Genomic DNA, 144179 nt, shown 5'->3' on the forward strand with positions numbered 1-144179 from the left:
CTAACGTGCGCTACAGGCGTATTAGCGTTTTTAACGCGCGTAAATGGTTTACGTGCGTTAAACGCTAACGCCCATAGAAACGTATAGGAGCATTAGCGTTTAATGTACCTGAACTTTAAAGACATGTTAGAAACGCTAACGCAACTTAGTAAACATACCCTTTAGAGTTTTTATCTATTTATTTACTTATTACGCTCGATTAGAAAGTCCTTAGATAAATCATCCCTGCGTACTTTAACCTATGCCTATATTCTATCACGTTTAGATTATTGTAATATAGTGTTTACAGGTCTTTCAAAACTTAATTTAAAACGCCTACAGATGATACAAAATACAGCAGCTCGTATCATCTGTAGAGCGTAAAATATAAGAGGATTACTCCACTACTATATCAATTGCAATGGCTACCAGTGGAAGCAATGTTAAAATTTAAAGTTTTGACACTAACACACAAAGCTTTTTATTCACTCAGTCCATCATATTTGTCTAACCTTATTATCCCCTATACTCCAACTCGGACACTTCGGTCATTGACACATAATAGACTTGTAATTCCTTCTCTATCTAAAGCTAGATGGGAATCAACACGGATATCGGCATTTTTCTTTCTAGCTCCGTCTCTTTGGAATTGTCTTCCTAAAGAACTTAGGCTTTAGGATTCTTATACTCATTTTCGTAAAGTTTTAAAAACATATCTTTTTCGAGAGTCAGTTGAAACAAACATTTAAAACAGAAATAAAGGATAAACTTAGGAAAAAATTTTTTATTAGCTTTATGTTTTTACTAATGTTTTTATAACTACAGTCTGTGAAATCTGCATGTGTATTGTCTTTTTGTAGTGCTTTCCTATCACAAATGAATTTCAGAGTATGTCTATCTACTGTTTTAATATTATTTTAATGTTATTTTATATTGTAAACCGTTCTGATTTACCTTTGTAATAAGTGACGGTCTAGTAAATGAATAAACGATTTATATCCCATATTAAACATGAATTAGGTTGAAACCTGGCAACATGTAATCTTTATTTTTCCTGTCTCTACATCAAAAGAAAAAGATGGTTTGTAGCAACTTGCTCCTTTTGTTTTATGGAATGCAGTGGTATATTATACAAATGCACTTTATATTGTTTATTACTACTATTTATAAGAGATATCAAATAATGTATATAGATGTGTCCTGGGAACAATGATGGCTAAGGGAAAGCAGCAGTAGAACAGTTGGAACTGAATGGCATTTATGTTTTCCAAATGGTGATGCATAGCTTGATGGGATGTCCTTGTTGTAAGACCAGAGTAAATCATTTCTTAGCTTCTTGTTTAAAATTAACCAAGGAGGAACAAATTTGGTGCAGGGGAAATTAGTCAGCATGAGTTCAGCAAACAAAATCTAGCCTTTAAACTAGAAGTTAACCAAGTCAACTTCAAGCTTCCTAATATGATTTAATAACAGTATTTTCTCTGTTATTACTCAAATGCGAACACAATTATAATGTTAATTATACGACCCTGCCTCTGATGGTTGTTAGGCTAACCCAGTTGTTCCTAAACCTGGTCCTGAAGGCACCCCATGCTGGTTTTCAGGATATCCACAATGAATATTCATGAGAGAGATTTGCATGCAATGGAGGCAATGCATGTAATATCTCATGGACATTCATTGTGGATATCCTGAAAACCTGACTGCCTGATGTGCCTCCAGGACCAGGTTTGGGATTCACTTGACTAACCCATTCATACAATAGTAGCCACAGTCCACAATTTGGTAATTGTCACATGTTCTTTGCTTAGGTTTCCATCAAAGCCCTTTCTTTGACAGCGTTGGATTTCTGCTATTTGACCTAAAGATTTTGTCCCTTCACATACTGCAGTTTTGTGCTCAAAGCACTTCAGGGAAGAGGACTTTGACAGAAGCAGCTTGCTACTTGTTCGTTTGAGTGAAGGTGCTGTGCCAAGCATATTTGATGCTTTTCCATGTTATGTTCGAACAGTCAAAAAGACCTGAAAACCTCCCAATCAAAGAACGTATTGCTTTCAAGATCTGCACCCTGGTTCATAAAATCATTTTCGGCGAACCCCCGGGATACATGACAGACCTCATAGACCCTACCACCAGAAACACATTCGAATCATCTCGAACATATCTAAATCTCCACTACCCAAGCTGCAAAGGACTTAAATACAAATCAACTTACGCATCCAGCTTCTCCTACATATGCACACAACAATGGAATGCACTACCAAAAGCCTTGAAAACAACATACAACCACCAACATTTCCTGAAATCACTTAAAACTAACCTGTTTCAAAAGGCTTATCCTACCGACCCATCTTAAATGCCTGAACTCTGCAACACTGCAAAACTAAAGTACGCAATGGACATACCGGTACTCTTACGCTTTATAATTCCTTAATGTGACCGCTTCACATGAATTTTATTTTACCACATCATCACTTTGTATTTGTTCACACCGGAGTCAGCAAACGTCTCTGCAGTATTGCGTAAGCCACATTGAGCCTGCAAATAGGTGGGAAAATGTGGGATACAAATGTAACAAAATAAATAACCAAAATTTAAAAATATTAATGTACCTTCTAATGTTGTTTAGATTGGTCTATCTGTATCACTTGCTGTAATGAAGTATTTCAAATTTTATCTATAAACAGAAGGTACATTATAGAATGTAATTTCAATATCCAGGGTACCTGAATGTAACTCACCTTGAGCTACTACTGAAAAAGGTGTGAGCAAAATCTAAATAAATATCGATCTGGTTGAACAATATATATGTTGGTTAAGAATGCTAAATGCCGTCAATGAAAGGACAAGCATTTAGCGTGGACTACATTGGAACACCCCGTCTCCTGTTTTCTTCACTTCCTTGGTCAAATACGTTACGTTTGTGCCGGCCCTGAAAAAAAAAAAAGGCATGAGGCGCACGTGGCTGGCTTCCCACTTTGAGGTATTAAGCACCGCCCTCTCCCGCTGGCGTCAGACTAATTTAATTCCTTCAATCCCCCTGCTGTTTTTTATTCCTCCTCCTCTCGCGTGGAGGCCTCTCAAAGTCTCAAGCGGCTGTAGAGGCAGGCGGTGCCTGAGTTGGACTATCCTGTGACGTCATTGGAGTGCGCTGGTGTCGTACTCTGGGCTCTGGCAGTGAGGGGGCTGGGGAGATGGCGGCCGTTTGGGGGTTGCGGCGGTCTTCGCTTCGCTTCGGCCGCCCGGTACTCTCAGGTCAGAGCTGGAGGAGCACACATACACCCCCATCAACAGAGCTGCTGTACAGTAACTGTGCTTACTGTCATAGCAGTGGGCTTGACTGCATAGGTCCCAGCTCCAAGACTGCGAAAACTCCTGCAGGGTTTGGTTGCGCTGCTGATTTGGAAAGCGATACAGGAACTGAGTTTTGTCTTTAAAGATTGTTTTCGTTATTATTTTTAGTGTTTTATCAAAACACAATTTATGAACACCGATATTCTCCTTAATGATATTTATAGGGTTCAGGTAAAACTTGGATCCTTCCCGTGGACCTCGCCGATCCGAACGGCACGACCTTAAAAATCTTTGTGGTGTCGGCCGTGTCCAGCCCCCACAATGATGGTACTTCGCGTATTAGTGTCTTTTTTGTCCCCAGAATGATTTTATTTATTTGTGACATTTGTATCCATTATCCCAAACAAGTTTGAGTTCAATGATGGTACTTCGCGTAGGAGTGTGCGCGAACTGTCAAGGAATGACAGCAGTCCCGGCACCCAAAACAAGGAGGTTTGATCAGGAGACGTCATTAGTCTTTCTGGCACATTGTGTGGGCTGAAGCCAGTAAAATTTAGTCTTCTGGATCTCTCTGCTCATTGGAAGGCTGTGACAACCACCTTTGTTGTGCCCTGTAAACAAATGATTTTAGGGCTTTTGCTTTAGAGAGTTGAGTAAATTATATATGGCCAGGTAAAAAAAAAATGTTCTGATTCAAATTTTTGTTTTCTTTTTATCAGGTTGCAGGCACAAGGCCTCAACTCAATATCTCAGTCGACCAGATCTTCCAAAGTTGGCTTATCGGAAGCTAAAAGGCAAAAGTCCTGGTGTCCTTTATCTGCCTGGTTATTTCTCAGATATGCATGGCCAGAAAGCAGTTGCTCTTGAGGACTTTTGCAAATCTCTTGGTCATTCTTTTGTAAGGTAGGATTAGTGAAATGTATTTCAGTGTTAAGGTTTTTCTTTTACTTAAAACCAAGCCAAAAGCGGTGGCTCATAGACATTTACGTGATCAATATCATGGATGTTTCTTGCATAGCTAATTATAGTACATTTTCAGGTGTAATCTTAGCATTTTGTTGTGTTTGTTTTTGTAACTATGTAGTAGTTTTGTGATTGTTGCCTCAATTAATAAAACAGTTGAAGTGGGCAAACGAGAGAGGAGACTGACCCAAAGTTATCTGATGCCCTGACTCCAAAGACTGGCTCAAGGCACTCCTCCAGCATCTCTTCTTTCCTTCTTACCCCACCTCCTTGTCCAGCATGCACCCACTGTTGCACCACTTCAAAGATTTTATCCTTGCTGGCCCAGGGCCTTGCAGCGGAGGGCACACTCAAGTACTCCTACCTCCACCTATTTTCAGATGAGACTTCTTGTTAAAGGGAGGGTGAGAGATGGCAGCACTTGTGGGCCTCTACTGCAAGGCCCTGTGCTGGCAGAGACTATCTTTGAAGCGACCCAGGAAGTGGTGGAGCCGTGGCAATGGGATCATGCTGTGCATGGGAGCAGAGTAAAGAAAGGAAGAGGAGGAGATTCCCTCCTGCCATACTGCTGCCCCCTAAATGCTGCGGCCTTGATGCCTAGTGGCAGGTACAGGCCTGCAAGAGTTCTGCACGAAGTTAAAATGAGCAAACTTTAATGAACTGAAGAGGATCGTATGAGACAGGACACTTTAAAAGGTGGATGAAATTTCCTGTGGAGAAATACAAAGTGATGCATACATGGAAGAAGATTCCTAACTATAGGAACACAAGGATTCCATATTAGAGGTCCCCACCCAGTAAAAGCATCATAGTGGCTAGTACTTTGACATTTTCAGCAGTGTGGAGTGGTGATCAAAAAGCAAATAGAATAGTAAGATAAATTTGGAATGGAAAATAAAATATGGCCCTGGATCTATCCATACTATGATAGCACCTTTGAGTATTGTTTGCAGTTCTGGTTGCCCCATCTCTAAAAGGTATAGGAGAACTAGATAAGATATTGAGGATAGCAACAAAAAGTGATAAGGGGATGGAATGGCTTCTTTATAAAGAAAGGCTAATAGGTTACTGTTTCTTGAGATGAAATGACTTAGAGGGATGTAATAGTGGTCTTTAAAATCATGTTTTGTTTGGAGCAGTCAAATAGAAATTGATTATTTATACTTTCAAATAGTTTCATGATTTGTCCTCTTGCTAAAAGCAAATATAAAACAAATTGATGAAAGTAATTTTTATTTATGTATTTTTTTACTTGATGCACAGTCAAGCTGTAGAATTTGTTGCCTAAGGATGTGGTCAAGTCATTTAGCATGATTGGATTCCAAAAGGGCTTGGACAAATTCCTGGAGGAAAAAGTCCATAAACCAGTGGTTCCCAAACTTTCTCGGTTCATGGCGTTCTTAGTGTCTCATTAATAACTGTCAGACCTCATAGACCTACCTGCTAGGAATTCTAAAAGGTCAGCACGTACATTCCTTAACCTCCACTACCCCAACTGCAAAGGATTAAAATGTAAGTCCACCTACGCAACCAGCTTCTCCTACATTTGCACACAACTGTGGAACGTGCTCCTGAAGACCATAAAGATAAGATCTAACCATCTTTCGTAAACTACTTAAAACTGACCTATTCAAAAAAGCATACAACAAACAATCGTCCTAACTTCTAAACAACAACAACAACGAAGAATAAGACCGAAACGACATAACCATTGCCCTACACTCTTACTCTTACCATAATACCATCACCTGAGCAACTACACAAGACCACAATGTATTCTTCTACCACACATATACGCACTTATTTGCAAACCACGTGTTAACAAGTACGCAAGCACACAATGCATTCTTCTACCATGTATGTACGCACTTGATTGCAAAATAATGTGCTTATCTAAAGTCCGGAAATGGCAATAGCCATAAAGGAAATATCTTCAATTGTCTAGAGTGCACTAAACATATATCAAAAAACTCATGAATGCACTCTTGCTATACACTCTGTGAGAAATTGCACATTACTGATATATATCATATACTTTATAAACTAGCCTCAATAGCCCAGGGAACCATTAATTAGGACTCCACTGAATTGGCCTGTATCATGGGCTCCTCCTCCTTTCCGAAAAAACATCCACAAGTAACAAAAAACTCCCTACATAAGGAAGAAAAAGATCTTGTGAATAAAAAAACGGATGGAGGGGTATTTTAATGATCTACTTCAAATATCAATGTGACTATAAGTGCATTATATCACAGAGAGTATTGAATGGAAGTAAAGAAAAAGTATGTATAATCACTTCGCAATCCTCTTAAAGCTATATACTGAAGCGATATTCAAACAGAGAACCTTCATTCATTCATTCATTGCTTGATTAGAATCTTTTTCATGTTGAAATAAACCACTTATCTTAAAGCCTGGGAATATTGTCACTTCTATCCATCAGAGACAATCCATCCAAAGTAATTGTAACCGGTTCTCAACTCTAGTTTAAATTCTTCAGTCCCATATAGTTCCGGTTACGAAGTGAAATACTCATCCATGAGCATGTCCCCCCTTTCCTTTCCTGCCATCCATGAGCAGCATATATCCCTCTCCTCTCATCCCCTTCTATCCTTATACTGTATTTCCCTCTCCCCCACCACATGTACGTCCCCCTCCCTAATCTTTTTTTCCAGTCTCCTACCCTCCTTTTTTTACAGCCCCCTCCCACACACATACACGACTCCATCCACCTCCCCTTACCTCACTCTTTCCTGCCCTGCGCTGCCGCTGACCCATTTGGTGCCGGCAGCGAACGGGTCAGCAGCAGCGCCAGGAAGGAAAGAGCGGGGTTATTTCCTCCCCCGAAGAGGCTACTAGATCACCCAGGCGCAGTAAGGTACATGAGGGGAGGGCACCCTGAGGACCACCAGCCAGCCTGCTCGGAAACCTGGACAAACGAGCAGGCTAGTATAAACCGTCTGGACCCCTAACAGTCCCCTGAAAAAGATACTGTATATAGCCAGGACAAACTGAAGGGAAATTATATGTTAGCTGAATAAGATATGAGGAACTGATCTAAATTATAGGGTATGCAGCAAGCTTATCCAGATGCAGAGTGAGTGGTAGTCAGTGGTCACATGTATCAAAGGCTTGGGAGAAGAGCCAAGCTTTCACCTGCTTCCTGAAGGAGAGGTAGTCTTGAGTTAAGCATTGCCCTTCTGGACATGAGTTTGAGTATGGGAGCTCCTCCTGAGAAGGCATATTGTAACCCTAACTATTGAGAATCCGAGACACTTTGACTGACTGAGAAACATCCATATGACAGCCAAACATTCTTCATCACATACAAACCTTTTGTTCAGGAAAGTACTAGACCAAGTAGTAGGTGTTAGGGCTGGTCAGTAACACATTTAAAGTCTATAACGACTTGTCTCTGCTGCAGCTCAGTGTGGCAGAGAAAAGTCCAGTATTGAAAGTCCTCTAGTCAGTAGCAGCATGAAACTGATGGTTCTCAAGTTTTGGTCTGTTTTTCAGGTTCGATTATTCCGGCTGTGGCAGTTCAGAGGGTGATTTTAAAGAGCAGACAGTTGGGAGGTTGAAGAAAGATGCTCTTTCAGTGCTGGATAACGTTTGTGAGGGACCCCAGGTATTTAAACATAGTATGGACTTCAAACACTTGTTTAATCACTTCACAGATTGGTAGCTGCTATTGATCTTACAGTTTGCACAAATGTTCAAAACGTGGATTTCTTAAGTATTTTGCAGTGAGATTTTGAAATTATTATGCTAGCGTATGCTGGGGGCTGCAAACCTTGATTTTGCAAGTGGGCCTATTTAAAAACTGTATGAAGATTAAAGTATGAACACATGCATTGTAAGAGTGAAATAAACTTTGTTTAAACCTTTGAGCCATCTTCAGCAATCTGATGTATAAATTTACCCGCTGGAGCTGTGAATTCAGTGTCCCTCCTCTATAGAACTTACATTATGTACCTGATCATAGAATGATGATGTGATTGACAAATAAATGGCCATACTCTGTTCTGTAATCCTTTTCACTGCTGGGTATAACGAGCAGAGTTTGGAAAACTGACTGTGTGATCAGGGAAGGAAACTTTGTATAGGTAGCTAAAAAAGTGGGAGAAAAACCTTCAGTAAGGCAGCCTTGGGAATACTTTATTTTTGACTCATGAAATTATTCAAAGTAATTAGACACATGCTTTAAAATTTAGCACTCGGGGTTGGGACACAGAGTATACAGAACTGTTGTGTATCCAGGCATTTTCCTTCAGGCAGTGGAGATACACCAGAGTGAATAATAAGCACTGCTTTTAGTATTAATGTAATACACGACAAAGAAATCACCCACACTGCCTCATTGCTAACCTGTATGTCATTTGTGTGTATATTTTGTTCATTGTTTTTAAATAGAAACACTAAACTCTAAAGTCAGAGTTCTTTAACAGTTTACAGGGATCAATTGTTTATAGATGTCTTGATGTAATCAGAGAAAGCCAGTAGTAACAGTTCAGTAAGGAGTGACTGCAACTTGTAAAAAAAATAAATAAATATTGATCTCTAGGTTTGAAGCTGAGACTTTATGGCTCCTTGCCAGGGACTTTAGGCAACTTATATCATCCCTTTATTACTCCACTCTCTGTGACAGAGTACTTAGTTCCACAGATCAAAAATTCATCTTTGAACAAAATTATAGTGTACTGTCAACACAATATACTGGGAACTAGCATGTAAATACTTTTTTTTAAAGCAGTATAGTACAGTGTTTTGTTTTGGGTTTTTTTTTTTAAACTTCTTGTAGCCCTGTTCAGGTTCCTTTATTTCTGCAATTTTGCCTTTTTTCTATTCCAAAATACTGCTCCCCTCCCAAATACTTGTCTCACCCACAGTGTAAAGAGTGCACAACCTGTAAACAGGCATGTGCTCACAGGCCCTGCAGTGGCCCTGCCCCTTTTGTGGGGAAGGATGAGTGTGGTGTTTGTAGGGTTTGTGAGTACGTACAGACTTAGAGAATCCATGCTCCTCTTTACACTGTTGCCATGGGTTGGACATGAGAAGGAAACTCCTTTTCTGTGATAAATCTGGCCCTTCCAAAGACCCATGTACCAGAGCAGCTCTCCAGCTTTAGTAGGTGACTCGCAGAGATCAGATGGGGTCTGAAGAAAGACCAGTGACCCATGGGAGCTTGGGGGTGTGTTAAATAAATGTGCAAGACTGACATACTGGAGATGAGTTACATAAGAATATCCAGTCTGGGTCAGATTATTGGTCCATCTAGCCCAGTATCCTACTTCCAATAGTGGCCAATCCAGGTCACAAGTACCTGACAGAAATCCAGGTAGTAGCAACATTCCATGCTACCAATCCTAGGATAAGCAGTAGCTTCCATGATCATCTCATTAACAGATTAAGGACTTTTCCAAACATTTTTAAACTCAGGTACATTTATTACTGTTACCACATCCTCCATCAGCGAGTTCCAAAGCTTAACTGTTCTTTGAGTGAAAAAATATTTCCTCCTATTTGTTTTAAGTGTATTTCCATGTAATTCCATTGAGTGTTCCCTGGTCTTTGTACTTTTTGAAAGAGTGAAAAATCAGTTCACTTCTACCTGTTCTGCACCATTCAGAATTTTATAGACCTCAGTTATATCCCCCTGTTTCTTTTTCGAGCTGAAGAGTCCTAACCTCTTTAGTCTTTATTCATATGGGAGAAGTTCTATCCCTTTTATCATTTTGGTTGCTCTTCTTTGAACCCTATATCTTTTTTGAGATATGGTGACCAAACTTGAACACAATACTGAAGGTGAAGTCGCACCATGGAGCGATATAGAGGCATTATAATGGTCTTATTTTGCATCCCTTTCCTAATAATTCCTAGCATCCTGTTTGCTTTTTCGGCCGCCACCACACACTGAGCAGAAGATTTCAGCGTGTTGTCTACAATGACACTTAGATCTTTTTCTTGATGCTGACTCCTTAGTTGGACTTTAGCATCAGGAGTTTAAAGAATTGTATGTGTATGCCTGTGATGTGCAGGATTCCTGCAGGAGTATTATGCGCAAACAATTGTGCAGAATGGATCTCTCTCCCCCTCCCCCACAGAGATTGCGCTGCAGAAGGAGGAGGAAAAGGTGAACTGCTACATATCAGGTCACTTTCTCCTCTTTTATGCTGGCTTAGACCAGACTGTTTATGAACTTCAGGGGTCCTGCCGTTCAGGTAAGCAGTCAAGCGTAAGCTGGCAGAGGAAGAGGAAGTGACTCAAGGTGCAGTGGTTCACTTCCTTCTCCTCCTCCTCCTCCTGTTGTGCAATCTCTGCGGGAGAGGGGGAGAGCCAACTCTAGAAGTATTGTGAAGGGGGAGGGCAGAAAAATGTGATTGTGCCATGGAAGGGGGGGGGGGGGTGCTGGAGCTTGAAGAGGAAAATAGGAAATTTTGGGCCTTAGAATGGGGAACCTCTGTGCCAAACTGCTACAAATAAACAGCACAGAATTTTGCAGAATTATCAAAACGTTTGCACAGAATTCCCCCAGGAGTTGTATATGTATGTTAGTAGTGGGGGCTGAGAGGGAGAAATTGGCAGAAGACCAGACCTGATCTTAGGAGCATCCATTTGATCTTTGCATCCAAATTGGAAAGATATCAAAAACTGGCAGGCCCAGCCATCATTTAAATATAAGTGAAACAACTTCATATTTGATACTGTATTTAAATGCCTTACAACTAACCTTTGTATATATTTGTTTATTCAAGCGTTTGATATACCGCCTACCAGAATTTGATCCAAGCGATTTACAATTACATAAAAACTCTACACAGTTTAGAAAAGGAATGCCATTTCATAGATAGGACAGATAACACAGACACTCAGGAAAGGGTGGATAAAGAAAGTGTAAAGGATAAGATATAGGGAGCAAGAAAAATTGACAAGCAGTGTGCCTCCTAGTCTTTATTACTTGACATAAAGTGATTATAGCTAATAAACGTGGTCATTTATCTTTATGGGGGGAAAGTGTTTTTCTTCACTGGGTCCTGAAAAAGTAATCCTGTATTTGTTTTCTCAGATCTTGGTGGGCTCTAGCATGGGTGGTTGGCTGATGCTGCTCGCAGCCTTAGCAAGGCCAGAGAGGATAGCAGCTCTTGTCGGGGTGGCTTCCGCTACAGACTGTATCGTCTCCACTTTTAATCAGCTTACTGTTGAGGTACTATTCTACTTGATTTGAATACCCAGTTAAACACTGCTCAAATTAATTTAAAAAAGTGTTTGTGATGGGGGAGGAGATCCACTAAAACATTGCTCCAGTATAAAAACATTTTCTGATTTACCAGTGAATTTATTTAGATGGAGAAAAGCTGGGGCAGAGCTTTGATAATCCTGGTTTTGGATTTTGTGCTCTTCCCAGACATGTTTATACCTGCTTTTGTGTGAGATTGGATGAAGTTTCTACGGAAAGGACTAAGATGGTGGTGAAAATCAGGAGAAGATAGTGAAAGATATGAAACATTTTGTGAAGCTTAACCATCTGCCAGAGAGATCATTCCATTGTTCAGTGGCTTCATTGCTTTTGGGGAGGAACCGGCAGTCTGAGTCAGCAACGTGTGTTAATGTCATCACCTACCTGTGTATAATAGATTCTGGCTGCTGAGGCGTAGTACCACAAGGTATGACAAAGGAGCACATCCTGCCCCTTTGTACGCCCCTTCATATGCAACTTATTATGTGACAGTATTGGAGTTTTAAGCGTTTATGATAATTCATTAATGTAAACAATCAACGCGTTCAATATACAACCAAAAAAGAAATTAACATATCCTTCTGCATGCAAAAGAGATAATGGTGACATCATCAAAAATTGGGTTTATCACATTTTAATAAGATGTTTAGTATTTTATAGACTCTTCATCACGCATTGGTTGCTGATTCTTTGGGTCTTATGCATATAGAAAACACCAAGCCGCTTGTTTTAAAAATGCCGGTGTTGTCTACTCCTTTTTATAGTTCAAAAGCTAAGAAACTTTCATGTCCTATGAATCAGATTGAAACTATTGTAGGGAACAGGCTTCTTGTTAAATGAGCAGTGTGTAAAGGTCATTCTGTTCTGAAACCTGTCGAGATTGACTCATTATTGTTTTTTCGTTTTGATTCTACACCAGTTCCTTTTAATTATACCAGTGTTAGATCTGTGGGGAACAAACTGTTGTTCTGCACAATCTTACAGTTTCATCAGATGTAGGTTTGTTTTTAGCGGAAGCATGGTTAACGGAACAGGATAGCCCTTTAATCTCTCACTTTTGTTCCCCGTGGTTATAATATTTTACATTCCCCTCGTTTGTGTAGATGGGGAGGGGGGGGGGGGGTCAGTGGGGTAGCTGTAGTCTTTAGACTTTTTTTAACGTTAATTCTTGTATGCTGCCTGAGTTAGAGTTTTTTGTATGTAGGCTTTTGTATGGACATGGTAGATTTTTCAGATTCTGTGGGTATAATGTTTATCGCCTTCCAGAATCTTGGGCTAAAGCTGAGCCTTTGCTAATGGAGTGATTTAAATCTACACCTGGAGAATGACTCTGATCATCATGTCAGGGATTTTAAATTATTTTTGAAGTCTTGAGATTTATCTTTTCTAGCCGAGAGTTCTGCTCGTAAAAAAGGTCATACTTTAGATTTTATATTTGCATACCCTTCTCACTTGGTTGGTTCTACTAGTTGGACTGCAGTTCCTTGTTTTGATCACTTTTTGTTGAGTTTTATATTTATGCTTATCTAGATCATTTCATAAACAACAATCTAGACTGGTAAAATCTAGAGATAAGATTAATAATGCTGCTTTCTGGGTCAGGGATGATTAAGGTGGTGCCGTGAGGCTCAATAGAAGCCAATACTATGAAATCTTATTGAGATTCTTTGTCAAAAGTAGCCTTAGATAGGGTGGCTCCATTGGTTACCAGGAAAGTTCCTTTGAGGAAGCATTCTCCCTGGTTTAATGATGAACTATAGGTTTTGAAATATACCTGCCAACACTAGAGAGGTTTTGGCGCAAAAGTAGGAATTTAGATGATAAGCTGCTCTGGAAGGCACAGTTGAAATCTTACAAATTAAAAACTGCTGAGGTTAGATGTTCTTCCTATGCTAAGATGATTGGTTCTATTCATTTAAATACTAAGAAACTGTTTTGCATAGTTAAGGATCTGGTCTCTTCTCCTTTTCCTGATTGCACTAATCAGTTTTTACATCCTACAGCACATCTTGCCAATTATTTTTTCAACAGTGACTCAAATTTGTGTTGATTTGGAAAAGGAAAGATTAGCTGTGTGCTATAAGACTACAAATATGATTCATTCTGTGGCCAAAAATGGAGTCATTGTGGATCAATTCAGAAGCACCTTTTCCCCTATATCGGTGGCAGAAGTTAGGTCCCTGTTGCAAAAGTTATCTCGCTGTCGCTGTATATTGGATAGTTGTCCTGTTTATTTGTTTTCATTTATATCACTGATATTAGTCGAATGGATAACTTTAGTCGTAAATGATTTGTTAAGACTGGGTTCTCTACCTGTTGATGTGGGCCAAATTATGTTGACTCCAATACCTAAGGCAACTTTGTCCAGTTGCTAGCTTACTATTTTTTACAGAATGGAGACTCATGTTAGTAGACAGTTTGCTGAGTATCTGGAAAGGTTTTCATGTTTACACTTTTCTCAGTTTGATTTCAGGTATAACTTCTCATATTAAAAGACAGTTGTTTTTATGAAGGCAGACTGTTTCACTTCAGTTTGATATTTCTGCAGCTTTTGATGCCATGGATCATGATTTGCTGTTGGAAAGACTCATTGAGATTGGTCTAGTGGGTTCAGTTTTTAATTGGTTTTCGGAGTTTTTAATCAAAGTTACTATGTTGAAAAATAATTTTCTTTCATTTTTGGTTTTCTGGATGTGGATCTCCACTATCTCCTCTGCTTTTTAGCTTATTCATATCATCTTTAGGTTCTATTAAGTTGAAAGCAGTTGAGTTGTTACTTTCTTGTGCTGATGATATTTTAATGTTAATACCTGTGTTTGATTTAGGTGACACTATTATTAAATTGTCATCTTGTGTGGATAGGATTCAGCATTGGGCCATGAGCAATATGTTGAAAAGTTGAAACACAAAACTTTAATTAGTATTCAAGAACCCTGGAATTAATGTTCATTGTTTTCTTTTGCTGTGATTTCCTTTTGGAACACTTTACATTCCCTAATTAAATTGAAGACTTTATCTTATTGCAAGAATCTGAAAACTTCTTATCTGATAACTGTTGATTATTAGACCTGGGTGGGGTTATTTTGTATTTTGAATTGACTGTGTATCGTATTTTGTGTTCTAATTTGTAAACCGCATTGAACCCGTAAGGGGATATAGCAGTATATAAGTGTTTTACATTGACATTCGGATTCTCTTTTGCAAGCTGATATGCTGCCCTATAAACTTCTTTTTGAACCAGTATAAAAAAATCTTTGGTTTATTAATCAGCATTGCACTGCCTGATAAATTAACTCTTAAGATACAGGTCATCATAAGAATAGATCACCGTAAACCTTTTTTTACTTTTTCGTTTTGTAGTGATTTATAGATGTTTCCGAGCAGTGTTTAAAAAATGATCATTTAAGTGCTTTTAACTTGTCCGAATCCTCCTGTCATCTATCTAGAAGTACAATAATCTCTTTGCTAAATTGGACTGATCAGTTAGAGGCTTAGGGGCCCTTTTAATAAGCCACAATAGAACTACCATGTGGGTAGCGCGCGGCAAAACAACATTATCACGGGGCACGCCCAGGCACCCTGTGATAGTTTTGTGTTTGCCATGCGGCATTTCCCATGCCAGAAAATATTTTTTTTTCTATTTTTTTAGCATGGAAGCACGGTATAGGCATGGCAGACAGTAATTGGCCATTGCTGCACGCTGTCTGATTACCGCTGGGTTAACACGTGAGTCCTTACTGCCTGCTAAATAGGTGGCAGTAGGGGCTTTGGCAGTAACTTGCCGCGCTCCAATATTTTTATTAGCGCACAGCCATTTACAGCTTCCTTTTAAAATAATGGGAATTCTAGCTGCGGTAACAAGTGGCCTTGGCGCATGGCAGTTTTATCGCGGCTTAGTAAAAGGGCCCGTTAGCGAGTCAGTTGCAATAGAGTGATGTTGAAAATGTTTCAAAATCCATGCATATGCCTGGTTTCTACTCTCATAGTGAGATTTGCACCTGTGAATTTATAATTTTGCTGAGAGAGGGGAGTTTCTTTTGCTGTTTTTGGGATACTGCTTTACATAGCATTGTCTGAACCTTATTTTCCTGATTAACATATTTTTATTTATACACAGTAATAAGTAGAGAACTAGTGTTTAAAGCAAAAAAATAATATTGAGGTGTATTCAAGAATATAGAATAAAAGATTTACTTCTGAGAAAAGTTACTCCAATCCAGGATTAAGAGAGAAAAAACCCCACACATCTCACATTTCTTTTTCTGCAGGTGAAAAAAGAAATAGAAGAAAATGGAGAATGGAAGATACCATCAAAGTACGCTAAAGATGGGTTTTATAAGGTGCCCTATGGTACCATTAAAGAAGCTGAAAACCATTGTCTTTTGGCCAGCCCCATCCCCATAACTTGCCCTGTCAGGCTTATCCATGGTATGAAGGATGAAGATATATCATGGTATATCTCCATGCAGGTTGCTGACCGAGTCCTCAGTACGGATGTTGACGTCATTCTTCGTAAACAGGGCGAGCATCGAATGAATGAGAAGGATGACATGAAGCTTCTGGTGTATACTATTGACGATTTAATAGATAAGCTGAAAACTGCAGGCTGAGCTGGCCTAGAGGACTAAGAGAAAAAAATGCATGAGCTTTACATTGGGCAGCCTTTTTTTTTCCTCATGAGTTAAACCAAAGCCTCCATCTTAAGAGACTGACTCTCTTTTTGTATAAGAGAGGTAAAAGGAAAGGGGAGAGGGGTCACAGACTAAGACTGGAGCTTTAATGTGAGAACCCACAGCAAAACTTTCTGAATACTTTATTTGCACAGATAACAAGCAAATGTGGTGGTGACAATAATAATGTGGTTATGTGTTGATTTCTCCCCCCCCCCCCAAGGATTTTGGGTTATATTAATTTTCATATCTGTTTTATATCCATTTTTTATTTTATCAGCAGATGTTTATCTTCCTTACTAGTTTAAAATATACAGCACAATAAAAATTCAGGTTCTGCTATGTTTGTGGTGATATGTTTTGAGCTTTCACAAAAGAGCCCACATGTGTGAAGTCAAGTTTAGAAGAGAGGCAGCAGCAGGGGAAAAGTTAATGTTTCTTATTGTCCATTAGACCAGATGCATGGGTTTATACTTGCTTGCCAGCAGGTGAAGCCAGAACAAACACTTATGAACCCTGCTGTATAAAGGGCACTGTTCAGGCAACTATGTCTCAATTTTTCTCTGTCTCTAACAGATAGTCGACGGGCATACCGTGCAGCTGAGTTGAATGATTCTGGTTTCTTCTTGGCCCAGCTGGAGAGCTGGTTGCTTGGTTGAGTTCAGACAGGCATGAGGAGATGGCATAGAGGAATCTAGGTCCTTCTCCCCTCCCCTGTCACACCCTAATGCCTAGTTTGTTTGTGGCTCTTCTTCCAAAAGAAGGAGGCCCCCAGTTTCTAAGGTTCAGAATGGGCCTTGTTTTTAGGCTGCTTGTATCCCCTTCTAAATTAGCATGAACCAGCCATTCTCAACTGGGAGGAGTAAAAGAAACCACAGAGAAGATTAGCAGCCTCAGCCATCGAGCCTGTTCTGCAGGGAAAGCTGGGAGGTGTAGTGCTGCAGATGGTGGCTTGATGGCAAGCAGGAGGAAACTTCTGTAGGCTGTCTAAAGTGGGTTGGGTCCACGTTTGGAGTGACACACAGCATTTCCCAGCAGAAGCACTTCAGCGGTCAATGGCTTGGCTGTAGTCGGAGGGAGAGGAGTGCCTCAGAAGAGCCTAAACATATACTGGGAGCAGTGAGTCAGTGCTGTATCACTTCAGTGCGTCACTGTGGTGGCTGAGGACTGGTGCAGTGCATCTCTGGTGGCTGAGGACTGGTGAGGTGCATGTCATTGGGAACTCCTAGGCTTTTTCAGTGGGGAGTGATGAAACAGTTGTGGACTGTTTTTATGCCAGGATAGTGCATAGGGACACCCCTCAAGAAGGGGAGGCAGCTGTCCCTTGTTTGGGGACCAGTGTGAGTCAATTGATGTCAGGCCCAGGTGTCAAGGTAGATCATAGAGCCTGTCTGGTGCACTGGTTCGCACAGACAAGCAGCTGATTTGGGAGGCTCTCACTCAAATCATTCCTTTGCTGTTCCTTTTCCTTTTGCTCCAGAACAAGTGTCACATTCCCCTTGAGGGCCTGTTAGGGGGAGCCAGCAGAAGTTTGTGGCTGTCAAGGCCCTAGGGAGGTTTTGTTTTCTGTTACATAAGCTTTCCTATTAGGGGCCCTCTCAGATATGGAGTTAGGGTCTGCATTCAGCCCACTGTAGAGCAAGGCCCAACTAGGGGATTCATGCACATGCTGGGATTAACTTGGGTTTGCAGCTGGCAGCAGCCTTGGATCACAATGATGAAGCCCAGTCTGGTGGACCAGGTTGGGCTTCTTCAGGAGCAGGGTGAGCTATCCATTGAGGAAGGGGATGTCCCCTGCTGGAGAGAGAAGCTGCTCTCAATTGTTGTGCTGTCGGAAAGCACTCAGTATTTCTGAAGAGCCTCGCAAACCTCTGGGGATCCTTTCCCCTTCAGTCTGTTGAAGTCTGGCTTCTGGTGACAGCCTCCTGGATGTTGGCTATTCCTTTTGGTACTGGAAGGAGAAGTTGAAAGTTCACAAGGTGAAGGCCTTGGTGGTGGCCATTTCCAAGAGCTGTACATCTCTGCTGAAGAGGACATAGTTTTGAAGAACTATCATGCTTCTCCAACTTGTTTGATTTGCTCCATCCTTGGGCAATTTCACTTCTGGCTAATACAGATTTTGTGAGCCTACCTTTCAACATTGCCGTTCTGTGGCTTGTGATTGCATGGCACATGGTCTGTGTGCAGCCCCTCCTTGTGTTTATATGATTTGCTGTACATTATACTCCTCGTGCTTGTCCTGATTTTCTCCTGCACTTTATCAGTACCTTCTGTTGGCTTCCTTGGAGGAGGTGATATTGGTGACAGGGAGCCGGGCGTTGGTACATGGAGTAGTATACCTGCTGTGTCATTATATGATCTCATTCGATCCCCAGCCAGGTGGTTTTTAGTTTGCAAATCACATAGGGGTCCTTTTACAAAGGTGTGCTAGCAATTTTAGCGCACGCTAAAAATAAGTGTACACTCATGTATTCCTATGGCATAGTGTTCAGCACGCACTGAAAACACTAGCGAGCCTTTATAAAAGAATCCCATAATTAATATTGACAAGCAGGATGTCAACTTGTAATTGGATGTTGTGATCATGGTTGCAGACCAGTGACTGAAAAATACAGAGTGGGCTGCAGATGTGGGTGTGCAAACTAGGCTTAGCAAGATTTCCTTTCAGCATATGCTGGCCTGGGAAGAAGACTCGATTACCTGAGGACAGGTCCAAAGGGGACTCCGGCTCTTGTGTTGGACTTGGCAGATCACAGTCCTTGTTGTCAAAGAGCAAGGTTAGCTCAGAAGGCCACTGGGACACTAGCAGGCTTATTTTCGAAAGAGAAGGGCGCCCATCTTTCGACACAAATCGGGAGATGGGCGTCCTTCTCCCAGGGTCGCCCAAATCAGCATAATCGAAAGCCGAATTTGGGCATCCTCAACTGCTTTCCATTGCGGGGACGACCAAAGTTCACGGGGGCGTGTCGGAAATGTAGCAAAGGCGGGACTGGGGCGTGCCTAACACATGGGCGTCCTCGACCGATAATGGAAAAAAGAAGGGCGTCCCTAACGAGCACTTGGGCGACTTTACTTGATCCAATATTTTTTTATGACCAATCCTCAAAAAGGTGCCCGAACTGACCAGATGACCACCGAAGGGAATCGGGGATGACCTCCCCTTACTCCTCCAGTGGTCACTAACCCCCTCTCACCCTAAAAAAAAAACTTTTTAAATATTTTTTGCCAGCCTCAAATGTCATACCCAGCTCCATCACAGCAGTATGCAGGTCCCTGGAGCAGTTTTAGTGGGTGTAGTACACTTCAGGCAGGCGGACCCATCCCCCCCTCCCTACCTGTTATACTTGTGATGGTAAATGTGAGCCCTTCAAAACCCACCAGAAACCCACTGTATCCACATGTAGGTGCCCCCCTTCACCCCTTAGGGCTGTGGTAGTGGTGTACAGTTTGGGGGAGTGGGGTTTGGGGGTCTCAGCACACGATAAGGGAGCTATTCACCTGGCAGCAATTTGTGAAGTCTACTGCAGTGCCCCCTAGGGTGCCCGGCTGGTGTCCTGGTATGTCAGGGGGACCAGTGCACTACGAATGCTGCCTCCTCCCATGACCAAATGGCTTGGATTTGGTCATTTCTGAGATGGGCGTCCTTGGTTTCCATTATGGCCAAAAATTGGGTACGACCATCTCTAAGGACGACCATCTCTAAGACCTAAATTTCAAGATTTCGGCGTCCCCGACCATATTATGGAAACGAAAGATGGACGCCCATCTTGTTTTGATAATACGGGTTTCCCCGCCCCTTCGCCAGGACGTCCTCAGGAAAACTTGGGCGCCCCTTTCGATTATGCCCCTCTAGGGCTGCCCAAGAATTAGCAGGGATCCTCTCCTTAGTAGAATGGTTAGTGGAAATGTCTTTGAAGCAGACCTGCAATGCCTAGTACAATACAAAATATTCCGGTATCTTTCTGCCACATTCATTTCTTGATGATTTTGAATCTTCTCTCTCCACACATTGTAGGTAATAATCACTTGATACGGGCGCTTCTATTATCAAAGCTGTGTTCATGCATTAAACTTTAAATCACTTGGACTGGAAATATCCCAGGTGATCACAACCTCTCCATTCTCTAGGATTCCTAGAATTGTGATCCCAATGCTTTTTTGGTACAACAATGTTATAGTGTTTGCACAGTTTTTGTGAATGAATCCTGTTACCTTAGTGTGCTTAACTTTTCTGACAGTATGTCACAGCCAGCAACATGATGAGTAATTTGTTTTCAGTGCTTTCTTACAGAATCTGCTTTTGTCTGTCTTCTGTGTCCCCCTGCCCCTATGCTTGTTCTGAATCATTCATTTGTAATCCCTTTCTCTCATACTTAGGGTTTAAAGTCACCCCACCTTCATGTCTGTGTGGTGCCATCCTTGTACAAGGTTCAGTTGCTTGGGTTGTGAAGGTGGCAGCTTCTAACTTTTACCAGCTATGGTTTTGGATTATACCATGCTCATTAACACTGAAATAAGCAAGATGTATTCCAAATGTACACCTTCCGTGTGGAACCTGACATTTTAGAACGAGCACTAAAGCCATGTTGATGAAACCACTGGACATGTGGCTAAACCCTATCACCAACTTACATAATAAAAATCAATAGTACATTACAGTAAAATGAACAACCACACTCCTGGTTTGATTTTGAAAAGAAAAAGCTCTTTCCACCTGAGGCAAACAAAAACATTTTATTTACTGTTTTCATTCATTTATTAAGCAACATAAGTTAAGCTCTTTATTTTAAAACTGAAGCTAACTCTTCTGGTTACCAGTGTTTTTATACTGTATTAGATCAAAAGCCTCTGAATGTTTGTGAGAAATTCTCAAAGGAAAAAAAACATACCAGAGAATCAAAAACTGTGGAAGCCTGCGAAATTGCTGTAAAATAAATCATCGATGATAGTTCAGGCTCATGTTCAGTTGTACATGACCAAGTGAAACATGAGCCAAAAATCCTATCTTTTTTTTTTAAATTTTCAAATAAAACAGTACTTTCCTGACTGCCAGATGTAGCCCAATATGTTTAGAAATGGTATTGTAAACCTTTTCAGACAGATGACTATCAACTAGGGCAAAAATATTAATTCTGTGTAGTCTTCTACAGTGGTGGAAATAAGTATTTGATCCCTTGCTGATTTTGTAAGTTTGCCCACTGACAAAGACATGAGCAGCCCATAATTGAAGGGTAGGTTATTGGTAACAGTGAGAGATAGCACATCACAAATTAAATCCGGAAAATCACATTGTGGAAAGTATATGAATTTATTTGCATTCTGCAGAGGGAAATAAGTATTTGATCCCCCACCAACCAGTAAGAGATCTGGCCCCTACAGACCAGGTAGATGCTCCAAATCAACTCGTTACCTGCATGACAGACAGCTGTCGGCAATGGTCACCTGTATGAAAGACACCTGTCCACAGACTCAGTGAATCAGTCAGACTCTAACCTCTACAAAATGGCCAAGAGCAAGGAGCTGTCTAAGGATGTCAGGGACAAGATCATACACCTGCACAAGGCTGGAATGGGCTACAAAACCATCAGTAAGACGCTGGGCGAGAAGGAGACAACTGTTGGTGCCATAGTAAGAAAATGGAAGAAGTACAAAATGACTGTCAATCGACAAAGATCTGGGGCTCCATGCAAAATCTCACCTCGTGGGGTATCCTTGATCATGAGGAAGGTTAGAAATCAGCCTACAACTACAAGGGGGGAACTTGTCAATGATCTCAAGGCAGCTGGGACCACTGTCACCACGAAAACCATTGGTAACACATTACGACATAACGGATTGCAATCCTGCAGTGCCCGCAAGGTCCCCCTGCTCCGGAAGGCACATGTGACGGCCCGTCTGAAGTTTGCCAGTGAACACCTGGATGATGCCGAGAGTGATTGGGAGAAGGTGCTGTGGTCAGATGAGACAAAAATTGAGCTCTTTGGCATGAACTCAACTCGCCGTGTTTGGAGGAAGAGAAATGCTGCCTATGACCCAAAGAACACCGTCCCCACTGTCAAGCATGGAGGTGGAAATGTTATGTTTTGGGGGTGTTTCTCTGCTAAGGGCACAGGACTACTTCACCGCATCAATGGGAGAATGGATGGGGCCATGTACCGTACAATTCTGAGTGACAACCTCCTTCCCTCCGCCAGGGCCTTAAAAATGGGTCGTGGCTGGGTCTTCCAGCACGACAATGACCCAAAACATACAGCCAAGGCAACAAAGGAGTGGCTCAGGAAGAAGCACATTAGGGTCATGGAGTGGCCTAGCCAGTCACCAGACCTTAATCCCATTGAAAACTTATGGAGGGAGCTGAAGCTGCGAGTTGCCAAGCGACAGCCCAGAACTCTTAATGATTTAGAGATGATCTGCAAAGAGGAGTGGACCAAAATTCCTCCTGACATGTGTGCAAACCTCATCATCAACTACAGAAGACGTCTGACCGCTGTGCTTGCCAACAAGGGTTTTGCCACCAAGTATTAGGTCTTGTTTGCCAGAGGGATTAAATACTTATTTCCCTCTGCAGAATGCAAATAAATTCATATACTTTCCACAATGTGATTTTCCGGATTTAATTTGTGATGTGCTATCTCTCACTGTTACCAATAACCTACCCTTCAATTATGGGCTGCTCATGTCTTTGTCAGTGGGCAAACTTACAAAATCAGCAAGGGATCAAATACTTATTTCCACCACTGTATATAATTTTTAGGACTTTTTGTTTTGTATTTTTTTAAATGTTTATTTCAGGGGATGATGTATAGTATGCACTGTTCACAACATAAGAAAAACCTCAAAATGTTACTCCATTCCCCCCCCCCCCCCCCCCCCCCCCCCAATTTTCAGGCTAAAAATGACACGAGGAATATTGTTTCAAATGAATACACATCGATTATGGTGCTTTTTTGGCATGGTGATTTGCCACTAACTTTTAAGGTGAAGACCATCCTCAAAAGCTTTGGCCCTTCATATAGGACAGGATGCCTAAACTCCGCCCTGCATATTTATTCTGCAGGTTGGTTTACTTGTTACTCAGTTAATAAACCTGATTCTAATTAGCCAGTTAGAGGTGGGGTTAGTTATTAAGGTACATTATGGTGGTAATGCACATCATTTGCCCCTTCCATATCATCATGCTGATCAATCCATAGACTGGTGGGTTGTGTCCATCTACCAGCAGGTGGAGATAGAGAGCAATCCTTTTGCCTCCCTATATGTGGTCTTGTGCTGCCGGAAACTCCTCAGTATGTTCTCTATCTCAGCAGGTGGTGGTCACACACAGCAGCAGCTCTGGCTAGGCCTCCAAGCCTAATTTTTAGGTTTTGTTGAGTGCCTGGGGTTGAGGGCTCTTCTTGAGCAAGTGCAAACCTGGTGGTGCCAGGTCCCTCCTTTTCTCCCCCCTCCCGCTGGCTCCGTTTAAAAAAAAAAAAAAATTTTGGACGTCCTTAAGGGCGTTTATTTCGACGTTTATTTAAACGTTTATTGCAGCTACTCAGTGGGACACCAGGTCGTTACAGCTCGGAGCGGCAAGCAGGTAATTTTACCTTTTTTGTAGCGGGCAGGGGGTTCCCCGATTGATCGCCACGTGGCTGATGGCGTCGGAGAGCGAGGGCGCAAAGAATCGCTCCCCGGACCGCGTGTGCGCGTCTAGCGGGGATGCGGGGGTTTTAAAGTCTGATTCGCCTTTGTTGGGTGTCAGTTTGGAGGCCGGTCAGGGTCCCGGTTCTTCGGTGCGGCGGTTTTCCCGCCATAAATGCCCATCCCCCGCTGCTCGCCTCCGCCATCTTGGCCGGCCACGCTGCTCAGACGGCTTCTTCTTGTGCCGCCCTTGAGGTGGGAGACGTTAATGCCATGGCCACCCTTCATTTGGGCGACGGCAGAAAAGCGGCTAAAGTTAAGCGCCGTTCTTCCCGCGCAGCTCCTTCGCGGAGTGTCGCACAGGACGCCATCTTGGATGCGCAGCATGTTTCTCCCCCGCTCTTGCGAGCGCCGGTTGAGGGTGCGTCTAGGGCTGTGGCCCAGGCTGCTGAAGTGCACAGTCTGGGGGGTTTCTCCCCCGAGTTTATTTTGCTGCTGCATCAGGCCTTCCTTATGCAAGACGCTGCCCCTGCTCCCTTGTCCGATAATGGGATTGAGGACCCCGGAAGTAAACGCCCTCGGGTGGATTTCTAGGCCTTAGAGGACTCTGTCTCCTCTGATGTAGATGAGGGCAGCGTATCTGAGTTCTCCCAACGGTCCTTTGGGGATTCCTTGGAGGAGACGGATTCCCGCTCGGATGGAGCGGATGACCCCTCTGCAGCGCGGATCTTTCGCTCAGAGGACTTGCCCAACCTGTTAATGCAGGCCATGAGCATTTTGAAGATTTCCTCTCCAGAGGACGTCTCTCCCTCAGCCCCTGTTGGCTCCGCCATTATGCTGGGGACGAAGCGCCCGCCTAGAACCTTCCACGTGCATGATGCCATGCGCACCTTGATTTCGGCTCAATGGGATGTCCCGGAAGCGAGCCTCAAAGTGGCTAGGGCTATGTCCCGCCTCTATCCTTTGCCTGAAAGTGAACGGGAGACCTTTCTTTGGCCTACCGTGGATTCTTTAATCACTGCGGTGACTAAGAAAACGGCGTTGCCGGTGGAAGGTGGCATGGCCCTAAAGGACGCCCAAGACAGAAGATTGGAGGCGGCCTTAAGGTCGTCCTTCGAGGCGGCTGCTTTAAGTTTGCAGGCCTCAGTTTGTGGCTCCTATGTGGCCAGGGCGTGCCTGACGATTGTGCAGCGGGCTTCCCCCTCGGATCCTTCCTTGAGGGCTGACTGGCCGGCCCTGGAATCGGGCCTGGCTTATTTGGCAGACTTACTGTATGATGTCTTGAGAGTCTCGGCTAAAGGTATGGCTCAGACAGTCTCTGCGCGGCGGTGGCTTTGGCTGAAGCATTGGTCTGCTGACCACGCATCTAAGTCCCGCCTGGCTAAGTTGCCTTTTAAAGGCAAGCTGCTCTTTGGGGTCGAGCTGGACAAAATTGTGACCGATCTCGGCACGTCTAAGGGCAAGAGGTTACCAGAGGTCAGGGCTCGGGCCATTGGTGCTCGCCCTGGTAACTCCAGAGGACGGTTTCAGGAAGCCCGTCGGTACTGCCCGGGCAAGTCGGGCTCCTCTGCCCCCTCTTCCTTCAAAAGGAACTTCTCCCCCAAGCAGCATTCCTATCGCAGAGACCGCCGTCCCGGAGGTGCGCCCTCCAGTCCTCCCCCAGGGTCTCGTACCCAATGACGGGGCCCTGGTCCATGGCCCAGTGCAGATTGGAGGACGCCTGTCCTCGTTTCTGGGCGAGTGGACCAGGGTAACTTCAGACGCTTGGGTTCTGGAAGTCATCAGAGACGGCTACAAGCTAAAGTTCTGCCGACCCTTAAGAGACGGGTTTGTACTCTCTCCCTGCAAGTCTCCGGTCAAAGCTGTGGCAGTGCAGCAGACCTTGGACAACCTGATACGCCTGGGTGCGGTCGTTCCGGTGCCAGAAAATCAGTTTGGCAAGGGACGTTACTCCATTTACTTTGTGGTACCAAAGAAAGGAGGTTCTGTCCGGCCTATCCTCGACCTCAAAGGGGTCAATCGGGCCTTGAAAGTGCGGCTCTTTCGCATGGAGACTCTCCGCTCTGTTATAGCGGCAGTGAAGGCAGGGGAGTTCTTGGCTTCCTTGGACATCAAGGAAGCGTACCTGCATATTCCCATCTGGCCTCCTCATCAACGCTTTCTGCGTTTTGCAGTCCTGGGCCGACACTTCCAGTTCAGAGCCCTCCCTTTCGGGTTGGCTACTGCTCCGCGGACCTTCTCCAAAGTAATGGTGGTCATCGCGGCCTTCCTGCGAAAGGAAGGAGTACAAGTCCATCCTTATCTGGACGACTGGTTGATCCGAGCCCCCTCTTATGCAGAGTGCGGCAAAGCTGTGGACCGGGTGATTGCTCTTTTGAGCTCCCTGGGGTGGATCATCAACTGGGAGAAGAGCCAGCTGCGCCCGACTCAGTCCCTGGAGTATCTGGGAGTTCGATTCGACACCCAAGTGGGCAGAGTGTTCCTGCCAGACAATCGGATTGTCAAACTTCAGGCTCAGGTGGACCAGTTCCTAGTATATTTATTTATTTATTTACGTCAATTTATATACCGTATCTTATTGCTACTGCAAGACAGAACGGTTTACAATTTATAAAAAGAAGCAATACAATAAGTACAAATTGGACAAACATTAGAACTCCAATCATTACAGGAAAGCACAGCAAACCCACAAACTAGCTACATAAGAAGAAAACAATATAACTCATGATTAGTACACAGGAGAACACCGCAAATACAAAATTAAATACATAATATAATCTACACAGACAGATAATACAGTTTTGATTTAGTATATATTACAGATGCCCATTTATAACCTTCTTCCATTATTCTAAATTCTGTTCTACATAATTGATAAAATAGAAGGTTTTCAAAAGTTTCCGAAAATGAAAGTAAGATTTCTCAAGTCTGATCTCTTTTGGAAGGCCATTCCAAAGAGAGGGAGACAAATAGAAAAAAGCCGAATTCCGTGTAGATTCCCATCTAGCCTCTCCTCTTCGGGCTTGGGACTATGTGCAGCTGTTGGGCTCTATGACGGCCACGATGGAAGTAGTGCCCTGGGCCAGGGCTCATATGAGACCACTACAACACTCTCTGCTGCAGCGCTGGACTCCGGTGTCGGAGGATTATGCTGTGCGCCTTCCCTTTGACCCAGCAGTGCGCAAGGCGCTGAGCTGGTGGCTGCAGACAGACAAGTTGTCTGCAGGAATGCCTCTGGTGACCCCGGAGTGGATTGTCATCACGACGGACGCCTCTGTCGGGCTGGGGAGCCCACTGCTTGGGAAGGACAGCGCAGGGACTCTGGTCTCCTGCAGAGGCAAAGTGGTCTATCAACCTCCAGGAACTCAGAGCCATTCGGTTGGCGCTTTTGGAGTTCCTCCCGGTACTGGCGTTGAAGCCAGTACGGGTCCTGTCGGACAGTGCCACGGCTGTGGCCTATGTCAACCGCCAGGGAGGTACCAAGAGCGCCCCTCTAGCCAAGGAGGCCATGAATCTATGCCAGTGGGCGGAAGCGAACCTGGAACAGCTGTCAGCGGCCCACATTGCCGGAGTCATGAATGTCAAGGCGGACTTTCTCAGTCACCATACCTTGGATCCCGGAGAGTGGCAGCTATCTGCTCAGGCGTTCTTGGACATCACGAAGCGCTGGGGCCAGCCGAGCCTAGATCTGATGGCGTCATCGGCCAATTGCCAAGTGCCGTGCTTTTTCAGCAGAGGACGAGACCCTCGATCCCTGGGAGTAGATGCTCTTCTCCAACAGTGGCCGACACAGGAGCTTCTCTATGTGTTCCCGCCCTGGCCCATGTTGGGCAGGGTGCTAGACCGGGTGGCAAAGCATCCGGGCCGGATAATCCTGGTGGGTCCGGACTGGCCCAGACGTCCCTGGTATGCGGACTTGATCAGGCTCTCAGTGGACGATCCTCTGCGGCTGCCAGTGGAGCAGGGCCTGTTGCATCAGGGTCCCGTGGTGATGGAGGATCCCTCCCCCTTTGGTCTTACGGCCTGGCTATTGAGCGGCAACGTCTGAGAAAGAAGGGCTTCTCAGACAAGGTCATCGCCACTATGCTAAGAGCGAGGAAGCGCTCTACTTCTACTGCTTATGCCAGGGTTTGGCGTACCTTTGCAGCTTGGTGTGAAGCAGGCTCACTTTCTCCCTTCACTGCTCCAATTTCTTCAGTGTTGGCGTTCCTGCAAGAAGGGCTGGAGAAAGGCCTGTCGCTCAGTTCCCTTAAAGTCCAGGTAGCGGCTCTGGCTTGCTTCAGGGGCCGCCTGAAGGGTGCTTCCCTGGCTTCGCAGCCAGATGTGGTGCGCTTTCTCAAGGGAGTTAATCACCTGCGCCCTCCTCTGCACTCAGTGGTGCCTGCGTGGAATCTCAACCTGGTGCTAAGAGCCTTGCAGAAGCCGCCTTTTGAACCCTTGTCATGGGCATCTCTGAAAGACCTGACGTTGAAAGCAGTCTTTTTGGTGGCTATCACTTCAGCCAGAAGAGTTTCCGAGCTCCAGGCACTCTCATGTCGAGAGCCCTTTCTGCAGTTCACTGAGGCAGGAGTGTCTATTCGCACAGTGCCTTCCTTCCTGCCCAAGATTGTTTCTCGCTTCCATGTGAATCAGCAGCTCTGTCTCCCTTCCTTTCATAGGGAGGACTACCCAGAGGAATACTCTGCTCTCAAATATCTGGATGAGAGACGAGTCATCATCAGATACTTGGAAGTGACCAATGATTTCCGGAAGTCGGATCATCTGTTTGTGCTGTTTGCAGGTCCTCGTAAGGGTCTGCAGGCTGCTAAGCCTACAGTGGCAAGATGGGTCAAGGAAGCCATTGCAGCGGCTTATGTGGCCGCGGGGAAGGTGCTGCCTATCCAGCTGAAGGCTCACTCCACTAGAGCTCAGGCGGCCTCGATGGCAGAGGCTGGGTCCGTCTCCTTGGAAGAGATTTGCAAGGCGGCAACTTGGGCATTGGCCCATACCTTGTCCAGGCATTACCGCTTGACTGTGGCTGCTCGGGCGGAGGCCCGGTTTGGAGCTTCAGTGTTGCGGTCAGGGATTTCAATGTCCCGCCCTGGGTGAGTACTGCTTCGGTACATCCCACCAGTCTATGGATTGATCAGCATGATGATATGGAAGGTAAAATTATGTATCATACCTGATAATTTTCTTTCCATTAATCATAGCTGATCAATCCATAGCCCCTCCCAGATATCTGTATTGTTTATATTCTGGTTGCATTTCAGGTTCAAGTTTAGTCTTCAGTTCCTATTCAGGAGGACTTCGTGTTCAAGTTTTTCAATGGATTCTTCAAGAGTTGAGACGAATTTGTGTTACAGTGAGCTGCTGCATTCCTCTCCCCTCCGTTTTACGGGGCTGGATTGAGACTTAAATTCTGCCGACGCTCCCTCCCACTTCGTGCGGCAGTAGGGCAGCTTTGTACCCCTCCCGCTTTGGCGGTGTTAGGGTCAGTCAGCTCCTCCCGCGGTTGCGGTTGCAGGATAAGCCAGATCCCCCCGCATCGGCGGGTGTGGTGTCCCTCCCCCGCTCCGCGGGGATGAGCTGGACGGATTCCCCTCCCCCACTTGTGTGGGGATGAGCTGGGTTAATTCCCCTCCCCCGTTTCGGCGGTGGTGAGCTGAGCAGAGTGTCCCTTTGTGGGTGTAATTCTCTAAGTGCTGAGTCCTGCGGATGGAGCTTGGATATCGACATACTGAGGAGTTTCCGGCAGCACATGACCACATATAGGGAGGCAAAAGGATTGCTCTCTATCTCCACCTGCTGGTAGATGGACACAACCCACCAGTCTATGGATTGATCAGCTATGATTAATGGAAAGAAAATTATCAGGTATGATACATAATTTTACCTTAACATACATTATTGCCATTTTATGTTAACATAATGCACGTTAAAGTTACTTCAGGATAAATAATAATGAGATGCAAATGCATACAAAACATTATTATGAAAATTGAAATAATACAGCTTGCGATGAACACCACAATCTGTGTTATTCAAGGAAAAATAATGCTAGCTCTCATAGCCTTATATGGCAGCTTTACTCCTCACAGTAGTACTGTGAGATTATTGCTGCTGGTCTCTGGTACCATTTTGAATCAGTGCTGACAGGGGAGGAGCTATTGGTGAGCACTCCTGCCCCGCAAACCTTTAGAAACCAGGTATTTGGAGATGTAGGCCCACATTGCGGGTTAATGGGTGGGGGATGTTCATGGGGAAGGCGGAACAGTGTTTGGATAACACCTAGGAACATGGGTCCTTGGATTAGTGGCCTGATACTCCTGGGCAGAAAAAACGATGCCAGCTTTGTGAGTGTTATTTTTCATGGAATAATGCAGATTATGGTGTTGCAAATAAAATGCTTTATTGCTGTAACATACATTAATAACTAAAACTATTCCCCCCCCCCCCCCAAAAAAAAAAAAAAATTATGAAACTTGGAGAAATAGTGGTTAGAGAAGCAGGTTGTGAACCAGAGCAGCCAGGATTCAAATTCTGCCTCACTGACAGAACGAGACTGAGAGCCCCTTGGGCAGGAAAATCATGTATCTAGGTAACTTGTTTTGGAAAAAAGCAAATAAATCTGAGTTATTTACTCAGTGAGGTTATCTTTCCCTCTTATCAGATTAGGATCTAATGTATAGAGTATAAATTGTGCTAAAATACAGACCATCTTAGGAGGGACTGAAACTTTTTTTCAGCCCTGTATGCATGTAGTACAGGATGCCCATTGTTCTGTGTTCTCACCTGCTCACCTTTCTCTATAGATACATGTCCAGGTTATCTGTGTGTTATCTATGTGTTCTGTGTTTGCATTGTCTTGGTCTGATGAGGCCAGCAGCTTGTGGGAACTGGGTTTTTTTCTTCCTGATGTCCATTCATTATTGACTTATGCAGAGAGAGAGGGTCCCAGCTGTCGCATCCTGAAATTTGAAGGGGGTGCAGCTGTCTGCCATTGCTGACTAGGATTAAAATTTAATGTGGGTGACACGGGATGCTGGGAATATCCCTGTGCAGCCTGCTATTGAGATTGTCATCAGTTAGCTACAATTCACCATTCTGGTTTCACGTCACCACATTAGAGTGAAGTTACGCCCAGATATTTCTTTGACACATTTTATAATTCATTGTAAAAGACTGTTTCAGTTCAGCTTGAAACCTTGCATCATCTTTTGGAAGAGTCTTGTTTAGATATAGTGGTTAATTTCCTGGAGATTAAAACTTATTTAATAATTTTTTTTTTTGTAAATGAACCACACAATAACTGTGCATGTTTTATGTCAGTGTGGATTAATATTCATGTCATAGAATTCTCAAATATGAAGTTCTGTGAAAGTAGAACTTTTGCTGTTTCCATAGGTAATCTGTAGATCTTTTTATATCTGTTTGGGTATTATAACGGAAGGCTTGCTATATTCAGGCTTTATCGCCCAGCTTCAATATAGATTGCCCAAAATTGGATGTGCAAACAAATTAGCTAATTAAGTGATAACAATCCGATATTGGCGTTAGGCACTTAATTGGCAGGAATTAGGAGTTAAACACAGATCTTCCGCACGCCTTATTTTTTAACATGCATACATAAATGTCATAGTGTGCAACTCTAAGGGGGTGTGGCCATGTGAGGGCATAGGCAGCTCCGTAGCATTCCCAGAAATTAAGCATCATGATGTAGAATACCCGCAGGGGTGGCCCAAGGCAATCTACCACCCAAGGCAGGGATGAAAGGCTGTGCTGCCCCGCCCATGCTCCCCCCCCACCCAGTCTAGCATCTCCCCCCTTCCCTCAATCCTTTACCTTATTTCCCAAAAGGTGGCAGCGATTCCCATAGGCTGCCCTGCTGCACTACTGCTGGCAGCAGCCTCTTTGCTACTGTGTCCCGCCTCTGAGGAAACAGGAAGTTATGTCGTGGCAGGTCACAGTGGGAGAAGAGGCCGGTGCAGGAGGCACCATGGCAGAGAAGCCTATGGGAATTGCTGCCTCTGCCGCCTTTTGGGGAAAAAAAAAACGAAGGATTGAGGAGGGAAGGGGAGAATGCCACTCCTGGAGTGTGCCCCCTGAGGCCCCTGCCTCAGGTAGCCTAATGGTAGGGCTGCCCTGAATACCTGCATTTGTGCACCTAACTGCCATCAGTTGGGTGAGAGCATTTACACCAGCCTTTGGAAGGCGTAAATGCTCATGCCAAAAGTTGGGCATGAAATGCACGCTAAGCTAATTCTGTAAAGGTCATTCTATGCTAGAGGTTCTCAACCTAATCCTCGGGACACACCTAGCTAGTCAGGTTTTCAGGATATCTACAATAAATATGCATGAGAAAATTTGTATATAGGACATTCAAAATCATCTCATGCATATTTATTGCGGGTATCCTGAAAACCTGACTGGGCTAGGTGTGTCCCAAGGATTGGGTTGAGAAGCCCTGTTCTACACAGAGCACCGTTTACTAGCTTAGCACGGCTCATCCCAGTGCCTAACTTTGTGCACCATTTATTAAATTCCCCCTTCTGTGTGTATTGGGGGGGAGTGTTAGTGAATCAGGCCATAAGGCAAAATTCCTTCAACTGGCCGAATCATTCGTTATACACAAAAATGATTTTCTGTTTGCAGATAAGGGGACAAATGGAAGGGTGATGGAATCGATTCATTGTAGGTTAGATTATATATGCTATATATGGCAAATAATCCATATAACAATTTATTTCACATGTAGAGTGTGCATTTGGTTCATTTCGGCCCATTAAAAATTTAGTGGGCACAAATTGCTTATACATGCTTATGCCTATGAATTAGTATGCATAAAATCGATTGTGTGCATTCTACGGTCTTCAGCACATACAGGGCTAGATTCTATATATCACAGTACGCCTAAGTGTAGGTGTACTTTTCAGAATATGGCTAAATTTCCAAATGGATTATAGATTACACCAAGCACCCGTCCGTGTGACTAAATTTAGTCTTGGGCTTAGCGTAAATGCCGCCATCTAAATTAGATGCAGACTGAGTGTATTCTATAACAACGTGCATAGATTTTAGAAATGCCCACCACTCACCCATTCCGTGCCCAAGGCCACGCCCCCTTTTCAACTATGTGACTTAGAATTTATTCCCATCATGTTACAGAATACGCTGACAGTTGTGTGCATAAATATGAATTAAAGCCAATTATTGTCAATACTTGCTTAATTGGCAATTAGCACTGATTGGCTTGTTAACAACTTGCATGTGCAAATCCAGGATACAACCAGATTTGCATGCGCACAAGTTAAGTTGCGATATATAGAATCAAGGGGCCAATGTATGCCTTTAAAAAGAACCCAAATGGGTTAAATGAGCATGAGAAAGTTCCCCAAAATTAGGAAAAAATTGTTTTAGATGAACACAAACCAACATTGAATGGGGAGTGATTTATCTAACGGAAGGAGTTTGTCTTGTGTCTAGTATAATAAACCAAACCAAAAGTCATCTTTATACTGTAGGGTTTACAAGAGCCCCTGTTGTCTTAGTACTTTCAAGAAAACAAAGAGAGAGCTGAGCTGTTCTCATGCACAATAAACTAATCTGGCTGTGTCCCTTTAAGGGAGGACACAAGCTGTGCATCTGCATTGGTTTATCGGGAAGGATGAGGAGGAGAAACCCTAGGATGAAACAATAGGCCTCTTTTGAATTTCATCCTGCACCAGTTTATTGGCTGTGATTTTTCCTTTGCTGTATATTAGAACGAGCCCTGTCCCTTGCATTTGGTGTCACAATGAGACAGATGGGGAAGGCGTGGACCCAGCCAAGCCCAGACTGACCTTTTTAAGCTAGGAAGCTGTGGAGCGGAACAGACAGAGACCCCAGGAATTGGAACTACAGCAGCAGCAGCCAGCTACTCTTGTTACTCAGTAGCAGGATCTCGGGAGCAAAGCCACCCAGCTGGACAAGAGCAGCAGGTATAGCATCTTGTGGGCATAACTGATGCACTGAGTAGTCCAGCCTCAGCCACTAAACTGGCTCTGATCGAATGCCTCCCACTGCTGCTCATTCATACACAGCACTGCAGGCCAGGACAACACTAGAGGAAGAGACTGGTATTCCTTTTGCATTTTTGTACTTTTAATCTCAGAGGGTTCCACAGTTCCTCCTGGTGCTCTTCCCTTGGAGGATCTCGGCTACGGTATTCACTAGGTTTATTCTGTTTCTAGTGAGGGTGGGAGAGCTCCCCGAGCTGAAATAATCTAAGCTTAGATGTCTTGGGAGGAAAAAGGTTAAGTGTAGCATTTTGTACTCTGCTGTGATTTAGACATATTTATATTATTTTTAATCTACACTGTTTATATCCCAGGCAGTTTCCTTAATCTTTGGGCTTCCAGCTCAATCCATCCTCTGTTGAACTAGGGTACCAGGAGTCTTCATTCACAGCCATGGCGGAGGGGAGTGTTAACTGTTTTATAACCCGACAGCCAAGTCATTGTAGAGTTGAGGAGGAGGCACAGCCCATGCTATTGTAAGAAATAGATGTGTCTCTCTGCTGAAGCTGATACTTGAAAATCTCTGTTGTGCTGTCTATAATGTGCAAAAAAAAATCACTCCATGAGCTATGCTATCTGAGTCCCTTCAGTGGCATATCTCTAGCTATTTGATAATGAGGACTCCTTGGTAAGATAACATTAGCCTTCCAGAAAAATGACCTGGTGAAGGGAGCAGAGCCTTGTAAAGTTAATCACAGATGTCACCTACAACTTCTTTGTTTACTCTTATTTCCACATATTCACGTGAATTTAAGTTACACCACAACATAATGTACAGTTCCCAGGAAGGAAAGCAATCACATCATTAACTAACTGCAATGTATTATAGTCAGGGTGATAGGGTGCAAATCTAAGCCTTTGTGTACATGATTTAATTGGATTTATTTATAGAGGCGTTCCATGATTTAGAGGTGTAAGAGAAAGAACAAAGCAGAAAACCCAAAGGAATATATTTTTTAATTCATTAGCAGAGCTGGTATGACTTTATTGTATCTGAGCTCTGCTCAGTATGTGCAAATGTGTGTATATGTATTGTTTTTGTGTATTTGGGTTGGGCATATCCATATATAGATATATATCCTCTCTAACTTATTATAGAAATGGTATAATGAGACTTCTCAAAATTGAATACATATTTTATGGCTGTGCCATATTCAGGGGTGTGGAGTCAGTCGGTAAAAATGTACCGACGACTCCAACTTTAAAAAAAAGCATTATAATATATGGTAAATTTATCATTTTATAAATAAGTATTTTTGTCCTGGATATGAAGTATTGGTAATTAATAAGTTATATTTACCAGTATTTTAGATCCAGAACAGAAAATTCAAACCCTAATATCGGTAGGAGTTGGAATCTGAGTTGGACAGTAGAAAAATAGAGGCGTCTGAGTCGGTTGAAGATTTAGTGTGCTGACACCTCAGCTCTGGTCATAATACCTCCTCAAATTGAAAAAAAAATATATAGATATAGATATTAAACAGTGTCTGCCGTTCTTCTATAGGCTAATAATAGATTGTCATGTGTGCAGTGTCGTCCTAAGTTGTTATTAAAAGTGATCAGAAGTAGCTGTATGGTATGAGGTTGGTCGTAAGACACTTTTCTTTTTCAGCAATATTAGTAGACAGGATGTTTATTTCAAAATTTCAGACAATTTTTTAAAATTTTTTTATCTGGGAGCAGAGGGAATTAGGATATTTTTTCTACAGCCAGTAAAAAGCAGAAAGCATAATTAGAACTCTGTATCTGTATTTTTAAAACAATACTTTTAGAATTCTGGATTTGATAAACACTTTTATTCTAACTAAGCAGTTTTTAGTGATGGATTGTTCTATGCGCTGAACTTACACTGAGCTGAGAAATACTGCATTATGAAGAGTTCTGCCAGCCTTTCTATTTATTGCAATACAGATTCTCCATTTGGTTTACTGATAAGCCATTTGTTAGTACAGCAGGCCACAATTTGTAGCATCCACACTGGGTGAAAGTTTGTCTCTCTATGTTGGGGGGGCTAGTATAGTTTTGAACTCTGACTTGCTTATGGGCCAGATTCTATAAATGGTGCCAAAAATTCAGCATCGGTAAAATTTGACGCTCAGCACCATTCTATAAGGGGCGCTTTGGGTTGAGAACTTTTTATAGAATAGTGTTGAGCACTGAGGGGTCCTTTTACTAAGCCACATAAGCGTCTATGTCTGCCCAACATGCGCCAAAATAGAGTTACCGCCTGACTACCACGTGGCTCTTGCGGTAAGTTCACTTTTGGCGTGTGTCCGATACGCACGTCTGAAAAATATTTTTTATTTTTGAGCGCACTTAACGGACGCGTGCTAAGTGGCATTTGGCACGCGTAGGTCAATATTGCCTGATTACCGCGTGAGTCTTTACTGCTAGGTCAATGGCTGGCGGTAAGGTCTCAGACCCAAAATGGATGCATGGCAGTTTTGATTTTGCTGCACGTCTATTTTCAGCAAAAAAAAGCCTTTTTTACAGGCGCACTGAAAAATGGATTGGCGCGCACCCAAAACCCGTGCCTACACTACCACAATCCATTTTTCAGTGCATCTTAGTAAAAGGACCCCTGAATTTGGTACTTAACTTTGGGTGTGAGGACTTACTCCATCTAAAACCTGGTATAAACCCAGGTACACAAGTTGGGTGCAGATTTCCACTTTCTGTAACACTGCATTCATCTTGGTATCTTGAATAGTATAAAAAAACGTATGAATGGTATAAAAAAAACAAAACTTAAAGGGTTGCATATGTGTTTGCATGTCAAGTAGTTCTTAGATGGCAACTCTGGCTGTATCAACTAAGGCTGGTGCCAGACTGGCTTGTACAGTCTGAATCCTGCATATAGCATTCTGGTTTAGGATGGGCTGTAGAGAGCTTTGACAGAAACTCCAGTAATTTGGAATGTTGAGGACAGTGCTGGGCAGACTTTTACGGTCTGTGTCCTGCAAATGACGAGGGATTCGGATAGGCTGGAGTGGGCTTTGATGGCAACTCCAGTAGTTGGAACATAAAGACAGAGCTGGGCGGACTTCTACGGTCCATGTCTGAAAAACAGCAAAGAAAGACCACGATCAAGTATATAATATCAAGTTAATTGTTGATTTAATCTTGAATTGATAATGAATATGAATGTTGGACAGACTGACTGGACCATTCAGGTCTTTATTTGCCGTCACTTACTATGTTAACTTTTCTGAATGCCCCAACCTGCGCATGCCCTTCCCATGCCCACACCCCCTTTTGAGTTGCAAGTGATCCAATTTAGGCACCCATTCTGACAGAATAGCACATAGCCAGATTAGTGCCAATTAAGTGCTTAGCTCCAATAATTAAATAATTGCAGACCATTAATTGATTATTTTGGGTGCCAATCTGAGATCCGCAACCAAATTTGGGTGATCTTTATAGAATCTGGGGTTATGTGTGTGACTTGAGTATTGTGTTTTGAATGTATTATAAATGTTTTTGTTATATTTTATGTGAGCTGCTTTGGGACTACAAAGGGAAAAAAAGAATATAAGTATTTGCATGAGAAAAAGATTGTTGCAGCAGAATAAGACATGGGCATGATTTATTGACTATTTCTTTTATTAATTTTTATCTAGATGTGGAGATGGACCAAACATTTTACGTTTGAGCTTGATGATCTTGAATTATATTTTTTGAAAGCAAGTGCATAAAGATTTACTCTGAGCCATGTTAGAAAATGTTTTTCACATCTATATGAGTTGTAAAAAATAAATGTACTCAATAGTGAAGGGAAATCATATCAGCCAAATTTAGACCATTTTGTCTCTATACCAGTGATTATGACATCACCATTTAAAAAGTTTTAAGAGTAAACAGATGATGCTGGGTAAGATGTAGCCATCCATTACAGAAAAGAGCTAACCAGCAATCCTATATAATAATTCTCACCTCCAACATTCTGAGGCTGCCTGGAACCGTGGATCCCTTGGTGGTGGTCTGGATCATGTTGTAGTAGATAATAGTGACGTCACACAACCCACACCAGATTGGCCAGTAGAAGGGAGAGGGGCAGAGCCACGATACAGGGAGCAGCGAATCAGCACAACACGGGGAATGCACAGCAGCAGGAACAGAAGCCTCTCTCACACAGTCACTCTCACATACACTCTCTCACACATACACACTCAGAGGAAAACCTTGCTAGCACCCGTTTCCTTTCAAACAAACGGGCCTTTTTTATTAGTATTAAAATAATTGTTATAAACTGTGCTCAGGAAGGAATTTATTTTACTGCTGTAAAATTAGCTATAGATACACTGTTTGCTTGTGGGTTTTTTTGCCTTCCTCTGGATCATCCTGTAACAAGAGCTGTTAGACAGTCAGTAGAAGGTTGAACAATGGCCCTCTGGTGATTGTTCAATCGAAAATAGCTATGTTACTATAGAGGATAATAAGACCTCAAAGTATTATTTTTAGCAGTAATAATTTCAGACTACAAAGGGGGAAACTTTTCAAATACAGCGTAGGGAGTTTGGAAATGCTCTTCTATGAATTTTTCTGAACAGCCCAATACCTCACTTATAACAATATTATAATTCTAAAATTAAAAGTGTGCAAGTTCAATAGAACATGAAGATTGCTGATAATAACTAATTCCAAGGCACTGTGCACCATGATAAAGTTCTGAGTAGAGAATGACACAGGGACAAATGTTGTCCCCCTGCTGTCTCCATCCCCACCCCATGTCCCCGCCCTATCCCCAGAGGCCCTGTCCCGTCTCTGCCCCGTCCTTGCAGGTTCATGGACTCTGTCCTCATCTGCAGAAGCTTTGAACAATTATGATTTTATATTTAAATTTTTATTAAAGTATAAAAAGGAACAATATGCTGTGCATAAATTACAAATATAAAAAACAATAACAGTGAGCAGCTATAATAACTCTCCTCACCACCACTCTCTACCCTTCCACCCCCAACAATAGCTGATTTCTACTTCCCCAAGGAATCATAATCCACCCTTTTAAAATGTCCAGGGGTACAAAATATGAAGCACTGTTAAGATTCTTTAATCTGTGAATGAATAAGAATGTTAAGTAATAAGAAGTCATCAACAATCTCAGGATTCAGTCTAGCTCTCCTGTCTTCCACAGTCCTTCCTGCAATAGAAGATGTCTTCTTAGAAGATGTGCTGGAAGCAGGTTGTACAGGATCCCCCATGCAAATTTTGCTAGTTGTGGCCAGCATGTTTGCTTGTTTTTTGAAAAAGTCAAAATTATCGTTGTCTGCATCACTCAAAAATAACAATCCAGTCCATTAACAGGCTTCAAAGTAGAAAATGACACCGGGACAAAGTTTGTCCTCATCTCTGTGAGCTCTATCCCCATCCCCGCCCTGTCCCCATGGGATCTCTCCCTGCCCCGTGCAAGCTCTGTCCCCACCCCCATCGCCGTGGTTACTGTGGGTCCGCATCATTCTCTAGTTCTGAGGTCTCTTCCCCCCCCCCCACCGTTTGAGATTCCTACATTATTTACAAAGAGTATTATAATGTTGTAAATGAAATTATTTGGATTTTTGTGTAATAGTGCAGGATCTCTCACTTTTTCTTGTTGTGGTGGTCTTCTCCGTATTTCGCCAGTCTTGTAACTTATTTATGGATTTGGATTTAGCTGGCATCTTTTCAGTAGTAGATGAAGGTGAGTCAGACTTGGTTTTTCTTACAATTTAAGGGCCCTGTTTACTAAGACGCACTAGCGTTTTTAGCATGTGCTAATTTTTAGCGCAATATGGGTGTCTCTAGTGTTAGCGTGCGCTAAAAATGTTAGTGTGGCTTAGTAAACAGGGCCCTAAGTTTGTACTTGAGGCAGTGGAAGATTAATGTCCCCTTTCACCAAGCAACAGTAAAAGGGGCCCTGCAGTGGCATTGGCACACGGGTTTGCTGCATGCAGAGACCACCTTTTACTGCTGCCCGGAAAAAAGGAAATTCTGGGCGGGGGCTGGAAATGGCTGTGCGGTAAGTGAAACTGTTGCCATGCAGCCATTTCCTGGAGGAGTCCTTACCGCCACTTATTTAGGTAAGGCTCCTGTGCTACCCTGCAGGGACGTGGCTACGGGGGCCTGGGACCCCATAGATTTGGCCCTAGACCCCCCTGCCGACGACCCTCTCGACCCCCCCCTCCCGCCGTCGCCGTCTGCTACCTTTGCTGGCGGGGGACCCCACCAGCCGAGGTCCTCTTCTTCCTTTGTTCTGTTTCTGACATCCTGCACGTATAGGAGGGTTGGCGCCGGGAGGGGGGATCAAGAGGGTCGTCGGCGGGGGGGGGGTCAAAGTTGTTGTTGTTGGTGGTGGTGGCGGCACTGGGGGGGGTCAGCAATGGCGGGGGGGTCGGCGGCGCCGGCGGGGGGGCTAAAATGTGCCCCCTCCCCTCGGGCTCTGGACCCCCCTCCCGCCGAAATCTGGCTACGCCTCTGCTACCCTGGCACAAAAAATGTTTAAAAATCTGATGCACCGGAAATGACATGTGTTGAGGGCAGTCAGTACTGCTAGGCTCCTGCGGTAGCCCAGTGGTAGTGCTGGATTTGTGGACAGCAAAGCGGTGGTATGGGTGCCGCTGCTTTGTAAAAGGGGCCCTAAGTGACTTACCCAATGTCATAAGGATTTGAACCCTGGCTTCTCTGTTTCACTGTTTGACCACTAGGCAGTCGCTTCACCTCTACTCCTTCCTCCCTTTAGATGCCTAAAGGGACTGGGTAGCAAACAACCCTCCCGTGCTTTACAGGCATCCCAGATAGAGCCTGACCAAAACTGATTTTTACATTTTCGGTTGAAACCAAAACTGCCACCAAACCTGTTTGTCCATTTTCAGCCAAAACCGGTGCTTGATTTTGGCCAGAACCGAAAATGAAACAATAGGAAAAGGCCTGAGTCTGGTGTGTGGATGTGAAAAAATTTATTAATACTACCATATTGCCCATAGCAGCAGCAGTTAGAGAACACTAGACTGCTTGAAGCTGGAATGTGTAGGAGAGACTGCGCTAAGGTAAATAGGCTGTTTGAAGGGAAGTTGTTCACGTTTTCAAACTGTTTTGCTAGTAAATATATTGAATCTGAATCTCTTTGGATCTGGGTTCTGTTTGGTATTATTTTGATACACTGATTGCACTCTCGGGGGCCATTTACTGAATGTTCGTGCATTGCCAATAGCAGCAACAGTTCAAGCACGCTTCTTTTGCTACTGTAGTTGAGCTGCTGCTCCTTTTGCTGCCAGAGCTGGTGGGCTGCTTCTCTTGCTGTTGGAGGTGAGCTCCTCTGAGGTGGGGCGGGCTTTTTGGCAATCACTGTAAACAAGAGATTGCTACCCTGCAGAAAGCTTTTTTTGCAGAAACTTGCCGAAAACTGCTTTTCAAGTCGGTTGTGGCGCCAGAACTGAAACCAAATTTCGGTCAGGCTCTAATCCCAGGGTCCAGTGCTGGCTGCTGTGCTTTTACAATATTTGGTTACAGTGGTGTCTTATACAGATAGCAATGTTTTGAAAGGGGAGCTCCTTCAAGAATGTGTGCCCAGTGGTTAAAGCAATGAGCCAAGAACCAGCAAAACCAGGGTTTAAATTCTACTATCCCCACCAACATTCCTTCTGCCTTTGAGCGAGTCACACTGTCTCCTGGTGTCTCAGACTTTAAGCTTTCTGGGGATTTACATTATGAGAATTCTAATCATGCTATTGAGCGTAATTTAGAAAGGCAAGCTAAAAATCCAAATGTTGTTACAAATTACTTTATGATAGAGTCCCTTACTCTTATAACGGAGCTGGTGAGAGCCACTTGATAAAAATGTGCTTATGTTGGCGCTTAATATACTGCCTTTCAGAACCTATCGAAGCGGTTTACAAAACTTTAAAAAGGGGGAGAAAGGAATGTCGTACAGGACAGAAAAGTAACAAGAAGGAGAGAAGACATTTGTGGTGACAAAACTCCCTTTATTAAGAAATTGGCAGCACATCACTCAATCAAGCTGCATTGTTTTATCACAGTTTGGAGTCAACTCCTCCCCAAGGAATGCCAAGAAAATCAAATTGGATGTGATCTGATGATTGTGCATACAGATATGTAGCATTTTTCACCCCTGACCTTTTCCATTACGAATGCTGTTAGTTATAGATGGGGTTGGAGTTTCAGGCTCCAGGTTGACCACTGCAGAAGATGGATGGGTTCTGAATACACTGACATCTCATTGATTCGATTCATTGCATTCATTAGGCACCCTGCACAGGATATACGAGTACCACGTAAGGGAAGTCAGTTGCATGACAATAATAAGTTGAACCAGAGAAAAATTCAGACATTGGAAAGTATGCCAACATTTCAGCAATAGGAGACAAATAGGAGAGTGGAGGAGTGGCCTAGTGGTTAGAGTGGTGGACTTTGGTCCTGGGGAACTGGGTTCGATTCCCAGGCACAGGCAGCTTCTTGTGACTCTGGGCAAGTCACTTAACCCTCCATTGCCCCAGGTACAAATAAGTACCTGTATATAATAGGTAAGCTGCATTGAGCCTGCTATGAGTGGGAAAGCGCAGGGTACAAATGTAAGAAAAAAAAATACTAACCTTGAGACTATTGACTATACTGCCCGATAGGCATGATTAGTTCTCAGGATCAATGCTAGTTTAACAAAACAATGCTAATCAGCCAGCAGGCTTCATAGCTGAGTTCTGGAGCAGTGGGGATGTCTGGGATGTCAGAATTACAGGCAAAAGAGAAAATGATACAACCCCCACATACTGAAAAGAAACAGAATCCTAATAGATATTGTTTTATTTAATATCTTTTTTTTTTTTTTTTCAGTGATGGCTAACAGAGGACCAAGCTATGGTTTAAGTCGAGAGGTACAGGAAAAAATTGAACAGAAATACGACCTGGAACTAGAAGCCAAGCTCGTGGACTGGATAAAGGCACAGTGTAATCATGATAAGGGACCCCTGCAACCTGGAAGTGTGTATTTTCAGGAATGGTTAATGGACGGAACTGTAAGTAGCCACATGAACTGTGCTGAATTTGGGGGTAACACTAAGTACTGGGTATCCTATACAAAAAAGGCAAAACTTTTGCCAAGAAGTGTCATCCTGGTGGTCATTTCCTGTCCCCAGGGCTGAAGAGAGAGCTGGACTGGCAATCTCTCATGTCCTTTTTTTCAGCTTTAAATTGCTGGTTTTGGACTCTTCTGTCTGAACTAAAGTTGTATGCAGGCTATCACACTCAATTAATATTGTTATAGTTCCTCTGGTGAAAACTGTCATAGCTTGTAGACATTTGACATCTTACTGGAGTTACTTGTTAGAAGAAATTCCGTATGCCTGTGAGTATATTTCTAGCAAAACGTGATCATCCTTAGACAAAAATGTATTCTGGACTAATTGTGACAGATAGCACTCGGAACACATTTCCCCTTATTTTGAAAGCCACGGTAATGAGCTTTACTTACAATGAATTGCATGTCTCAGGCAGATGCTATAAGAGACAGGATAACCAAGGGAGTGAAGGTATCTTAGCAGATAGGAATGATAGCAAGTGAAAGAGAAGAGTTGTCTAATTTCTTTCATATGGTTGGGACAATTAGGATCATCTGTGGCAAATTATCTTCCTAATTTTGTATGGCCAACGCATTTTATGAAGTAGGAAAGAAAAGACCTAAGAGAAGGAATTTGGTTCTTATCCTCCACACTTTCATCTGGTAATTGCCTTTTCTCATTAGATAAATAGGTAAGAGTCAGTTACACGGAAGAAAGGAAGAGATGTCGGCAATGGTGGTGTTACAAGGAATACTAATACCATTACAGTGGGATTGCACAAACATGCCTGTTTTTTAAAATTCAATTAAATTCAGATCTTATTTACCGCTAAAATCTCCCTTTCAGGGTTCAGTGTGGTTTACATCATAAGTGGGACATAGGTTGGATACAATAATTTAGGCAGAGCATTGGTTGGGTACAAATTTTACAATCTTGTTAGTAGGATATATACAATCTTGAATTTGTTGTGTGCTTCATTATTGGTTTCCTGAGTGATTGGCATTTGGGATTTTTATTTTTTTTTTTATTACATTTGTACCCCGCGCTTTCCCACTCATAGCAGGCTCAATGTGGCTTACATATTATATACAGGTACTTATTTGTACCTGGGGCAATGGAGGGTTAAGTGACTTGCCCAGAGTCACAAGGAGCTGCCTGTGCCTGCAGTGGGAATTGAACCCAGTTCCCCAGGACCAAAGTCCACCACTCTAACCACTAGGCCACTCCTGATGAAGATGACAGCTGATTTCATAAGTAAATGCTCTGTACTGCTGCAGTGGTGTGTTTTTGTTTAAGGAATCAGGAGAGCCGCTCTCACTGACTCTCACTCTCTGACCTGAGGTGAGTCGCTTCACCTTCCTTTACCTTTACTTTTACTTTTCTTTAATTGTTTGATATATCGCCCACCATACAAACATCTGCGTAGTTTATGATAAAAACCATAAAAGCAGAAATTCAAGCAAACCAACCTGCTTAATATTTTGAAAAGCACTTACTTATCCTCCCTATGATTATTGCATAAAAAGCAGGGCCTTCAGTTGTTTTCTAATCTGCAGATAATTTGTTTCCGCTATCAATGGTTGCAGTAATGAGTTCTTGAGATTTATCTCATGTGAAGGAATATCCTAATGGTTAGTGCAGGGGCTTGAGAACCTGGGGAACTGCAGCTCCTTATGACTTTGGGCAAGTCACTTAACCCTCCATTACCCCAGGTACAAAATAAGTACCCGCATATAATATGTAAACTGCTTTGACTGTAACCACAGAAAGGCAGTATGTCAAGTCCCATCTCCTTTCCCATGTGTCAAAAGGCCCCAATCTGTATCCATACAAAAGGCACTGACAAACACAAGAAACCCTACTGGGAAGAACCTAATGGCCTGGTGGCACATAATACTCAATGTGATTTCGCAAAGAGGTGGTCATACATTATACTTGACACATAAAACCTTAAATTTCATTCTTGATGCCACAGGGAGCCAGTGGAGCTTCTGCAGAGTAGGCGTAACATGGTCCCTCTTCTTACCTGCCACCGTCAACTTTGCCACCTTGTTTTGGACTAACTGCAACCTTCTCAACTGAGACTCTCAAAAATAAATTAACAGCCCATTGCCACAGGTATAAAATAAGTACCTGTATATAATATGTAAAATGCTTTGATTGTAACCATAGAAAGGCAGTATATCAAGTTCCATCCCATTTCCCCTTTTCCTCTATGCAGATATGCTGGAACGGCTGAAAGGGTGGATGGAGTGTGGGTGTAGAGAGGGAGGGGGCTGGAAAAAGATTGGTAAAGGGGACGTACATGGGGAGAGGGAAAAGGGGAAAGTACAGCATATGGGATAGAAGGTGATGGAGAGGAGATGGGGACATGCTGCTCATGGATGGGAGGGAAAGCAAAGAGGGACATACTGCTCATGGATGTTTGCTTTATTTTGAAAATGTACATCTTTTTAAATTTTGTATTTAGTAGAGTACAGAAGAAAATGCATTTATGTTATTTTTACCAAAGTATTCACTGCTTATAGAATCTGGCTTTCTTGGGAGGGGGAGGGTCAAGGTGGCTGTGTGGCGGAGTGCGGTATGGCGGGGTCAGGCCTGGGTGGACCAGGGCTAAGGATGGAGAGATTACTTGCGGTGGGGACGGGTTAGATTTCTGTCTCCGTGCAACTCTGTACTTTGTGAATACTGGCATGTGTTCTCCTTTCTTTCATGCAACATTGTCTCTCCATGCCTTTGGTTCATCGTTTGCGCCTCACATCAACCCATCAATCTGCATTCTTCTGTATAGCTCCTCGCCTATGGAATTCGCTACCTGAGGTTATATGTGCTGAGCAATTATTTATCAAATTTAAGTCGACCCTGTAGTCCTATCTTTATACTAAGGCTTTCTCGGTGGGGAGGAAGGGGTACTGGTGACATGGTCTGTGGGCAGGTGCTCTGTGAACAGCAACAGTTTTTAACTTCTCCTATTTTCTTTCCTGTTTTATCAAGTTTGTAGTTCTTTCCCAATGTTTGCTATTTTATAATTTTTCATTGTAAACCACTGTAATTTGAAAGGTGGTATATAAGAATAGCCATACTGGGTCAGACCAATGGTCCATCTAGCCTAAAATCTTGCTTCCAGCAGTGGCCAATCCAGGTCACAAGTAGCTGCCAGAAACCCAATTAGTAGCAACAGTCCATGCTACCAATCCCGGGGCAAGCAGTGTCTTCCCCCATGTCCATCTCATTAACAGAACTATGGACTTTCTTCCAGGACCTTGTCCAAACCTTTTTAAAATCCAGATACACTAACTGCTGTTACCACATTTTCCAGCAGCAAGTTCCAAAGCTTAACTATTGAGTGAAAAATATTTTCTCCTATTTGTTGTAAAAGTTTTTACAAAATAAACAAACAGATGAAGAAAGGAATGGAGAGAGCAAGAAAACAAGTTTGTCCTTGCTGCATGGCTGACATCAACGTCCTGAAATGTTTGCTTTTTATGACATGTAGAGATGTCAATCAGTCAAGCCTTTGATGATATTGTTGGGCAAAGCCACAGAAAATCAGCATCAATGGGCTGGTAACAGTGTTTAATCATTCTCTAATGATCAGTGGACTGGAGGAAAGCGTCCCATGAGCTGCAAATGGCCCACATAATGTAGTTTGCTAATCTCACATTTTGGTTTATGGGGTTATAGCTTAGTTGATGTGGACAGCAGTTAAAGTATTTTCCTGTTAAGTGGTTTTCCCAAAAGAGATGAGGGGAAGCATGGAAGTTCTTAGATCAGAGCCTAACTCTGAAATCACAGACTTTATTGGTTTGGTAGTTCTATCAGATCAGAGCCTAACTCTGAAATCAGATTTCATTGGTTGTGCAGGCTTCTTTCTGCTGCCTTCCTTGGCCATGAGTGATTCAAGAAAGGTTGTACATGCTTTAGTAATTTCCAGAATTTATTATTATAATGTATTCTACTTTGAAATCTCAGGAATGAATCTCAAGTGCCTTTAAATGGTGCAGAATAATGCTGCTTAGTTAATTTTGAGACTCAGAAAATTTGATTCTGTTAACACCCATTTAATTTCAGCTGCTTTGGCTTCCATTGGAATCGTGAATCCTTTTAAAAATCTTTGTTAATATTTAAAGCATTTATGTTAACATGCCCAGACTGCATAGCACCCATGTTAGGTATGAGCGAGGAAGAATATTACGATTTTGGGAGCAGGATGTCTACTAGTTCCCAATCCTTCTGTATTTCGACTGGAATCAATTAATAAGACAACATTTAGTTATTTTGGGCCATATCTGTGGAGTACATACACATAAAATTACTGTTATGTTTTCATGTAAAGTATTTGAACTACCACAAGCTGGTAAAAATCTTGCCAGGTACTTGTGACCTGGATTGACCACTGTTGGAAACAGGATGGTAGGCTTGATGCTAGGCCAGTCTGTCCCAGTATGGCATCACTTATGTACTTATATGTACTTATTTGATAATTCTTTGCGTGAGCCTTTTCAAGTTTTCTTATGCAGAAAAAAGGCTGAAGGAAAGAAAGTGGCAAATAGAGGACCAGTTGATTTGGTGGAGTAGGGAGACTGGAGAGTGAGATCTACTTCATAAATTTGTATTTGGATTATGTGTATCATATTTATTTTTCTCAGAGGGACAAGTAGGATAGCCCAATAGTCAAAGCAATTTATCTGACTGCTGACTGGTTAAATTGCTTGGTTGGGGCTAGCCGCTAATATTCAGTGGTGTTTTACTGGCCACTTAATAACATGGTTAGTGCCAAACTCAAAACCGGCTATGTTGGGGGCGTTCTAGGGGTGGAGTCAGCTATTAAGTGGCCTTGGTTAGCACGTAAATGGGACCACATAAATATCCTATTTTTATGTAGTAAACCATGGCCACTTAAGTGCTGAATATCAAATTAAGTGGCTATGTGTAAGCTTGATTTAGTTGTAGCGGATTTAGGTGGCTCATTTGATCTTTTGAACTTTAAATAAGCTGCATTCTCTTTCAAATATTACTTTGAGTACTTTACTTTTGGATTGCTTGGCTGCTCAAGTGGTTATAAAGTGGGCTAATCTGTTCCCACAGCTGTTAGGAGTGTTGTGAACATTATTTATTACATTTGTACCCTGCGTTTTCCCGCTCATCGCAGGCTCAATGCGGCTTACATAGTAACAAGAGAATACAATCTGTAGTATCAGAATCAACAAAGGAGGTATATGATAGGACAAATGAACAAGGAGTAAATGGGATAGAAGAGGTGTGAGAGAAAGGATAGGGATAGGTAAGGAGGTTCTAGTTGAGATTCTACATGGAATGTTGCTGTTGCTACTATTGGAGATTCTAGATGGAATGTTGCTACTATTGAGATTCTGTTGCTACTATTTGAGATTCTACATGGCATGTTGCTATTCCACTAGCAACATTCCATGTAGAAGCCTGCCCTTGCAGATCAGCAACGTGGCTGCGCAGGCTTCTGTTTCTGTGAGTCTAACGTCCTGCGCGGCTGCATTGCTGATCTGCAAGTACAGGCTTCTGCATGGAATGTTGCTAGTGGAGGAGTAGCCTAGTGGTTAGGGTGGTGGACTTTGGTCCTGGGGAACTGAGGAACTGAGTTTGATTCCCGGCACAGGCAGCTCCTTGTGACTCTGGGCAAGTCACTTAACCCTCCATTGCCCCATGTAAGCCGCATTGAGCCTGCCATGAGTGGGAAAGCGCGGGGTACAAATGTAACAAAAAAAAAAATAATAATAATAAAAAAATAAAAAAAAATCCTGGGGAACTGAGTTCAATTCCCACTGCAGCTCCTTGTGACTCTGGGCAAGTCACTTAACCCTCCATTGCCCCAGGTACAAAATAAGTACCTGTATATATGTAAACCGCTTTGAATGTAGTTGCAAAATACCACAGAAAGGCGGTATATCAAGTCCCATTTCCTTTAATTAGAATTTACATGCAGAGCTGTCTAAGGACATTCTATAACATGATGCATGTAAATTCTGTTGCATAGTTGAAAAGGGGATGTGGAATGGATGGGTTGTGGGGATTTCTAAAATCTGTGTGCCTAATTTAGGCATTGGCATTTACACCAAATGTACTTGGCATAACTGCCTGAGATTAAATTTAGTAATGTGGATGGGTGCTCGGCGTATTCTATAAACTGCATGGAAATTTAGAGGCCCTTTTACTAAGCCGCATAAGCGCCTATATGCGCCCAACGTGCGCCAATTCCGAGTTACCACCTGGCTACCGTGTTGCCCTTGTGGTAATTTCATTTTTGCTGCCTGTCCGCTATGCGCGTCCGAAAAATATTTTTTATTTTCTGGCGCATGTCAGCTATGCGCAGCAAGTGGCATTTGATGTGCGTAGGTCATTACCACCCAATTACCACGTGAGACTTTACCGCTAGGTCAATGGCTGGTAGTAAGGTCTCAGACCCAAAATGGATGCACTGCAATTTTCATTTTGCCGTACATCCATTTTTTCCAAAAATAAAAAAGGCATTTTTTGCAGGTGCACTGAACAATGATTCTGTGCGCACTCAAAACATGCATCTACACTACCGCAGGCCATTTTTCAGTGCACCTTAGTAAAAGGACCCTTTAGGCTTATTCTGTAAAGTACACCAAAATTTAAAATACGCCTAGGCACTGCAGATTGTTCACAATGCAGCAGCTTGTTTGCTTGTGGGAACGAAGAGATTTGAGCGTGTTTCTCCTACTTTGAAATGTTCGCATTGGTTGCCAATAAAATTTCTTGTACAGTATAAAATATTGACTTTGATCCATCAACGTATATATGGTGTAAGTCCGCAATATTTTATGGACTCTTTGATCATGTACGAATCACTAGATCTTTGCTCCCTGTTGAATAAGCAGCTATCTGTGCCTGTTTGTCATTCACCAGAAACATGGAATCATACTTTTTCAGTAGCTGGGAGGAATTTGTGTAACCATCTTCCAGTTTATTTAAAACTTTGCACTGACTATCAACAATTTAAGAAACTGTTAAAAGCTTTTTATTTTGTAAAAGCATTTGATGGATAACAGCAAGTCTTTTCTATGACAACAAAGAGTTATGACTTTATGTGATTGTTGGTGTGTGTTTTGATACTGTGAATGTTCTTCTTGTAACCCGCTTTGACTCTAAAGCAGGATATAAATGCATGAAATAAATATTTGTTTTGGCGCTGATTTTTTTTTTTTCGGTGTGATACACAGAATCTAGTTCACTGTGCTTAACTAGATAAGAGACAGCTGGCAGCACATATCTGGATATTCAATGCCGGTGCCTGGACATAGCCTGGCATTGAATATCTAGGCATAACGTTGCCTTTGGCCATAAAAACACTGACTGCCACTGGCTGAATATTTAACTCGTAGTGTCTAAAAACAGTTGCCATAAGTATAAAAAGATGTAATCAGCAAAATTCGCCCTTTCCTTTCTGAGCACACTGCCAGAACCCTTATCCACACTCTTATCACCTCTCGCTTAGACTATTGCAACTTGCTTCTCACAGGTCTCCCACTAATCCATCTCTCTCCTCTTCAATCTGTTCACAATTCTGCTGCACGACTAATATTCCGCTAGTGTCGTTATGCTCATATATTAGCCCTCTCCTCAAGTCACTTCACTGGCTTCCTATCCGTTTCCGCATACAGTTCAAACTCCTCTTATTGACCTATAAGTGCATTCACTCTTAAGCTCCTCAGTACCTCTCCACTCTCATCTCTCCCTACATTCCTCCCCGGGAACTCCATTCACTGGGTAAATCTCTCTTATCTGCACCCTTCTCCTCCACTGCTAACTCCAGACTCCATTCCTTTTATCTTGCTGCACCATATGCCTGGAATAGACTTCCTGAGCCGGTACATCAAGCTCCATCTCTGGCCATCTTCAAATCTAAGCTAAAAGCCCACCTTTTTGATGCTGTTTTTAACTCCTAACCCTTATTCACTTGTTCAGAACCCTTATTTTATCATCCTCACTTTAATATTCCCTTATCTCTTGTTTGTCCTGCTTGTCTGTGCTAATTAGATTGTAAGCTCTGTCGAGCAGGGACTGTCTCTTCATGTTCAAGTGTACAGCGCTGTGTACGTCTAGTAGCGCTTTAGAAATGATAAGTAGTAGTAGTAGTAATCTTGATCTGTGAAATGCTAAATAAAGAAATATAGATAGATTTGTGCTTTCCATGCATTAAAATATGGTGTATTCAGGGCTTTTTTTGAGGGGGTACTTGGGGGGTACTGAGTACTGGTATCTTTTCCATTGTCTGCTAAAATTTCCCCATGGACCCCAAGTTTCAGTGAAAGTGCTTAGGCTCTACATACGAATTCTGCCTTGTCATAGATTCTGTGACTGGTTGCAGGGGACCTGGCTATTGTGGGTCCCTCAGCGATCATGTAGGGTGGCTTAGCATTTGAGTACCGGCACCTTTTTGCTAGAAAAAATGCACTGGGTGTATTATGGAATGTGTAAGAAGATATGAGAAATGGCCATCTCAAGTAACATTCTAGAGTCCTTGCATTTAATTTGATTTGCATATTGCTCTCTGAGATTTCCTGTTAAGTATATTGTAGCCTTCTGTATACCATGAAGGGACAGAAGGGAGAAAATGTGAGCTTTTCTGTCTGTAACCCAAAGATACTCACAAAGAACACTGTAAAATCCTTAACTATTTTTTGCTGCAAAAAAGTGGGAGCTTTTCCTCAGCTTTGCTTGATTCTTTTTATGAAATACATTTTCTTTGTAATGGGGATTTCCGTTTTGGCCTTGTGTTCAGAGACAGAATATTGGCAAAAGGCAAGTGTTAGGTTATGCATCTGATTAACCCAATATACAAAGATTATCTTTATGATCATAGAGGAGCAGAGCCCTGATTACATATAACAAAGCACTTAAAGTCAGCCTTCAGAGTGTCTGGCTAGCCAGTCAGACTCCTGGTCATGTTTAGCATCTTATCTCAACTGCCTCTTAGCTTGGTCTTTATAGTTGGTTCCTAATAAGCCACTTCTCTTCTTTTCGCAAAAGGAAAAGATTCTATTTCTGATCTTTGAAAGGAGTTTTGCAGCGCTGCATACGCTTTGTAGCGCTATATAAATGCTAAATAGTAGCAGTAGTAGTAGAAACATTTTTCTACTACTCTTGTTAAAGACTACTTCTTTGTACTTGTCCAGCATGAATGAACACATCTCACCAGTAACCTCTAAATCATCACTCAGGCCAAGGCCTACTTATGCTAATAAGCCTTGTTGCAATGTATTGTGGGATACTGGCAAATGATGCCCATAATACAGCAGCAAAGACATCTACTAATGTTGGAGTAGCTGTAGCTATGATGTTGCACTTTTGGACAGATAGGCTGATCAAGTGGTTATAAAGTTCTTGGTCCCTTGTAATGTGGGTAATTTGCTTGCTCAAAGTTATTCAGAAAGAATATTCTGAGGTGGACGAATTAGTAAGAACTGAAGGTTTGAGAAGACAGGATCACTTCTGCTGGATAGCTGTACATAGAAACACACTCCAAGACTGAGTTTTTTGTAGCTAGTACACATTAACATTAAGTATATTTTACTCTAAAATGCAATAGTATTTATTTTTACTAATTTGTATGTATAGTGTTATGTCAGGAATGATTTATCCTATTGACCAGCACAAGAACTAAGCAGTGACTCATAGGGTAAGAATTCAAATATATATATATATATATATATATATATATATATATATATATATATATATATATATATATTATTTTTTTTTATTTATATATTTATTTATTTATTTATTGCATTTGTATCCCACGTTTTCCCACCTTTTTGCAGGCTCAATGTGGCTTACAATACATCTTGAAAAATGGAAGACATTAGGAAATAAACATTTAGTGTTACAGAGGAATCTTGGGCAATATGATAATGAAAAGCAAGATACTAGCATGACAAGCAGATATTATAAGACAGTTTTGAGTATATGTGGAGGAATTGTGTGTGTTACATTGGTTGATCTTTGTGGTACGCCTTGTTAAAGAGATGGGTCTTCAGCAGTTTGCGGAAGTTCATTAGTTCGTGAATCGTTTTTAGGTTGCGCGGCAATGCGTTCCATAGCTGTGTGCTCAAGTAGGTAAAGTTTGACGCGTACATTAGTTTGTATTTTAGACCTTTGCACTTCATTCACTTTTTTATATTTAAAGAATCATTTAAAGGAGGCCATTTTGAGGAAGTGATGTCACCGCTGGGAAATGGCAGCCTGATTCCTTAGCTCCATTGGAGCGGGAGCAGAAATCATTGGAAAACCCAATAATCTTGACTGAAAACCCTCACTGTTAACTTTTGATTTGTTGGAGAGATGGCAGCAAGGAAAAAACTGGACAAATTTAAATTCACAGCCGCAAAGCAAGTTAGCAGCTCAAACTCCCTGCAGAAAGCGGCGGTACTCCGTTCCAAGATGGCGGAGGCAGAATTGGATTCAGACCCCGACCACGCGGAGCATATGGAGAGCAACGCAGAACTTACCAAGCAAGATGTAGCGAATTGGTTCAAAGAACTGAAGTTGGAAATGACAGCGATCAGGAAGGACCTACAGGCGGTGGTTTCGGAACCGCGGGTTGAGGTCCGGGAGATTGGGACCCGCCTCAAGCAGACAAAGGAGCGGATGGATGGTTTAACAGGTGACTGGCAAAAGCTGCAATCAGAGCTGAAAGTGGAACGTAAAAGCAGATCAGAGTTACAGCTGGCACTGGAGGATTTGGAGAAAAGATCTAGGAGCTGCAATCTACGCTTTAAGGGGGTACCCGAGGAGGCCTCATATAAGGATTGCATGAAGGTGATTAAAGAGATCAGTGCTCTCATCCTCAACGCAGGAGAAAATGCACCAGGAGAGTTGGAGAATGTATCCATTACTTTTTAGATAGGGCTCACAGAAGTCTGGGGCCCCAGAGAGAATCACTGCCTAGGGATATCATTGCGTGCTTTCATGACTACAGCGTGAAGGAGAAGGTGTGGAGAAAGGCGAGAACTCTAGGCGAAGTCGAATGGAACAACTGCAAACTTAAGGTCTTCCAGACCTAGCTAAGGCTACTCTACAGTGCCAGAGAGATATGAGGGAGGTTACTAACCACCTACAGCAAAATGGTTTGATGGTTATATCCTTTTGGATTACAATTTACTGTGGGAACCCAGATGCGCAGAGTTCAAACCACTGCAGAGGCTTGGAGTGCCCTTTTGGAGATGGGCCGCTCGGATCTTCCTGCATCAGCAATCACGGGCTGGGTTCCGAGGTCACCCACCAATTCAAAATCAACGTGGCAGAAGGCCTGCGGTGGTGGGGGCATAGGGTCACGGCTGGAGACAAATGCTGCTGCATGATTAGACTTGAGTTCTGGACTACTTCAAGCTACAGTGAACCCGCAAGGTACCACGACACCTAGCAGGTGGGATGGAGCTGAAACAAACTCAGGATGGGGGAGGGGGGTCTGATGTCTTATTGAACATGCAGAGAATGATTGTAATGTGAGATTGTGGGTATGTGAGATGATCAACACAGTGTGGGTATATTATGGAATAATGGAGACCGGGATGAATATTAGCTAACAGTTGTCGAGCCGTGCTCTGGTAATGGCGTACTTCCTCAGGGAGCTCACTGGTAGGTTCTAGCTGTGGCCAGTCAACTGGGAACACAGGGTGGAGGAGGGGTGGGAGGAGTGGGGAAGGGAAGTAGGATGGGTTTGCGTGTGGGTTCATGGAATTGTTAATGGTTTGAATGACCCAGGGAAAAGAAATATTATTTTTAGAGAGTTGTGGCATCTTAAATGGGACGTAGTTATGCTCCAGAAAACTCATGTGAGGAAGCAAGACACACTAATGATCCGCCATAGGGAGTATGGTGAATGCTTTACACATGCTGACCCGAGGGGGGAAAAAGGGAGGTTTGGTGACTTATATAAGATTGGGGATACCTTTCACCAAAGAGAGTACTTTTTTATGTTAATGGGCGGTGTTTGGCGGTCAAAGGCCACCTGTATGATGAACCAATTACATTTGTCAATGTATATGCTCCAAATGTAGGGCAGGGGTAATTTTTAAAGAACTTACTGGAGGATCTTTCACATTTTGTCTCAGGGAGGGTGATCTGGTGGGGGGGGGACTTCAACCTAACCCTGACATCTTTAGATCACTCCAGGGAAGGGGAGAGTGCGGCCCTGGCTCATAGAAAGAAATTATTGCATTTGATTAAAGATCTAGATCTGCTTGATGTATGGAGACTTCAACACCCGGGCCAGTGCTCGTATTCCTTTTACTCACATGCACAATAGACTTATACGAGAATAGATACCCTCTGGTGTGACCTAGCCCTGTGGGGTCAGGTAGAGGACATGGAGATTGGGAGTATACATCTTTCCTATCATGCCCCAGTATGGGTCGACTTATGTGGCTTGCATGGTGTGACACGTCAAACCTTTTGGAGACTGAATGAGTTGGTGCTGGGGGATACAAAGATTTACCAACAAAAAGAAGGTCCAAGTCTCCCGCAAAAACCACACGAAACAACAAAGAGAGTGGAAGGAAACCAAAATAGACCAGATAAAAACCACAGAGAGTAAGAGCACCAAAAAAGTTTATTAGGACCCAAAGATTTGCCAGGAAATTCGCAAGGTGATAAAAAACCAAATAGAAATTAATGATACAGGGGAAGTTTCCGATGGCATCCTCTGGGATGCCCTTAAGGCGGTAGTTCGAGGGCACCTCATAAAGTGGGGAGCAAGGCGCAAAAGGGATAGAAATATTAAAGAGCTGGGGCTTCATATGAAATTAGTGCAGCTGGAGTCTAAGCATCAGGAGAGAGGAGATACTGAGATATTATCTCAGCTGTTAGCCTGTCGCCTAGAACTGCAAAAACTGCAGGTAGATCAAATGGAATTTCATAGACGGCCAGCCCAACAGAGATTCTATGAATTCAGCAATAAGGCAGGAAGAATGTTGGCCCAACATCGTAAAAAGCACCAGATGCAGCATACCATTACTAAAAGTAAGGGGCCGAGGGATGTTTTGTACTATAAAGATGGGGAGATAAGAGAACAGTTCACGCAGTTTTATACTAATCTGTATGCTAAAGGAGAGGAGGCCTCATTGTCAAAGATTCAAGATTATTTAAGTAGGGATGGGCTGAGGGGCTTAGTGGAAGCCGAGAGGGATGGACTGGAGGCCCCAATAACTGTTGACGAGATCTTAGGAGTGATTAGAGGCCTTAAGGGAGGGAAGGCCCTGGGGATAGATGGGTATACTGCAAAGTTTTATAAGATTTACTCGGCAGAATTAGCCCTTCTTCTATGGAGGATGGGCAATTCTTGTTTTGCAGTTTACTCACTCCCCCCTAGTATGAATGAGGTGGGGATCTCTGTTATTTAAAGCCTGGGAAGGATCCCACAGTGTGTGGCTCCTATCAACCGATTTCCCTGCTTAATTTAGATGTCAAGATTTTAGCAAAGACAATGGCCGATAGACTGTGCAGGGTGCTTCCTCACCTCATTCACACAGACCAGTCAGGTTTTGTACCAAGATGCCAGGTAGCTGACAATATCAGTCATCCACTAAGTGTTCTTTGGGAGGCAGGGGTGCAGGGGGCCCCATTTGCCCTGCTAACAATGGATGCTGAGAAAGCGTTTGACAGGATCGAGTGGACTTACTTGTGGGAGGTTTTGAGCATTATGGGATTTGGCCCCAAATTTATTGGTTGGCTGAAGAGTCTTTATGAAGCCCCTGTTGCTCGTGTCAAAGTGAATGGGGGATACTCGCCAACATTTCCCATCATGCGGGATACTAGGCAAGGGTGCCCACTTTCTCCTCTATTATTTGCGCTATCTATAGAACCCTTTGCCCAACGGTTTCAGTCATTGCCCAACATCAAAGGGATTAATATTGGAGAAGTGGAGCATAAAATAGCCCTCTTTGCAGATGACATTTTATTTTATGTTAAGGAACCCCAATTAACTCTACCTGTAATTGTGAGAGAACTTAGTTTTGGGAAGTTCTCGGGATTCAAGGTTAATTACGATAAATCTGAACTCATGGGTGTCACCCTTACTGAAAGTCAGGAGGAGGAGATATTACCAGGGTCGGTCTTAGCAATTGTGGGGCCCTGTGCAGACCAGTTCGGTGGCCCCGCCCCTTGTTGACAAGATATGTTTTTAACATTTTCTTTATTTCAAATAAAGACAAATCAAGCAAAACTTGTAGAGAAAAACTAATTCAAACATGTACTAATTCAAACATGTAAAATGCTATAATAGGAAACCTTTAGGTTTAAAAAGCAAAACCATGTGCCTGTAAGGACTGGATAAATGAATTGAAACAAATCCCCTACTTGGTAGCAATAATGGAACAGTGATTGAATACTCAGCAAGCAGCCTGAGCCAACAGATTTATTTTCCACTGAACATAATTAACTTTATATGAACTTGGCTGCTAATAGTGTGCTGAACTGGACAATGTTGGCACATTTAGCCACATCCTTTTACCAGCCATGGCACATATAAACAGTAATCATTGAAAATATTACACCAGTAGTTTTTATTTTTTCATTATAAATAATTTCTGTAAGCTGTTACAGTTCCAGTATACTCAAAATGACACAAACCAAATTAGCATACAGACTCTGCATGCAGCACAATACCAGAAAAACAAAAAGAAACACATTGCTATACATTGCAAAATAAGACAGCAGATGTAAATTCTCAAATTGGACATATTCCAAACACTAAAATGAAAATAAAATGATTTTTTTTTTCTACCTTTGTCTAGTGCCTTTTTTTTTCTGATCATGTTGGTCCCGGTCTCTGATTCTGCTGCTCTCTATCTGTTCTCTTAACTCCACTTCTAGGGCTTCCTTTCCATTTATTTCTTCACTTTCCTCCTTTCCTCTTCATTTCTTGCCCTACATCCATAGGTAAAAGCTGGGTCCTCCGCAGACTTGACTGGAGGAGGTATAGAGTAGATCCAGCTTTTGCCTATTTTCTCCATCCATGTGCAATTTTTCTCCTCTTTTCCCTTTCCCTCATCTTCATCAGAATGCATCTCCTTCCTCTTTCTTCCCGCCTCTCCATCTATATGCATCTCCTTCCTCTCTCTTTCCTCTCTTCCATCCATATCCAGCATTTCTCCTCTCTCTCCTTCCCTCCATCCATGTTCATCTCATGTCCTCCCCTCCATCCATGTCCAGCATTTCAACGCTCCCATCTCTTCTGTGTCCAGAATTTCTCCTCTCCCCTAAATCCATGTGCATCACCTCCTCTGTCTTCCCTCCCCTCCATTCATGTCCAGCATTTCAACTCTCTCCTCTCCCCTCCATCCGTGTCCAGAATTTCTCCTCTCTCCCCTAAGTCCATGTGCACCTCCTCCTCTGTCTTCCCTCCCCTCCATTCATGTCCAGCATTTCTCCTCTCCCCCTCCCCTCCATCCATATGCATCTACTTCCTCTGTCTTCCCTCCCTTCCATCCATGTCCAGCATTTCTCCTCTCTCCTTTCCCCTCCATTTGTGTGCACCTCCTTCTTTTGTCTTTCCTTCCCTCCAGCATTTCTCCTCTCTCCCCTGCCCTCCCCTCCCATCCTTGTCCAACGATTCTCCTCTGCCCTCCTCTCCATTACCAGTGACTTGCCCCAGCCCCCAACTTACCTCCCTTTTCAGTCCCCGAGTTTCAGTTCCAACCCCAGCCCCACCTGCCCGCCCTCAGCTTTGCCACAGCCCTCCTTTCCTTCCAGCCGCCCTGCATTTAAAAAGTTGCAGCGGCTGCAGCAGCCTTGCCTCTACCTTCCCTTCTCTGTGTCCCGCCTTCGCGAAAACAGGAAATTGCATCAGAGAAAGGCGGGACACTGAGAGAGAAGGGAAGGTAGAGGCGAGCCTGCTGCTTTCGCTGCAGCCGCTGCGACTTTTTAAATGCAGGGTGGCTGGAAGGAAAGAAGGGCTGTCGGAAAGCTGAGAGTGGGCAGGTGAGGATCGAATGGAGGGAAGTGGGAGGAAGCACCGCGGGGCCCCTGGAGGCACGGGGCCCTGTGCTCCTGTCGCCCCTGCCTAAGACCGGCCCTGGATATTACCATATTTTGTTTTTCGTAGGGCGCGGACCAGTTTTCACTATTTGGGAATACAGATCCCCAGGGACATCTCTAAGCTGTATGCCCTGAACTACACTCCATTGTTTCGACAACTGTGGAGAGACTTGAGCCAACTGGAAAGATGGGTGGCTATCGTGGTGGGATCTGATTTCGGCACTTAAAATGAACCTATTGCCTCGTTTACTGTTTTTGTTTCAAATACTTCCCATTTCGGTGCCACAAATAGAATTAACAAGCTTACAGTCTGAAATATCTAGATTTGTGTGGGGCGGGTGCTCTCCGAGATTGGCTAAGACAGTGATGTGGGGGTCGGTGGAGGAGGGTGGAAGGGGAATGCCCAACCTAGTGTGGAACTACTGGGAGGCTCAACTGAAGCTTATCTCTTGTTAGAGTCGGAACAGTCCCCTACAGCCACACTGGAGCAACATTTTGTGCAAAAATATTCTTTGGACACAACACTCTGGGCCTCTCTTACTAAAAGAGCCTACAAGCAAATGGCGACTAACCCGTATGTGCCACACTTATTATCATTGTGGGGTTTTTTGAAATACAGGCTGAGGGGCACTCGGACACCCTCGTCATTGGCGTATGTCACCCAGGAGCCAGGATTTTTGATTGGTCTTAGGCGAGCCACATATGTTAATTGGTCTCATCATGGCCTATCTAGGTTTCACGATTTGTTTGGGATGTGGGGGAGGTGCGTCCCTTTGAGGAACTGCAGGAGTCCCACAGCTTATCCTCCTCAGACTTCTTCCCATACTCCCATTTCTAGTCAGGGCTGGCTGAGGGAAGATTCTGATAATTCTAAGCATTTTGAAAATCTGTGGGTCTCAATTGGGAAGCTAAGGGGCACTATCACCCATGTATATCGGTTTATTAGGGGGATGGCCTTTGTTAAACACCCCTACATGAAGGCATGGGAGGAGGACTTGGGGGGCTGAGTTAACTGTGAATGAGTGGAAAAGGATGTGTCTGGAGGTGAAAAAAGCTTACATATGTGTTTTGATTAAAGAAAATGCATTCAAAGTTCTAAGTAGATGGTATTATACTCCAGCCAGGCTCAAGGTTATGTTCCCTGGGACTACAGACATTTGTTGGAGGTGTGGGAAAGTCACAAGGACCTTTTACCATAGCTGGTGGTCTTGTGAACGCCTGCAGGGGTATTGGCAGGGAGTCACACAAAGCTTATCTGCAAACCTGGAAATCCTGTTCCCGTGTGATCCCAAGTGGTGCCTGCACGGATGGGGCAATTGTAGAGGATTGAAATGGCAACAACCGCCTCAAAAGACTTTGTTTAGCAGCGGCAAAGACTGTTATTGCTGCCCACTGGAAGAGGAACATTGGACCGACATTAGTTAATTGGCGTTCCAAACTTGAGTTGTTGGGTGAGTTGGAAAAATTGACTGAACGCTGTTTGGGGTGATATAACTCTACAGCTGAGGAATGGGTACATCTGGACCGATTATTGGGTAAAGATGCAGCAGATGGGGAGGGGGGGGGTAGAGGGTAGGGTTCAAGGGGGGGTAGCTTGGTAAGAGGCCTGATAACGGGAGCCTGGTTTTACGGAACGGGGAACATGGGGGGTGTGGGGATGTGGGAGGTTACATAGGATTTCTTTAGGCTTAATGTTGTACATCTCTGATTATGAACAGTTTGCTGTTTTTCAAATTTCGAATGTCAATAAAATCTAATGTTGAAGGAGGCCATTTTGGACCATTTCTACAATGGAGCTAACTTTTTTTTTTTTTCTTATGGGGGAAATTCCTGTGCTGTAACAGTTTTTGCAGGCTGCAGTGAGTGACTGTGAATTCGCCATTGAGATTATGAACCACCTTTCTGGATTTCTTTGCAGCTGCTTTGCAGGTTAATGAATAGTTTGTATCCCGATGGAAAAGCCCCTATCCCAAAAGTCTCCAGTTCCAAGATGGCCTTCAGACAGATGGAACACATCTCCCAGTTCCTGCGGGCCGCTGAGGACTATGGAGTAAGAGCCACGGATATTTTTCAGACAGTGGATTTATGGGAAGGTAAAAATGAAATGCAATATATAATGACAATATCATAACAAACGATTATAACTTTCAAGTTAAAAAATGAGTATTCACGGTCAGGCTGAAATTAGTAAGATCAGCAGTTGGCAAGCATGCATTAAAACAGGAATAAGTAATCCCTGTCCTTGTGTTATAGGGTTACCATACATCGTCTTTAAAGAGGACATGACCTCCTTTTGGACTTCTTTAGATATGTCCTCCAGGTTTTCTAATATTTAGGAAAATGCCCTCTTTTCTTTCATGTGCCTGTGACCAACACACCTACCCACACCTCTGACCTATTAGTCTTGACACGTGGGGTGCTAAAAAGAGAGAAAGGCATTGCTGATTTTTCTCTCCATTTCCCTGTTGGTTGAATCTGTCAAAGGAATTTTGTTTGTGCAGCACAATTTTAAGCAGATATGTCATGCAAAGACTTTCACACGTATCTCAGAAGCCAGCCAAAGTTGTTGAGGGATATCCACTCTTCTGATAAGTAAGCTCGGGCTCAGGCTTAGGCTCAGACTCAAACTCAAATCCAGAAGTTTTTGAAAAGTAGATTATCTACTGCTGTACTGTAAGTCAGTCACTGTTTGATGTGTGTTCATTAACTAAAAGCAATTTACATATTTGCTGTGATTAAATATTTCTTTAGCAAAGGTAGCAACCATTTTTATTTTTGATGTCTTCTTTTGTGTCCACAAATATGGTTATATGTGTGTTGCAAGCCAATCAGGTTTTCATGATATCTGCACTGAATGAATATGTGTGGCATTTGCATGCACTGTCTCCATTTTATGCAAATTCTTCCATGCATATTTATTACGGATATCCTGAAAATCTCATTGGTTTGATATACTCGGAGACCAGAACTGCCGACCTCACAATTAAAGAGAGAGAAACCATTTGACTCCAGCATTCCACACTGTCTGTCTGGTGGGACCCAAGTCTTGGCTATAGTCTTGAACTGCTTGTGTTCTTTTTCTCTGATGCAGCACTGACATTTTTAATTTTAAAGTTACTCCTTGAGAGTGTTGTTGAGGTCGAAAGTTATTTACTCACTGTGTCACTCAGTTTTGAACTTTGGATTTTTAGGAAAGAACATGGCAGCAGTCCAGAGAACCCTCATGGCCTTAGGAAGCTTAGCCATCACAAAGAATGATGGGCTGTATAGAGGAGACCCCAGCTGGTTCTTTAGGTAAAGCTTTTATCTCCAAATAAGCTGATTTATGGACAATGTAATCCACTGATCTCTATGAAAATGTATGGGGGAGATTTGTCTGGTGCTTTAGATGGCATCTGATTCCTTCTCTTTGTCATTAAGGTTGAGATTAGGCACACTAAGAATGAGGACGGGGGGGGGGGGGGGGGGGGGGGGGGGGGGAGAGAGAGAGATGAGCAGTGAGCAACCAGACTGAAGCAGATGGGAATTTCTTCTCTTAGCTCAGGGGTGGACTTAGAAAGCTGCTCCCCCTACATCCTGATTAATAATGACATCTATATTACACTTTTCCACTTATAAACAAATCATCATCACAAATTAGTAGTGGGTAAAATCATATATCCCCACTGAAATGTTTAAAAAATATCAATACATCATCACTCCTCAACATACCCTGAAAATCCCAGAAATTATAACTTCATTGCAGAATGAGTTTTGTTAACCCTATACCGCTATGGGGCTCATTTTCAAAGCACTTAGACTTACAAAGTTCCATAGGTTATTATAAGTTTCATAGGTTACTATAGAACTTTGACTTACAAAGTGCTTTGAAAATACGCCTCTATGTACGAGAATAACCATATTTTGAGCGCTTTACAAAATATTCCATAATTGACTTCTGGTTGTAAAGCAGGTGCCAATTGATTCACCAGTACAGGATTTTTTTTCCTGATGAATTGTGATCTTTTTAACCACAAGGTGGCATTTTGCAACAGAAGAAATAGCCAGCGTAACATTACCTTCCAATCTCAATTTCCTCCTTGGTAGACGTAAAGTAACAAAGATATTCAAATATTTTCATGCCATTTCCCATATAGGACTAAATTCAGTAAATGGCGCCCAAATTTGGGCACCAAAAAAATGCACGCTGATTCTATTGTATAAATGGGGCTCAAGTTGGGCACAGTTTATAGAACAGGATCCACACTCAACGTTTAGGCACAAGGATTTATACCAGTGGTTCCCAAACCCAACCTTGAAGGCACCCCAGCCAGGTTTTCAGGATATCCACAATGAATATTCATGAGAGAGATTTGCATGCACTGCCTCCACTGTATGCAAATCTCTCTCATGAATATTCATTGTGGATATCCTGAAAACCTGAGTGGCTGTGGTGCCTCCAGGACTAGGTTTGGGAGCCACTGATTTATACCAACTGAACCCTGGAGTGACTCCCTGTGCCTAAATTAGATGTGGATCCCCCAAATTCTATAATAGTGCATGCATCTTTAGTGAACACCCTTGACCTGCCCATGCCCCTCCCATGACCACGCCCCTTTTCATTTGCCTGCTAAAGGATTTACACGTGCATCTTTATAGAATCGTGTTTAGCAAAATGTGCACGTAAACCCAAATTGCTGCCAACTAATAATTGTTAGCACTCAATTACTAGTGTTAATAGGCTCATTACTCAAATTGCACACACGCCCAAATTTACATGCACAATTTTAAGCACCATATTTAGAATTCCCCTGATAACTTTATATGCCAAAATAAAAATGTAAAAACCAATGCAACTGCTAGAGTAGTGGAGTGGCTTGGTCCCATCTTTAAGCCGCAGTAGGGCTGAGTTGTCATTTGCAACAGCATAGAGAATGTCAACAACATATCCTATGCTTATGAAAAATCTTTATACCACCAAGCTTTGCCAGATCTAGGTGGTTAATAATAAAAATACAACAAAGATCATATACATAGAAACCTCAAAATGAAAAGAATGCCATCATTCAGTAACAAAAGACTTAACCCAAACACTCAGGACCATTCTTTCCAAAAGATAAGCGTATAAATTTCTCAAATTGCAGCAACTTCAGTAAATGTTCCTGTCCCCTTCCTCTGATAAATTAAATGCTTGACGAAATAGGAGAGTTTTAAGCGTTCTCAATCTAACCTCAGCTCTTAACTCCTTTGGTAACTTGTTCCAGAGATGAGGAGCCAAACAATAAAAAGCTCTCTTTCGTGTTCTTTCCCACCTTACTCTATTTACACTAGGCACCACCATTCTAGAATCCTGAACCGAAGAATAGAGTATTGCTAATGCACTTAAATATGGGGGTTGCGTTTCGTGAAAGACCTTGTGGGCCAACACTAATACCTTAAAATGAATTCTATATATAATACGTAACCAGTAATAGTGTATGAATAGTGGGGTGACATAATCAAATTTTCGTTTGTTACCTAATAATCTTACTCTGCATTTTGTAGGGTTTGTAGTCTTTTCAGATAACATCCTACTAAACCTGTGTATATAACATTGCTGTAATCTAGTATGCAATGCTGCATCATATCATTGCATGTCGTTACCAAATGAAAATGAGCAGGAAAAAACCAAGACATTTTATGTTTTGTTGTTCGCCTGTAGTGTGCAGTCTTTGGAAAGTGATCACTATTTCAGAAAGACTGCACACTAGTTCCCAGTAGTGCAACCACCACACGTGTGCAAACAGAGATGAACTGACAGTGATCTGGACCTTTGGGCAATCCTAAATAGCCCTGAGTTGCGATAGTTTAACTTAGACATTACCACTGCCGTCCTCATTATGTTCAGATCAGAAAATAGAGGGGTGTGGCAGTGAATTGTAGACAGGACATACAAATCAGAGTTCAGATATCCAGGTTGGGATGTCTGAAGTTCCGCTAGTATTTTGGAACAAGGTCTGCCGACATAGAGCCTGCTCTACAGTACATGACATGGATGTTTATGTACTGGTTGCCTGCTGCAGGAGCATCCATTTTAGAATTGTACATGTATAAAAACATCAAAAGGTCAACACAGGCACCTAAAGGTTTATGTGCTGGCTATTTCATAACACACACAAATGTTTATGTGCCCGGATCGTAACTTTTGTCAGCCATTTTAAAGACATAAATGTTCATTTTTTTTTTCTGAAGCTATCACAGAACCCAGTATCCCTTGCCAGCTTTGCTTTCAGGTGGGACATGAACCACTGGAGGATTAAGGGGGCAATCAGTTTGTACCTGAGGCAATGGAGGGTTAAGTGGCTTGCCCAAGATCACAAATCAGTTTTTTTGGACATAGAGATATATTCCCCTTCTGAAATGGAGAGTACATGTTTAGTTTTTAGGCCTGCCCTTGTCCCTGCCAGACCATGCCCTCTTCCCATAGACACATTTTTGAGTTTTAGACATATATATCCCAGCATTGTAAAATTGATCTGTAGATGTATTTGCTAAAAAAAAAAAGGCAATTCATCAAATTTGAATAAACATAAGCATAGACATTTATACAATATAAATGTCTAAATCAGTCTATATTTTAGGGGGGGTCTGATCACAAAGTAAGGGGGCACAAAATTTTGCCACACCTCCACTCTTCTCCCCTGCCTTGTTTCCGTGCCCCACCAGCAGAAATGGCCCTCCCATCGGTGGCCTGGCAGTCATGAGCAATCTTCACACATGTGTGAAAGCCAAGCATGCACAGGGGGAAAGAACTCTGTGGCAGTAGGAGACCATGGAAAATGCCACAAACTGCCAGGCCGCTAGTGGAGAACCTTTTCTGCTGGCAAGGCTTCGGGATCCCTGCTAGTCAAGCAACAGACAACAGTGCAGTTTTGGGTAGGTCTGAATCCAAAGTGGGAAGACTGTGGCTACGCCACTGGTGTAAATGCTGGTTTATGAACGTCTAAAATCAGAATAGTGCTTCATGTACAGTCCATCCAGTCTGCCCAACAAGATAAACTCATATGTGCTAACTTTATGTGTATACCTGACTTTGATTTGTATCTGCCATTTTCAGGGCACAGACTGTAGATGTCTGCCCAGCACTAGCCCCGCCTCCCCCCACCGGCTCTGCCACCCAATCTTGGCTAAGCTTCTGAGGATCCATTCCTTCTGATTTAATACTCCATTGAACAAGACAGCCCCCCCACCAATTTCCTATACCCCCTTCCCACTCCCCCTTCCTTCTCCCAATGGCTCACCTTAATGAGAGCCATGGAAAGGTTCAAGTCATAAGCAAAAAGGTGGAAACCCAAAAGTTTCTCTCTTGCAACATGTTGGCAAAACCCAGTTTTTCTCTTCAAACTCATTGAGGCATATTATCAGTGACCCCCTTGATTTTGCTCTAATAGTCATGAAAATGTAAACCCTTAAGTGCTCATTATGAAACTCTGGGTATTGGGAGAAGGAAGGGGGAGTGGGAAGGGGGTATAGGAAATTGGGGGGCTGTCTTGTTCAACGGAGTATTAGATCACCATGAAGGAATAACGTCAGTGATCCTGGTTACTGAAGTGTGGATGTTATTGTTGACTGCTGTTTATTATGGTTTGTAGTAAAAATGTAAACAATACATAAATAAATAAATAGATAAATGCTCATTATGAAAGTATCTTTTCCAATAACTGATTTTGCAGCTTTTCTTTAATTAGTATTGGTTTTGGTGGGCTTTCCACCAAGTTAAAAGTGTGACCAGAGAATTCCGACATTAGATAGCTTTGCTTGAATTGTTTTGGGGTTTGAATATCCAAAGTTCTTTTCTGGGAATTAGATGAGATCCCATCAGCAAATAGATAAAATAAAGGACACTTGCCAACTTTTGTAAAACATTGTTTTTCACTGTATAATTTAAAGAATGATTGTTCTGTGAACCAAAAACTGTGCTTTTGTAGTTCATTAAAGAAGAGGCAGTTACAGCTGTCATCTTGGGGTCTTTTTACTAAAGGATGTTAAGTCCATAACATATGGTTAACATTTATATATAGACTACATTGACCATGTTAAAGAGTTTTGCTATAGTTTGCCTGTTACTAAATTCTTCAGTTGGGTGTGTGGTATGGGCAGACAGTATGTGTGGAAGCATTTTATTTATTTAGATTTTTGCTCACACCTTTTTCAGTACTAGCTCAAGGTGAGTCACATTCAGGTACACTGGATATTTCTCTGTCCCAGGAGGGCTCACAATCTAAGTTTATACCTGAGGCAATGGAGGGTTAAGTGGCTTGCCCAAGATCACAAGGAGCAGCAGTGGGATTTGAACCAGCCACCTCTGGATTTCAAGACTGGTGCTCTAACCACTAGGCCACTCCTCCACTCCAACCACTAGGCCACTCCTCCACTCTGCATCCACTCTGCATTAGCAGATCATTACACTTACCAAGTACTAACTGACTAAGGCAGAGTTAATGCGGGAGTACTTACCTGCCTCCTAAATAGGAGGCGCTAAGGACCTTATAAGGTTATACTCCTAAATTACGAGCATACTCTATGCTCCAAAATAGATTATGCTTCTAATTTAGGAGCTTAAATTATGCTCTTAAATGCTTCCGTATTAATCTGGAGCAGGTACCGTGTGCTAATCTACATATTAACACACAACCTGCAATTAATAATAGTGGAAATGACCCTTATTTGATACAGCATTAGTTTTGGGCTTGCCACGCATTAAAATTCCATATTATAGCATGTTAAGCCCCAAACTTAACACTTTTTAGTAAAAAGATCCCTTTGTGTTGGTAATCTGAATCCAAGTTGCCGATTTGTTTATTGTGGTGTTCGGGAAGTTGTCAATGAGTTTGTGTTGATTTGCATTGGCACAGGAAAGCTCAGGAGAACCGGAGGGCATTCTCAGCCGAGCAGCTACGTCACGGTCAGAACATAATAGGTCTTCAGATGGGCAGCAACAAAGGAGCCACCCAGTCTGGCATGACTGGTTATGGAATGCCAAGGCAGATCATGTAATACCTCATGGTTACCTCCCACATCATGGCCGAGTGACGCAGAAATCTGTTCTGGTTCCTGGATTACAAACCACCTTTCACAGTTTATAATTACTTAATTGTTTATAGGGTTGGGATTTTTATTTATTTATTTATTTATTTATTATTTATTTATTTGCCAACCAACCAGATGCTGCTCTTTGGCATAATGGGGGTAATTCTGTAAGAAGTAATCTAGTTTTAAGAGGCAGAAGGTGCGAAAATGGCACCTAAGTGGCCTCTGAAAAATAGTGACTAGCAGATGAGTGCGTGCACTTTGCCAATGCGTGTACTTGGGCAGAGGTCAGGCCAAACATGGGCAAAGCTCAGAAATAGGCATGTAAATGATAGAATACTATAATTTACACACATTCTAACTAACATCTAGGCAAAGGTACTTACACCAGGTATAGGGCTGGAGCAGTGGTGTAGCTAGGACTTAATGGGCCCTGGGCAGAAAGGGGCAAGGGAGGATGCACATTTCCCAAAGCTGACATATTACAACTAATAAATTCAGAAAAAAATACTTCAGGGTCTCCTGTTCTTTTGACATTTCTTCTCTCTATGCCCAACATTTATCTTTTTGTGTGTCCTTATCCATCCTGTCCAATGTCTCCCCTCTATGTCCCTGTCCTTATCCCCCCACCCCCATGTTTAGTATATCTTCTCTGTGTCCCTGTCCTTCCCCTTGTGTTCTGTATTGCCCCTCTGTGTCCCTGCCCCTATCCTTATGTTCCGTCTAGGGCCAGCATCTCTTGTGTTCTTGGCCCTCCCCATGTCCAGCTTCCCTTCATCCTGCACCTCCGACCTTCCAGTCACTCTGCTCCCTCTCTTCCCCCAACTGCCCACCGCAGTCTAGCATCTGCCCCCTCTCTTCCCCTGTCCCTATTTCCTCTAAAGGCCAGCACTTCTTTTGTGTTCCTGTCCCTTTCCATGTCCAGCTTCCCTTCATCATTGTATTCTCCCGCCCCCCCCCCCCCCCGATCCTACATGGTCTGACATCTCTCTCCCCCTCCCTTTATTGGCCCAGTCTCTCTGCCTCCTCTCTTCCCCTCCTCCTTGCTCTCTTTTTCTCTCTCCCTTCCACTCCCTCAGTCATCATCTCTCCCCTATCTTCCCCCTTCCCTTTGCTCCAGCTCTCTGCCTTTCCCCCACTGGCATCATTCCATCCCACTCCCCTGTGCCCGGGTCTGGCATATTTCCTTTCCTGTCCCCTTTCCCCTTCCTCCTCCCTCCCATGGCCACATGGATCCAACATTGCTCCAGTCTCCCCCCCCCCCCCCCTTTCCAGGTCCAGCATTGCTCCAGCTCCCCTCCTCCTGCCACCAGTCCTCCACACGCGGCAGAGCAAACATTGAAACCAGTCTTTCTGGCCAGTTTGGTCTTTCCTGTGTGTTCCACCCACAAGAAGTTGCTTGAGAGAGGTGGGATGTGCACAGGGAAGGCCCCGCCAGCCAGTGAGGCAGGTTTCAGTGCGCTCTCTGCCACGTGTAGAGGACCATTGTCAGGAGGTGGGGGTAATGGAGTGATGCTGGACCCGTGAGGAGGGAGAGCCTGTGCATGCGATGTTGAACCCTGGGGAGGGGAGAAGAGAGCTGGTGTGATGTTGGACCTGGGTGTGTGTGTGGGGAGGGGGGAGTGCAACCTCGGGTAATTCCTACCATTAGATGGTACCTGGGGTCCTGGGCTCTCTCAATGGTAGCTACATCCCGTGATTGTGCCTTAAATGTAAGCACTAGTATTCTATAAAGAAAAGTAGGCTTGAAATAGGTAGCTGCTTATCTCTTTTCTTAGACCCCCTGCTAAAGAATTACCCTCAGTATGAATATTTTGCCAAAATCCATTCCAGACTGCTAATCATTTAGTTCTAAATTATGCAAATTTGGTTTTATTATTTTTTTGATTTACTATATAATTATTTATTCATACCACAGTGTTGTGTCTTAATATTAAGGCAAAATTTTTAAAAACTGTCCAAGTAATAAAATCAAAATGATAAAGGATTTCCTGAAGTTTGCCTGTTCTTTTGATGAAGTAAATAGAAGAATTGTGTAGTTGCTTTTTATTTCATGTAAAACTAACTCAGGTGCCACACCATTTGTGCCTAACCATCTTGAAATGATACCCAGTTCTGCATTAATAGTCTTTCAAAGATGTAATTTTATTTGTGAAAAAGGATAGAATAGCTTTTATGTCTCTGGAGTATCAATGATCTTAGCTGTACTGTAATGTATAAAGCATATAGAGCACTTTTCAACTTTTGTCCAATTCAAAATAACTTCATCTTTACTATGGGGCCCTTTTACTAAAGCGTAGCGTGTGCTAACGGACATTAGTGGGTTTTAAATGCCTCATATTCTATTTTATACCTATGGGCCACATGGCACTTAGTGGATGTAATATCCGTTAGCACGTACTCAGCTTTAGTAAAAGGACCCCTATGTCAAGGTATTTCCAGTAGGGTAGATGGTGGCTCCATGGCTGAAATCTAGATTGTAAGCTTTTTGGGCAGGGACTGTCTTTTTTGTGTATGGTGTACAGCGCTACGTATGCCTTGTAGCGCTATAGAAATGATAAGTAGTAGTAGTAACTCTGTGGTTCTCAAATTTCACCCTGAGTGGTTCAGTGAAAGGCAAAGCTTTGTGCCACCAGATAGACAGATTTACCTAGCACACTGAGGGGTCCTTTTACTAAGCTGTGAGAAAAAGGGCCCTGCAGTAGCAGTGGGGGCCGTTTTTCCTGCGAGACAGGGCCCTTTTTACCACAGCCGGTAAAATGTCGTCCCCCCCCCCCCCCCACAAAATGGCCACGTGTTAAGATAACTTTTACCGTGTGGCCATGCTGCAGGGAGCCCTTACCTGGTGGTAAGGGGGAAGCGCGTGGTGATCACCGATTAGCACCATGCTACAGAAAAAATAAGTGGTGCACGCTCCAGCTGGAACTACCACTGGTGGTCGTGTGGCGCGAGTGGTAAGTCCGCATTGGGCTTACCACTGCTTTGTAAAAGACCCCGTGAGATATGGAAGCAGTGATGGCTATATATAGTTATAGCAGAATAGTCTCATTCCCAGGGTATATTTTGTTGGTGAACTTGGCGATCATGAAAAGTTGTTCATTGTTCATGGATAAAACAGGAATCCATGAAAACCTTAGTGCCGTACAGGGTCAGTCTGTGGTTGATTAAGCCCTGCATCCTGTCTCTGAATATGCACGAAAAGCCTCTACTTATGTAGATCTATATGATGAACATTCATTGTAGATATCCTGAAAACCTTGCTAGCTGTGTGTGGCCTGAGGACTGGGTCAAGAACCACTGCACTGAGCTGACTGACCAGTGTGCCTCAACACTGCCTACTAAACATTACTACAGGGCTTCCACAACCTATCATGGTGAGTAGCCAGTTGAGTTTTTAGGAGCTCTACAATGGATAAGCCTAAGATAACCTGGAAAATACTAGGTGTCCAATATATGCAAATTAATCTCATACATATTCATTGTGGGTATCCTGAAAATCTGACTGGCTTTGGGATCATCAATAGTAATGCACACAGGATTGAAAAAAATAATTATTCAAAGGAGGAGTGGCCTAATGGCTAGTGCAGCAGGTTTTGATCCTGGCAACCTGGGTTCTATTCCCACTGCAGCTCCTGGGCAAGTCACTTAACTCTCCATTCCCCCAGGTACCAAAAAACTTAGATTATGAGCCCTCTAGGGACAGAGAAAGTACCTGCATATAATGTGTACAGTGCTGCTTATGTCTAGTAGGGCTATAGAAATGATTAGTAGTAGTAGTGAAAAATCTAATAATATTCAAACAATAAACAATGTTAATTATCACTTACATTTTTCTTTTCACATTTTAAGATATTGTAAGGAGGAAAAACCATGTGCTCAAGCTCCTGCACTCCAATGCTTTTAACCAAGTGACTACTTAGTTCATAATTGATCACGAAAAAACCTCCATATTCAAATTTCAATCGCTAATTAGCTCTTAATGTGAAAAAATTGTACAGAAAAAATATATAATATATATTTTAAAATTTTTACTATTCCTGCAGAGGAGATGACTTGTCAAAAAAACTCCTCCATCTACACAGCTCTGAGTTTTGCCATATCCAACAGCTTAATCAGGTAGTGGAAAATCAAAATAACTATGTAGTAGAAAACAATATGCAATGGCAAGAAGCCTTTGTACCTACACCTGAGTTACAGTGTTTGGGATATGGAAGAATTCTTAGTGCAGCGAACCTTGATCCTGAGTAACTGGGTTTAATTCCCATTGCAGCTCCTTGTGACTCTGGGCGAGTCACTTAACCCTCCATTACCCCAGGTACAAATAAGTACCTGTATATACTAGGTAAACAGCTTTGAATGTAGTTGCAAAAAAAAAAAAGGAGTGGAGGAGTGGCCTAGTGGTTAGGGTGGAGGACTTTGGTCCTGAGGAACTGAATTCAATTCCCACTTCAGGCACAGGCAGCTCCTTGTGACTCTGGGCAAGTCACTTAACCCTCCATTGCCCTCTGTAAGCCACATTGAGCCTGCCATGAGTGGGAAAGCACAGGGTACAAATGTAACAAAAAATAAAATAAAAAACCAACAACAAACAAACAGGTGGTATATCATTTTCCTTCCCTTTCCCTTTTGTTAATGGACCGACAATGTTCTGCTATAAGGAATGATGAAGACATTCAGAAGTGTTTTATGAGATATTGCTTCAATTACTACTACTTAACATTTCTAAAGCGCTACTAGGGCTACGCAGCGCTGTATAATTTAACATAAAGGACAGTCCCTGCTCAAAGAGCTTACAATCTAAAGGACAAGTGAACAGTCAGTCCAATGGTGGTCAGGTTCTGATATGATTAGAGAAAATTGGGATACAGTAAGATTGCATCTTGCTTTTCAAGTGAAAGAATTAAGAATTGCTTTTCCAAGAGTTTTTATGTTCTGCAGCACTTCATAAATTACACAAGCCAGTGATTTATGGACATAATAAGTATGGAAGTTGCTGTATCTGCAATATCACCATGCAAGTGAAAGAATTCATTAATCCTTTAGATGATAAGAAGTATATTTTCAAACATTTTTCTAATTGCAAATCAGAATTCGTAGTTTATACTCTTCAATGTCCCTGTATTAAAATTTATGTGGGGACAGAAATAAGCAGTGGGGGAAATCCATTGCTTATTTCTTGGATAAGTAGCATAAAATGTATTGAACTTTTTTGGGATCTTGCCAGGTATTTGTGACCTGGATTGGCCACTATTGGAAACAGGATGCTGGGCTTGATGGACCTTTGGTCTGTCCCAGTATGGCAATACTTATGTACTTACGTATGATGTTGAGATATCTGAAAGTTTGAATGAGTGAGCATAAATCAAATTTGACAACAGAATGAGCCTGTGGTTACACATTGTGTTGAGTTTAATCATTATTTTCAGGATTTGGAGTACTGTGCTATTGATGTTGAGCCAAAAAACATCAGGGGAGGAGATCATCTGAAATATCTGAAGCAAAGATAAGCTCAATGGATTTTCAAATTAGGGTGTCTCGAACCTGCAGATTTAAACAATATGATAGAATGAAATGCCTTTTTTAAAAAAATCTTTTATAAAATGTTTTAAATTTTTTTAAATGAGTTTCTAGAGGGATGCAGATTGGTTATTATATAGGGAGAGCAAACAATAAAATAAATACATTATTTTAGTTGCAGTGTAAGTGCGCATGCGTTGGCATCTCTCTTTTTTTTTTTTTTTTTTTGCTTTGTATATTTATTAGTTTTAACATTTACATTCATATATAAATGTTTAGGCAATATCCATAAAGTCAAAACAATTGGCAATAGACTAAATATAGACAGAAATCTTCCTTCTTAAATTTGTCCACAGCACAAAATTAGATCCAAATAGTAGGCAAAATTTGAAAGGTAAAAAAACTAATAATATCATTAGAACAAGGAAGAGCAAGAGAGTACTCACAATTCGAACTAATAGCATATTAAGTAGTTGGGCGTATGCAAAGAATCCCTAACACTTTCTTTAGAAATTGCAACAAGAAAATATAATTATTAGTTTCTAGAGACACAAAACATCTACAGGAAAATTTTAATCTAAACAATGCCCTAAGTTGAGAACTCTTGGTTTATAACCAGAAATTCTCATTTTCTTTTTTGTGTTTCCCTGGCCAAATCTGGAAAAACTTGAATTTTGCTTCCAAAAAAAGAGCATTAATATGATGAAAATAAGCACGAAAAATATTATTTCTGTCCGGTTCTAGAGCAAAAGTCACCAGAAGTGTAGTTCTTTCTGTCACCACTTTTAAAGAACTCTCCAAAACTTCAGTCAGGGTGATTTTGGGAAGTTTATAAACCTCAAATTATTCCTGCGGCCTTGATTTTCCAGGAATTCAAGTTTTCAAGCTTGAATATCCTTCTCTTTTATAAGTGTTGAGGTAACATTATGTAAATGACCAACTTCTCCCTTTAAAGCTGTTATTTGATTAACTTGATCTTGAATATTTTCGGACAGATTTTGGCTAGTCTGTTTCAGTTCCATAATTTCTCCTTTAAAGGAGTTAGAAATTGATGTAAAAGTGAAGCTCAAAGCTTGTATAGCGTCCTACAACGACTCCATTGTCACCACAGCTGGCCTTAACGAACCTCAGTTCCCACGAGAAGTTAAGCCTTGATCAGAAGAAGAGGAGAGCAGCGTTCCCTGCATCCCCTCCATTGTCAATCCGCTCAGGGTCGAGGCGTCGCGAGGTCCTCCTCCTTCAGCAAGCGTTGATTCAACATTCATCTCCGCTATATAGTTCCCCTTCCACTGTCCGTTTACCACTGATATTACATGTTGTTCCTCCCCAAGGGTTTTATCTTGCTTCACATTTCACTACGTCCTAACCCTTACCCCATCCCATTTTAGACTCCCTAAACATCTCAGTTGCCAACTGTCTGTGCACTAGGATATTAAGGTATAGCCATGGGGGAAGGGGAGGGGAGAAGGATCAGGGAGCTTGTTCGAGGGGGGGTTGGGATGAGAGGGGGGCCCTGGAAGTCACAGCCAGGAGCATCGGGGGGGGGGGGTGCTAGCATAATGCTACTTGTGGGGTGGCTCAATTCATTTAGCACGTTAGCAACCTGTGGGACTGTCTTAACACAGGTTGGTGACTCCTATAGTAAATCAAGGTGTTATAAAAGCTCTCCTTTTACTGCAACTTGATATTTCCTTCCCCCCCCCCCCCCCCCCCCAAAGATTATAAGGAGCAGCAGCAGGATTTAAAGTAAGCATCCATGGTTTTCAGCTCAGTGCTCCAACCACCTGCAGAATTTGTGACTGGTCTGGGTTTGCCCCATTCCCAGCACTCAGTCAGCTACTTGCATACCCCAGTCTGTTTTACCTCCCCCCCCCCCCCCCCATACTCATTTCCCATCCCCCACCAGCACAAAAGGAGTAGCTGAGCACTGTTCCATACATCTGTTCCATACATCTGTAAATCAAAATAAGCAGTGATGTTCACCCAGAATGAGTCTTTTTTTTTTCCACAAAGTTTCTCTCCTGTTTTTGATGATATAGAAAACATTGATAAATTCTCAAGAAAAAGAAGGTAAAATCTGAAAAGGAATAGCTATGCCCATATGCATTAGAGGGATGTTTCCTTGAAATATAAAGTGACTAATATCTGAGGACATAATGCTATTATTTCAATTACAGCCTGCACCATTTCCTTCTGTGCTTATAGACTCAGGATGCGTTTTAATTCCAGCGCGATCCATCTTCATTTCACAGTCAAAAGACATTTAAAAAAACAATTGGTTTAACACATGCTTAGCTTTAAGGTTTCTTTTTTAATGTTAAATTGTGCTGCCCCTGTTTCATTGCATTACACTGTCTCAGCCCATGTAAGCAAATAATTTCTGGATGACATCCACAGCATAAAATTGTTAATAGATGCTTGATAAGCAAATCTAAAACACTGCTAATGTGACCTTTGAATACTTCATAGTTATTCGCTTCTCAAAATGTCAGTGAGCAAGAACTATGCATGCTGGAGAAATTAAGATCCTCAGATAGTCTGACAAAAGACCCTCTGTATATCCTTGAGCCTTTTGGTGATTTCTCTAACTTACAGTCAATTAGATCTTTTTGAACCCTTTCCCAATGAAAGTCTTGTAATGTTATATAGTATGGTTGCCTTGGAAACAATGCATAAATCATGGAATGGGTTATATTTGGAATTGTCTTTGAAGAAAGGGATTTTTTTAAAAAAACTTCAAATCTATAAAAAGTCTAAACAGAGAGTTCATTAGTGAAACCACTGAATTAAGCTAATTCCCATAGCAAAATGTAAGGCAGCTGTTTTTCCCAGCTAAAAGAAGCCCAGCTATTCTACGGTCACAGCCCTTTCAGTACAATTAAGCATAGCACACAACATGGAATGAAAAATGCATGCTCTTTAGCATGGCTGACATTTCTTTGTGGTGATTTTTGCCCAGCAAGAGACCAGCGCACATCGAAAGGAAAGTGGGCGGCCGCAAACCAATTCTACAGAGCTGAATCATAAATAATTGCAGACAGGGCTGAAACAGCTCTGTTGCATTTACCAATGGGTGTGAAGAAATCTGACCTTCAGCTTAAGCATCATTTAGGCTATTTCCAGAACAGGGCATCTTTGGGGGCTGAGAGGCGGCTTTGCTCCAGAATTTGGTACTGGGGACAGGCGTTTCTTCCATAAGAGACAACTTATAAAATGACCAAGAGGCCCTTTCACTGCGCTGGCGGAAATATTTAAAAATATTTCTGCAGGGGGGGGGGGGTACCCAGCAGCAATCGGGCAGCGCCACACACTACCTGGTTACCAGCAGGTTAGTGCGGGAGCCCTTACTGCCGCCTCTATGGGTGGCAGTAAGAGTGGGTAGATTGGAGGAGTGGAGGAGTGGCCTAGTGGTTAGAGCACTGGACTTGCAATCCAGAGGTGGCCAGTTCAAATCCCACTGCTGCTCCTTGTGATCTTGGGCAAGCCACTTAACCCTCCATTGCCTCAGGTACAAACTTAGATTGTGAGCCCTCCTGGGACAGAGAAATATCCAGAGTACCTGAATGTAACTCACCTTGAGCTACTACTGAAAAAGGTGTGAACAAAATCTAAATAATAATAATCTTACCGCATTGCCATGTCTCTTCAGCCTTTTTACCCGCTGCAGTAAAAAGGGCCTCAGCGCATGGCAAAAACAGCCCCCGCTGCCAGTGCAGGGCCCTTTTTACCACATCTTAGTAAAAGGGCCTCTGAAGGTGCTAAACCCAATGGAAATTGCACCCACAGAAATGCTCTTTATTTTATTAGGTCTCCCTCTTTGCTCTGAAGTAAAATTCTTAGACACAGCTCCCCATTATGGTGTGACATTTTATAATTTTGGGTGTTTTTCATTATCAGATTGGAAAATCTTTAATGTTTGATTTAGACATGTGTGACCAGAAGATCTATTGGAATGGGCATTAGCCAGATTCTATTCTATTCTATTCTCAAGTATTTGGTAGATGTCCAGTTCCAATTCAGGTTCTAGATGAACGTATAAAATAAGAGACTGCAACAATCTCAGAAAGTTTCAACAAATAGCACAAATTAAAACTCAATCAAGCATATGCACTAATTAGAATTGCATTTTGTAAGGTAAACAGTTTTCAAAGCTCAACGGAAAGAAAAATAAGAACATTAATGCTTTTTCTGTTTATGGAGGCTATTCCTTTTTTTAATGGCTTGACATTGGAAATATGACTAAAAAAGCTGTTTAGAACAAATCCATTTTAATGAAGGAAGATTAAGTAAAATAGAATTCCATTGTATAGAAGAAGATGTTGGTACAGAAATCCATACGGTATTAGGAAAATAATCAGTAGCTAAGCTTTGTAGAGTTTTAAAAACAATGCAAGCCGATTTAAAGGAGACAAGGGCCAGGATTGGCTGCCAATGCATTTTAACCAATAACAGAGTGGTCATCTCATGTTTATGAACTTTGAAGATCATTTTAGCAGCTACATTCTGAACTACCACAGTGAAAAATACAGTGATGATCTCAGCTCTTATAGGTCCATAGCAATGTCACCATCACACCCTGGCACTCATCGACACTTGTGTTGGCAGCTTCAGCAGCAAGAGAGAAAAAAGTGAGCTGGGAGAAACTCACACTTCTGTTCCTTCTAGTGTGTGTGTGTGTTCGTGTGTGTGTTCGTGTTCGCTGGGCAGTCCCAGAATTGAGCAAACACCTTCATTTATGTTCACAGGGGGCAATTTGTAGGTTGTTTGGCACCTCCAATCATTTTGAAATGTTGTTTTTCTTAAGCTGATGGGACTGGATTCCTGCCAACTACACTAGTCCTTTCGGGAGTTTCTTCTAAGTCACAAGTGTGGGCATACGGGCCCCTACAGCCCTTCAATGGCTTTAGCCCTATTGCTCTGTTCCAGGAAGATTTTCTGGGGTTCTGAAATCCCATCCCTATGCATGGTTGTATCTGTAGTCTTTGTCAGAAATCTAGGAGTGGCCTAGAATCTCCCTCCAGGAACTGAATTACATGGCAGCTCTGAAAATGATCCGTCCTGGGGTCCTTCAGTGTTATGTTTTGAGTATGACATGTGGTAGAGTTTCAGGCCAGATGAAGTTACAGCAGGAAGCTATGCAAGGTGTAAGTTGATGCCTTACGAACAGGCAGAAACCAGGACTATCAGTTCCTCTCAGTACAGTGAGCAGCCGGCATGAGGAGCAGTTGGAGATCAGTTTCTTCTCCACATTCGGCTATGAACACACTCAGCCTGGAGACTTTTTAAGCATAGAGACACACATGGAGAAAGAGACATCAAAACCAGAGGAGGAGCTTAGTGTAAGTACCGCCCCTTGTGGATCCTTCATATCTACACAGACCATTCTCTGCATTTATGATTGTGTTTAATGATCTTTCCTAAAACTTCCTGCTGCATGTTGGTTTAAGGGTGTTGTATGGGTGTCAATATGACATTTCCCTGGTGATGTATCGTTCCTTTCATATTTCCCTGTACTGTATTGCTGAGTAATAATTGTTTGATGAAAAGCAAGAAGAGACTGAGACATGAGCTCAGTTGGTGTTTCCATGTGCAGTGTCCTTACAGCAAGCAAGCAGAAAGCATGAAATCGTGAATAATTTACATTTGATCCATGACACTCAAAGCATATCAAGTGTAATGAACGCATCTAGCCAGCAAAACAATGGCTCAGATCATCAAAGATAGTTGTTTTATGAATGTTGCATTTTAACATTTTCCATGGATATCAGTTAATTCATCCAAGCTATTAGCCATGGTACCCATACATAGCACTTTATTTATCTGGATTTAATTCACACATTTTCATTGATGACTCAAGGCGAGTTACATTCAGGTGCAGCAGGTATTCCTCTGTCCACTGCCCCCTGTCCCCTTCCCCTCGAATTTGTGCTTGAGGTCATGGAGGGTAAAGTGACTTGCCCAAAGTTACAAGGAGCAGGAATGAACTTTACATTAGAACTAGATTTAGGGATTCTTTAAGTAACGTGTGGCTAATTTTATCACTGTGCAGTACTGGAAAAGCCTGTGCATTAACTGTTAGGAATGTTCCCAACATCTTCACGTACACTTACTTCCAGATTTTATACATGGCATCCAAATTTGGGTGCACTGCCAAGATGTGTGTGCAAAATTTAATTAAAAAAAATTTTTGCACACACATCTGGCAGTGTGCTATTCTATAAGGCAGGGTGCCTAATTCCTATAGCACATAGCTTAAAGGGGGCGTGGCCATGGAAGGGGCTTAGGCATGTCAGGGGCGTTCTGAAATGTTACGCAGGTAGTTACAGAATACTGCCTCAGCGTGCCTAACTTGGGTGCCAGCACTTACACCAGGTGTTAGCAGGCATAAGTCTGACACCCACAATTAGGTGTCGGAATCACTGCTACGTGCAGTTCTAGAAAGAACACGTGCCCCTTACAGAATAGCACTTCGTACCCATGTTTGAGCACTATTTATAGAATTCCCCCCTTACTGCAGAGAGAGATACTTTACCTTGTGGTAAGTGTACTTTCAGATAGTTCGGATGGACTTACTGCCTCCTATTAAGCAGACAGTAAGTGAATGCACATTATCTGCTCCAGTGACAGTGTGTGGTGAGGTGCCATGTGTTAACTGTGATACACAGTCCATGCCCATTCCCCATCCCATAACCAGGCATGCAGAGAGCACGTGAATTAGCACATGCTGTCAGGGGTGGACTGACGGTGATCTGGGTTCCCAGGTAATAAGAGGGTCCTTGGCCCCCCACCCCTGGGTCTCATATCTCTCCCCTTCCACCCTGGGTCCCACATCTCTCACCCCTCCCCCCTCTGTCCCCAGGTCTGGCACTCCCCCCTCTCTCACCACCATCCCCCTCAGGTTGGGCACTCCCCCTCTCTCACCCCCACCCTCCATTTACCTCAAAAGTTCTTTCTCTGTACATGGCCCTGGCTGTTTGAAATGAGCTTTACATGAACATCTAGAAATTTGTAAAAATGTTCCTGATGCATGTGACTTGGTTCTGTTTTCAGAAGTTTTGCCATGAGCAAGTCACAGAAAGCCCAAAAGAGCAGAAAGAAACTGATGAGCAAAAAAGTGAAAGTATTATTAAACAAGACACTACATTGCCAGAGTAATTGTGTTTGTGCTGTACACTGCTTTTTGCATTTGTAAAAGTGGTTTATGAAATAAATACTTGGAAATGCAATTTTACATGTAACAATATTGACGTTATTACCGGTATTAGTGTTATTTTATTTATTTTCATGCCATTACTGCCATCATTCCTCATTCCCTTTGCCTATCCCACTGCAAGAAAGCATTATAGACAGCTAGAACAATTGACTTCTCAGACTCTTGAAAAAGTTCTCCTTCCTCCCCATCTCTCCTACCTCACCCTCAAGAACAAAAAACACAAACAAACCCTGGGGAACACATTGAATTCCAAACTGAAGTCTTTGGTTCTTCCTGGCTCTCAGGTGTCCAATGTGTCCCTTCAGATGGACAGCACTGAAGGCAAGCCTGCCAAGAGGAGAGTCCTAAGGAAGGCCCACAGCCAGCTGAAGTCCAGGAAAAAGGCAAAGAAGAAGGCATTATGGGATTTTCCAAATAAGATCATTCTGTTCACAGCCGTTCTCTTTGTGATAGCAGTAATCACGTGGAGTCTGCTCTGGGTCTTTATCTGTGAGTGATGCACATTAAGGACTGGGCTGGCTCTGCAAAATTCTGAGAGAGATTCCACCTGCAGCAGTATTTCATAGGATGCCAAATGGATGTATGGTCTGGTCCCTCGGAGGTTTGCTCTGGTTGTAAAGATTTTCAGAACAGGGATGTAATTCAGGTGCTTCTCTGTATCTGTGAATTTCCCATACAGAGGCTTAGTGCTGCTGAACATCAGTGCCTTTGTTTTTCTAAAAAATGTTAACGTGTCTTATGAAAAGCAAAACCCCTCTTCCCCCATAACAGAATGAATACAAAACCAGTTTACAATGCAAAACGGCAATTTTCTGTCTGCCCATAGAAGTTGCATGCCTGGAGATGCATGAAGGCTCATTGTCAAAGGCAACCTCCTCATGGCATTTCTCTTTAAAAATATCTTACCCAGTAGGGGTTGCATGTACATAAGTAATTGCAGAGGTTCCAGATGCAAATTCCCCTCCAGGAAGTATGTGTGGGTAGTTAAAAATAACTTGTGCACATAGTTTGCTGAAATAACCCAGGTCCCATCCCCTGTACAGCTTCTCTTCTCATTGGGAAAATGTACATGCATCCTTTTCCTCATGCCTGGGAGGCAAAGTTAAAAGGGGCTTTCTCCTTGGTTAAACATGCATTTACCCGTGGAAAATCCCTTGGAAAATTGTTCCCTTCAAACATGAATGGCAATCTATTATCCTAATCATTCTGCCCATGTCATGATTTACCCTTGGAAGTAATTTGCCCGTAACATTCTAATGATCAAACAGATGTCTTCATCTAACTGATTCATTGTACTTCATTTCGCAGTTCGAATAGAAAATAAGGATGTCCTATATTTTGTGGGATTGTTCCGTTTGGCAAATGTGGAATTCCTTCCTGAATACCGACAGCGGGGTTCCAAAGAATTTGTTTCCATGTCTGAAAATATTCAGCAGGTGGTAAGACAATACAATGCTATCTGAAAAGAATGAATGTTGTTAGTTGAGTTTCACATTGAAAAGGGTCCTTACTGCAGCTCTCAGCACGAGCTTTCAGGTATACTGAGCAAAGAGCCTATCCACTTTGAATTTTATTTTCAAGAGTCTGCTGCTGTCCTTTAAGACTTAACAGGGCCAATTCTATAAGTGGGTGCCTCCCTTTAGATGCTGCATGGTGAGAGTCTTATAACAGCATCTGGGTGCCTGGTTGCCATTCTAGAATACTATTGCAATTTGGCATTGGCACAGGTCCATGTAGAAGCCATAGACCTGGCATAACCACAGTCAATGGTAGCCCTACCATAAAGCCACCTGAGGTGGGGGCCTCAGGCAGCACTTTTCTGAGGCAGCATCAACCCCCCCCCTCCCCAACCCCCTTCCCCAAAATGACCTTCTCTATTCTTTTCTTGTTTTTCAAAAGAATGCAGTGGCAGTGATTCCCATAGGCCGCCCTGCTGCCAGTCCTGGCCCCTTGTCTCTATGGTGGGCGTGTCCTGCCTCCAAGGAAACAGGAAATTACGTCAGAAAGGTGGACTTCCTGCAGCAGAGAGAAGAAACTGGGACCGGTGGCAGGGCAGCCTATGGGAATCGCTCCTGCTGCGTCTTTTGAAAAATAAGAAAAGAATAGAAAAGGTTATTTCAGGGAAGGGGGTTGAGAAAGGAAGGGGGTGGTGGCAGAGGAGCCAGGGCAGCAGCTCATATCTTGCCTCAAGCGACAGATTGTCTTGAGCTGCCCCCATGGGTGGCCCGACCATTAGGCCACCTGAGGCGGGGACCTCAAACGGCACTCATCAGGAGTGGCACCTCGGAGGGGCAGCATCTTCCCCTTCGCGGTGTTTTACCTCACAGTGACATTCCAAACCCGGCAGCAGCAGCAATTCCCATACGCTGCCCTGCTGCCGCAGGCACCCGCCTCTTCTCTTTACTGCGGCCGCCTCTCTGGTGTAACTTCCTGTTCCATCAGAGGCTCAGGTAGCCGCAGTAAAGGGAAGAGGCGGGTGCCAGTGACGGCAGGACAGCATATGGGAATTGATACCGCTGCTGGATTTGGAACATCATTGTGAGGTAAAATGCCACAAAGGGAAGGGGCGACATCTTGGCCCAGGAGGGGGGGGCAGCACATTAGCTCTGCCTCAGGCGGCATCTTATCTTGGGCTGGCCCTGGCTACCCCTAACTACAGTTGCATAAATGTAGCAAGGGCATGTGTAACTTACCGTATTCTGTAATTCCAAGTGTAAGTGGCAGCAGCACCCAGGCTCCTCCCATGTGAACGCCCCCTTACATTTGCATGCTATATCACTTACTTGCAGTGCTGGTATACTGCACAAGTGGTGCGAACATGAAGACACCCTGTTATAGAATTCTCCTTACAATGCCAGCTCTGCCTCTTTCTCCTTCTTTCTCCCCCTTTGAGGTGAGCGAGTGAGACCAGTTTCAAAAAGAGTCGATCCAAGCCATTGGAGGCAGTGAGTATTTCTGACTGAGAAGGTATAGATCACACAAAAGACTGAATCTGAATGGCAGGTTATGCAGCAGAACTGTGATCCCCTGGAACCTGACAAGGACCATGTCATGAATACGTCTGCTATGGCCCTTTCCTGGGGGGTAAATCTTCTTCCATTGCGCACCATGTGATGGCTCCTGTTCTGTTCTTAGAGGAGGAGAGCAGTTCTTGGAATTTGATTCACCTCTTTCATGTACACGTGTTCACCACATATGAGCAATTGTACCATGGGAAAAACCCAACTTCACCAACCAAACCGAATGATCTGAACTTTTCATCTATGAAAGTATTACACTTAAATCAATTCCTGAGAGAATCCAAGTCCAGTAACTAGTTAATATTTCACCTGCTTCCTGTTGAAAATGAGCTCCCCCTCCAAATGAGATTAGCCATATATTCTTTTTCTGTCTATTCTCTCTGGCTTGCATGCCTAAAATAAGATTTTGCACATTCAAACACCTCAATCAAGTGCAGAGAACTTAAATGTAATAACAGTTGATATCTAGCTCCAATCGAATCTGTTAAAGGAAAATGTCAAAGCCTGTAGTAATGAGCATTCATTTTAGTGCAAGGACCATTACTGCAACAATTCCTTGGCTCTGAGGTCCTTAAAATGAACTCTCAGTTGCAAGCTTTGAAGTTTGGTCTTTTAACAGATTTGGTCGAAGCTGGTATTTTTGTAAACTAAGATTTGGGCAGAGTTCATAGTGTGCATATGGTGGTAATGCTATAAGAAGCTGGCTGCTTTTATGAAGCAGGAAGGTGATTTAGGGGTCCTTTTACTAAGCTGCGCTAAAAAGTGACTGACGCTGCTATCAGTGGGTGGATTTCCCATGCACTGCAGTCACTTTTAGCGTGGCAGTAAAATGGCTGCATTTGTTTTGTTTTTTTTGTAATGGCCACATGCTAATTTTCCCATTAGCACGTGGCCATTACTGCCAGGAGTCCTTACCACCACCTATTTAGGAGGCGGTAAGGGTTCCCATGCTACTCATAGTAACATAGTAAATGACGGCAGAAAAAGACCTGCACGGTCCATCCAGTCTGCTGAGGAGGAAGGAGGTGTTTTAGAGAGCTCTGCTGACTTCCAGTGGAAAGGGAGTGAGACCTAGCTCCCTCCCCAAAGATGAGGAGGGTCCCTGGGGAGAAGGCCTCAGGAAAGTCCCAGGCTATGGGGCCTCCTGGGGCCCGGGACCAGAAGGCCGAAAGGAGTGGCTCTCTCCCTGGTTTGACTACCGGGAGAAGGGAAAGGAGTCCAGTGGACCGAAGGGAGAAGCAGCCCAGTGGAGGCCACCAGAGCATTTCCCCCTCCATGGCCCAGCTTGCGGAAGGTAAGCGAGAAGACAGTGGAGGGGGGAGGAAGATAGTACAGGCCCCAGAAGGGCGCTTCCAAGGAAGGGAGAAGGAAGAGGCGATGGAAGTTTGCCAGAAGCCTTTGCTGGAGGCAGCTGAGAGTGAGAGTGAGGAGAGTGGATCGTCAGATGAGGAGTTCCTTGAAGTGAGCTATGACCCTGATGATCCAGCAAGTAGTGTGGTAAATATTGTAAGACGAATTAAGCTGGTGGAAAAAGAAGTAGTGGAGCTAGGAAAACGTCTGAAAATGGCAAGAACTATGTGTAAATTTGCCCCAGCGGAGCACAGACAAATGTATGTTAAAGAGGAAGCCCGGATATCAAAGTTGTTGGGGAAAAAAGAACACTTGTTGAACTGTTTAAAAAAGGGCTCTGTGAATCCTTTGAGGGAGCTCTATGTTAACCGAGAAAGGATGGCTTCAATACCACAGTCTGGGGGTTCAGGAACACTACAGTTGCAGCAAGCTTCAGTGTCTTCAGCAGCATTAGACTCAAAAGAGTTGTCTGGGTTCAGAGGTGACCCCACTTTAAAATACATGAGACAGTTGGCAACACAGTCTAGAGCACTTACCCAGCAGCCAGAGGATAAGGAGGCAGCGGCAGGACATGGCTCTGAGGTGGGGGCTGGAGTAGAGATCCTACCTGTGGAGGGGAGGACAGAACTCAGTAACTTTTCAAAACTCCAGATAATGGAGGCAGCAGAGGGAGACGCAGGTAGCAGCCTGTTTTCTACAGAGGTGGTGGTCGAAGTCTCAGAGGGCTTACCTGCAGTTGTGCAAACAGCAGAGACAGTTGCCGTGAAGGAGGCCCTGTTGGAAAAGGGTCAGCAGAGGCAGACTCCGGTATTTTTGGCCGGGTCTGCAATGACTGAAGTGGAAACCGAAGCAGCATGGCATCTGGAGAAGCCCCGCCCACGAAGTCCGGGAGCAGGGGATGTCTTCCCTGAGCATGGAGTAGCTGGCGGTTTACAGGAGAGGGGTCGGAGAGAGAGGAATAGGAGCGGGCAGCAGCTGGGAGCTCATTTGACCAGCTGTCCATTACAAGAGGTGAAATCGGGGGGTGCTAACAGCCAGCCTGTGGCGGAATCAGGAACAGACAAGCCATGCCCCCGGGAAGCGCCAGCCATTGGGAGAACGCAGGAGGGACTGCACCAGAAGCAAGAGGGAAGTAACCCGATTGTTGAGAGACTTTCGTTGACTACAGAAGTGGACATGGCAAGTCTAACAGATGTGCAGCGGGTGGTGGAGCAGACCTGCCAGCAGGACGGCTGGGAGCGAGGAGCCAAGGGGAGCGGCGGAGTTCCGGAGGCTTCGCCCCTGGTGCCGGAGGTTGGAGGGAGTTCGGGGGCAGAGCGAGCAGGGAGTCTGGTATCGCCAGCTGCAGACCTGACTGGGCAGGTGCCAGAGTATCGCCAGGAGACAGAGGAGAGGAGGCGATTAGCCCAGAGGCTGGAGCCTGCAGTGGCAGGGACGAGCAGGGACGTTCCAGGAAGTGGTGATGGGCAGGACAATCAGTTGGAGGCAGCCCAAGCCGCAGAACTGACTATGGACGTTGCTGGATGTTTGTCTGAGAGGGAAGGGGACGGGGGACAACGGGAGGGGGAGGGGGCGGTGGATATTGAGGAAGGGAGAGGGATGAGGGGAGGGGCAGAGGGACAGAAGGGGGGGGAGGCAGAGGGAAGGGCTGGAACAAGTGTGGAGGGGGGGCGGTGGGGGCTGGGGTCCAAGTCCTTTGCGGCAGTAGTCCAGGGAGGGGGAAGGAGGGAGGGGGGGAGATCGGGTGGTTTTGAGGGCCCAGGGAGGGGTTGGGGGGGAGCGGGGACAGGGGGTGGACAGCTGCCTAAGCGGCGAAATGTGGTACAGCTCAAATGGATAGGGGAGGGGGCAATGCCCTCCAGGGATCGGGTCTTGAGGCTGGTGATGGGGATGGGGTTTATACCCGAGGACTTTTACGCGTGTATACACCCCATCAACATCCCAGAATATGACTTGAGCTTCATGACCCAGAGGGGGATGGAAATATTCTGGGAAAGGTACGAGGGGGTGAGGGGAAAGGGGGAGTGGCGGGACCTCAGGGCCATTCCAGTCAGCAAGCCGGACCTGGTGCAGATCACCCTGCTCGTGAGAAATGAGTCTATCTCTGGGGCAGATTTAGCCTACTGGCTACAGAGGTACGCGGAGCTGAGATCCCCACTTACAAAGTTACCGGATCCAAGCAGGGTTTGGGCAGGAGGTTGGGGAGCCCTGGTCAAATTGAGACAGGAGAGCCATGTGGTCCAGCACATTCCTTCGGCTGCCTTTATCGGTCGTGACAGGATACTGTGCTTTTACAAGGGGCAGCCGCGGCAGTGCTTCAGATGTGGTTCGTTTAGGCACTTCAGCATGTCATGCCCAGTGGTAAAGTGTGGAAGATGCGGGGATCAGCATGCCACAGAGGACTGCACCGCGATCAGGTGCAACCTCTGCGGCGGGTTAGGCCATGCATATCGGAACTGCCCTAGGGCGGCCCATAACGAGTGGGATATGTGGGGGAAGGGACGGGGAGGGGGGGTAATGGAGGAGGGGATAGGGCAGGGGGTGATAGGCAGGGAGGGGCAAGGGGGGGAGAAGGAGGGGATGCAGGAGGGGGGGCGGCAGGGGGCTGGGTCAGGAGTGGAGCAGGGGGGAGAGGGGGAGTGGGTACAAGTGCCACAGAGGAAAGGGAAGTTTCGGAGGGGGGGGAAAGTAGGGGTGGGCAGGGAGGGGTCGCTGCAGGGGAAGAGGGGGAGGAACAGATTTCAGGTGTTGGAGGAGGAGGAGGAGGATAGGGAGGTTGGGAGGGAGGAGGAAGAACAGGGGGAAGGAGAAGAGGTGGAGTTAATGGAGGAAGAGGGGGCGGCAGGGGGGATTGGAGAGGGCAAACGGAAATATGAGGAAGCACTGGAGGAGGGTACTGGTGGTAGGAAGAAGGGCGGGAAGGCTCTGGGGGGAGGGGGAGGGGTGAGGGAGGAGGAAGAGGGAAGGGAGGGAGGGAGGGGAAAGGGGAGTAAGAGGAAAGCTGAGGGGGCCGGGCAGGTGGTGAAGGCCCAAGTGCAGGCTTGGGGGGACAGAGTGGAGCTAGAGGAGGATCTGGAGGACTTGGAGGACTTGGGGGAGGTGGAGGACTCGGAGGAGGAGGTAGGGGGCGGGGGTGAAGAGGGGAGAGGGAGGGATCAGGGGGTGGGTCCGGATAGAGCAAAGAAGAAAGGAAGGAAGAAAGGGGGAGGGGGGGGTAAGGTGCAGACAGGACGGCTGCGGGGGGGGGAGGGGGATCTGGCAGGGGATGATGTAGACCGCATAGCAGAGGACCTGCTTCAGGGTAAGAAGGGGGTATCCCAGGAGATAAGGAAAGAAGTTGGGAGTGAGCAGACCCGTGACTCGCAATGAGGATGGCAGGCTTAGTGTTGACATTTGCCACGCTGAATGTGGCCAGCATCGCCTCTCCGAAGAAGCAGGGTTTAGCGTATGACTGGTTCGCGAGGGTCCAAGCAGATTGCTTCCTGCTCCAGGAGACTCGGCTGCGGTCCATTGAGGTGATCAGGCGGGCAAGGCGGGCCTGGAAGTGGGGTCCCTCGGTGTGGGGGTTGGCGGGGGAGAGGTATGGTGGGGTGGGGATCTTATTTAAGTCCCACCGGGTGAATATTCAGCGAGTGGTGGAGCTGGGGGTGGGGAGATGTCTTGTTGTGGATGCGATTTGGGAGGATAGAGCACTGAGGGTGGTGAATGTGTACGGGCCCCAAAGCAAGAAGGAAAGGGTGCTCCTCTTTGGGAAGATCAAGCCCTACCTATACACTTCGCGCCAAGTAGTCTGGGGGGGAGATTTTAACACCATATTGCGGAAAAAGGATAGTGGGGGACGATCGGTACAGGTGGGCTATGACGGGGTGAGGCTGGCAGGGATCATGCGGGAGGCGGAGCTGGTAGACGCGCATGTGGCCTTCTGTGAGGAACAGGAGGGGTTCACGTTCTTTCGAGGGCAGTGTAAAAGTAGAATCGATAGATTCCTGGTAAAGAAGGGGGTTTGTCTGGGGGGTCCACGAACCGTGGACGTGGACTTTTCAGACCACCACATGGTCCTCCTTCAGGTGGGGGGGGCGGCAGCGCAGAGGCCAGGGAGGGGGTTATGGCGACTAAATTTAAAGTGGTTAGGTAGCGAGCAGGTGCGGGAGGAGTACCGCCGGTTTTTGGAAGATCAGGTGTCAGTGCAGGGGGCATTTCAGTCATTGGGGGAGTGGTGGGATACAGTGAAAAGACGAACGCGGGGATTCTTTCTCAGACAGGCGAGAAGGGAGGGGAGGGAAAGGACAAAGTTGGGCATGGCAATAAAGAAAAAGAGGGACACATTGATTTCACAAGGGGGGAGGGAGGAAGAAATACATGATCTCCAAGCACTCCTGGAGCAGGTACAGTACAACCGCTACACCTCCTTGGTGTATGAGCGGGACTTCGGGAAAATGTGTAGCCCGGACCCCTTCGCATGCTGCCGGGAGCGGAGGGCGCGCAGGGTGATGGAGGGGGTGCGGGATGCACAGGGGGTCCTGCAGGACACCAAGGAGGGGATTCTGGGGGCAGTGAGGGACCACTTTGCGGCGTTCCTTTCAGCCCAGCAGATTGATATGGAGCAGATGGAGTGTTATGTGGAAGGAACCCCGGGGATAGGTCACAGGGGACCCCAGCTTCAGGCCCTCTTGAACCCGTGGACAGAACAGGAGGTGGAGGAAGCCATCGGGGCGCTCCACAGGAAGACCTCGCCGGGGCCGGATGGGCTAACAACTGAGTTCTACCAGGCCTTTAAGGAGCAGCTGGTGCCGATCCTGGTGAGGGTATGGGGGGCAGCCCAGTTGGAGGGTTCCTTGCCTAGTTCCTTGACAGAGGCGGCTCTTATCCTACTAAGTAAGGGGAAGGACCCGGCGATGCTGGCCAACTGGCGGCCTATAGCACTGCTTAATACGGATCGAAAAATCTTTGCGCGAATGCTATTCCAGAGAATGAGGCAGGTGTCTGGGGATTTGCTAGCAGCCTCGCAAGCATGTGGGGTTAAAGGGAGAGGGGTCTTGGAAGCTGCAGCGTGGGTGCGGGAGGGGGTAGAACGCAGTAGAGTGGGAGGGCATGGTAGGCTGTTGGTAACACTCGACCAGGAAAAAGCGTTTGATAGAGTGCAGTGGGGTGTCCTATGGAGCATTCTGGAGCGCTATGGGTTTCCGAAGGGTTGGATAGAGCAATTACAGCTACTCTATCGGCATGCGGGGTGTTTTCCCCTGGTTAACGGGTGGAGAGGGCAGGGGTTTGAGGTAGGGGCAGGGGTCCGACAGGGGTGCCCACTCAGCCCGCTGTTGTATGCATACGCCATCGACCCTTTTATAAGACGGCTGGAGAAGGGGGGGGCGGAGGGGCTGGAAGGGGTGGAGGTGGGGGACAATAACCAGTTAAGGGTCGTGGCGTATGCAGATGACGTTACAGTGTGGGTAGCGGACCAGAGGGAGGGAGGTAGATTGCAGAACCTGATCCAGGAATACTCGCAGGCAACAGCGTCGCAGGTCAATTTTCAAAAGTCCAATAGCCTGTGGGTTGGGGATCAGGGGCTGCAATTTGAGTTGGGAGGTAGGTTTCCTACAGCTGTGGAACGTATACGGGTCTTGGGAATATACTTCGAGAAGGGGGATTATAGGCTCTACAACTGGGATAGGTGTCTCCAAGAAGTGAAGGGGAGGGTGGATAGATGGAAGGGGTGGAAAATGACCATGGGGGAGCGGGTACAGCTCATCAAGGCACACTTAGTTCCTTTGTTTCTGTTCGTCAGTTACATCTGCCTGCTGCCGGAGAGCCGGTACACGGCCTTGTATGGGGTGTTCTTCCGGCTGCTCTGGGGCAACAGGACGAATCCGGTAAAACGGAATGTTACCTATCTGCCTAGGAGGGAGGGGGGGGTGGGCATGATAAACCCAGTCCTGTTTTTCAGCGCTTTGTTCCTGCAGTTCAATCTGGGGAGGGCGGTAGGGCGGGAGCCACCGGGGTGGGCTAGGAGTGTCCTGCAGTGGTGGCCGAGATATTGGGACCTATGGCGGGAGGGGGGGAGGGTAGTGGCACTGCGAAGGGGGGCTCCGGGGGGGGTGAGTTATTGCAAGACCCTAGTGAAATTGGTGAGGGTGTGGGGGCTGACGGTGGGGGAGGTGAAGGCAGGACAACGGGGGGTCTGGATGGACAGAGTACGGGCGCAGGTGTTCTCAGCTCCTCTGGCGCTGAGGGACGCGCCGGCCCCACGGATGCAGCAGGGGTTACGGTTGATTGCTTCGAACCGCATCCCGGTGAAGTATAAAGACCTGGCGTGGCTGTCCTTTCACGGTAGACTGTACGTCCGAGGAAATTTGAAATATCGCAATGTGCGGGATAGAGGGTGCCCACGGGAGGAATGTGCTGGAACTGAAGAGACGATGGAGCATTTCCTGGTGAGGTGCCCATTTACAGTCCAGGTCTCTGACCGGGTTTCCTCGTTGCTGCAGATCCCCAGTTTCCGCAACTACAGCTATGCGGACTGGGTGTATGGCCCAGAGGGTGGAGAGGGACGCGGGGATCCGGTAACACGCTTTCTGATTTCGGTGATATTGCGGTACTGCCTCTGGATGGCGCGCTGCAGGGTGTCCCTGTACCAGGAGGTCCGGCCGGCGGAGGTAGTCAGCTGGGATGTGGTAAGGGCGGTGCAGGAAGCGGCGAAGTGGGAAAGGGTGGAAAAAGGGGTGGGGGTGGCTTCGAGGTGGTGGAGACACGTGAGGCTTAAGCCGCCATGAGGGGACATGCTTCCCAGGGGATTGTGTGCCAGTTGTCTGAAGGGGTTGTGGGGGGTCGGGGGGGGGGTTGATCCATTGTATTATTGAGGAGGGGGTGTACATAGATAGGCAGACCATGTCTAGCTAGGAGCCTGGGGTTTGATTTGCATGTCCGGTTTTTTTTCTTTGGTCTTTCTAATAAACAGTTTCCACTGTACTATTGAGGAGGGGGAGGGGGTGTACATAGATAGGAGGACCGTGTATAGCTAGGGGCTTGGTTTTGATTTGTATGTTATTTGTTTTTAGTTTTTTCCAATAAAAAGAGTTTTCCAGTCTGCCCAACAAGATAAACTCATTTTACATAGTATGTGATAGTTTATATGTATACCCGAGTTTGATTTGTCCTTGCCTTTCTCAGGGCACAGACCATAGAAGTCTGCCCAGTACTGTTCTTGTACTAAGTTCTGAAGCTAACATTAAAGCCCCTTAAAATTTACACTCCAGCCCATCCCTACCTATTCAGTCATGATCAGGGCGTAGACTGTAGAAGTCTGCCCAGCTCCCGTTTTGTTTCCAATTACTGGCGTTGTCACCCAATCTCCGCTAAGATTCCATGGAACCATTCGTTCTAAACAGGATTCCTTTGTGTTTATGGGAATGGGACTTATATACCACCTTTCTGTGGTTTTTCCAACTACATTCAAAGCGGTTTACATATTATATACAGGTACTTATTTGTACCTGGGACAATGGAGGGTTAAGTGACTTGCCCAGAGTCACAAGGAGCTGCAGTGGGAATCAAACCCAGTTCCCCAGGATCAGAGTCCACTGCACTAACCACTAGGCTACTCTCCACGCATGTTTGAATTCCATTACCGTTTTCATCTCCACCACCTCCCGCGGCAGGGCATTCCACATATCCACCACCCTCTCCGTGAAAAAATACTTCCTGACATTAGTCCTGAGTCTGCCCCCCTTCAACCTCAATTCAAGACCTCTAGTTCTACCGCCTTCCCGTCTCCGGAAAAGGTTTGTTTGCGGATTAATACCTTTCAAATATTTAAACGTCTGTATCATATCACCCCTGTTTCTACTTTCCTCCAAGGTATACATGTTCAGGTCAGCAAGTCTCTCCTCGTACGGTTTGCAACACAAATCCCATACCATTTTCATAGCTTTTCTTTGCACTGCTTCCAGTCTTTTTACATCTTTAGCAAGATACAGCCTCCAAAACTGAACACAATACTCCAAGTGGGGCCTCACCAACGACTTGTAGAGGGGCATCGACACCTCCTTTCTTCTGCTGGTTATGCCCCTCTCTACGCAGCCTAGCATCCTTCTGGCCACAGCCATCGCCTTGTCGCATTGTTTCTTCACCTTCAGATCCTCCGACACCAACACCCCAAGTTCTCTCTCCTGAGTCGAGCTTACAAATCTCTCCCTTCTTATCTGGTATCTCTCTTAACTCCTGCGTTAATCGGGTGACATGTGGTAATATGCACGCACTACCCAATTAGCGCAGGCATGCCTACTCTCCACCCCCAGACACGCCTCCTGCATAGTGTGGAATTAGAGCCCACTAAGCAGAACACTGCGGCTGGATTCCTCAGCGCATCCCATGGTAGGCCTACCATGGCTTAGTAAAAGGGTCCCTTAGCCAGGTAAGTGGCCACCTATGTGCATTACTGACCTCTTTAGAATACTGACTAGCAGAAAAGGAAGTATTATAATTTGGCGGTGTGTATTTTGTGGGATGATGGCGCAGAGAGGTACATGCATAAATTATAGAATTCTACCATTTATACACATACATGCTAAGCTATAGGGCCAGTGTAAATTATTGAACCTTAAGGCATGAATGTTTTCAGCCATTTGTGTCTATAAAGAAAAGTCAGTACTTACTTTTCTTTAAAGAATAGGCTTAAAATAGGCATCATAACCAGTGCCTGCATTGGGTGCCCTGTTATAAGGAATTAGGGAACGAGATTTAAAAGCATGTGTGCAAAAAGTTACAGTCTGGTCAAGAATGTACTGCAAACTTTTTATTTCTTTTTTTTTTTTCAGATGAACCAAGTTTATAAAACATCAACCTTTTCTAAATATTATAAGCTGTCCATCGTGTCAGATATCAGGTAAAATAAAGTGTTTATTTATTGAACTGGTTTGATAACACTGGTACATCTCCATGTCCATGCCTTGTTCCTCTGCCTGCAAAGTACAGAGCAAGGGGAAACAGGAATCTTAAACAAAAATGTCCAAAATATGCACATTTCGAGGCCCCTTAACTTGAAACACTGTACTGGTGGGTTATATGTTAGTGCATTCTTCAGATCTATGAAATCCTGGGTACCCATCCTTTTTAGGATTTGGCAGAGAAACACCAGAAATGATTATCTGACACCCAGGTATATAGAAGGTTTCTGGTGTGACATCAACATAGAGATGACTTAGGGAGGAATTTATCAATGTGAGCTACTGTTAAAATGGGTTATTTTAGTGTTAATCCCAGTTGTTAGTAACTAGGTCACATTGTATAAAATGGGGCTGTGCTACAATAGCATAAGTTAGTGGTAAAATAACGCATTTTAATGATAGCCCATGTTGATAACTTCCTCCCTTAGTGTGAAGAGTTTGAGCCTCTGCCGGAGCTGATATTGTGATGTCATAATGCCTCATTCCATCAATGCCTAAGAGCCAGCCTCAACAGTGATGTCAAAATGACTTGATTGTCCAACACTTGGCTCACTTCTATTACATATAGCAATTTCTAGAGACATTTGTTTTTTCTTTAAGGGGAGAAATTATCAAAGTGGACTGCGGTTAAGATGTGTTCTTTTACTGTTAACCCCAGTTATTAGTAACAGGTCTCATTGCATAAAATGGGACCTGTGCTAAAACAGCATGAGTTAGTAAAATAACACGTCTTAACAGTAGCCCACATTGATAACTCCCTCCTGAGTCTCCAGTGCTCTAAAATGAAGCCCTCTGTAAAGAAACATGAGTATAAGCTACTAAGCTTTGTTTCCATAGGCCCTAAGTGGGCAATTTTATAAAGGGCGCTAAAAATTAAGCACTAAAATTCTGCGCACCAAGTGCTCTGTAATGGCAAATTTGTGTACCAAAGCCATTACAGAATACCAGTGGTGTAGCTACGTGGGGCCAGGGGGGCCTGGGCCCCCATAGATTTGGCCCTTGACCCCCCTGCCGATGACCCTCTCGACCCCCCCCTCCTGCCGTGGGCCACCTTTGCTGACAGGGGACCCCAATCGCTGCCAGCCGAGGAGGTCCTCTTCTTCCCACGAAGGCTTCGTTCTGTTTCTGACATCCTGCACGTTGTACGTGCAGGACGACAGACTCACAGAAACAGAACAAAGCCTTGCAGATCAGCCAGGACGTGCAGGACGTCAGAAACAGAACAAAGCCTTCATGGGAAGAAGAGAACCTCCTCGGCTGGCGGGGATTGGGGTCCCCCACCAGCAAAGGTAGCCCATGGCAGGGGAGGGTTGGCGGCGGGGGGGGTGAGAGGGTCGTCGGCAGGGATCGTCAAAGTTGGTGGCGACGGGTTTGGGGGGGTTGCAATGGCAGGGGGGCTGAAATGTGCCCCCTCACCTCGGGCTCTGGACCCCCCTCCCACCAAAGTCTGGTTATGCCTCTATAAGAATACTAGCGTAATTCAGCAGTGACACACCTAAATTTAGGTACACCAACTTATGTCTATAATGGGTGGAAACGTATGTGCCTAAATGTTGTCACTAATGCAGTCAACTTACATAATTCTTATGTTTCACATGTAAGTGTATGACCCACCAAAATGCATACCTCTTTGCAGTTATGTGCTACCTTATAGAATACTGCCTTAGTGCAGTTATGTGGCAAACTGCCATTTACCTTCATTTTGGCATGTAAATTCCATTTTAGCACTTAAGAATTAGAGGGTAAAGAGAAAAGCCTCCATGCTTTTCACACATTGAGACCCCAGTAAGGACCCAAGGATCTCTGCTCACAGTCACCCAGTTACATCACCACAACTATTTCAGCAGCCCAGTTCCCATGAAAAAGTCGAGGAGGTATGAAAGTGACTCCACTCCAGGGTTTTGCTCCCAGTTCTGGGGCTAACTATAAAGTCAGTGTGGTTACTGAGCTGTCATGCTACGTGCATGTGTACTTGCTTTTTGTTTTCCAGTAGCAACAACCATGGGGGTCTCCTGGTTCATTTCTGGCTTGTGTTCGTGGTGCCGCAGGGGAAGGGCCAGACTTTCTGTGAAGACTGCATCAGCTCTATTCTGAAGGACTCTGTGCAGACAAGCATTCTCAACCGGACGTCGGTGGGGAGCCTGCAGAACCTGGCTGTGGACATGGACTCCTTTGTTTTGAATAGTAAATGTCTTACTTATTATCCTAATTGTCTTTTAACTGTTCCACAACTGATGCTCACCAGTAGTAAGGGAGAAAAGGAAATGCACTGATCCCTGCTGAGCATAGGATGGGCTGAATCAGAATGAGAGGTCATGTAAAGTAATGTCAGCTTATTGAGGTCTTCTCTAGGTGTCCCAGTCCATTCCAGGATTCCACAGCCAGTCTTCATTCTGATAGCAACTTAACAGCACAGAGCAACTGTCTTGGTTACATTGCAGGCTTTACATAGGATTAGGCAGAGCTTCTGGTGGGCATCAAAGAGCAGCTGTAGCTAAAACAAGATAACAGATCCTGACAGTTCCATCATGCTCCTGACCGAAGATCATATTGGGTAGGGGGACAGTAAACTCAAAAGACCCTGTCATCTACTGGAAAATGTCTTCCTCATTTAGTTTGCACGAGTTCATCACTTCTCAGGCACACTACAAAGTTCACTGACCAGGCCACGATCAGAATAAAAACACAATGTAATCCGTAGATAAATAGTCCAGAAAAAACACACAGGGGTAAGGGCAAACAAAATCTTCTATCAAAATACTGTAAGTTAGTATAAATTTTCTCCTCTTTCTTCACTTACTGGAGGTTGTAGCCAGCTTTTTAGTCTTCTTCTTCTCCTTCTGGTTCTTCCTATTCTGGGATCTGTAACACACAATACCTTCCTCCTCTTCCCTTCTTAGCCTCTGTTGAACACAACCTTGTGTGGTCCTCCTATCATCTGATTCTGATCCATTCCAGGCAACTTTCAGTCAGGCAACCCCTCAGTATGGGACCAGGTGCCCTCCTTTGGCCTAGTTGTCCACCATTAGGATGAGGACTCCCCACAGGATTTCCAATTTCCAGTCCAATCAACCCATTACTGCAGAGTCCAGGAACACGCCTCCCCCCTTATAGAGTGGAGGATGAAAAACAAGACCCCCAAACCCCTCCTTACTTGGAGTTATCCCATTGTATCACTGCAACATCTTTCCTTTAGACATACAGTATCCCATAATGTACTTCTCCCAACATACAGATCCTGTGGAGAATAAAAGGCTGCTCAAGGGTTTCAGACAAACCCAACCAGTTGGGTTTTCACTATAGCCACAATAAATATTTGTGAGATAGAGTTGTTTGAGTACTTTCTCCCTGGTGGGATAAACAATCTAAGTTTTTTACCAGGGGCAATGGATGTTGGATTATTTGTAGTAAATAATTAGCAGATTTTAGTACACACAGCTTCAGCTTTAGAAATGTTAATTTCTTTCTTCATCTCTCTCTCATTCACCCCAGAATAATTCACTGCTGAGTCACTTTAAAGTTGAAGTAACAAAACATCTGTTTACTCACAGTTTGTAGTTAGATTATAATCAGACAGGCTTATATATACATATTACTATACATTTGTATTATCAGCTCTTTCCATGTGCTTAGATGGTAATGGATGCTCACACCACCATAGATCCTCTCAGGTTAGGAGAGATCATGAGCTCCATGTGCTCCATGTGCTGCATCTGCTGCATCTAACCCCCACAGGAAGTTGCATAGCTGTGTGACCTCTCTAAGTAATTCACATCAGAGGTCACAGAGTAATCACAGAGAAATAATAGGTGACAGGCAATGCATGCAAAATACAATACATTCCAACAAACCCCTTCTCATGCATAACTGTCATGCAATTATTTATTCATACAAAGTCCAAGCTTTATACGCAGATTCACAAAATGTTCTCTGGGTAACGGTTTGGTCATGATGTCAGCTGTCATCTCACTGGTGTGACAATAGTGTAGACTGATGACCCCTTCTTTCGCCAACTCTCGCACGTTGTGGTATTTCGTTGCGATGTGCTTGGTGCGTGACTGAACCTTGTCATTCTGTGACAGTCGGATGCAGCTCTGATTATCTTCCATTATCTGGATTGGTCTCTTTTCAGCTATTCCGAAATCCAGCATAAGTTTTTCAATCCACATCAGTTCTCTGCACGCTTCCGATACGGCCACGTATTCAGCTTCTGTAGAAGACAAACTCACAATACTTTGTTTATGACTGGCCCATGAAATTTGTACATTTCCATACATAAACACATATCCACTTGTGGATTTATAATCAGAATGATCCCCTGCCCAATCTGAATCACAGTAACATATTAGTTTTGGATTACTATTGGCTGAAATCTTTAATTTACAATCAATGGTACCCTTTAAATACCTTACCATCCTTTTAACTGCAGTCCAATCTGATTTGGTAGGTGAGCTGACCCTTCTGCTCAAAATTCCTACTGCATTTGCTATATCAGCCCTGTATGTGGTAGCTAGATATAAAAGCTTACCTATGGCTGATCTATATTGGATGTTATCTGGTAAAGGTTCTCTTACTGTTTCATCCTTCAGAAAATCAGTGATCATGGGAGTGCTTACAACTTGGGCATCTTGCATACCTAAACTTTCAATAAGCTCATTTATTTTCTGCTTCTGGCTTAGAAGATAAGAACCATCATTTTGTTTCTCAATTTCTATACCAAGATAGTATGACACATTACCAAGTTCTTTTATCTCAACATTGTGGTTTAAACACTTTACAATGTCCTTGTACTCTTGCTCACTTTTGCTTGCAATGAGCAGATCATCAACAAAAGCTAAAATGTATGCATATTGTCCATTTGTGCACCTAGTGTACAAGCATTTATCTGCTTCACCTTGCTTAAATCCTAAATTTGTCAATATTTCATGCAATTTTTCATTCCAACATTTTGCACTTTGCTTTAATCCATAAAGACCTTTGTTTAATTTACACACTAGCTGTCTTTGTTTTGTATTTATGAAACCTGTTGGTTGTTCCATGTACAAGTCTTCAGTTATATCTCCGTGAAGAAACGCTGTTTTCACATCAATGTGTTTGACTTGCATGCCTTTTGAGACTGCAATGCTCAGAAGTGTTCTGATTGTCGTGTGTTTCACTACAGGTGCAAACACTTCATCAAAATCTTCTCCATATTTTTGAAGATATCCCTTTGCCACTAATCTGGCTTTATACCTTTCCACTTTTCCTTGTGCATTCCTTTTTAACTTGAATACCCATTTGCATCCTATAGCTTTCTTGCCAGGAGGTAATTTTGTAAGAATCCAAGTATTATTTTTATCCAATGCATCAATTTCTTCTTGTGCAGCTTTATGCCATTCAGCAGCTTCTTCTGCTGGCATTTTCTCAATCTCATCCCATGTTAAGGGCTCTTGAGCTTCTGCTGACTTTGTTAGGTAAGACAGTCTTGGGGGTGGAACACCTTTGTTTTCCCTGGATGAGCGTCTGACAACAGGTTGGTCTGACCTTTCCGCATCCTCTAAATCTGAGAGTTCTTCTCCAATTGATTCCCCTTCTCCAACTGTACTGTCTTCTTCAATGATCCTTTCTGTGTCTGCTTCCTCTGTCTGTTCCTCGTTAGATACAGATGAGTTGCTTTCAGACATCTGCCTTGGTATGGCATTTATATACACTGGCATGTCTATTATGGTTCTAGTTTCATATTCTGGATGATAAGGCTCATCTGGGATAATCCAGCCTTTATCAACCCTTTTGTTTTCATCAAAATATGTAACATGTCTTATGCCAACAATGCCAGTTTTCAGATTCAAAATTCTATATCCTTTGTGTCCTGGAGCATAGCCAACTAAAATGCCCCTTTCTGTTGTGGAATCCAGCTTATGCCTTCTTTGCTTTGGTACATGAGCATATGCTGTACTTCCAAATGTTCTTATGTGTGACAGGTTTGGCTTCCTACCATGCCATGTCTCATGTGGTGTGCGCTCAGCGCCTTTAGTTGGCATTCTGTTTTGTAGGTACACTGCTGTGAGAATGGCTTCCCCCCATAGTCTTTTAGGGAGATTGCTATCTGACAGCATACATCTGGTCATTTCCACAAGTGACCTAAATTTTCTCTCTGCAACAGAATTTTGCTCTGGTGTATAAGCTACTGTTGTGATATGCTGAATGCCTTCTTGTTCTAGAAATGTGCGCATGCTTTGTGAAATGAACTCACCACCATTGTCAGTCTGAAGAACCTTTGGTTTTCTTTCAAATTTATTGCTCACCATGGCTACGTATTTCTTCAGCATGTCTGTGACTTGACTTTTCTCTTTCAGCAAATAGGCCACACAATATCTAGAGAAATCATCCAAGAATATTAGCACAAATCTGTTATTTCCCAATGATGGGATATTAAACGGTCCACATAAGTCACTGTGTATTAAGTCCAGTACTTTATTACTCCTATTTCCTGTGTATGCAGGAAATGAGGGTCTCGCACCCTTTTGAGTAACACAGTCTATGCATTTCTCCATTTTACCAGCATCTGCACTTATCTGAATGCCGGTGGCTAGTTGCTTACTGTAAAGATCCTGGATCACCTTAAAATCACGATGTCCCAGGCGGCGGTGCCAGATTTCCAGACTACATTTACCATCATTCTTCCTTACTTGCGCCATATGTGAGGCTTCACCTGAAATGTTCAGCTTATAAACATCATTATGCATAAAAGCTTCAGCATACACTTCATCATTTTTAGAGATTGTGCACTTACTGTTTTCAAAATGAATCACAAATCCCTTCTTATCTAATGTAGATACACTAAGCATATTGCAAACTGCTTGGGGAATATACAAGACATCACTTACAGGAATTTCTTTAACTTCATTAGACACTTTGCATTTTAAGAATCCAATACCTTTTGCTTGGATCTTAGCAGTCCCTGCGTTTGCAGTTTTAAGGATACCTTCCTCTGGACACATTTCCTGAAAGAAATCCTTACAATTGGTTAAATGGCATGTGCTCCCTGAATCCAAAATCCAAGTACTTTCATTTGAATTATTATTTACCATAGTCAAAGATTTTTCTGTCATTAGAAAGCCCTTGTGTTTATCTTTGTCCTTCATACATTTCCTGGTTTGGAAATTCTTTAGTTCCATTGGCTTAGGTGAGCTAGAGGGAGTGTTTTGTGTTTCCTTACACCATTTAGATACATGTCCCTCCTTTCCACATGAGTAGCAAATCAGCTTGCCCTTGGGTGGAGTTTTCCCATAGCTCCGCCTTCCTCTGTTCTTTGCCAAGAAATTTGTTTCATTTCTCTCTGACTTGCTTTGAGAACACATCTCCTCAGAATCATTTACTATGCATTCCTGCCTTAGTTTTGATGTTGCCTGTTCAAAAGATTGCCCTTCAATGGCCTCATTTACAGACCTAAAAACATCAAACTTCTTTGATAGTGAGGTAAAAAGAAATGCTCTTTTCAATGCATCACACATGGGAATTCCAGAAAGTTCTAGCTTTTGAAATGAAGACATAAGATGCATAATGTGATCATTACATTTACTTTTATCCCTTAATTTGGTTTCATTCAACTCTGCCAACCAAATTGGTTGCTGCTTTGCATATGTAGTTGCATACATAGTTCTCAGTTTATATAAAATGTCCTTTGGTGTATCTTTTCCCTCCACTAATATGGCTTGTTTCTCTGAGAGAGCTTCCAAAAGCATGCACTTCACATAATAGTTTGCACTGTCCCATTCAGCCATATTTTCAGCTGTTCTGTCTTGGTCTAAGCATATATCTAATCTTTTTGCTCGAAGGAGACATATGAATCTTAGTTCCCACTGCCGATAATTAAACTCAGTTAATCTAGGCACCTTGAGAGAATAGAACAATGGTGAATTTCTTCCCTCAGCCATTTTCTTAGCCTTCTGTCTGCTGTGTGGGGGGAGAGAGAGACAGACTGAATCTTTCCTTTAAAGACTTAAGAGAAAAATGTGGCCTTTTTTTCTGCCTGGTAATATTTCTCTTCTTTTTCAATTCCTGAGCCCTGGGCCCATAACCCTTTTGTTGGATTATTTGTAGTAAATAATTAGCAGATTTTAGTACACACAGCTTCAGCTTTAGAAATGTTAATTTCTTTCTTCATCTCTCTCTCATTCACCCCAGAATAATTCACTGCTGAGTCACTTTAAAGTTGAAGTAACAAAACATCTGTTTACTCACAGTTTGTAGTTAGATTATAATCAGACAGGCTTATATATACATATTACTATACATTTGTATTATCAGCTCTTTCCATGTGCTTAGATGGTAATGGATGCTCACACCACCATAGATCCTCTCAGGTTAGGAGAGATCATGAGCTCCATGTGCTCCATGTGCTGCATCTGCTGCATCTAACCCCCACAGGAAGTTGCATAGCTGTGTGACCTCTCTAAGTAATTCACATCAGAGGTCACAGAGTAATCACAGAGAAATAATAGGTGACAGGCAATGCATGCAAAATACAATACATTCCAACAATGGAGGATTAAGTGAATTGCCCAGAGCCACAAGGAGCTGCAGTGGGAACTGAACCAGTTCCCCAGGTTCCTAGCCCATTATACATAGATGTTGCTATTGGGCAGCATTGCCACCCCAAAAAACTGCCTTGCCACCCCAACCAGAGTCAGCATACTCTGGCATCACCTCCCTATCTTTCTTCTCCTCTTTCATCCCTTGGGTCCGGTTTCTGTGCCCTCCGTCTTGAGTTTACAAACTTGTTGCAGGTGCCGGCAGCAATTAGATCAGGCCTTCTTCTGGCCAGCCCCATGGCCCTTTGCTCTGTTACAACTTCCTTTTGCCATGTGGGCAGCAGAGGGAAAGCCTGATCTAATGGTTGCCAGTGACCATAACAAGTTTGTAAACTCGTGGTGAAGGAGAGAGAGACTGGATTGGGAAGGAGGAAGAAGGTAGGGAAAGAGAAGACCTATCTTTTCAGTAAATATTTTTGATCTTGTAATATATGTTATGGTGGTTGTGTGTTTCTGTGCCCCACTTTGATTCCAAGATGAATAAGCTGGATATAAATTCTGGGAATGAAATGGAAGAGATTGGAACCATGGGAGGGAATGGGGGTGGGAAGAAGAGGGAAAGATGCTGCACAGAAAGGGAAGGGAAGCAGGGAAGACACATTGCACATGAAGGGAAGGGAAAGTAGAGAAGAGAAATGTAGCATATGAAGGGAAGTGGGGAGACATGTTGTACATGAAGGGACGGGAAAAGTAGAAGGGAGACATATTGCACATGAAGGTGAGGGGGAGTGCTGCACAGGAAGGAACAGAAGATGGAAAACTAAATAGCATTGAGTCAGAAAAATGGAAGAAAGCTGAACGTGAAAGATCAGTGTCAAACACAAATGTAGGGCAGGAAGTAAAGAAGAAAGGAGGTGAGAAAAGAAATAGCAAATAAATAGGAGGCCCTGGGAAACTGAGTTAAGAGGGAAGCAGAACCAGAGACTGAGAACAAGATGATAAGAAAAATAAATTCACCAGACAGTAAAGGTAGGAAAAATGATTTTATTTTCAGTTTAGTGACTGAATTATGTCAGTGTTGAGAACTTACATTGGTCAGCTTTACTTTGCACTGTACAGGAAGACATGCATTTCTTTCTATTTCTGTGGTGGTGTATGACATGCAGAGTCTGGTATCTCTGGTTTCAGATTTTGTCTCCATTTCAGTTTTTCTCTGCATGCTTTTTTGTAGTTCCTTATTTTGTATCAGGTGAGAGTCATGTTCTGCATCTGCAACTGAGGTGAAGGATTCTGCTAGCATGTAGTGTCTGTGTAGGATTGTGTAATAGTCCATCTTGCTCCAGTTTCCCAGAAGCAGGAATATTGGTGCTCTAGGGCCAAGTGAAATATTTATAGCACTGTCTTTTCATAGGTGAGTAAGGGCTATTATGGTTTGGTAAGTTTCCTATATGGATTTTGTTTTGCAGAGTTTTGCGTTATTTTGCAAAGTGTCTGGCCTGTTTGAAAATTAAAATTGCTCAGGCCTAGTGGTCTCTACATCTGGTAGAGTCACAACTCAAACGAAAACCCATCTGTTTCAAATAAAGTGTCTGGCAGTGGAACGAGCATGTACTGTTCCTGAGGCGATAATCACAATTTAATATTTTTTGTGTAGTAAATTGTTAGGGAGATAGCTTCATTGTTGGGGAATGTGGAGTTTGTGATACAGAGCTGGAGCTATCAATTATAATGACGGTTTTACCAGGTAATTGAAATTGGCTGGGTGGGGGGTTCTTTTGTGCATAGAAGACTGTGGTATTTTATTGCTAATTTAAAAGAGGTCAAAGGGGGGTTATGATGTGCAGAAATGTCACTTTGACTCCCCTCCCACACTTATGTAACTTGCCCCTCCCCCTGTTGCCACCCCAAATATTTTTTTTCTAGGGATGCCACTGCCACTGTGGTAACCATTAGACCACATCTCCTAATAAAAATAATACATGCAAATGTATCTCATACATATTAATTGTGGGCATCCTAAAAACTAGACTAACTGGGTATGTCCTAAGGACTGGGTAGAGCTCCACTGACTGAACAGTGACCATGTCTGTTGTGCAGGAATGATATTCGCCACCAGATAAACTATTATGGGGGGGGAGGGCAGGGAATGGTAGGGTAAACCCCTACATATGAATAAAAGTTTAATATTTAAAAGTGTGATGTCCAATTTTGTGTTTTTACAGAATTGTTCTTGGGAGAAGTGATGAAGTGAATTAAAGAAAACTCACACAGTGACCATGTCAATTAAATGAGGTGCTAGGATTAAACATCTAGTTTATCCAAACAATACTGGATAGTTTTCACAGCACCATCTTTGTCACATCTGCTCTCTGCACCTTCGTTATATGGATAATAGGGGCATTGAGATAGATTTTCTGCCCATATATTATCAACATAATGGTGGAAAATCTATGAGTAGGGAAGTTTCATGTTTATTAGCTGCCTCTAAGCACATAGCATCACTTCTTTTGCATATCAGCCCTATTCTTAATTTTGATTAAAAACTGGCAAAAGCCCAGATTATTTCTAAATATAATACATACTGTTCTCATTTTGTGTTTGATTTTGTTTTTATATACATATATGTAGTTGGTCTTCGATCAGATTACACTTCCACAACTGGAACAGGTAATTCTATTTCTTGTGTTCATATTACTTGTCTTATTTATATGCAGTATTCTAATTAGTTCTAATCTGCATCTTGTCTCTGTTCACTAGACTCAGATTGCTCTATTCTGGCTCCCCAAAGTAAGTCAGAACTGGCTTCCATTTACAATTTAAAAAGTAAAGGATCATGGATTTGATATACCCATCTTTCTATGGTACAACCAAAGTGCTTTACATTTATTGTACAACACTCAATGTTCGGCCAAAATTCTAAATTTAGACTGGTCCAATATCAAACATTTCACACAAACATTTATGAACCTAGTCAATATCTTCCCATATTTTTTTCACAATAGATTCACATATTGTCTCAAACAATCCTTCAACCAATTCATAAAAATAAATATACAGCATTCATACGTTGTTTTATCAAAGTGACCTCAGTGATGTTCACCGCCCACCACCCTTACAGGCTTTACGTGGCGATATATATCAACATCAGCCTCTTCATCGGTACACTATTGTTTTCTTATAAATTTTTAAAGATTTTAAACAAATCACTTATCTGTTGGACTCGGGGGTATTAATGTCCGACATGCATGTTTTGCTCGCACAAGCGAGCTGTCTCAAGGACCTACCCCCCGTAGTCTTATTAGCGCCAGCTCTACTAAATGTTTCCTCAGTAAAGTACATTTATTGTATGCAGGTTCTTTATCCCCAATGGGCTCACATTCTAAATTTTATTACCTGGGGCAATGGAGGGTTAAGTAACTTTTCCAGAGTCACAAGTTGCTGCAGTGGGAGTCAAACCCAATTCTGCAATGTCTCAGCCAACTGCACTGACCATTAGGCTAATCCTGCACTCCAGGCTACTTCTCCAGCCACTTAGAACACAGGGTTTTGCTTTCATTTTGCATTTAAGGAACTTTTAGCTATAACAAGTTCCTCAGAAATAACTGAAAACAAACAAAAGCAGTTTTCAAGTAAATGACATTATTTCAGGCTGACTGTGTGAAGGGTCCCAGATCTAACATAGTAAATGACGGCAGATAAAGACCTGTACAGTCCATCCAGTCTGCCCAGCTCCCGTTTTGTTTCCAATTATGCCCAGCTCCCGTTTTATTTCCAATTACCGGCGTCGCCACCCAATCTCCGCTAAGATTTCACAGAACCATTCCTTCTAAACAGGATTCCTTTGTGTTTATCCCACGCATGTTTGAATTCCATTACCGTTTTCATCTCCACCACCTCCCGCGGCAGAGCATTCCTTATATCCACCACCCTCTCCATGAAAAAATACTTCTTGACATTAGTCCTGAGTCTGCCCCCCTTCAACCTCAATTCATGTCCTCTAGTTCTACCGCCTTCCCGTCTTCGGAAAAGGTTCGTTTGCGGATTAATACCTTTCCAATATTAACATTAACTTGCCATGTGACCTAGAATGGCGGGTCTTTGGAGGGCAGAGAAGAAGTGCTACTGTTTCACTTGAACATGACTTGGCTGCTGACAGGGTTGAATTGTTTGCCATTGTTGTGGTGGTGGCCTGTTTATTTTCCACAGGCCTAAGTTGTGTTTTATTAGCTGAATGTTAATTGAATGTGAAGTTGGTGCCAAGTGCAAGAGGAGGCATGGCATCTGCTTGTATTACCCGCATGCCTCGATGCAGCTGGTGCCATCTACAGAGTGAAACTCAAAGATTTTATTTTGATTGCACTTTTTTTCTGCCATATCCTCCTGCAACTTACTTTTCTTTAACATGCAACATGTCCTAACAGTTTTTTCTTGTTTTCACAGATTTGGGTTGTATCTATGACCTGCATGCCGATCGGCTGGGTCAGCGTTTCCCTCTAGATGTGTCTGCAGTCTCAGGGGCTTGCCATATCAAACTAATCGCTTTACTGGGCCATGTCCTCCGCCTTACGGTTGTCTCTATTCAGCTCACAGCAGATAACTGCATCACAGACTCACTGACTCTCTATGATTCACTGATGCCCATAAAAAGCCTGATTTTATACCAGTACGTCTCTGTTCACAAATTTTACATTGTTATGTGGCTTTTTTTAGTTATGTGCTCGTCAGAGAAAACCCCGTCATAAAATTCCTGTTCTTCCACATACCTATCACTTGTAATTAATGGACACATCAGAATAATTATGGCTTAGAGACCAGATATGTTTTTTTTTAAGATATATAATTCAAATCTCATGGAAAGCAAGAGAGGATAGCTTGTTTCAAAGGGAGGACGTTATCAATGTGGGCTACTGTTTAGAGGTGTTATTTTTACTATTAACCACAGTTATTAGTAATTAGGTTTCATTGCAAAAAAAGTGAGATCTGTTCTAAAATAGCACGAGGTACTGGAAAAATAACATGTCAACAGTAGCCCATGTTGATAACTAAGCCACAAAGTAGTGAAAGGAAATCTTAGTTGGTCTCAAACTATAATCAGAGGATGGTGAGAGCCCAGGAGTGTTTTAACGTCATTATAAATATCCTGCTCTCACCTTGCTAATGAAAGGGTTATGCTTTTGGGATCCATAGTTTTTATTCCACAGAAAAGTGTTAAGAGTTTAATTAAAAACGATGAGCGGCATAATAAGTGGTTCACTGTAAGTATCAGTAGCTGTGAGCATTCTGCTCTATTTTGCAGAATTTGTGAATCCTTCAATGAGTCTCTGATGTCATTTGTCTCCACGAACAATGTCATGCTTCTATCACTGAAATCAGCCCAGATTAAATCGCTGCCAAAATTAGATGGCTATTTTGAAGCAATTCCACAAGAACGTAAGTTCTACAGTGTGCCATTAAAAAATACTTTCTCTTATTAAATAAAAGTAGAGTGGCAGCACAAAATTAGTCATCATCAGCTGCAAATCTAATACTCTTAGGAAACAAAGGATGCTTTGGGATCAATCAGTATCTTACACAGAAAAAGCTCCTATTAGCCTTCATTCTATCATATCCAGTTTGTGCATTAAATCATGCATGAGAGTAAATCCCCATGAGGTAAATATCCATCGAGTTGGGCTAAATGTCTTTTATGCTAAACCCCTTCGAGAAAAGCTGCACTGGCTCCCAATCAAAGAACGGATCATCTTCAAAATCTGCGCTTTAGTCCACAAAATCATCTACGGCATAGTCCCAGGATACATGACAGACCTCATTGATCTACCAACTAGAAACAGACTCGGATTAGCACGATCATACCTAAACCTACATTACCCAAACTGTAAAGGGCTAAAATATAAAACAACTCACGCATCTAGCTTCTACTACATGAGCGCACAACTATGGAATGGACTCCCGTATGCAGTGAAAACAATACATGACCACCTAAACTTCAGGAAATCACTGAAAACCCTCCTCTTCAAAAAAGCTTATCCCACTGATCCAACATAAATTCCCACACCCAGCAACACAAGATAATCTATGATCGTATCCTCAACCCCATGACGCCTGAAACACTTTTACCTGTGACCATAACACAACCTTGTATTTGTTATCAACAGTAATAGCAATCGCCATTATGATACTTTGTAAGCCACATTGAGCCTGCAAATAAGTAGGAAAATGTGGGGTATAAATGTAACAAATAAAATAAAAATAAATAAAATTATGCAGTGGAAGAAGATATTGCATAGGCCCAATACCTCGCTGAGAATGTATGAAGATCCACTGCTGTTTTAACACAATTTATGATCATAAATTCCCAAAGAGATCACTGATTCTTATTGCAGTTCAAACCAGCTATATAGGATTCCAAATGTTTATCTAATATAATAATTTGCTATGTGAACGTTCTAAAGTGTCTCACTGGGATCGTATCCACCTGCTGACGTCACTGGCCAGCAGTAGAACCCTGCTTGCCTGACGTCAGCAGGGGGTTACGATCCCAGTGAGAGACGCGCGTTGAAGAACAGCGGGAGCGGGCAGAGACGTCCCTACGTGCACGTCGCCCCCCCCCCAAATCGCCAACCCTCCTCTGCTACCCTCCCCTCCCCCCTCTTACCGGAGTCCCGGTGGCAGCAGTGAAGAGCCTCGCGAGTCTGCTGCCTTCCCTTCTCTTCGCTCTCAGCTCTGACTCTGGTCCCGCCCTCATTTCCTGTTTCCGCAAGGGCGGGACCAGAGTCAGAGCTGAGAGTGAAGAGAAGGGAAGACAGCAGACTCGCGAGGCTCTTCACTGCTGCCATCGGGACCCCAGTAAGAGGGAGGGAGGGGAGGGTAGCAGAGGGGGGTTGGTGATTTTGGAGGGGGGGGCGACGTGCACGTAGGGGGATGGGTGGGGCCAGTGTTGGGGAGGGGAGGGCCGCGGGTGGAGGCATCGCAAGGACATATCTGTGAGACAGAGAGGAGGGGGGACTGGAATTTGGGGGAGGGAGCGAGAGAGGGAGGGAGGGCCTGGAAATCGGAAGGGAAGAAAGGGGGCCGTGGGACTTGGAGGGGACAGAGGGAGAGAGAGCGAGGGAGGGAGGGAGAGAGGGATAACCTTGCTAGCGCCCGTTTCATTTCATACCGAAACAGGCGTTTTTTACTAGTTTCTTTATAATTTCTTATATACTGCCTACAAGTTCAAAGGCTATTGAAGTGGTGTACATTCAGGTACACCAGGTAATTCCCTGTCCCTGGAGGGCTCACTATCTGTTTGTATCTGAAACAATGGAAGGTTAAGTGACTTGCCCAAGATCACAAGGAGGTGCAGTGGGGTCTGAGCTGGACTCCCCTGGTTCTCAGCCTGCTACTCTAACCATTAGATTCCAACCTTTTCCTTATGGGGATTAGAAAGGTGGCATGGCTGCTATAGGAATCAGACATTTCCCCTCTCAAACCTTAGCATGAGATTTATATGTTTGAAGCAGTGGCATAGCTACGGGGAGCCACAGGGGCCTGGGCCCCCCAAATTTGCTCTGGGGCCCCTGGTTTGGCTGGCGGGGACCCCAACCCCCTCAGCTGAAGCGTTTGTCCAGCGCTGGTTTTCGGTTCTCTGCCATATTGCCTGCCCTGCTCTTCCCCTCACATTGCATACATGCTTGTTTTAGTGAAATTGAGCACGCCTGACACCTCGCACATGCTCAGTTTCACTAAAACAAGCATGCATGCACGCGATGTGAGAGGAAGAGCAGGGCAGGCAATGAGGCAGAAACCAGTGCTGGCTTCAGCTAGCGGGGGTTGGGGACCCCTGACAGCCAAGGTATGGGAAGCGGCGGTGGGGAGGTGGGCCAAAATGTCCTCCCCCAACTTTGGGCTCTGGACCCCCACATGTCAAGGTCTGGCTACATCACTGTTCTGAAGGGGGCTCTGGTAATAATCTAGAATTTCATATTTTACTTTGGTTAAATTTAAGATATGTAACTACAGTCCTCTTTTCTCACCTGATGCAGGAGTGTATATCTGCTACAGCTAGGAAAAGCGAATAGAATGTTGGGTATTATTAGGAAAGGTATGGAAAACAGGTGTGAGGATGTTATAATGCCATTGTATCGCTCCATGGTGTGACCGCACCTTGAGTATTGTGTTCAATTCTGGTCGCCGCATCTCAAGAAAGATATAGTAGAATTGGAAAAGGTGCAGCGAAGGGCGACTAAAATGATAGCGGGATGGGACGACTTCCCTATGAAGAAAGACTAAGGAGGTTAGGGCTTTTCAGCTTGGAGAAGAGACGGCTGAGGGGAGACATGATAGAGGTATATAAAATAATGAGTGGAATGGAACAGGTGGATGTGAAGCGTCTGTTCACACTTTCCAAAAATACTAGGACTAAGGGGCATGCGATGAAACTACAGCGTAGTAAATTTAAAACAAATCGGAGAAAATATTTCTTCACCCAACGCATAATTAAACTCTGGAATTCGTTTCCGGAGAATGTGGTGAAGGCGGTTAGCTTAGCAGAGTTTAAAAAGGGGTTAGACAGTTTCCCGAAGGACAAGTCCATAAACCACTACTAAATGGACTTGGGAAAAATCCAAAATTCCAGGAATAACATGTATAGAATGTTTGTACGTTTGGGAAGCTTGCCAGGTGCCCTTGGCCTGGATTGGCCGCTGTCGTGGACAGCATGCTGGGCTCGATGGACCCTTGGTCTTTCCCAGTGTGGCATTACTTATGTACTTATGAAATGTTTGTGGCAAATATATTAAGTTAGGACAATAAAAATGGCCCACGTGTAACTTGTTTCTTGCCCTTTATTTCTACATTAACCCCCAGCTTGTATGTAGCACACCTAGCATTCTGCTCCAAAATTTAAGCATATTCTATAAGAAAGCGGGAAACTTAATTGGCTTAAGAAGCCAATCAGAGTTGTTAACAGCACTTAACAAGCAATAATGAGCACCATTTGACAATAATTCAGATTTACACGTGCAATTCGCTAAGTGTATTCTGTAATGTACAACGCCTAAATTTTAATGTGCGTAGGCAAAAAAGGGGCGTGGTTATGGGTGAGGAAATGGGCATTTTGTGGGCATTCCAAAATTTATGCACACTGTTATAGAATATGGCCCTCTCTGCCTAAATCTACGTGCTGGGATTTACGCCATGTTTTCACTGGAGTAAATGAAGGTGCATAGATTTAGGCGCTAGGGTGTCTGCTTATAGAACGCTTAGGCATAAATGTTTTCTACATGGATTTTTTAGGCACCATATATAGAACCCCCCCCCCCCCCCCCTAAGTATTTAACCAATGTAGTCAAGGTAAAAAGAACAATGTTAGACTGTTAGCTTGAGAAAAATCCTTGATATGTCTGACCCCTGCTTCAATACATCCCAAAATGCAAAGAGAATAAGAAGCTCTAATATTACCAATAGTATAGAAAACCAAAACACCACTAAAAGTAAAATTAATTACCATATTTGAATCTTTTCATCAGAATGTGGAGGCACCATATCAACAACCACAGGAACTGGATTTGAAGGAAAAATCCTAAGTCCGCATTATCCGAGTTACTATCCTCCAAAATGTATTTGCACCTGGAGCTTTCAGGTAACTCTTCTCTCGGTTTCCCTTATAGGAATCTTGGATGATTAGTCCACATAAACTCGTGAAAATAAAGGTCACTAAACAAAATAAAATGGAGTGATATCTTGTTATTGGGCTCAATTGATACATTTGTAATTATCCTTTGGAAGCTATATTACCTTCCTCAGGTCAGCTAGTAAGAAATATATTCAGTCCAGTAAAAAGGTAACTCCAAATAGTTTTATTTACTGTCCTTCATTTGCATACTTTTAAGACTGTCAGCATAACAAACTGTAACATGCTTTGTCTAGTTAAAAGGGCACCTAAACATTTAGAAGGTCATTTTAGAAGCTTTGTGCAACTTTTACACATCAAGAGCAGCATCTGCATGTGAAAAAGCCCCACAGGTGCAAATAGCAATTTGGAAAAGCCACTACTGGCAATTTGGAAGGGGGTAGGTTGTGTTTTGAGAGGGCCTGAAAAGTACAAGTATAATTCAGATTTTGCAATGGTAATACACATACACTTGAGAAAATATGGCCATCAGCATTTACACCTGTTTGGAGGACGTGTCAGGTGACTGCTGGTTTGAACCTTGAGTTTGTACCAGTGATTGCGGGAGCAGTTGTGCCTATCTATCTGATGTTTTAACCCCCTCCCCCATGAAGTTCACTAGAAAGAGTTATTTCACTTGACTTCTTAATTGGCTGATCCTCAACATCCAATTTTGTCCAATCCACCACATATGCATATAAGTACCAACATTTATACGTGTAGGATATTTATTTATTTATTTATCTCATTTGTACCCCACCTTTTCCCACCTTTTTGCAGGCTCAATGTGGCTTACAGAGTGTTATTATAATGTAGTCATTACATAATCTTAAATACAGTCAATAGTAGGCTGACGATAGATGAGGATTTAGATGGGAAGGTGTTAGGTAAGGTCGTGTGAGAGGTGTTGTTTGATGAACCTGAGTGGTTTAAGGGATGATTTATTTCATATGGATAAGTGTTGGCCCTTACATGGGGAGAACCCTGTGTGGTGCTGTTTTTTCTTTGGGGATGATTTTTTTATTGAAATGGTTATTCCCACTGGACGTGCTGTAACCTACATGTTACTCCAGCAAGTCCTTAAACATAGTTTGCAAAGTGCACCCTGTTCATTAGACCTCTTGTACAATGCCAGGGAAATTGTGGATGTCCTGACCTGGTTTTTTCCGATTCCCCGTCTAGACAACCTGTGAAAAATGGGGTCATAATGTTTGCATAAGGTTCATTTATACCACTATCTTTACTTGAAGGGAAAGAGAAAAATGAAGGTTTTGACATAGGATATGTGTAGGGGATATTGCACGTAAAGAGTAGATCTCAGCCTACGACTGCAACCAAATGAAATCAAACATGTCAACGATATGTTTGACAGATATGGAATGTTCAGAAGATTAAAGGAGTCCACCTGAAGAGAAAAAACTGCTTCAATGTAGAAATAAATATCAATTTTGTATAAGGCTAGATCATATCTTTAAACAATAAAGCCTATTGGAACAAATCTTCCATTGTAATACAGAAAATGATGCAGATCCTGTAAGTTAAAAAATCTCAAAGGGCAGGAAAGAAAGTTTACTGAACTCACACGGCCTTTATTATTAACACGACTTCCCCTTTAAATGTATGTGTCTGATTATAAGCAAACCTCTCCCAGGCCTGTGCGTCTCCATCCTTGAACCCGAATATGAATGATAGCTTTAAAAGATGCCATGTTTCATATTTTGGGGGTGATTTTAGAAAAACTTGCATGTCCAAAAAGTACACACATACACTTCGTAGACCTTGCTGAATTTTCAAAGTAAAAGTATGTAGATACCTTCATTTTGAAAATGATCTCAGAAAAGTAACTGAACCTATTTACACCTGCTAACTTCAGATAGGAAACTGAGTTAAAAATGAAAGAGGTAGGTGGTACCTTGTAGACTAACCAATTTATTGAGGCATGAGCCAGGGCCTTATCAAGGTATTTGTGGCTGCTGCAGCCACACTGGAGGCAGGGTCGCCAAAACTGCGCTCCCATCCATGGGAATTGCCCCGTCCTCGCAAATGCTGCAGCACAGATGGGCAGATGCTTAAAACTCTGGTGCTGTACAAAACAGCACTGGAAAACAGTGCCAAACAGTAACTGCCAATGCTCATGATATGTAAATGTTATGCACGCTGTTAGTGCTGAGCACTGGGAAGTAAGGGGGGCTTGCCCAGCACAAGACCTGTATATCCTTCTTGCACAACTGCAGCGATACTGAACAGCTCTTTCCCCGACTGCTGTGCTTTTTGGATAGAGGTAAGAACTCCCCGGTATCTGGTCAGAAGACAAGCTGGTCACTCTCACTCTCAAGAGGACAGGAGGAGGGGAAGGAGCTTGTCCATGCATAGTGGGATGGAGTTCAATGAAAATTGAAGATACAGCATGAGATTACAGGAGAACAGTAAGCACACACAAAAAAAAACCCAATTCCTATAGAGAGGGTCACTCCATTGCAAATTATTTCACTCCTCTCAGATCTGCATAAATCACAGTTTTTAAAGGCATCAGCAAAGTCTGTGTATCTGTCAAACCCTGTTCGCCGTGGTACTGTTGAGCCCTGAAGCCCGGCCGGGGGACTACAGCAAAGAATTATGCAGCTGAACTATTCTGTGAAGGAGTAGCCTAGTGGTTAGTGCAGTGGACTTTGATTGGAGGGATCTGGGTTTGATTCCCACTGCAGCTTCTTGTAACTCTGGGCAAGTCACTTAACCCTCCACTGCCCCAGGTACAAATAAGCAGTGCTTTTTTTGTAGAAAAAAAGGTGCCCGTACTCATTATGGGCGGGGTCACCACATATGGCTCCACCCCTATGGTAGCCATGCCCACATTAGCCACACCCCTTATACCAGCCATGGCGCATATAAACAGACATTATTGAAAATATACTAGTATAGGAGAAAAACAATAACTTGTGATTTTTTTTCATTATAAATCATTTCTGTAAGATGTTACAGCTCCAGTATACCCAGTGCAAAATAAGACAGCAAATTTAAATTCTCAAATTGGACAAATTCCAAACACTAAAAAGAAAATAAAATGATTTTTTTCTACCTTTGTTGTCTGGTTACTGTTTTCTATCCATACTGGTCCAAGTGTCTGATTCTGCTGCTCTCTATCTGTTCTCTTAACTCCGTTTCCAGGGCTTCCTTTCCATTTATTGCTTTACTTTCCTCCTTTATTCTTCCATGTACAGCATTTCTCCTCTCTCCCCGCCAACCCCTCCATCCATCCATGTCCAGCAATTCTCCTCTATCTCCTGCTCTGCTCTCCTCTCCATCCATTTCCAGCATTTCTCCTTCCTCCCCTGCCATCCCATCCATGTGCATCTCCTTCCTATCTTCCCTCCCCTCCATCCATGTCCAGCATGTCTCCTCTCTCCCCTGCCCTCCCCTCCCATGTCCAGTGATTCTCCTCTCTCCCCTGCCCTCCCCTCCTCTCCTATCCAAGTCCAGCAATTCTCTCTTCCCTGCCTTTTCCTTCCATCCATGTCCAGCAATTCTCCATTCTCCTCTCTCCTCTGCCCAGCAATTCTCCATTCTTCTCTCTCCCCTCCCCTGCCCTGCCCTGCCATCCCACCCAATCCATGTCCAGAATGATTCTCCTCTCTCCCCTCCCCTCCATGTCCAGCGGTTCTCCTCTCTCCCCTGCCCTTCTCTCCTATTCCCCCCTATCCAAGTCCAGCAATTCTCTCTTCCCTGCCTTCCCCTACCATCCATATCCAGCAATTCTGCATTCTCCTCTCTCCCCTGCCCTCCCCTGTCATCCCATCCAATCCATGTCCAGAATGATTCTCCTCCCTCCCCTCCATGTCCAGCGATTCTCTTTTGCCCCCTATCCTCCCCCTCCCTTCCATGTCCAGTGACTCACCCCAGCCTCCACCTGCCCCCAAGATCATTCAAATCCCAGCCCCATTTGCCCAGTCCCCCCAGCCCCACTTGCCCACACACACACACACACACACACACACACACACACACACACACACCAAGCCCCACTTGCCCACACACACAAAGCCCTACTTGCCCACACACCCCCAGCCCTACTTGCCCCCACACACCCCCCAGCCCCACTTGCCCACACACACCCCCAGCCCCACTTGCCCACACACACCCCCAGCCCCACTTGCCTACGCCCCCCTCAGCCCTACTTGCCCACACACACCCCCAGCCCCACTTGCCCACACACATCTCCAGCCCCACTTACCCACACACCCCCCAGCCCTACTTGCCCACACACACCCCCAGCCCCACTTGCCCACACACACCCCCAGCCCCACTTGCCTACGCCCCCCTCAGCCCTACTTGCCCACACACACCCCCAGCCCCACTTGCCCACACACATCTCCAGCCCCACTTACCCACACACCCCCCAGCCCTACTTGCCCACACACACCCCCAGCCCCACTTGCCCACACACATCCCCAGCCCCACTTGCCCACACACACCCCCAGCCCCACTTGCCCACACACACCCCCAGCCCCACTTGCCCACACACCTCCAGCCCCACTTACCCACACACCCCCCAGCCCTACTTGCCCACACACACCCCCAGCCCCACTTGCCCACACACACCCCCAGCCCCACTTGCCCACCCTCCCCTGCCCACTCCCTTCCATTTGCTCCTGGCTGTGTTCCCTGCCTTACAAAACTTTTCTTTTTTACCGAAGTCGCGAACTGGCAGCCTGAAGACTGAAGAAAGCAAACAGCAGGCAGGCTCGCCTCGTTGCATAGCGTCGCTTCGTTTCCCTGCATTCTCAGTGCGTCCCACCCTCGAGGAAAGGAAATGACATCAGAGGAGGGTGGGACGCGCTGAGAATGCAGGGAAACGAAGCGACGCAATGCAAGGAAGGAGGTGAGCCTGCCTGCTGTTTGCTTTCTTCAGTCTTCAGGCTGCCGGTTCGCGACTTTGGTAAAAAAAGAAAAGTTTTACAAGGCAGGGATCACGGCCGGGTGCAAACAGCAGGGAGCGGGCAGGTGAGTTCCCGGACCTAGAAAAAAAGGTGCCGGTACGCCGTACTGGTGCGTACCGGCACTGCAAATAAGTACCTGTATATACTATGTACATTGCTTTGAATGTAGTTGCAAAAGCCACAGAAAGCTGGTATATCAAGTTCCATTCCCTTTCCCTTCTTCAGAAATCCTACAGCAGCTCCAAACTGTTGTAGGGTTTAAAGTGCTAAGAGCACCCTTGTGAGGCATGCTTTCTGTTGATAATCTCATATCCATGTTTTCCATATCATTTAAAGTGTTCCTGCCTGCACTCATTGTTTCCCGCGGTAGGGCCTTTTTTGCATTGTGCGCTGGTAAATGCAGGTGCTAGTCCACCGTTAATGGCCTCTAGCGCCTGCATTTACCTCTGAGCATCGGGGCCAGAATTCCTCTCAGTCTCCTTCCCAACCCTTCCCTCTCCTCCAAACACAGGATGCAACATCTCCACCTCTTCCTTTTACTCCCTCCCCCCAATCCCCTCTCTTCAAATGTTCCTGTCCCAGCTAGAGGATCAGGTTGAAAAAGCACAGCAATGTTCTACAGAGGCAGAGCCAGTGCCTCATAATGTACGTGCAGGGTAGGGTATGAAAAGCATAGTTCAGTTTGCTGATAACTGTAAGTGAGAGAAAACAAAGACAGGATGGCCTCAGACATAAGAGCCGACTCTGTGGGTGCTTGAGCACCCCCAATATTTAGAAAATTCCTTGTATGTGTCCAGGGAGGGGTTATTTCCATTGGGCTTAGCACCCCCAATAAGTTTGAAAAGTTGGCTCCTATGGCCTCAGAATAGTTAAGTCAATTCATAACTGTAATGAGCCAGGAATCCACTGTCACTATTCAAGACCGGGGTGATGTCAAGACCAGGGTGATAATGAGTCCCAATTTGGCAGTATCCCTTTGAAATTCCTTTGCAGTAGCATGGCAAGCCTAAGGTCGTCAGATAGAGTATTCTGGAAGGTTTTTGAGTGTTGCCATTTCTAATGTCACATTTGTGTCCGTTTCTTAAGGACTGATCTGTTTGTCCTATGTAGAGAGCAGAGAGACATTGCTGGCAGATGATGGCACATATTACACTGGAGGAAGAGCTGGTGAATGAGCCCTGGATGTTGTAATTGCTACCAGGGCCTAGTTCCTGAGGGGTATCATTCATTATTGTTCAGTATGCAGTTGCTAGTGAGTATCTCTCTGAGGTAGAGAGTAACTATTAAAACCAACAATATCCCTCTGCTGTCCACATAAACCCAACATTCCGTAACAAAAAATATATATAGGCTGCACGCTTACCCAGCCTAGATAGACACCCTCCTCTTTTAACCAAAGGGCTAAAAAAAACAGGTAAAAATGAAAGAGACAAACGTGCAACCTCTTACCCATCAACTCTCTCTTGAATTCTCATATGCTGGGAAGTCAAATACTAGGGCAAAATCCTACCCTTTCTGGTTGGGGTGGAGAGTCTGCCTTCCCTGAATATACTTTCCTGCCATCTCTTCCCAATATATATATATTCTCACCCTTCAACTTTGAATGATATTATGTGATTATGTATGTAAATAACAGTGATAAAATATACCACATTATGAATTTCTCCCCTCAGTGAAAGTCAGTAATTTGCATGTCCTGCCAAAGCAGCGCCCTCTAGTCTGGGTACAATCCTTGCCTAGTTACCCACCGATATATCATTACAGTTTGTAACTTTTCCTCTCCTGTGCTGAGTTTATTCCAACAGTGAACAAGTTCTTTTCTTTTTCTCTCCAGCAAAATAAACTTTCATCTTTCCCAAACTCCTGGAGAGGGTGTGTGTGGGGGGGGGGGGGGGGGGGGGGGAATCATATGTCTTTACCAGCATATAGGGCAGCCAAACCAAAGGACACAGATACTGTGGCCTAGGTTGTGAGTGAATTATTCCCATAATGAACCACTGAAAAGCATAAATAGATCCACTCTGCTTCCTTGTCTTAATTTGTTCACATTAGACTCATCACCCTCGCCTGGGTATAGCACTGAAATTTCCAAACTACGTCATACGTGCAAAGACCATAAGTGGCTGCGATCATGGCTGGTGGAAGATTAATGAGCAGATGTAAGTATGTATCACAAATGTTCTCACCATTAGGCATCTCAGCTATAAAAACTATTCGCTCTACTGATTCATGCACCTGTGTAGAAGAGTGCAAACACTGAGGGAACATTAAATGACCAACCACTGCAAACACGAGGCATGTGCTATCATGAGATGGTATGCTTTCAGCATTGAGGGCCAGATGCACTAAATGTAAGGAGCCATTAAGGAGCAAGTAGTAAACCCTGGCATGCACTAAAGACTTTTTTCCCACGAAGACGGTAGCAGCTAATGAAAATGGAATGCAGATGAGCAAATTGTGTAGAAACCCTATTGTAATGAGATGCACTAACCTTTTCCGATTGCCTCAGGGGGGTGGGCTGAGCAGAGCTAAACGTGCTCGTCTTTTTTTTGTTGTTTTTAAAGTGTTTTTAAAGTTTTGTTTTTTAAAGTGAAGCACGTCCATAAAGGATGTTCTTGGCATGCGCAGAGCAGCCAGCATAACGCTTGGCTGCTCTGAGCATGCTCCACGGGCCGACTGTTTACCGATGGAATAGAGAATGCAAGTGAGCTACAATGAGCAGCTCATTTGCATTCCTATTCCTTGATGCATGCCCGTTCCTTACCGATTCGCTAAGGGAATCGGTAAGGGAAGGGCTCTAACGATTTTTTAATGCATCTGGGCCTGTCCATGTTGAAGATGAAAGCACAGCTGTAGGAACAAGTTCATATTCCATCTGCTGGCACATCAAGAGACCCACTGTATACCAATATAAGGAATAAGGCAACCCAATGAGTGATTTAAAGCTGAAAAGCAGTACTAAAAAAGGTGATGCCCATCGAGCCAACTAAGAATAAGGAAGGATATTTAAAACAGAATAAACATTAAGTTGGATGTAAGTAGGGCTGACCGAGCTGCAAAGGGTCATGGTTCGATTTCCAAACCTGGTTTCTGGCCAGGGTTGGAGAAAGCAGATTTGCAACCCCTGAGAGGGAGGGGAGGTGGAATTTAAGCCTTTGCAAACAGAAAAAAAAATGGTATCTGCAAATGTGCTGGAATATTGTTCCACTCATAAATATTAGGATCCTGAAAATTTGTATGCACAAGAAATTGTTGTGAAGCCGATACATATCCACAGAATAACTTTCCACCACATGTGCAGATATGTGCCGACACTTTCGTTTCGCTCAGACATACACACAATATTAGATGCCCTTAGCGTGGAATATTATGCGCATGCATTTAGTGTGCTCACCCCAATTAGTGCACAAGTCCTGCCGGTTTCAGATTTGCAAATGATTAGCTTACTGCATTGGCCGGCAAAGCTTCCATATTACATTCGTGCCAGAAGCTGTAAGCTCAGCCAGCGGCGCATGGCTGTACCACGCAGCTTTCTGCATCAGCCCATAAATGAACAGTTTTATCTGAAAAGTGGGTGTGGGAATACTAATTTTGCTTCCAAACTTAGGGGTCCTTTTACTAAGCAGCAGTAAAAAGTGGCCTGCGGTAGTGTGGGTGCGTGTTTGTGGTGCGTGTTTGTGGCTGGGCAAAAGACATTTTTCAATGGGGCAGTAAATGGCCATGTGCTAAAATTAAAAGTAGCACGTGGCTATTTACTACCTGAGCCCTTACCGCTACCCATTGACCTAGTGGTAAGCAGGGGCATAGCCAGACCTCGGCGGGAGGGGGGGCCAGAGCCTGAGGTGGGGGGGCACTGTTTAGCCACCGCCCCCCTGCCACTTTGGACCCCCCCCCCCACCACTGCAACCGCAACCCCCCACACACTGCCGCCACCCCCTGCCCCGTCGCTGCTTCAGGTACCTTGTTTGCTGGCAGGGGTCCCCAATCCCCACCAGCCGTAGAGTTTTCTTCAGCGCCGGTCGACTCCAGCGCCTTCGTTGTGGGATCATCTGTTTCTGATACCTTACGTCCTGCACCATGCATGTAGCCCTGTACAGGACGTAAAGCATCAGAAACAGATGATCCCACAACGAAGGCGCTGGAGTCGACCGGTGTTGAAGAAAACTCTTCGGCTGGCAGGGATTGGGGACCCCTGCCAGCAAACAAGGTACCTGATGGGGTGGGCGGCGACGGCGGGGGGGGTCAAATGTAGAGGGGGCCAGGGCGTAATCTGTAGGGGCCCACGCCCCCGTGGCCCCACTTAGCTATGCCCCCTGGTGGTAAGGGCTCACGCAGTGGCGTTCCTAGGGGGCGGTCCGCCCCGGGTGTACGCCGCTGGGGGGGGGGTGCCACGTGCGCCTGTCTGCTCTGCTCGTTCCGTGCTCCCTCTGCCCCGGAACAGGCGCGCGGCACCCCCCCCCCCCCCAGCAGGTAAAAATGCACCCGGGGGGGAGGAGAGGTGTCGTTTCGCCGGGGGGGGAGGCGCATCGGCGATCCACCCCGGGTGTCAGCCGCCCTAGGAACGCCACTGGGCTCACGCACTACACACACAGAAATCATGCAGCGTGCACCAATGTGGCAATGCTGTCGATTACCACCAGGAACAGCCCCGCGATACAAAATAAAAAAATATTTTCTACTGCGGGAAACAGCAAGTGCCAACTTTGAAATTACCTCTGTGCGCCCGCACTACTACGGCGGTAGTGCCGATTTGGTGCACGCTACCCACGAGTTAGGCCCACCTTGCCTTTGTAAAAGGACCCCTTAAAGCAGCCAACATTAGAATTCTTCCCCAAGGGTGTTCAGTGCTATAATGTTGCCTTCATGTGAAGTAAGAAATAATCTCCTTCCCAACAAGGAGAATCAAGCCTGTATAAAGTAAAGCTTTCAAATGAAGCAGGTGCGTGCCCAGAGCCACAATAGTAGTGCAGAAATCTTAGGTCTCGTTCTTGGTTCTGCTTTTCTGCTCCCCACATTGTCAGGGGCAGGGAATGCTGTGAGGTCAGCATTAACAACTCCTGGGGGGGGGAGGGGGGAACCTAGTGGCTGGATTTCAGGCCTGTGATTGCTGTGTGATGGAATGAGTCTCAGTGTGTAGTCCATGTTGGTACTGTCCATGCAAAGATGGGACTAAATGAGTCAGGAATGACAGAAAAAACATATCTGAGCAGTTGCCATGAAGGCTTATAGCACTGGATCCCAGACCTGGTTCAGATAGAGCTGGAACCCCAAAAGAGCAAGAGTAGACAGTCAACCCCCCCCCCCCCCCCCAAAAAAAAACCCCCGTCAGGATCGCTATTGTTTGAGCAGGTCCTAATATACATATTGGTCTTCTCAGGTACTGTGGCTATTACATTGACCATCAAACTGTCTTCCGGATTGCAAGTCCCACAGTGAATGTTGAGTTTCACTGTAGCTCCAAGCTCTCCCAGGAATCATTCCTCGCCGAGTACAGCAATTATAACATCAGTCTTCGTAAGATCTTCATCATCTCACTTGCATTTCATTTCTCTCCCTGGGCTCATTCCAGCTTTCATAGATGAAATATAATGCCTGAAAAACTGTACCCTGCATGTTTTGGCAGTAGGTCCTAAAGGTTCTTCTTGATTATGTATGGGCTGGCACCCAATAAATTCATTTGCTTTAAAAGGTTGTTTGTTAAAGCACAATGTGATGGTTATATAAATACTAGGCCGATTTTTACCAAGGCAAATGACTTTGAAAATGACCTTCATTAGAGGGAATTTTCAAACTGCTTGCACTGGTGTAAAGTCTGCGGGTATTTGGTACCCCAGGGCTTTGCACTTATTCTCAAAGAGGTCATACTCATGTACTATCCCTTTGCAACTTGTTTCAGGTACAGAATAATCAGGCACACTTGCACCTGTTTTCATGCAAGTATAATTTTTAAGCAGAAAATGCATGTAATGTGGCTAAAAGTACTTTCATTGTGGACACTGCACAGGCCTGCATTTACCCCAGAGGCAATGTCTGAACTTGCCATCTGATGATCCTTATACCATACCTCGGTACTTGCTATACTTCTCAAGCCTCTCCCCTTCAGGCCGCATGCAGGGAATTGGAGTGGAGGGGCTGGAGAAAGAACAGAGCAATTGTCTTCTGCTCTGTAATATCTGCTTCAGCTACATCCTCCCTCCTGTCCCCACTGGAGGGGAGTGAGTGAGGCTAGAGCAGACAATGCAAGCAGCATGTGAGGCACTGGCATAGCTAGGGTTGCCATATGTCTGGGTTTTCCAGGACATGTCCTTTTTTTGAAGACACTGTGGGGCATCTGGGCGGGTTTTCCCAGCCTGCCCGTTTGTCCAGGTTTGCGGGAAGGCTGGCTTGCTTGTGGGCGGGAGGGCCTCAGAGTGTCCTCCCTTCCCCTTCCATATTGTACCTTACTCGTGCCTGGTGGTCTAGTAGTCTCTTCAGGGCAGGAAAGGGCCCCCTCTTTCCTGCCCGGGGCTGCCGCACACCACTCGCTGCTGGTGCTGCTTCAGAATGGCTGCCGAGAGTTCTAGTGGCGGTCTCGCAAGACTTCCGCAGAAATCTTGTGAAGTTCCCAGTTCTACCAAAGCCATGGCAGTAAGGGTCCAGCTGGCTCCATTCCTTCCCATCTGGACCAGCACATAGCAGCAATGGAAAGAAGGTATTGCACAGCATGTAAGCAGGTGTGCACTCACAGGCTTGTGGGGTCTCTAGACAGAAATATCTGAAGTGGCATCAGGGAGGCAAGCCAAGTACGTGGAGGAGGAAAAGCCAAAGTGACATTTCCCATAATTATCCCCCCACACCTTTAAATAAGGTAATTATGTCTGATTACCGCCAGGTACATCCTGGCGCTTCAAAAATATATGATGACGCACTGGGGGTGGGAAGTACCACCAGGCTGTTGCAGTAGCCTAGCGGTACTTCCTGTTTAGCGAGCAGTAAGCCCGTGTTGGGCTTACCGTCATTTTGTAAAAAGGTCCTTAAGTTAGGTGCGGTTTTATAGAGTAGTGCTTATGCCCGGAATGGCCAATTGCACCAACTGAAACGTGGTGCAAATGTATGCACCTAAATTGGGCGCGTTTCCTCCGTATTCTATAACAACACGTGTAAATGCTAGGAATGTCCACGTTCCATCCATAACCCTCCCCTTTTTTTTACTCACATGTAAAATTTAGGTGTGGTACATTTACACAGGTAAGTTCCAATTAAATCTAATTAGTGCCAATAATTGCTTGTTAAAAAGCCAGTTATTGGCACTAATTAGTTTGTTATTCAATTAAATTGTGTGTGCAAATTAGATGAACACCCAAATTTGTGCACGCAATTTTTGGCGACTTTTATAGAATTACGGGTTAAGTGTGTGGTAACTAATGGGCGGTATAACAAATGCAATTAAATTTGAACTTGTATGTTTGCACATAGGCATATATATGCCCTTGGCACCTAAATTGTGGCACGCTCATTATAGAATCACCCCTATCAGAAGTAATGTTATAACAAGATATCTATGTTGAAAGTCCAAGATGGTGCCTATTTTATAAAAACAACCCAGTCAACATTCAGGCTCCATTTTTTAAACACTGCAGGCAGAATTAGTTCCAGATGATCAACCCCAGGGCATGTCCGGACACCAGCATTGAATATCTGGGCCCAATTCTTACTACCAAAGCTGATGGAGCTTATGTGGGTCCCGGCCGATATTTATCTGGGACCTGCATAACACACTTATGTGAACCCCAGCTCAGTATGGGCCAGGACCTACATAGGTACCTACAGGGCTGCTGACAGACAAAGCCGGGCCCAGTGCAAACACCCCCTGGACCCGCTCCCCTTCCGGGCCCACCCTGCTTACTTGTCCAGCTCTTGTCACTGTGCGCGGCAAAATTCCCAGGACCCAGTGCTAGCATTGCTCTCTTGTTCCTGTGTGTGGCAGTGCCATAGAGCAGAGTCCTTCCTTCCTTCCTTCCTGCCACATCCAAAGAGGCTGTTTGGACGCAGCAGGAAGGAAGTACTCTGCTCTGTGGCGCTGGCGCGCACAAGAACAGGTGAGCAATGCTAGCGCCGGGCCCTGGGGAATTTTGCGCCCCCACCTCCGCTCTTCCCTCTCGGCGGCCCTGGGTACCTACTTGCGCTTTAGAAATGTTAAGTAGTAGTAGTACTTGGCCTTCATATATAAGTGACCTGATATAATATTAGCCTCCATATTTTTAGGGTGACAGATAATACAGGAGAGATACTAAAGAAACACTGGTCATTAGGCTGCCATTTGTTAGGCTTGGGGCCCACAATGGACAACCTATGGAGCTGTCTTCACTAATTTCATTTTCTAAAAAGCTTTGGAGAAAAAAGCAAGAGACTCCATTAGAGGACCCAGAATTCTACCTAAATAAGGTTTTCAGTATTTGTTTTCTATCAGTGGCATAAGCTCCAGTGATGTTGCTATTCCATTTAACCTGTGCTGTTCAACAGATGATTGTAAGGATCAAAATCTTTGTTGCCTGGAAGCCCAGTCTGCATCAACATGTTGCAGAAAGGGAAACTGAGAAAGAAATGTGAATTTTTGAATGCATGCATCGCAACTAGGGTTGTGTGTAGATGTTTTGAATAGTGTATGATAGTTGCATGCTTAAGTCTAACTAATGCACCACTGCCTTTGTCTCAGCATGTCCTGTAGGGCATTTTCAGTGCACCTCCGGCATATGCATTCAGCAGGCTCAGCACTGCAATGGGGTGGATGACTGCTTTGATGGAAGTGATGAACTCTTTTGTGGTTAGTATCAACAGTTTTACATCTGCATGCTTATTTTTACTGTCAATAAACCAGATGAAAATTTGGAATCCAAATTAAGGCCATCTATAAACAGTCTGGTCAATATTCAGCCCTCAGCGTTCAACATTTTCTTAAATGCTGACCACCACAAGCAGATTTAGATCCAATACGGCCATGTCTGGGCACTGGCACTGAATATCCAGAATTAATTCAAAATGTGGGTCCCTGGCCAATATTCAGCTTGGGGTGGGGGGATCAGGATCAGGATGGGGGAAAGGGCACCTGATCTTCCTCTTGCCACTACCCCATTGGCCAATATTCAGACCGGGTGCCTGTTTAGCTCTGTGATAGAGAGGGGCATTTTCAACATGACATCTAAGTCAAACTTTGGACATTTAGCACAAAACTTCCAAAATCCGAATAGGAAATATGGCCATTTTCGAAACAGCAAAACATCTATCTTTTTTCCTGAAAATGGCCACATGCAAGATGTTTTCATTTTCTGTGTGATTATCTTTTTGGTCCATTTTTGGTCCAAGTGAAAAAACATAGAAAATCAAGCCATTGGGATGAAGGAGGAGCCAGCCTTCTTAGTAGAGTAGCCACACAGACATCCTAGGAGAGCAATGGGGCACCCTAGGAGGCAGTGGACTTCATATAAAAGCTCCCAGGTACACATCTCACTGTTACCCCTTATATTGTATGCTGAACCCTCCAAAACACACCAAAATCCTACTGTACCCAACTGTACACCACTACAATAGCCCTTATGGGTGAAGGGGTCACCTATATGCGGGTACAGTAGGTTTTCGGGGAATGTGGGAGGGCTCACATTTTCCACCACAAGTGTAACAGAGTGGGCTTCGAGCCTGGGTCCTTCTCTCTATAGTGCACTCCACTGACCACTACACTATTTCAGGGACCTGCTTGCTGCTCTAATAGACCTGGATATTAAATCTGAAACTGTCACAGAGGCTGGTAATGTAACATTTTTAATCACATCTTTGGAGGATGGGAGGGTGTCAGTGACCACTGGGGGAGTAAGGGGGTGGTCCCTTATTCCCTGCAGTGGTCATCTGGCCATTTAGGGCATCTTTTTTGCTTTATTCATTCTAAAAACAGGTCTAGACCAAAACATTGATGTTTCAGCCCTAGACGTTTTCATTTTGTTCCATTACGGCTGTAAAACATCCAAGTCCTAAGCCCTAAGCCCGCCCCTGAAACGCCCCTGACATGCCCTCTTGTGATTTGGATGCACTGCAGATGAATTGCATAGATAAACGTCTGCAAAATAGGTTTTGAAAATACAGATTTGGACATTTGGAGAAGAAATTTGTCAAAATGCTGCTTTAAAACACTTTTTTTCTCTTTCAAAAATGAGCCCTATAGTAACATAGTAACTGATAACAGATAAAAACCTGCATGGTCTATTCAGTCTGCCAAAACAGTCACATTCATTACCAAAGCATTATTGAACCAACAATCCAACAGTGTTATTACAACATTTTACTCACTAAGTTCCACTATGCAATGTCTTCCCCTGCCCCACTGAGATATACAAGACCCGCACTTATACAATATGAATGTAGTATAACATATGCATACATGCTCCTGATCCCTCCTTGCCATTTCCGGGACTCAGACGATAAAAAGGTCTGCCCTGCACTGGCCCTACTTCCCAGCTACTGGAGTTGCCATCCAAATCCACTCCAGCCCATGCTGATCCGTCTTGCCATATATGGAACACAGACTGTAGAAGTCCACCTGGCATTTGCCTCACTTTCCCACTGCTGGAGTTGCCGTTGAAGCCCACTCCAGCCCATCCTGATCTGTCTTGCCATATTGGCTTCACTTCAGAGGTGTTCCTAGATCGGCTGCCACCCGGAGCAGATTGCTGCTGCGCACCCCCCCCCCCCCCCCCCAGTGCATCATCCACCCCAGCAAATCAACCTCCCACTGCAAGTCACAACCCCCCCCCCCCCCCCCCAGGGCATCACTCTTACCTCCTGGGGGGTGCAGGGAGCAGTCACGCAGCTGTCAGCTCCATTGGTTCCCTGCCCTGGAACAGGAAGTAACGTCAAAGGGAGCAGGTAACTGGCGGAGCCAACATGGCTGCTCCCTGCACCCATTTGCAGCGAGCACCTGGGGCAGACTACCCCCACCTCCCCGTCGTTGGTACACCACTGCTTCACTTCCCCACTTTTGGAGCTGCCATTTAGGCACCACTCCTGCACACCAAAAATGAAATTATAGCCTTTTTGCTGTCCTAACTTTAGTCACTTGCATAACAAATTAGTGGTCTGACTATCACCGCTAACCTGTTAAGTACCAGTTACCCCCAGGTTCCACCCAAGGATCACCCTGTCACTAACAGTACAGAGGTAGTTAGTGATGATACTCAGCGCAGTGTCCAGTTAATTGCCACTGAATATCAGTGGTTAGGTAGCGGCAAGTGATGTAACCAGGCAGGAGCAGAGTGAATTCAGGAGAAGCCCAAATTCTCAATACAGATGTTTAAATCTCTTTTTGATATTTTTGGGGCCTTATTCTTGATGAACCCTTGAGGGGCAGAGTCTGGGAAAACCACTCCAACAATTGTATTATTGGTTCCAAAGCTTCACTGTTCCCCAGGTTACTGCAGCTGGAGGGGACCTCGGAAGCACACAAATGGCAGGGTGGGGATGGAGGGAAGACATGGATCAGAAATAGGAAGGCCTTGAGGGTTTATCTATCAGGAAAAGTTCGACATGCTAGCATGATTTCCTTAGCTCAGGAAGCGACAGTCTCTCTCTTACTTAACAACCAGCCCCAAAATGCTGGTTGTTTGAGATTAGAAGAACCTTCATTAGATCCTGAAGCACCACAATGGATGGAAGTTGACAGCCTCACTTGACCCCAGTCCCCCCAAACCATAAAAGACTGTCATAGCTGGTCACTTTACAATTTGATCAGTGGCAGCTGAGTCTGAAAGAGGGATCCTATCCCAACATGATGGGGCATTTGCCTGAGAAGCTGCTGGTCCTGTTATTAACAGGTGGGACAGATCTAGTAATAGAGAGGCTAATTTTCCATTCAGTGCTCACAAACACTGTATGTTTACTGACGAAACGAGAAGACGTGTGCATGGAACAAAAGCTAGTTTGTCAGATAATGCCAGCAGGAGATATTGAAAACTAACTCATCTGTGTGGACTTATACCCCCCACCTTGTAATTCTGCCAAGGTCAGCGAGAGCCAGGGGAAAGCTGCTGATGAAATGACTGTTGTGTATTTTATTAACTCGGCTCAGGTTTTTATGAGCTTCATGTTTGGGCAAATTTCAGCTCATTGAATCTCTTAATCAGTTTTCCACCACTTTCCCAAGATTTGCGCATGCATTAAGGTCTCCTGTTGGATAAATCAGTAATATATTTTTCTTACACGCTTGATAACAGAAACTTTATGCTTTCAGGTTAATATTTTACAGAGCCCAAAAGAAAAATGTTCCCAGGCCTAGATAATTTAAATCTGATTAATGAGAAGTAACTGGCATACAAAATGTAGAGGAGGTGGCTAATTTTATGGCAAAGTGTCTATGTGGTGTCTCAAAAGGTGCACATTTTAGGGATAATTCTATAGTTAGGCCCTGGGATGAAACGTGCAAAGCACAAATTCCATTTAGAATACCGGCATAAGTCCGCATCTATTCACCTAACTTTAGACATGAGCACTTACACTAGCTCAATGGCTGGTGTAAATGCTCGCATTTAACTTGATAGCATTCTAGAACTCATGCGTGTAAGTGCTGGCCACACCCCTAACCCGCCCATGCCCCTTTGACGTCTACACTCCCTTTGCAGTTGCACACAATGGGTTTTGTGCGTGCAATTTCCAGTATCCTGACTAAAGGCAGTTGTGGAAACACAGGAGAGGGAAACCAAAGTACACTCACACAGGAATGGAGAACAAAAGCACAAGGAGCCTTCAAGATAGGGGCGTCAACTCAAATTTTATTGAACTGACCTGACACTGTCCATATTTTGGCAAAAACCGCCTGCGTCAGGGGTCTTGAAACAGTGCATGATGTCCACAAGATGCACAAAATAGCAGTGAAATACTGCTCTGTCTGAAGATGCTAAAAGACACCAAAAGATACCACAAATACAGCTGGATGCTTAATATAACAAATAAACTGCATCAGTGCTTGACCGGGAACCGACAGATTAACGATTGAAAAGGCAGTTGTGCACATACAGTAACTGCTAACTTAGTGTCAATTAGTGCTATTTAGAAACTAATTATTAAATTAAGTTACATGCACAGCTGACACTATTCTATAACTTGTGCACACAACTTCGCATGCTAAGTGTAAAATTGGGCACACAAGTTTATAGAATTAGGGGATGTAGGCCTATTTCATAAAGGTGCCCACGTGTCATTATAAAATGAGCATGTACAAGGACCCGTGGAGGGGCATAATCGAATGCGAACGCCCATCTCCATGGACGTCTATGTCCGAAAACAGGTACGTGAAGAAGCAGGACAGACCGTATTTTGGAAAAAAATGGGCGTCCATCTTTTGTTTTGAAAATACGGTTTGGACGGATCAAATGCCATGGATTTGGTCCTTTCTGAGCTGGGCGGGTTTTTTTTTTTTTTGCGATAATGGAAAATAAAAACGTCCAGCTCAGAAACGTCCTAATCCAAGCCATTTGGTCGTGGGAGGGACAAATGTACAACACTGCCATAGCTCTTAGGGGTGAAGGGGGCAACTACATGTGGGTATAGTGGGTTTCAGAGGCCTCCCATTTACCACCACAAGTGTTACAGGTGGGGGGGGGGGCCTGGGTCTGCCTGCCTGAAGTGCACTGCAGTACCCACTAAAAGTGCTCCAGGGACAGGACTTGTTGCTGCTGTATAACCTTGGCACACCAGCTGACACCTGAAGACTAATCTCACTGAAAACGTCCTTTATTTGAATAAGCACGTTTACTCACAGTTAACTGCAGATCAGAGGTTGTGCCCCACTGGCAACGAGTCTCGCTGGTACTGAGATTAGCAGTAGGTCCGAGCTGGCAGAATGATGTACAATGCCCTCTTTCAGCAACATTCAAGGTAAGAACTAAGTGCTATAACGTGGCTAACACAAGAACAGGATCTAAAACTGGCTTACAAAAATGGCCACTACCTCATGGACTACCGGAAACAAAACAGGGCACACTCTGACCCAATAAGCAGAGGGAAAAACACCATGGGAGTATAGCCTACCAACTACCAACATCGTGAGCATTTAACACAAGCTAGTGGAATCACGGAGCCCAATACCCTACACCCACCACAATGCATTGCTGATGTGACTCTGCAGTGCCCTTAACAGAAAAGGTGTCACACTCACCCGAGACCCACATCAGAACCAGGGAAAGTCTGTCAGAGGATAGAACACATTCTGCTGTCATGGAGGTGGGTATGGAATTTGAGGCTGGCATACAGGCTGGGGAAAAATGTTTGTAAAGTGGGGGGTTTTTTTGGTGGGAGGAGGTTAGTGACCACTGGGGGAGTCAGGACAGGTGATCCCCGATTCCCTCCAGTGGTCATCTGGTCAGTTGGGCCACTTTTTTGGGACTTGTTCATGAAAAAAAAAGGGTCCAAAAAAAGTGACCCAAAATCTACGCCTTTTTTTTCGATTATCAGCTAAAGACGCCCATCTCTCCTCGGCCGATAACCACGCCACAGTCCCGGCTTCGCCACGCCTCCAACACGCCCCTGTCAACTTTATTCGTTCCTGCGACGGAGTGCAGTTGAAGATGCCCAAAATCAGCTTTTGATTATACCGATTTGGGCGCCCGCGAGAGAAAGACGTCCATCTCCCGATTTAGGTCGGAATATGGGCATTTTTCTCTTTCGATTATAAGGTGGATAGTAACACACAGATAAGCTTGCACAAAATTTACACCTGCTCTTAAGGAAGATGTAATTATAACATAGTAGATAATCAGGCTTATTTTAGAAAGAGAAAGACGCCCATATTTCGACCCAAATCGGGAGATGGGCGCCTTTCTCCCGTGGGCGCCCAAATCGGTATAATCGAAAGCCGATTTTGGGCACCTCCAACTGCAGTCTGTCGCAGGAACGAACAGAGTTGATGGGGGCATGTCAGAGGCGTGGTGAAGGTGGGACTGAGGCGTGTTTATCGGCCGAGGAGAGATGGGCGCGCTCGGCCGATAATGGAAAAAAGAAGGGCGGCAGAAGCGAGAATTTGGGCCGCTTTTTTTGGACCCTTTTTTTTTCATGAACAAGTCCCCAAAAAGTGCCCCAACTGCCCAGATGACCACCGGAGGAAATCGGGGATGACTTCCCCTGACTCCCCCAGTGGTCACTAACCCCCTCCCACCAAAAAAAAAGAACTTTAAAAACTTTTTTTTGCCAGCTTTTATGCCAGCCTCAAATGTCATACCCAGCTCCATCACAGCAGTATGCAGGTCCCTGGAGCAGTTGTTAGTGGGTGCAGTGGACTTCAGGCAGGTGGACCCAGGCCCACCCCCCCCCCCCACCTGTTACACTTGTGCTGGTAAATGGGAGCCCTCCAAACTGCCCCCAAAACCCACTGTACCCATATCTAGGTGCCCCCCTTCACCCATAAGTGCTATGGTAATGGTGTAGAGTTGTGGGGAGTGGGTTTTGGGGCAGGATTTGGGGGGCTCAGCACCCAAGGTAAGGGAGCTATGGACTTGGGAGGTATTAAAAATGATTTTTTTTAATTTTTACAAGTGCCCCCTAGGGTGCCCGGTTGGTGTCCTGGCATGTGAGGGAGACCAGTGCACTACAAATCCTGGCCCCTCCCATGACCAAATGCCTTGGATGTGTTCGTTTTTGAGCTGGGCGGCTTCGGTTTCCATTATCGCTAAAAACTGATACCGCCCATCTCAAATCCGCCCAAATCCGATGCATTTGCCCGGCACCAACCGTATTATTGAAACAAAAGATGGACGCCCATCTTTTTCGAAAATACAGTCTGTCCCGCCCCTTGGTGTACCCTTCCTCGGAGATAGTCGCCCATGGAGATGGGCGTTCGCGTTCGATTATGCCCCTGATTGGCAGATAAAGACCTGTACGCTCCATTCAGTCTGCCCAACAAGATAACTCATAGCATAAGGTACATATACATACTTGATCTTGATTTGTCCTTTCCATTTTCAGTGCACCAAGAAGTCTGCCCAGCTCTGGCCTTGATCCCTATCTACTGACGTTGTCATCAAGGCCCCACTCCAGCCCAATCAGATCTGTCCAGCCATGATCAGGGCACAGACCATAAAAGTCTTCCCAGCTCTTTCTTTGCTTCCCAGTTACTGGAGTTGCCATCTAAACACTGCTAAGTTTGTTTGGTTCCATTCTCTTTCTATATAGGATTCCTTTGTGTTTATCCCACACATTTTTGAATTTTGTTATCATCTTCATCTCCACCACCTCCTATGGGAGGGAATTCCAGGTATCTTCTATCCTCTCCATGAAAAAGTACTTCTTGATGCTATTCCTGAGTCAGCTCCCCTGCAACCTCAATTCATGTCCTCTAGTTCTACCACCATCCTGTCTCTGTAAAAGATGTGTTTCTATATTATATCTTTCAAATATTTGAACGTCTGTATCATATCACCCCTATCTCCTACAGGGTATAAGTCTTCAGGTCACAATATTGGGGCTCATTTTCAAAGCACTTAGACTTACAAAGTTTCATAGGTTACTGTGAGGGGCATTTTCAAAAGAAACATCTAAGTTGGAATTTGGATGTTTTACAAAGACGTCCAAATTCCAAGGTGGGGAGAAGATCATTTTCGAAAAAGATGGACGTCCATCTTTTGTGTTCGAAAATAACATAGACATCCTTGGATTTGGATGTTTTGCGATTTGGACGTTTTTGATTTTCGGCCATTTTCGAAACAAAGACGTCCAAGTCTAAAAGTGAAGCCATTTGGATGTGGAGGAGCCAGCATTTTTAGTAGACTGGTCCTCCTGACATGCCAGGACAGCAGTTGGGCACCCTAGGGGGCACTGCATTGAACCTCATAAAATGCTCCCAGGTACACAGCTCCCTTACCTTGTAAGCTGAGCGCCCCAAAACCTCCCCAAAACCCACTACCCCCAACTGTACACCACTACCATAGCCCTTACAGGTGAAGGGGCACCTATATGTGAGTACAGTGGGTTTCTGGTAGGTTTTGGAGGGCTCACAGTTTCCTGCACAAGTGTAACAGGTAGTGGGGGGATGGGCCTGGGTTCACCTGTCTGAAGTGCACTAAACTACTCCAGGGACCCTGAATATGACATCTGAGGCTGGCACAGAGGTTGGCAAGTAATGTTCTTCACCACACTTTTTGGGGGTGGGAGGGGGGTAGTGACCACTGGGGGAGTAAGGGGAAGTCATCCCTGATTCCCTCCAGTGGTCATCTGGTCATTTGGGGCACCTTTTTCTGCCTTATTCGTAATAAAAACAGGTCCAGCTCAAAATGTCCAAGTTTTAGTGCTGGACGTTTTTGCTTTGTTCCATTATGGCTCAAAGATGTCCAAGTCTTAGGAACACCCAAATCCCACCTTGAACACGCCTCTAATACACCCCCTTGAGATTTGGACGTCCTTCCGAAGGACTTCTGAGAAAGACGTCCAAAATGCGGTTTCGATTATACCGATTTGGACGTTTCTGTGAGATGGACGTCCAAGTGCCGATTTATGTCACTTTTTGGACATCCATCTCTTTCGAAAATGAGCCTGTATGTAACTTTGTAAGTCTAAGTGCTTTGAAAATACACCTCCAAGATTCTTTTTATACGACTTCTGGTGCAAACCTCATTATTGTTGCTTTTTTTTGAACTGCCTCAAATCTTTCTATGTCCTTAATGAGATACGGCCTCCAAAACTGAATACAATACTCCATGTGGGGCCTCACCAATGACTTGTACAAGAGTGTCAACATCTCCTCTGATAGTTATACCTCTCCCTATGCAGCCTAGCATCTTTCTGGCTGTGGCCACCGCCTTATCACACTGTTTTGCCACCTTGAGATCCTCAGACTAGAGAATGACATGGGGACAAAGTTTGTCCCCATCCCTGCCCTGTCCCCGCGGACTCTGTCCTCGTCCCCGTCCCATCCCTATGAGCTCTGTCCCTGTCCCCACAAGCTCTGTCTAATCCCATCCACAGAAGTGTTGAACAGTTATAATTTTATATTTAAATAATTTTATCTATGTATATAAATCAGACGGGTGTGTTTGTTTGTCCATGTCCGAACTCCTCCGGCCCCCAAAGAGCTACAGCCACCAAATCCGGCATGCAGACTCAACCCGCTGTTGCCGAGGTTATTGTATAGTTTGAAGAGTTTTGATTCATGGGGGCACTCAGGGGAGGGGGAGAAATACCATTAAATTAATAGGCTACAGGTTGGAAATGGAAAGTTCTTCCTTGCTGTTGCTAAGCACAAACTGCTTGGGACAGGAAAACGGCAGGCACTTGCTAGATTGAAAGAAACAACTAATCAAGAAAATCAACCTAAACAAATTGACCGGAAAAGAAAAGTTAGTGCTAGGTAGGGATCCACATTTTCTGATTTAAGGGAGTATTAAACTCAATGTCAATGTCACCCTTTCTCATACCCCTCAGCAAAACACCCCAGTCATACTCAGCCACTATTACACCCCCCCACTCACACTCACCCATTCTAATACAGCACTCAGCAAAACACCCCACTCACACTCATTTGTTCTCACACACCTCTCAACAAAACAACCCCAATCACATACCCCAGAATAGCACACTTCCACTCACACTCACCCCTCAATACCACACTCCCACTGACACTCATCAGTTCTCACACACTCCAGAGTAGCACACCTCCACACACACTCATTCCTCAGCAGTCCACCCCCACTCACACACCACAGAATAGCACACCACCACTCACACTCATCTGTTCTCACACACCATCAGCAAAATACTCCCACTCACCCATTCTTACATACCCCTCAGCAAAACACTCATACTCACCCATTCTCACACACCTCTCACCAGAAAACCCCCACTCAAAACCTCTTCACCAGTACACCTCCATTCACATTCATTCATTCTCACACTCACCCCTCAGCAGTACACCCCCATTCACACTCATTCTCACAATCCCCCCCCCCCCCCCCAGTAGTACAGCCCCCTTACTTTTCTCAATTACAAAGTATTAACGCCAGTGGGGACAGCTAGTTAAAATATAAAAAGAAACAATATTCTGTATAACTGTAATTTTATAAATCACAACTAATACAGAACAAGGATTTTTAAAAAGCCCGGTCATCCCTCCCCCTTCATAAATATCCCCTCCACTATTGGGAAAATGGAATAAGTCAAATTACTACAGAATTCTCGGTCGTACACTCAGAACACAAATGCCAAATACATAATAGCTGACCAAAAATGATAAACATAAATTAAACCATAATTTCAAGAAGCAACACCTCACATGTAGTACAACACCAAAGAAATAGAAAGAGATGCATTTTGTTGCCGGAGAACATGGTGAAGGTGGTTAGCTTGGCAGAGTTTAAAAGGGGGTTAGACGGTTTCCTAAAGGACAAGTCCATAAACCGCTACTAAATGGACTTCGGAAAAATCCACAATTCCAGGAATTGTTTGTATGTTTGGGAAGCTTGCCAGGTGCCCTTGGCCTGGATTGGCCGCTGTCGTGGACAGGATGCTGGGCTTGATAGACCCTTGGTCTTTTCCCAGTGTGGCATTACTTATGTACTTCCTCTTATACCATGCAAAATATAAAGATCATACATGCCAGGGATGGTGTTAGGGGAGTGCAACTAGGCCAACTGCCCCCTGGCCAGAAAAAGCCCTAAGCCTGCAGGAAGCTGAAGAAGGCATGGCCTGGTAGTGGGCTTTGGGATCCCCTCCCAAATTTCTGCCCTGGACCCTAGCCACATCTAACATCGGTTCTGGAAGGATACACATTTCAAATCTGACATTTGCTAATCACAAAATAGAAAAAAAAAATGTTCTACCTTTTGTTGTCTGGTCATTTTATTTTTCAAATCATGTTGGTCCCCAGGCTCTGTATTCTGTTTCCTTCTGTCTTCTCAACTCACTCGCCAAGGTCTCCTGCCCATTTGATATTCCTTTCTCCATGCTAACCATCCATCTTCCATCTTTGTGCACCTATCTTTCCCCATGTTCAGAATCTCCCTTCTCTGTGTCACCTATACTTTTCTGTCTAGCATCTCCACTGTGTCCATCTCCCCGCATTCATCATCACCACTCTATGTCCCTTCCCCTCCCCCTCTGTCTAGCCATCACGCTTCTGTCCCTATATCCCCCAAGTCCAGCATCTCCCTTCTATGTTGCTATTCTCCACCATTTCTAGCATCATCCCTCTGTATCCATATACCCTCTCCCATGTCTGGCAGTGCCCCCTCTGTGTCCATATACCATCCGCATGCAGCATCTCACCCTCCCTTCCTTCCTTCCTTCCCCTCCAGCGCTGCTCCTTTCCCCTTCAGCTCTTGCCCTCCCTCTCTCCAGCGTTGCCTCTGTCCCTTTCAGCTCCAGCCCTCCCTCCAGTGCTGCCCCCTCTCTCCCTCCCTCTCTCCAATTCTGCCCCTCTTAGTTCCAGTCCTCCTCCAGCACTGTGCCCCCTTCCCCCACACGGGTCCGGCATTGTTTATGCTATGAAGAAGATCCCCCACAGGCCTGGTCTGGGGCCTCCCCTCCTTCGTCTCCTGCCTTCTGTAGTAAAGAATTTTACCTCCCTAGCATGCCCTGATGTTACATTTACCCAGTTAATATTGGGCTAATTGAAATCACCCATTATTTTTGTGTTCCAAAGTTTGTTAGCCTTTCTAATTTCTGATAACATTTATACATCTGTCTGTTCATCCTGGCCAGGTGGACAGTAGTACATTCCTATCACTATCCTTTTCTCCTTTAAACATGAAATTTCAATCCATAGGGATTCCAAGATGTGTTTTGTTTCCTGCAGAATTTTCAATCTATTTGATTCAAGGCCCTCCTTAACATACAGTGCTACCCCTCCACCAATTCGATCCACCCTATCACTACAATATAATTTGTACCCCGGTATGACAGTCCCACTGGTTATCCTTCTTCCACCAGGTCACAGAGATGCCTATTATATCTAACATGTCATTTAGTGCAATATATTCCAGCTCTCCCATATTATTTTTTAGACTTCTGGCATTCGCATACAGACATTTCAAACTATGTTTGTTGTTCCTGTTTGTATCTTGCTCAGCAGTTGACAGTGATAATTTGCAATCTTTTGTCTGCTTTTTATTTAAAGACACCTGGTCTATTAAGGTCTCTATTGCAACCTCGCTATTGGGATACCCTATCTTCCCTGTTTTGGTGATATCTTTGAAAGAAACATTGTTCTGAACCATGGAATAATTCAGGATGAAGTGCTGCAAATAGTTGGCAAAGCCCAGAAATCTCTGGAGAGCTTGATGATCCAAAGGTCGAGGCCAGTCAAGAATAGCAGACAGCTTGGCCGAGTTCATTCGTAGCCCCTGATAAAAGATGATGTACCCCAAAAAGGCTATTTTGGAGCATTCAAAGACACATTTTTCCAGTTTGGTGAATAGTCGGCAGACATTGGAGCATCATCTTGACATGCTGCCTATGTTGTTCCAGCAAACGAAAGAAGATCAGGAAGTCATTGAGATAGACAAAAATGCATTTGTACAATAGAGTTTAGAAAACAGCGGGAGCATTAGCCAGACCAAAGGGCATAACGAGATGTTCATAGTGCCTGTCTCTGGTGTTGAAGGTTGTTTTCAACTCATCCCCCTCCTGGATATGGATGAGGTTATAGGCTCCTCGTAGATCTAATTTGGTGAAGACATAGGCGCCCTGGAGTCGGTCAAAGAGTTCAGAAATGAGTGATAGGGGATATTTATTCTTCACAGTAATTACGTTTATGCCCCTGTAGTTGATGCATGGCTGCAGCCCCTCATCTTTATCATCTACGAAGAAGAATTCCTTCTTGGCTGGAGATGTAGAGGGATAGATGAACCCCTGCTGCAGATTATCCTTGATATAGGTGGACATGGCTTCAGCCTCAGGGCGCGACAGTGGGTAGACTCTGCCCCAGGGAGGTGTCATCCCAGGCAACAGCTCAATGGGAGAGTCGTAGACCTGGTGCAGTGGAAGAATTTCTGCCCATTGTTTAGAGAAGACATCTGCAAACTCCTGGTAGGTCTAAGGTAGGGTCTTCCTGACTTCCAGCTTATTAATGGCCATTGACATGGGGAGCGTAATGGAACTCAAACACCATCCTCGACAGGGCCGACGCAAACCTGCTATTTGACTCTGATCCCAATCTATCTGGGGGTTGTGCCATTGTAACCAAGGGAGGCCCAGTACGATGGGGTTCACGGCCATTTGTAAAACATAGTGTTATGGCCTCCCTATGAAACACCCCAATCTGGAGTCTGAGTAGGAGTGTTTTGGTCTTTATGACTTCCTGAATGTGCCCATAGACAGAGGACATGGGGATGGGTTGAGGCACGTTTTGAGAGGGAATATGATAATGACGGACCAGGGCCTCATCAATTAAGTTGTCTCTTGCCCCAGAATCTACTAACTCTTCAGTGAAGAACTTGGGTTCCAAATCAGTTGTGGCTGGAACCAATAACTGGGTGTGGGGAGTTTGTTGGAAGGGTTCTAGTCCTGCCTCCCTGGCCAGAACTAGACTTGCAAGTTTCCCAGCTTCTTAAGGAACTGGCGGGCATAATGCCCTTTCTTACTGCAGTGCAAGCTTAAATCCTGTGCCCGTCTCAGCTGTCTCTCTTAATCTGAAAGCCCCAGCCAATCCACCTACATATGTTCCCCATTGTTGGTAGGTGAAGCAGACTGCGAAAGGGGAGGTGCAGGCTTATGTTGGAATGTGGGAGCCAACCAAAAAGGCCTGTGACTGTCCTGGCATTCTAGGGCTCGCAAGACAAGAACTTGGCACAGCAGGAACCAGAAGACAAGTGGAACTTAGCAAAGCAGAAACCAGGAGACAAACTGGATTTGGCAAAGCAGGAATCAGGAGATAAGCGGACTTGGCAAGCAGGAACCAGGAGACAAGTAGACTTGGTAAACAGGAACCAGGAGACAAGCTGGACTTGGCAAAGCAGGAACTAGGAGACAAGTGGAATTGGCAAAGCAGGAATCAGGAGAGAAGCGGACTTGGCAAGCAGGAACCAGTTGCAAAGGCACTCAAAGTGGGGCTGGGCTTGCCTAAAAGCACCCAGGCCCATGACGTCACCACCACACCTCTCCATTGTCCTGCCACTAGCCCTATAACAATTGGGCTGCGGCCTGTGCTCGTGACCTAAATGGGTGTGTATGACAGCAAGCATGGAAGGATGCCATCCCACAAGCCACTCCGCGGGGTAAGTGCAGCGGGGGTCAGAACTGTGGCAGCACGCTCCTGAGTCATAATTTTAAAGAAAAAGAATCTATCACATGTGCAGTGGCATACCAAGGAGGGGGGCAGGGGCGGTCCGCCCCGGGTGCACGCTGCTGGAGGGGTGCCGCGCGCCTGTCATCTCCGTGGTTCCCTGCTCTCTCTCTGCCCCGGAACAGAGGGAGCAGGGCCAACGGAGACGACAGACGCGCAGCACCCCCCCCCTCCAGCAGCCAAGAAGGCACCCGGGGGGGATGTTTGTGCACCGAAGGGGTGAGTTGATGCACTGGAAGGGGGGGGTTGATTCGCTAGGAGGGGTGTTGATACGCTGAGGGGGGGGAGTTCATGCGCTGGAAGGGGGAGAGTTGATTTGCCGGGGGGGGGGGTTAATGCGCTGAGGGGGGGAGTTTATGCGCCAGAAGGGGGAGGGTTGATTCGCCAGGGGGGGGTGTTGATGCGCTGAGGGGGGGGGGAGTTCATGCACCAGAAGGGGGGGGTTGATTCACCGGGGGGAGGAGTGTCGTGCTGCACCTGGGGGGGGGTGCGCAGCGGCGATCTGCCCCGGGTGTCAGCCGACCTAGGATCGCCACTGCACATGTGTCTTTTGTAACCAAGGAGGTCTTGCAAGAGACGGAGACATACCACCTTTCTCTTAAAACAAACAAACATTCCATCCACCCAAACCCCCATAGACCAATTCCAATAATTTACACTAAACAATGTAAGAATTACCTTCCTCACCCCGCCCCTCCCACTCCCTCCCACTCATCTGGCTCTCATGGGAGGCATCCAGACCTCTTCCTGCAGGAAACTCTCACAGGGCACTGGAGCAAGACCCCTCAAAGGGCACTGGAGCAAGCCCCTATTCTCCCTTTGTGTACATGCATATGTTATAAAACATGAGCATACATTGCAGCTCCACCATGCTGCACTGTCCAGTCCAACTCAGGCACATCTAGCACTCAGAAGGAAAAAGTGACTTGCTCAAGGTCCCAAGCAGGAAGAGTAGGATTTGAATTCTGACTTCTCTGGTCTGCAGAAGGAGAAGTTTACTCCTTAGAGTGGTAGGCTACAGACTAGAGAAGTCAAAGTTAAAATCTTATTGAGCAAGTCACTTTGACCTTCATTACTTCCAGGCACCAATTTAAATTATAAGCCCCCTCTGGCTCATGGATGTACCTAAAATATAACTTACTTGAAAAGGGGGAGTTATTAAAACCAACATCTTTTAATCTTACACAGACATAAGTAAAACAAGGACTGTGCTGTAACTGACTTTGGTATTAAGGGGGAAGTTATCAAGCTATATTAGGGCAAAAATCCACATTATTGGCCATTTAACATGACTTAAAGGGCTCTAAAACACTGGGTTTCTTGCCCCATGATACATAGCAATTAGATGCAAAACATTCAAATGCATGTAAAGCAGATGATTTCTACATAAATTCCATAATGTTGCTTGCAGTGAACATTGGGTACACACTGCAAATAATATCATAGCCCTACAATGATGGTAAAATAAGATGGGGTTATTTTACCAGTCCAGGCACATCAGGATGCAAAGCCACAGCCTGATGCTCCCAGCTACCATTTCCAAGGGCCTCCCCCCCCCATGATTACCCCCCCCAGTCAAGACCCCCATCTTCCTGAGCAAGCCCACTACCCCCTGAGTGAGTCCTCTATCAGGGCCCCTCAGTCAAGCCCCCCCTAAGCAAGTCCCCATCCCAGGTAATCCTATCTCATTCCTTGGTTATTTTTAGTGGGTCCTGAAGAAGGGGTGATGATGTTTCTGCCCTTCTGGTGCTCAAACATCATCACTAGCCATAGTATCACAAGACTACCACCAGGGGTGCCATTTTGTGTGATGGCACCAGAAGGGTAGGAGACAGAGAATTATTCTGCCTGGGGGCCCAGTAAACCACCAGAAAATGAGGTAGGGGTGGGGTCATTTGGAGGGTAGGGGTTTGTTTTGAGGTGACTTGATTAGGACAGGGGCTTAATCAGGAGGACTTGCTCAGGGGGTGTAGGGGACGGGTGATCATCAGGAGGTGTGGGGACAGCACCACAACCCCTAGATGATGCTACCCAAAGCATCTGGTCATGGCTTTGTGGCCCAATGCTCCTGAGCCGCTGGAATAATGCTCTTCAACAGCATTATTTATTTATTACAGCAGTCAATAACATGCAGAGCTGCCAAGGGGACCCACCTCCTAAGCGGGAGATTTAGGATCCACCCCACCCTGCCCTACCCATAACTTTGCTCATCCCCATCCATAACTCCACTCAGCCTAGCCCACAACTCTGCCCAGCCCGTCCCACAGCTGCGCCAGTGGTAGCCTCTTTTTCCAGCAGCAGCAGGAGATGCCTTTCTAAAATATCATTTCCTGCTGCTGGGGGACCAGCAGCAGCAGCAGGAGTTAATGTTTTAGGAAGGCCTCCCCTGCTGCTGCTGGAAAGGGAGGCTGCTCAGCAGGAAATCCCAGCTCCTTGGTGGGACTGCGTAAGATTACCTGTAAAAGCTGAAAGTGGAAGACTTGGTAAATCTGAACATGCGGGACTGTGATACTGCAGGTTGGCGACTCCTGTGGTAAATCAAGGTGTGGTAAGATAGAGAAAGCTTGCCAATACAAATTTTTTTTTTATTGTTGCTTTGAATTTTAGCTATCCCCCAAAAAGACTGCAATGCCAGTTTCTCCAACCAGCATAATTCATTTGTCTGCAATGGAGTGAATGACTGTGAAGATGGCAGAGATGAACAGAACTGCACTGAGAGTAAGAATCATCTTTGTGCTCCTTCCTAAATTGATGCTGGCTTTCCTATATAATCATCCATCTATTTATCAATACAAAAATATCAGTATAAATCCACTGAATCTGAAGAACATGAAGTACCATGCTGGGTCAGACCAACAGTCATCAAATCCAGCATCCTGCCTTTGACAGTGGCCATTCTTAACTTCTCACAATGGCCTTAGGGTTGGAGATACCTTTCCTGCATCAGCGCTAGGTCAGAATGGTTTTACAAAACATCCATGGCAAAATATCACCCCCTCAACTAACCACGACAATATCAACTTTGAAGTTTCTATTTCTAACCAGGACTTGCCTCTGGAATTACAGACACAAAAATAAAAGTCACAGAAAGTTTCTATCATCTGTCTCATACAAATATTGCTGAGTAACATATTTAACATCTGCTTTCTACTTTGTAAGGTGTTCCTTGCAACAGCAATTCATTCAGGTGCAGTGATAACATTTGTATTAAAAAGAAAAATGCAAAGTGTGATAAGCTGATGGATTGTCCAGACGGAAGTGATGAAAGAAGCTGCAGTAAGTTTTCCTTCAACTCTTTCTAGGTCAGTTTTTCTTTATCTGTGTTTCAGTCTAGCCTTTCTTTGTACATCTGTATCAAATGCTCTTCTGCCTGGAACTATTTCTGCCCAGTCATGATCATCAACTATTTCACAGGGATATTCATTGTCCAGCTGTCGTAATACTTTATTTTATTTGAAAACAAAAAGTGGAATGTCTGTAAGCGTGTACCAGCTGATCTACTATTTGGGGCCCTTTTACTTAAGCTTAGCATGCTAATGGACGTTAGCAGGCGCTAAGTGCCAGGTATTTTATAGGTATAAAATAGGATGCCCAGCATTTAGTGTATGCTAAGCTTTAGTAAAAGGACCTCCTGTCATTAAAATCATTTGAGGTACCTGAAGATTGGAAGGTGGCCAATGTAACACTGACTTTTAAAAAGGTTTCCAGGGGTGTTCAGGGAAATAACAGACCAGTAAGTCTGGCATCAGTGCTGGGCAAAATGATAGAAACTATTATAAAAAATAAAATGACCAAACACCTAGACCAGGGGTGGGCAACCTCAG

At 44.4% G+C, this 144179-nt stretch overlaps 3 protein-coding genes across 4 annotated transcripts in view; all 3 read left to right on the forward strand.

Annotated features, from left to right (window-relative positions):
- Positions 1–3090: 3090 nt before the first annotated feature.
- Positions 3091–16485, forward strand: ABHD10 (abhydrolase domain containing 10). 2 transcript variants are annotated; one of them, XM_030204202.1, is made up of 5 exons: positions 3098–3234; positions 3993–4176; positions 7753–7864; positions 11303–11440; positions 15742–16485. In XM_030204202.1, the coding sequence occupies exons 1-5, from the start codon at positions 3174–3176 to the stop codon at positions 16081–16083; spliced, it is 837 nt and encodes a 278-aa protein (XP_030060062.1). In that variant the 5' UTR covers positions 3098–3173; the 3' UTR covers positions 16084–16485. The 2 variants fall into 2 exon arrangements, with proteins under 2 accessions (XP_030060063.1, XP_030060062.1); XM_030204203.1 differs by lacking the exon at positions 11303–11440 and having other exon boundaries at positions 3091–3234.
- Positions 16486–33635: 17150 nt separating this feature from the next.
- On the forward strand, positions 33636–67976 carry TAGLN3 (transgelin 3). The gene is made up of 5 exons (XM_030204204.1): positions 33636–33722; positions 42624–42805; positions 60804–60978; positions 62077–62179; positions 67759–67976. Exons 2-5 carry the CDS (start codon positions 42626–42628, stop codon positions 67898–67900), a joined length of 600 nt encoding a protein of 199 aa, XP_030060064.1. The 5' UTR covers positions 33636–33722; positions 42624–42625; the 3' UTR covers positions 67901–67976.
- A 25867-nt stretch (positions 67977–93843) lies between these two features.
- The window catches only part of TMPRSS7 (transmembrane serine protease 7), a 66647-nt gene continuing 16311 nt past the window's right edge, over positions 93844–144179 (forward strand). Inside the window, exons 1-11 of the mRNA XM_030204205.1 lie at positions 93844–93911; positions 95963–96156; positions 105114–105152; positions 106926–107148; positions 107782–107915; positions 111995–112107; positions 119124–119230; positions 122449–122585; positions 125767–125874; positions 142963–143073; positions 143515–143631. Coding sequence (XP_030060065.1) covers positions 93844–93911; positions 95963–96156; positions 105114–105152; positions 106926–107148; positions 107782–107915; positions 111995–112107; positions 119124–119230; positions 122449–122585; positions 125767–125874; positions 142963–143073; positions 143515–143631 — 1351 coding nt within the window. The remainder of the gene's footprint in view (positions 93912–95962; positions 96157–105113; positions 105153–106925; positions 107149–107781; positions 107916–111994; positions 112108–119123; positions 119231–122448; positions 122586–125766; positions 125875–142962; positions 143074–143514; positions 143632–144179) is intronic.

Source organism: Microcaecilia unicolor, chromosome 5, assembly GCF_901765095.1.
Source record: "Microcaecilia unicolor chromosome 5, aMicUni1.1, whole genome shotgun sequence".
In the NCBI taxonomy this organism is placed as follows: domain Eukaryota; kingdom Metazoa; phylum Chordata; class Amphibia; order Gymnophiona; family Siphonopidae; genus Microcaecilia; species Microcaecilia unicolor.

Coding starts and splice junctions, on each gene's coding strand:
- TAGLN3 (XM_030204204.1), top strand. CDS start 42,626: ATGGCTAACAGAGGACCAAGCTATGGTTTAAGTCGAGAGGTACAGGAA. Junction 42,806..60,803: donor AATGGTTAATGGACGGAACT/GTAAGTAGCCAC, acceptor ATTTCTTTGCAG/CTGCTTTGCAGGTTAATGAA. Junction 62,180..67,758: donor GACCCCAGCTGGTTCTTTAG/GTAAAGCTTTTA, acceptor GCATTGGCACAG/GAAAGCTCAGGAGAACCGGA.
- ABHD10 (XM_030204202.1), top strand. CDS start 3,174: ATGGCGGCCGTTTGGGGGTTGCGGCGGTCTTCGCTTCGCTTCGGCCGC. Junction 3,235..3,992: donor CGGCCGCCCGGTACTCTCAG/GTCAGAGCTGGA, acceptor TCTTTTTATCAG/GTTGCAGGCACAAGGCCTCA. Junction 7,865..11,302: donor ACGTTTGTGAGGGACCCCAG/GTATTTAAACAT, acceptor TTGTTTTCTCAG/ATCTTGGTGGGCTCTAGCAT.